The 144,179-nt window shown below is 39.9% G+C and overlaps 3 protein-coding genes across 8 annotated transcripts in view; 2 read left to right on the top strand and 1 right to left on the bottom strand.

Annotated features, from left to right (window-relative positions):
• The first annotated feature begins 632 nt into the window (after nt 1-632).
• On the top strand, nt 633-19,387 carry PPRC1 (PPARG related coactivator 1). Of its 4 annotated transcripts, none has more exons than XM_083364338.1 (14): nt 633-743; nt 5,093-5,233; nt 6,082-6,234; nt 7,470-7,571; nt 7,981-10,780; nt 11,213-11,266; nt 11,812-11,866; nt 13,088-13,155; nt 13,800-14,637; nt 16,597-16,740; nt 17,654-17,720; nt 18,124-18,245; nt 18,438-18,589; nt 19,011-19,387. In XM_083364338.1, exons 1-14 carry the CDS (start codon nt 636-638, stop codon nt 19,112-19,114), a joined length of 4,908 nt encoding a protein of 1,635 aa, XP_083220464.1. In that variant the 5' UTR covers nt 633-635; the 3' UTR covers nt 19,115-19,387. The 4 variants fall into 4 exon arrangements, 3 of the variants coding, with proteins under 3 accessions (XP_083220464.1, XP_083220465.1, XP_083220466.1); XM_083364339.1 differs by lacking the exon at nt 633-743 and adding an exon at nt 1,069-1,212; XM_083364340.1 differs by lacking the exon at nt 633-743 and adding an exon at nt 4,446-4,600.
• Nucleotides 19,388-41,313: 21,926 nt separating this feature from the next.
• LCOR (ligand dependent nuclear receptor corepressor) lies at nt 41,314-124,688 on the top strand. 3 transcript variants are annotated; one of them, XM_083364087.1, is made up of 11 exons: nt 41,314-41,535; nt 44,392-44,484; nt 70,331-70,397; nt 70,803-70,882; nt 73,850-73,948; nt 77,056-77,188; nt 80,545-80,832; nt 85,833-85,926; nt 90,058-90,559; nt 93,499-93,581; nt 119,944-124,688. In XM_083364087.1, exons 7-11 carry the CDS (start codon nt 80,595-80,597, stop codon nt 124,631-124,633), a joined length of 5,607 nt encoding a protein of 1,868 aa, XP_083220213.1. In that variant the 5' UTR covers nt 41,314-41,535; nt 44,392-44,484; nt 70,331-70,397; nt 70,803-70,882; nt 73,850-73,948; nt 77,056-77,188; nt 80,545-80,594; the 3' UTR covers nt 124,634-124,688. The 3 variants fall into 3 exon arrangements, with proteins under 3 accessions (XP_083220213.1, XP_083220214.1, XP_083220215.1); XM_083364088.1 differs by lacking the exons at nt 90,058-90,559; nt 93,499-93,581; XM_083364089.1 differs by lacking the exons at nt 41,314-41,535; nt 44,392-44,484; nt 70,331-70,397; ... (2 more) ...; nt 77,056-77,188; nt 90,058-90,559 and having other exon boundaries at nt 80,821-80,832.
• A 9,598-nt stretch (nt 124,689-134,286) lies between these two features.
• Nucleotides 134,287-144,179, bottom strand: part of SLIT1 (slit guidance ligand 1) — a gene marked incomplete at its 5' end in the record, with an annotated part of 159,295 nt that continues 149,402 nt past the window's right edge. Inside the window, 9 exons of the mRNA XM_083364090.1 lie at nt 134,287-137,481; nt 138,668-138,879; nt 139,840-140,128; nt 140,678-140,832; nt 141,120-141,250; nt 141,367-141,604; nt 142,266-142,403; nt 142,616-142,709; nt 143,554-143,690. Of these exons, the coding sequence (XP_083220216.1) occupies nt 137,243-137,481; nt 138,668-138,879; nt 139,840-140,128; nt 140,678-140,832; nt 141,120-141,250; nt 141,367-141,604; nt 142,266-142,403; nt 142,616-142,709; nt 143,554-143,690 (1,633 nt within the window). The 3' untranslated portion in view covers nt 134,287-137,242. The remainder of the gene's footprint in view (nt 137,482-138,667; nt 138,880-139,839; nt 140,129-140,677; nt 140,833-141,119; nt 141,251-141,366; nt 141,605-142,265; nt 142,404-142,615; nt 142,710-143,553; nt 143,691-144,179) is intronic.

The raw sequence follows: 144,179 nt of genomic DNA, 5'->3' as shown, positions 1-144,179 counted from the left end.
ATTAGTTGTGCCCCATCAAATTTAAATGAACAAGTGGATAATTTAACGTGTTAAGTAACATGCTACGCACGTAACTCAGTGCAAGCTTACTTGGAAAAGTCTCTTATAGGATCGCTGTTGAATCTCGCAAAGGAATTGCATCCTTTATTCTTAAATTTGTACCCATTACTGGTAACGTGGGTGAAGAGAATTTCAGAAAAATGTGTTTCCGTTGTGCTGGCATTCAACGATCCTCATCTCTCCTAACCAAACGGTAATTTTAATTTAGTAAATTGAGTATATTTAGTAAATTATAGCCCGCAATTATTTCCCGAAGAAATCGTTGTTTGAACCAGAGGAATAAATATCAAATCTAAATTATAACGTACCATTTACCTTTCTCCTTTTTCTTTTCGTGCATCACTATACCAAACAAGTAAAACTTTTTAACTGCCTGTTACTGTAAACTTGAAATGAATTTACCGTTCAGTACAATTTAAAACAAAAAAAATGCCAACGACACTTAGGAGGATATTTCCCAGCATACTTCGCTTCACAAAACTCTCCTGCTCTGCTTTCAGTTGCGTTGTTTCCTGGGAAATATAGTTCTACAGTGCCGGCCGGGCTTCTGAAGCTGTTTGTGAGGAGGTGCCAAGATGGCGGCCCTGTGGGGCGGCGGTGCGGGACATGCTGGGGCTGGGGGAACCCTCCCCATGCGAGGTGCCTCGGAGCCTTTGGTGGGCAATAGCTTTTCTTCTACGCAGGTACCGGCAGGTCTGGTTCTTCGGAACTGAACTTGAGAGTTTCATTTAGCCGGGTCGGGTAACGCTAGATGGACACGTGGAAGCCGTGTGTCTAGCATAGGGAGGTGGCGCTGGCAGCAGCAGCAGCGGCGGGAACGCGGGCTGAGGGCGCTTTGGAATGGAGGCACTTGGAAGAACGTGCGGTAGAAAACTGCTCAGGGAGAGGAGCTTTGGGAAGCTCAAAGCGATGCTTTGGCTGCTCTATCCTAGTTGGTGGCCATTTTGCTTGAGCTTCGATACAGTTGGTAATGGTGGACTGGCGGGCTGGAATGGGCGGACGATGTGCGGCAAAATTAGCGTAGTGGAGCAGATGGCCAGGATGAACTAGCTGCAGTTCAGGAATTTGGGGCTTTCTGAAGACCATCTCCCTCGTGATGGAGGAACAATAAAAGTCGAGAGCTTTAGGCAAATGCAATCCTGGAATCGCTAGGTGTGGCAAGGCGTGGAGTCACGCTTTATTTGAGTTGTGGAGCATTTCGGTCTTGGTTGGGGTCCTTGAGAAAATGCGCAAAAAAGGAAAACTGTAAGATTAGAGTGCTCTTAATCGAGTCGTAGATTTCAGTTATTGTTTTGAATTGCTTATCAAAAGGGTACTCTTTGTGGCTTTAATTTTTCCATCGACTTTTAAAACTTTAGTTTGGTTTGTCCCCTTCCCCCAACGTGCTAAAAAAAACCTTAAAAGAATTTAACGAAGTGGGAGACCAGGGTATATCTAATAGGCTGATGGAGGAGCACCAACTGGAAAGTATTCTCTTATGTAAAAATAAATTCCAGTGCTTTTGCATGCTTAACTACTCCCTCTTCGTTCCTGGGTGTGTTCATATCCTCCCACTTGCTGATCTTGTTCAGCCCCATTTGATGATGCTCTCTCTCAGCAATTATTTAATTCTTTTATGTAAAAATCATTTTGTGTGCATAATCCTGAATGCCTTGTCCCCTTTTAAAAAAAAATTTAAAAAGTAATTTGCAGCAAATCATTTCACTTTAGAAAGCACTTTTAAGAGAAGCCATTTAGGGAAACTTACTATGCTATTGTACTAGAATGACAAATAGAACTAATGAGCTTGCTGTCTAGCAGTCTGTTCAACTTGAAGTCTGCTGAAACTCCTGCTCTTCCATGCTTTTTCCTGCTACACATTATCTTCCACTGAGTATGATTGGAGATTGTGCCATAGCCATGAGAAAAAAAGAAAACATTTTGTGTTGCTGTGCTAAATAATAGTTAAATTTAAATGCTAAGTTACCAGTCTTTTGTAATTAAATTAAGATGTAACTCATGCCCTCAGAATACAAAATACTGAGGCTGTTTGATTCACATTCTTAAATAAGTTGGAGCAATAATTCAGTTTTGCCTTGAATTAACTACCTTTTTTGCTGCTCAATACTTTATCTTTGGAAGTTTAATATGTTTTGCACAATGCTAAGGTTTTTTTTTAATTCTACCCAAACATAGTCATCTGTTTTCTGCCTGACATCTTCCCAATTCTGTAGGTAGGGTCTGATCAGAAGACAAGAGAAAGTGGAAAGGAGGGCAGAGAATTAATGTCAATAAAAAGACTTCGAAGTGGTAAAAGAAACCCAGAAAAAAGTGGGGTTTAAAACAAAGCATAGGTATTGTGTTGTGCAGCATGAAAATGGGTGATTTAAAGCTTTAAGCAAACTCATCAGGAGTTTTGTTTGAACAATGTTTAAACTGTATTTCCCCTCGACACACAATTTAAACATAATGTTCTTAAACATATTGCAAACCATATTATCACTATATAAATGTGTTTAATAAATACATTTAGTAATATGTAATATATAGTGTCATATTGAAACTTGGCTCAAAGTTTGGCTCTTTGGAACATTTTGGGCTTGTTAATTGTGGTATGATGAATAACATAGTGAAGTGCCACCAAGTTTATAAAACTAAAGTGTTGCTTCTCCCATTTGTTTGCTTGGGGCAGCCTTCCCCTAGCATAGTGCCTTTCTTTCTCTGTTGGGTCACAGACTAATAATTAAGTAAGCATGAGCTTTGGAAGTTAGAGAACTGGAAACTGGGTACACCCATAAATCTGGGTGCCAAAGATGTGAAATGATAACCCTTTAAATTTTGTGTCTTAAGATTACATTGGTAATCAGCTGTGAAAGCGAACCAAATGATGGACTTGAGTCTTGTGGTAGTTTATAATTTCTGAAGTTTCAATCATTAGAGAGTGCTTTAATTAATCTCATTAGTTTGTAGCAAAGAATCTGAAGCCTCCCCTTGTAAGATTTGAAAGAAATTCTTTTGAGTAATTTCACATTCAGTTGACAAAATTAAAAGGAATATTACATTTTTGTACTAGAAAGTATTTTCAAAGAAAGAAATGTAGAGAGCATCTTAATTCCAACTTTAGGTAAATTCATTGATAAACAGTATAAAGGCTTCTTTAGTTTTCCTGTTTTCTACACTGCATTATTTTTATGCCAGAAGTGTAATTATGGTACTTTTTATTTCACAACACAATAGTGATGGTCAGATAGTATTCTTATTCTAGAGATGTTCACTTTCTTTGAGAGATGAAGGAATAGTGGGGAAACTCTTTTAGTTCTATCAGCATGGATATTCAATATGCAGCTCCAATAAAGGAGAATATTTGTAGCTCAGGTTGAAATGGGATGTTCTTGGTGCTCTTTGAGCTTGGTTATTTTCTTGCAGATGTTTCATTAGGTAAACTAGGAAACATCAGTGTAATAGCAGTGCAATAGCATTGATGATGTCACCTAGTTTGGGTAATGAAATATCTGCAGGGAAACAAGCTCAGAGAGCACCAAGGACTCCTCCAAGTGCAGCTCTACAAATGTGGCTGAGCATACTCAGTAATAAGAGACACTGGGGGATGTACGGTGATGTTTAAAAGTTTGTGAATCCTTTTCAATTTTCAGTATTACTGCATAAAGACTTGGCTATTTGAACTTGCCGGCCTGGACTGAGGGACTGGGATTTTAAATTTTAGATTTTAAATTTTAGAACCTGTTTTATTGTTTAGGGCTACTTGGTTTAATTTATTTTAATTTTTGTATATTATGTGTTGTATATAGTGTTTTAATTGCCCTGTACACCGCCCCGAGTCCTTCGGGAGAGGGGCGGTATATAAATAATAATAATAATAATAATAATAATAATAATAATAATAATAATAATAATAATAATAATAATAATATAAACCAAAACAAGTCCTAAATCTAGATAAAGGGAACCCAATTAAACTAATGGCCAAAGTATTTATTCATTTATGGAAAAGAATGATCTAAGGCCACATATGTGTTTGTGGCAAATATGTGAACCTTTGCTTTCAGTAACTAGTATCCTCCCCCTCCCCCCATGTTTCTTCTCACAATTTAGCCCTCTGAAGCCAGTTAAAGCTCAATATGCTATAGGTAAAAAGTCTGATGACAATGTGAACAAGTTTTCTCAGCTGTGGTAAAAAATGGTTTATATTTGCCTTTTCCTCCTGTCCCTGGCTTCCTAGTGTCAGCATGCCAGTATTTAACTGTAAATTCATCTTCAGAATTACAGGAGTAGATGTTAATAACTTCATTAAAATGGATGCTGTTTAAACATTTGTATGTGTATTTTTAAAAGCTTGGTTCTTGTTTGTAAACCTTCATGTTAATTGGGATAACTGGGAGCTGTTCTATCTCATCTACAATGCAACAGGATGAGAGAGACTATTACAGGTTAATCAGCAAAAGAATATGGGAAGAGACGCGCAATCATGTCTTGGTCCTCCCAACTTTCTGCAATTAAAGCATCCTGCTTATCTGATTAAAAACTTCAGTGAGCTTCTTCAGTGAGTAATTTGTTTTGCATTGTGCTTGATTACATAGGTGCAGGATTGTAGATAGTCTTGGTTGAAAAAGTTTGCATAAATTGCACATATGTGTCTGATAAACTAGGAGACTTTTTGCAGAATAGTAGATTTGAGTCTCAGAAATAGAATGTTTTATTTTAAAAGTCCAGCCTCTAAGTCTAAGCTTTTCGGCAGCTTGGAAACAAAACATAACACTCCAAAATATCAGGTATTTTGATAACAATGAAAATCAAAATATTGGTTAAGAAAACATGGCAGCTAATGATGGGTGAAAATTGTAAAGTTCCCAAATTCTAGAAACTGAGACATGACAAGAACACATCTGGCAGTTGCAAGAACTTGTTTGCCTCTCTCTATTGCTGTTATTCTGTGCCCTAGAAGATAATGCTTAATCCACGTTTAGCTATTTTCATTCTTCTCATCTGATTTATTTTTACTGTCGCTCCCTTCTCCTGTATCTTCTCCCTCCAGTGTTTACTGGCAGAGGATTTGCACTCGGCATCTTTGGAAGCAGAAACCATCCTTGAAGCTGGGGAATTCCTGGAAACAATGCAGGACTACTTAGACTCTTCTGTCATTTCCATCATTGAAGATTTCAGCAGTTTGACTGAGGTGCGGTATATTATGTGTGCTTAGAGATGACTTGCTTCTGAATTGCTTTTTGCATGGTAATATAAACCAGGATGGACTACTGCAAAGCCCTAAAAGAAAGCAAACGTAGCTTAAGTGGGAGGGGGAGTTCTGTGACACACAGCAATGTTTGGTCTATAGAAGATCTACAGTACTTCAGCCTAATAAGTGGTTTTATCTTGAACAGATAACAGTTATATATTGAATTGCTCATATTCACCTGTGTAGTTTTCTCAGCACAATATGAGAGGACATGGTCTTAAAAATGAAAGAAGCTCAGAAGTTGGACTTTTTGACACTTCTTGTGCCAGAGCTGAAACTGAGATGCTGACTATTTAGACTTCAGCTTGTATTTTCCTGGAATGAAAGTCGGAGTTTCTATTTTTCTGATGCTCTCAATTTGCCATTGGTAAATTATTAGTATAAAATTGGGGCCCCAGAGAAGCAGAATAATAGTTTTTAAAGTGTTAGTTCTTGATATCACGCTTCAATTTCTGTATTTGTGGAACAAGTTAGGGTAGATGTAAGTACTAAAGATTTTTATATATTTCAGGCTTTTATGTTCCAGTTATTGATTGTTTGATGTAAAAAAAGTCTTGGATTTTGACTTCAGAGTCCATGTATCTCATTTCTTTACTATGTAAGTTTAAAAAAGCCCTACCTTTCAGATGTGATGGACAGCCAGGATGATCAGTCTTCCACTCTCATGGTTCAATCAGATGGGTACAGTCAACACATATGAAGATGTCTAGGTTGGAGCAGGGTGATTTATTGGAAGCAATAGTGTTATTGGATAATATTTCTACTGTGGCTTGTTCTTCTAATAACAGGTAAAAAGCAACATGGAAGCAGAGAATGAACTTTCCCTGTTGACGGCAATAACAGATATTCTTGATAGCACGGATGATGAGACTCTGTCTCCCTTTGATCCTATTCCTGAATCTGAATTGCTAACATCACCCAGAGAGATTGAGAATTCTTCGGTATGATGATATTCAATTGAATGTTAAGTCATCCTAATAGTTATTGTATTTCATCTCTGGAAGGCTAATTAAAAATAGTTATTTATATTTCTTAATATGTCCCATAGTTCTTCAATTAGATTGTATAAGCCTATAATATTTAAAACAACAATTCAAAACAACTAAAACCAATCAAAAACAAGTTTGATCTAATCTAATACAGCATTAACTTTGCCCTTGTAAATATTTGGAATTACTCAGTGGTGGGATTCAAATATGTGAACGACCGGTTCTCTGTGTGGATGCCACTTCCGGAATTCCATTCTGGGCCTGGCCAACAAAAATTAGCTACCAGTTCTGCCAAAGTGATGTGAACTGGCTGAATCCCACCACTGGAATTACTGCTTTATCTACTCTACCCAACTCTTGCTATAAGCTGCTGAGAGTCTCCTTGAACTACAAGATGGGCAGCAAATAAACTTTAATGTCTGATTCATATCAAATTAACTTGAATGTTTTCTCTGAGTGGGATATATTTATTTTATTTTATTTTATTTTATTTTAATTCCATTTATATCCCGCCCTTCTCCGAAGACTCAGGGCGGCTTACAAGCTTAGCAGTAGCCTTCATTCTATGTATATGCCTGCTTATTAGGGCTTTCATACACCCCCCCAAGCGGCATTATTACAAAGTCAGCTTAAATGATCCTCATATGTTCTTTCTTTGGCCTGAAATATTTCCTGCAGCATTTTTATTTGTTTGGATAGTTTACTAACTCAGTGCTTTCATCCAGTTAGTAATGTGTGAGGAATTGCTGTCTACTCTCAGCAGCTTTTGGTTTTCATAGGCAAAATCTCAACTGCAGGGTAATATTTATCACCATTGTTGAAAATTATAGAGGCTTCTCCACTTCTCAGAGGTCTTTGCAGTTTACTTTTCTCTTTAAATTGCATCCAGATTCATCAAATCTAACATACTGTATTGAGAACTCTGCAGAGTTAGACTGCCCTCTATTGCTCAAATGTACCTATTTAATATTGTTATGGTGTTTGCAAGGTACATAAGAGATGTTAAAGGACTACCTTGCATCTGATTAAAAATAAGGAAAGATGTGTAATGTGCCTTTGAGTTATTATTTTTGATGTTTCCCAGTCTCAGTATCTCAAACAAGCATGACGCTTCTTGTATTTTGATGTAATGAAAATGAATCATTACTGTAATCATTACATTATTTCCAAACTATTTTTCCCATCAGTTTCAGAGATTTCTTAGTTTTTCTCTGACACCCAATGAACAAGATTTACACAATATTGAGGATTTCCAGGAGCCTGGACTGTGCACCATTATGTCAAAGAAGGTGATATATTTTGTGAAAACTAAGTCTAATTGATTCTGCTGCCTTTAATTTCTGCTCAGAAAAAGAACCTTGATCAAGATTTGTTGTATGCTCTCTTTTGCATGTAACCTGCTGGGTTAAAAGCTACACTAATAATTCCAGTACAGTAGAAAAGGGTTGCCCAAATGTAATCTTTATGCTACATATCCCCATATTTGAGGATTTAGCAGGCATACAAGCTAGTAGAATGAAAGGAGTGGGTATATTCTCTGTTTCAGTCTTTGCGGGCTATGTTTCATAGATATAGTTTAAGCACCCTTTAGTAAAATTGCGGGGTTGTCAGAAATACCTTCTTCCCAACAGTATTTTGGTTACTTTCAGTTGTTTTTACTTTGTTGCATAATCTCTTATTTGATTCGTATTTCCCTAGGTTGAAGCCAGTACTACCGGCATTCCCTTCTCATTATCTTCAAGTTGTCCCAAACTTTCAGTTTTTTCAAACAGTGTGAGTAACAAAGCATTCTGGGAGGAACAGAAGCTCTTCAACAATAGAGGACAAGAGTCACCTGTGCTACAGAGCAGTGATGGAGAGGAAGAGGGAGAAGAGGTCACACAAGGATGCAGGGAAAGTTTTATGGCAGTTGTGAAGGAGATGGAACCTGAGAGAGACCTTGATGAATGTGATGATCCCTATATCATTGCTGCAGAAAATATTTCCCTTGATGAATTAGTGAGATCAGTGCACTCTTACTGCCAGCCCACCCTCACTTTAAGCCTGAATTCTGATAATAAGTCCCTTGCTGAGAAGAATCTCACAGGCCCACTTGTCTTAGAAATAATGCCTGATGGTGGAGAGATCATGATGACAAAGCTCTCAACTACAATGGATAGCAATTGCACAACTGGCCTTACAAATACTGAAGCAGAACTTTTGTCCCCTACCCTGGGAAAAGAATTGCCTGAGCTTGACTCATACAAACAAGATGGGAAGGTAGTTAATGCTACCCTTCCAAACATAAAAGACGGTCATCTACAGATAGAGGACACTCAGAGATCAACAGATCCTCAAAACAATACATCTGTGCCTGCATCAGTGGCTCCAAAAAATGCCCCAAAGAAAGGTCAGGTATCTACAAATATTAAAAAGAAGAAGAGAAAGAAATCCAGAGAGGAAACGAAGTATCACAAGACCATAAACTGCCAACAAGTGTCTGCCTGTCCTCAAAGGCAGACCACGATTGATGCAAAGAAATCTACGACCGACTCTAGTTTTCAAAAAAAAGAACTAGAGAAAACTGGAAGGAAAAAAATGCTCCTAAATCAAGTATCTCAGACAAAGGAAATGCTTGAAACTCAAGTAGAACAGTCAAAATGCGTGAGAAAGGAAGGATCCAAAAATGTGCCATATGCAGAGGAGCCCACACAAAATCTAGGGAATGCAGACCTTGTGCCTATAGCCCAGAGGGATGTCCCAGGAGAACCCCATGAAAAAAGCCAGTTCCTCCTACCAGTGATTGAAATGTCTAGCTCAGAAACTTCCCAAATGCTCCCTGGTTGCGCTAGGAATGTTACAGGACAGCTGACCAAGGATACACCTTACTTTGAAAATAAGGAACTCGCCTGCCCTCCAAGGGAAACTAAACCTCGACCTCTCAGCTTGAGTGAGTACAGGCAGCGCCGGCAGCAGCGCCAGTCTAATAATGACAGTATCCAGAATACCAGAGAGAACCAGAGTGCCAGCAAGTGGCCCAGTGTTCCCAATTTCCCTACAGAGTTGGCTGACCTTCCTTGCCTGAGAGCTCTGCCATCCACCAAAGCTGCAGCACCTAAACTTGCAAAGGAACCTGAAAAACCTACCGCCTCTCCCACTACTCTTGCCCCTGATGACAAAGCAAGTGCCATGACCCTTTCCATGCTCTGTCCCGCTACAACTCTGAAACAAAGAGATTCTCCATCTTCACAGAATGTCTGTGGAGGTTCTCAGTCTCCATCTTCGCAGCTTCCTTCACCTACACCTATTGCTGTAGTGCCTGCTAGTAAAGTATGTGCTTTTTCTCACATCGGGCCACAAGTGCCTCCGACATTGTCCATACCTCGTGTGCCACCAGCCCAAGATACTTTCCTACCAGCTCCTCCTAATCACTACAATTTGGGCTCATCCCAACCAACAGGATCTTCATGGTCTCACTTTGCTCTTCTACCAGCTAATTACCAAAGTTTGCCACCTCCACCACCTGTTACTGAAGCTTGTTCTCCTGTCTTCCATACAGTCCCCCCCTTACTCCCTCCAACATGGCCTCCCCCACCTGTTCCTTTGCCTTTTGTTCCAGCCCTGCCTTATGGCTCTGTTGAGTGGGCTCCACTGCCACAGTCTTCCTACTGGTCTGGAATACCAGTGCCACCTCCAGTGTTGCCTATCCCATATGGAGATCAAGGAAGCCTGAGGCAAAGTCCTCAGGTTGGCACTTTACCTGCTCCATCTCTTTCTGATGGATTTCCTGGCCAGCAAAGTACAGCTTTAGCACCAGAGTCCTCCTGTATTGGATTTAAAAACATGGTCAGTGAAAGTCAAAGCCTGCCTGTCCAGATATGCCAAATAGAAGCTCCTTCAGCAATTCGGGCAGCTCCCAGAAAAATACCTGATCCAAGGAGACAAACACAGCTCTCTTCGGTTCAGTCCCAAACTGAAGTAACTTCAAGCAGTTTTCAGTCATTGGAGAAACTGCCTGTGTCGCCATCAGTTGATAAGCCTTCAAAAGAAACGGCATCGACTCAGCATGGGAGCAAAAGCTCTGCCCTGCAGTCCTTAGGGGTGCCACTTCCTGTGCCTCCTTGTCATCAAATACTGGAAGAATCTGCTGGTAAACTGAAGTTCTCAAAAGAAGACTTTCAGCTTACAGAGAAGAACCCTGAACACTCTGACTTTGTAGAAACTACTACTGTTACTGTGGCTCAGAACAACAAGAAGCCACCAGCAGAGGAACATTCTTCCCTTTCAGTTTCCTTGGCACCTGGAAAACAAAAGGAGCCAGCTGAAATTCAATCAGATGTCACAGAACATGCCCTTGTTGCTCCCAATCCCTCAACATCATCAGGGACCCAGAAAGTACAGAAAAATGGCCAACTTTCCAAGAAAACGTCATCATCCATGTGGAAAAACCAGCCTTTTATCAGCTCTGCACAGCATAAGCATGATAAAGATCTTGTTCACTCATTTATCAATGAGATTGGTGAGTGTTTGTATTATTGAAGGTGACTTTACTGAACATGGCTAAGGAATGTTGGCAGTAATATATGGGGTTAAAGCTTAAGAGACAAATAATTCCATTTGAAGATGCTCTGGGGCAAGCCCTGATGGGTTATGCTTTCTGTGAAAGCAATATTCTTCTATTCTCTGTCGAGGAATTGCTAATATATATTTTTTTAAACTGACTTCTATAAGGTTCAGTATTTTGTGTTTCGATACCCGTGCACATATACTCTAACATACTCAGTCAAAAAAGGTGATTATTTCCCCCAGCCCATCACAGTTGCTGACATGGTTGGGAAAAGAGGGACAGTGAGCAGAATCTGTGTACAACTTGAGCCAATGAAACTTGTTCTGTGAAGTTACAGAGCACCGACCAGTGTGTGTAAAATTAATATCTCTTTTCCTCCCTTAGGAATTGAGGCTTCTGACCTATCTAGCCTGCTAGAGCAATTTGAAAAGATTGAAGGTGAGAATTAAACAGGGCAAGTAAACCAAGATGTTGACTTTATGTTTGGTGCCATTAAAATATTTAACTTTTTTGCCGAAAAGTATCCAAAAGATCAAGGAATATCTTCCAGCTTCAAAAGATTTTTCATTAATTTGTGGCTGAGTTTCAGACTAGTACTGAGGTCTGATTTGTTTAACCCTAGATTATTAAGTGAGAGTTGCTTAGGTTTGTACCACATGCGAAGCCATAAACTTATTTACAAATCACAATGTGTTTACACATTGTTCAGGATGCAGAATTATACTTCTTTCTCCTTCCCTCGTCAGATACCTCCCTGGTTTTCTTGTTCTAGCAGTATTTTTGTTTTAACTTTTCAAAGTGCTTTGTGCTCATGATGAATTTGAAGCATTTTTATAATAATTAAATCTTAGATGTTTAATAGATCTGTTCCTACTTTATTAGAGTAGCATCAACTTGATTAAGCACCGTGTTTTAGAATCAGATCTTGCCTTAGGGCTACTGCTGTAATATATTTGACTTTTGTTGTTGTCACTGTTTTTCAGCCCAAGCAGAAGCATCTGCTGTATTAAAGAAAAATAAGTCTACAGGGAATAATGGGTAAGCATAGGCCTGATGCCCAGCCTTTATCCTGTTTCTGTTTGACAACTTAGTACAGGTAGTCCTCAACTTAAAACCACAATTGGGATCAGAATTCTGTTATTAAGCAAGGTTGTTGTTAAATGAGTCATTGCAAGTATTAACAATATTTTTGCCACAGTTGAAATTAGAGTTTTCATTATGTCTTCTGATGTTTTGAAGGGCTTTAGATGGCTTGTGCCAATGAAAGCCCTTCAGAATATCCTAAGTAAACCAAAAGACCCAGCAGCCCCACAAGAAAACATGAATCATCTACATTACAACATACGGTGTAATGACTGCAACAGCCACTATGTAGGACAAACAAGCAGAAGACTGGCAAAATGCATCCATGAACACCAATTATTCAGAAGACATGATGAAACGTTTTTAATTTCACAACATATGAACAGACCTAACCATAGTTTCAACTGGGAAACTGACCATCCTAGTCCAAGCTAGGTCCAAAAACGCAAGGGAATTTCTAGGAAGCCTGGCACTGACAAATTAGCCATCAATAGACACACAAACAACATCTACATATTATGCAAAAGCAATTATCAAGCCAAACGGACAAAAAAACCAAAATACCTCCCACTAGCAATCAGCATCCAAATGAGCCTAGATTAGATTAACATCAGACCAACAATCAAACAAACAAGCTGACAGGAAATAGCCCAATCAAAAAACCTCTAAGACCACCCCCACCAACATTGACAGGGCAAGCCATTAGAATATAAACTTAGAGCAAACCCCACTCCTTAACTAGCACTGATGTTACCTAGTTTGGGTGATGAAATGTCTGTAAGAAAAAAACCAAGGTCACAGAGTGCCAAGGACCCCTTAATTCACTCCTGAACTATTCTCCTTTATTGATTGTCAATATACGCTGCTTGCCAAGCACCCAAATTTAGATCATATGACAATGGCAGTGCAATGATGGTTGTAAGTGCAAGGACCTGTTGTAAGTCACTTTTTAGGGCCATTGTAACTTCAAATAGTCACTAAATAAATGGTTGTAAGTCAAGGACCACCTGTAATACTATGTTAGGAAACAGGCAAAATAGGTTAGTCAAAGCAAGGGCATCTTGAGTTAAATTTCCTCTTATGCCAATAAGAAGCTCTAGTACCCTTTGTTTTAGTGCTTTGTATGCTAGGTAGGGAACTGTGGAGAATATGGTAGAAATTTATTTCCTCTTTCAGGTCTGAGTTACAATGGGAAAAGAAAATGGTGGACCGGCTTCATGCACCAGAGCTCATCAATGTTGCAGGTAAAATTCCTTCGTGGAATTCTGAAATGGAAAAACCAACAAATCTCTTTCCTAGGAGTCTTTGTCACTGAGAGGATGATAAAGGATTTGTGATGTTTGATACTTTCTTTGGCATAACAAACTTCCTTAAGCACCTTTGTATGTTTTTAAGATATCCCATTGAACAATTGCTGAAGTACATGGAGGGACTTACTTTGAAGAGTTTATCTAAAGCAGGGGTCCCCAACCCCTGGTCCGCGGACTGGCACTGGGCTGCAGCATGCCAACAACCGGTCCGCACAAACAAGCAGAGCCCCATCTCTGGGATGCAGGCAGCACATAAAACCACACCCTCTCCGGTCCGTGGAAAAACCTTTCTCCATGGAACCGGTCTCTGATCTAAAGAAAGCCTGTTCTATTATGGCTGTGGAGGGAGATAAGATGAAGATATAAAAAGTGGGTATTCATACGGGTTTTGAGAATACTATACAGGTATAGAAAATAGTTTAAATACTTTTATACTGCTTTCCATAGTAGAGGAGGGTGGTTTGCTGGGGATGGCATGAGTCTTTACTAAGCAGTTCTAGTGGAAATAATCAATCTGCCCAGCTCATGGTTTTGTGTTTTAATTGATGCTCTATTTCCTTCTTTCCATTTTTATGCAGGTTTGACTCCTCCAGCCACTCCACCCCATCATCTGTGGAAACCTTTGGTACCTGTCTCCTTACCGGGACAGGATGGGTCCCAAAAAGATACCAGGCTTTTGAAATCCCTAAACAAATTCCACTGGAAAGATGTAACCCCTGTCCATGTAGGCTCTGGTGAGCATGACTATTGTCAACTAACCGTTGCTCAGCCAAAGGGAGGTGCCAGATGGAATGTTAAACAGAATTTGGATATCACTATAAAACCTATTAAGACGCTAACAAGACAAGTGCTAGATCAGACCTCTGCTGATATAAAAAGGCCCCCTGCTACTGTTAGACTGAATCCTCTAGTTCCTACTTGTCAGAATCCTAGAGAATTTGCCAACCATGTTAATTCCAACAAGGGCCAGACCAAAGATTCCAGGACTGTTATGGCTGACTCAAAACCTACTACCCCAAGTTCAATATTGTTGGAGACCAGTCTTATACATCCATGCAAAGAGGCATTGGACCATCGGACTACTATTCCAAGGTCCATGACTAGGAGCAGTGATGATCCATGCTCTGTACTGCTGTCACCGGCTGCATCCCCTTGCCGAGATTCAGGAGAATCAACATTACAGCAACTTCAGGAGATACAGGAGAAACCTCTCGCTTCGAAAAGCTCCTTAAGATGCTACCGGAGCAGACAGAGATCAGCTAGTCCAAAAAGCCACAGGGGCAGAAGCCGACGAAACCATGCTAGCCGGTCCTTCAGTTCAAGCTCTGATGGTGACAGTGATACTTCATCGTCATCGTCATCCTCTTCTTCTTCACAATCACGTTCTCGATCTCCACCATCCAAACACTGGCGAAGGTGAGTAATATTTTCCCCTTACATAGATTCAGTATTTCAAGAATTAGGTGTAATTTTTGCTGAAATAAGGGACACGGTGGCTCAGTGGGTTAGGACGCTGAGTTGTCGATCAGATGGTTGGCAGTTTGGCAGGTCGAATCCCGAGTGCCGCGTAACAGAGTGAGCGCCTGTTACTTGTCCCAGCTTCTGCCAACCTAGCAGTTTGAAAGCATGTAAAAATGCAAGTAGAAAAATAGGGACCACTACGGTGGGAAGGTAACAGCGTTCCGTGCACCTTTGGCGTCTAGTCATCCCGGCCACGTGACCACAGAGACGTCCTTGGACAAGCGCTGGCTCTTCGGCTTTGAAATGGAGATGAGCACCGGCCCCTAGAATTGGAAACGACTAGCACGCATGTGCAGGGGAACCTTTACCTTTTTAACTTTTTGTTGAAATAATAGCTTTATATCATGGGGTCCCATGCTCAAGAAGAGATGCTAATTGAACAAAATTAATGTTAAAAATTATTGGTTGTGAATGGTTGACACAAATATGATCTCTGATAGATGTCTATGAAGATTCTCAATCATCTAGGTCAGGGGTAGGCAACCTCGGCTCTTTTATGACTCATGGACTTCAACTCCCAGAATTCCTGAGCCAGCCAAGCTGGCTCAGGAATTCTGGGAGTTGAAGTCCATGAGTCATAAAAGAGCCGAGGTTGCCTACCCCTGATCTAGGTCATAGTTGTCCCAAAGATGCTTTTCAAAAGTCTATTTGCCTTTTGAAAAGCACCATTGGGAGGATCTCTGATAGCAATACCAATAGCACTTAGACTTATATAGTGCTTCACAGTGCTTTGCAGCCCTCTCTAACGGGTTTCCAGAGTCAGCCTATTGCCCCTAACAATCTGGCTCCTCTTTTTACCAACCTCAGAAGGATTGAAAGGCTGAGTCAACCTTCAGCCGGTGAGACTCCAACTGCCAAACTGCTAGCAGCTGGGAGTCGGCAGAAGTTGCCTGCAGTACTACTCATATGATAGACTCCACATTTAAAGAATGTCATAAATTCTTTACAGCTTTTGTTAACTGGTTGGTGTTTTAGGAATGGCTATATGTTTTAAGAAGGACTTGGCTGTATGTATGTATATGTTCTATTGAATAAGTATGCTCATGCTGACTTTCTCTCAGAGGAATTTAACTTAATTTCTCCTTCTAGAGATAATGCGTAAACTGTTCAATTTGTCTCTAGCTTTCTTTTGTCCTTATTTTAATTGTCTAAATTTTGTTTTCTCTTGAAAAACACAATTTAGGTTTGATATTGTCTTTTGTTGGCTCAATTTGTTTCTTTGTTTCTTTATTTATTGTTTATTATTATTCTGAAGGTTTTCTTTAATTTAGTAAATAATATGCTGAACTATTTTACTGTTACTTGCAACATTAGCAACTGGCTCAATGCAATATATTAAGTTAGAAACTAAATGAATCACATTATGAGTTAGTATGTGATCTCCCTATTATAGCATGGGAAAATAGTGGGAAACTGTTCCAGAATTGGCAGCTTGTAAATCAATCTTATCAGACTTGCTCATTCTTCTGAATTATCACTTTTTTCTATAAGTGGAATATAAATAAATGCAAAAGTTTTGACTTACCCAATATATATCAAGCAAATAAATTTATCATATGCGGCACTTAACAGCATTTCATCTACTTAAGAATAAAATAGCTTAAAACTGGTGCACATATGTTTGAAGTGCTGTTAGCAATGTGTTTATTTCTTGCAACGTAATCTGTTTTTGTACTGGGTCACACTATTTGTTCATTTAGCTCTGTAGTATTTAAACTAATTAGAGACTGAGGTCCTTTGTATCACCTACTACTAATCTTTTTATCTGGAGATACTTGGAATGGAACTCGGTCTCTTCTAAGTACAAACCATAGGCTTCTCATAGGTGAACATGTTTGGGTTTCCTCCTCCTAGATGTCGTTCACGGAATTCCAGCTCTTCTTCCACTAAATGGAGCCATTCAAGGGGCAGGTCCCGCTCTCCCTCCAATTCCTCTTACAGATCACGATCATCCTCCCGATCCCTTTCTCCGCACAGAAGGAATAGCTACAGGAAAAGGTGAGAAAATGGCATTGTTCCTTCTCTTCTTGATTCCTACCTTGTTGAGGCATTGAAATGTGTTAGCAAAGTTTCTGGTTTTGGAACATCCTTGTTATTTATAGCTCTTTACCTCGAAATCCAAACCCAAATTATTATTTGGGGATGAGATGATATACAGTGAGTCAAACAGATTGGTCTAGAATCTACAGTACATTATAATCAAACTATCTTAGAAACTGAAGTATTGTATAAGAAATAAAATCAAATTACACACAATTTAGATTTTCTTCTCTTTTGTGACTTTCAGGGGGTATTTTCCCCATTGGTTTATAAAGTTTCAAGCATGCCTGGAGAAAATTTGGCTTTTTATATGATGTTGAACTAGAATTGTTAGCATTTGTAAGCATTTGCCATGCTGACTAAAGCTGGAAGTCCAGCAATGTCTGGAAACATAAATTTCTCAATTCTGCTTGAAATATTTGGCAAGATATAACGTCATAAACATTATATAAAAATTCTACTTAATGCAAAGTAATAAGTTGTTTTTAAGCACTGAGGTTTTTTGTGATGATATTTCTTCCCGTAAGTACTTTTTTCATACTAAATTGTTTTTTCCTCAAATAACCCAGAAAAATGCATGCAATAGGAAAATCTGTCATTTCTTTTCTCTATGAGCAATTCTTGTACTATCATTTTTTTCACCTAGATACCTAGAATCATTGCTTAGACTTTTTCTTGCAAGTCACCTGGGGCCTGTGTTTGTCTTTATTTTTCTTCAAAAATCAAATGGGCCCATGATTGCATTTCCTAAGCAAAGAATCAAGACATTCTTTTCTGTTTACTGCCATTTTATTTTTCCATAGGATAGGAAATGTTATTAATGAATCTGAATAAAACTGTAATTTTGTCTTTCTGTTTTGTTTTTTTAAAGCTACAATTCCAGCAGTTCCTATGAACGTTACCAAAGGCAGAAAAAAAGAAAGAAAGAATGTGCAATCGTAAGTATGTGTATTGTACAATAATATTGTGGGAAGAATACAACCTCCATATAAGGCTGTTTTTATTAGAGTTACTTTTTTTAAAAAAAATCTGTTTTATGTAGAATTTTTTTCCATAGAAAAGAATTGCAGGATAGCAAGCCATATAGAAACATTTCTGTATATCAGACATGGATTGAGCAGAATTCATATTGTTTGCTAAATCCAGTAGTATTATCCAACTACAATTTACTTTTAATAATTCAGATTCATTCATAACTTCTGTTCCATTGTGATCCACACCCTAGAAAGGGATTAGTTGAGATTACTGTTTACTAAGAATGTGGGTTGGATTGGCTGGCAAGAGAAAAGAGTCCAAATAATGGAACTGTGACTGAATACTGGCCCTGAACTGTGTGCATAGGAGGAACGCCGCGTTGTCTTCATTGGTAAGATCCACAACAGGATGACACGATCAGAGTTGCGACATCGTTTCTCTGTTTTTGGGGACATTGAAGACTGCACGCTGCACTTCCGGGAGCATGGGTAAGGGGTAGATCTGACTTTCCTTTGGGCAAGTGCCAACCTATTGGATAATATTAAGCTAACGGTAAAAGGGAGAGAAAGAAATGTGATTTTCAGAAAAAGTAGCCATTCTTCTCTTTCTTCCCTGCTTATGCTGCATTATGTATATCGTGACGGTTATGACTTTTAATACATAACTATCCTACTTGATAGGGATAACTTTGGCTTTGTGACTTATCGATACGCTGAAGATGCCTTTGCTGCTATAGAAGGTGGACAAGCACTGCTTCGTCCTGATGAACAGCCCTTTGAGCTGGGTTTTGGAGGACGTCGACAGTTCTGTAAAAGAAGCTATGCTGACTTAGGTGAGTCCATGGTTGGAGACTGAAGAGTTGAAATGTTGGGCATCCAGTTGATACATTCTTGTGCAGAAGATTTGAACAAAAATCTGAGACACACCTGGAAAGTGCTCCCAATTGAAAACACAGAAAGTTTGGCTCAAAGTACTGTTTGGTTTGCATTGTATTTTGTCTTGTAAAACCTATCTGTGCACTGGTTTAGATATTGGGTAAGTCACATTGCATTGATCCATAAATAATGAGTTACAAATAACATTTTTTATGGCCTCATGTAGCTCATTAACTAAAAACCAAACCACAAAATGACTTAACATGATGTGCAAACCCAATTACAACGAACTAAAGTCTGTGTGGAGTAAGGAACTAACATTTCTAATGTGCATATCTGGTTGTTAATTCTGATGTATTATTGTTCTTGTGGTTTCAGATTCCTGCCAAGATGACTTTCAACCTGCCTTTCTGAAAAATAAATATGATGCTCTTGACTTTGACACCTTATTGAAGCAGGCTCAGCGAAGTCTGCGGAGGTAGTGCTAGTTCTCCCGGGCTCAGTTGCCCAGTAGGCATCTGTCTACACCAGCCTTACCTCAGATTGGTTGCAGGGGCAAACAGCCCCCCTCCGGCCCAGCTCCGTATCCAGCATGATTTTTTAATGAAATACAAACATAAAAAAAAATATTCTGGGTTTTTCCTAAAAGCTATTTAAGGGAAGTACCTTTGTTTAACAAGTGGGATAGAAATGGAAATACATTGACAATTTCTAGTCCACTTAATTGCTATGCAGACAATAAAATTCCAACTACAGACTATGGCTGTTTTTCATTCTATCACTACGATGAATTTTAATAATTGTTTCTGAGTTTATAGACCAAAAAAAAAAAGACAGCAGACAGTAGGTGCCAATGGCCAGTATTCAAGAGGGAGATGGCAGCAATAGAGCAATTACAAGCTGCATTCATTATTTAAAGGATCGTAAGCTTTACATGGTTGTGAATGAAACATGCAGAGAATATTTTGAGTTTCTTGAACAGCTTAGCTGCTTCTCTTACTAAGAATCCCTGCTTATTCTTACCTTTCAGTTTATTCTGTCTTTCATCTTTATGAATCTCTATAGCAAACTATGAAAATTCTCCTTTTATCTTGATTAACAAATTCTACAAAAAGGTTATGGTTAAAGAGGTGGCTAAAGATGTGTACTAAACGTTATTACCATTTTATGCAAACATACCGGTAATTACATATTCTGGTTTTCCTAGTGATTTGCAAAAACAAGGAATTATTCATGCCACTGAGCCCTTATCCTGAGCATCTTACTCTGGTTGACTGTGCTGTCAGAAATCTCATTTGATTTTGCTGGCTGAAAGTCCAAATGAAACTAAAATGATCTGCAAAACAGATTTGAAAATGTTAAAGAATATGTGTTGTTTGCTAGAAGTAAATAGTACAATATGAGGATTTGAGGGGGGAGGGAGATAGCAGCAAAGGACAGAACAGCAACTCACAACTTGATAATTTTGCTCATAACCTATTTTGCCTTAGCTGTTTGCAAAAGCTCAGGCAAAGTGATGACTGTTTTACTTGGATACTTACAGTAGGTTTTCAGAGATGCTGTTTCTATGGGAGATATTCTACCTTGATGCATGTGAGCAAATAGGGTTGCCTTTTGCCACTTGATGGTATTAGACATAAATCAAAACACTGACGCCAGGAAAAAAAGATTTACTATTTACTACTACTACTACTACTACTACCACTACCACTACTACCACCACCACCATGGAAGGACAATATTCTCAACTAATGAATGTCTACCTACCTCTTTTTTGGTGTGTATATGGAATTGCCCACCACTTTGTTTTGAAGTGACTGTTTACAAGGCTTAGAAAGTGGATTTTATAGTATGAATAGAGTCTGGTTTCATATTACAAGATTTATGCCACAGTATTTTATTATTGCATTTTTCCAGTAAGAAATACAGAATTGAAGCATGTTATTCTTCGTGTAATTTCAGGATTATAGTAGGGGCTAAAACTCAGTCCACCTATCCCAGACATAAACATAAAGCTATGCAACTACACCTCTAATGACTCCAACAAAAGATGTTTATAGGAGTACTGTTTAATTGATTGAAACAGATGATAAGCCAAAAATTCAATCATGGTATGTCAGTTCAGAGCAATTGGGATCCTGGATTGCTTCAAGAAAGTTCCTTGTGATAATCATTCAGAAAATATATAAATGCTTAGAACAGGGGTCTTCAAACTTGGCCCCATGTGGACTATTAACTCTCAGCATGCCTGGCTGAGGAATTCTGGGAGTTGAAGTCCACAAGTCACAAAAGGGCCAAGTTTGAAGACCCTGAAAGTCATGGTGCCATCTAGTGCTTGAATGCAGAAATTAAAAATCCTCAGTCTTCAGCAAATGCATTCCTGTTCGGTACATCCACTCCCAAGTTAGTCCATTTCATTATTCTTAACATAAGTTTTCTATGTTCTCATTCTTTTGACCAAGTGCCAGGGTTTGGGGGCCTATAAGTCTACTCTGCCAGGATGCTTCCTCTCCCCTCCACCCTTTGCCAAGTTTTTCGTGTCTCCCAGTGGCACTTGTCAGCCTGCTGTGAGCATCAATGTGTGGCTGCTGCTTGTTTTTACTACATTTTACTGTGCTTTGAGAATGTGGCTCACTGCATGTGTGGGTTAATGCTACAGGATTTCACTGTGATGCATGCCATATAACTAAATTATATTTAATAGCAGAAACAGTAAATACCAAATGCATGAATAGTAGAAAAGAATTGGACACGTTAATGTATGTGAAGCAGTGATTTTAGCTAGTTCCATAAATGAAATAAACAGCTAATGAAGCTCTTAGCATAATCCATCTCCTTCAGTTGCTGGATAACTGGAACTTTTGTACTAGATTTTAATGTGTTATTGCTGTGACCCAGACATGAACATGCTTGGGATATACGAACAAAGGAAATAAATAGGAACGTGATTGTATTTTGTACAATCATATATATATATATATATATATATATATATATATATATATATATATATATATATATATATATATATATATATATATATATATATATATATATATGAACAAAGGTGGGTGGAGACCTTGGGAGAAAAGAGGTTTACATATTTTAAAATTTTTAATTTGGACTGAATCTTTTAATTAGTGTGGTTCTATTCACAGAATGAAATGAAATAGATATGTGAATGGAATTCAAATCCATATCAATCTTTGAGTTTTGTTTCACTTTCTTGATGTGCAGCCATAACAATCCTAAAAAAATAAGGCTGTATTAAGGGCTTAGAGTTTCTGTAATCTTCCTCAATAGTCACTCTAACCCAGACATGTCAAACTCGCAACGTCACGTGACATCGCACGGCGTATCGGAACTTTTTCCCTTTGCCGGCAATGGGATGGGTGCGGTTTCACCGTGACACTCTGGCCCGTGGGCCGGCAGTTTGACACCCCTGCTCTAACCCATATGAGTTTTGTTTTCTGTTATCTACTTATATATTTGTCACAGCAAACTGTCTGTACAGAACAGGGGTCTTCAAACTGGGCTCTTTTATGACTTGTGGACTTCAACTCCCAGAATTCCTCAGCCAGGCATGCTGGCTGAGGAATTCTGGGAGTTAAAGTCCACAAGTCATAAAAGGGCCCAGTTTGAAGACCCCTGGTGAAGAAGGTGCAGATAGCCGAGAAATAGTATTTCCTGTTTGAAAATTAAAAACAAACTCAAAAATTCTTGGATATCAATTGTGGCATTTTGACAAAGAGATTATAATTGCTAATGAATTAATGACAACTTTTGTTCTCTTTTCAAGATAATAGTTGTGCTTCTTTTCAGGATAGTAGTTGGTGTGAACTTTGTCACTTCCAAAGGTCCAAGGAGTTGCTTAAAAATTCTAGTATGTATGAGGGGAGTGACAAACGGCAGTTAATGAATAATATTGCCATGGGTGGAAAGGTTCAAATAGACTTGTATAGGACTTCCAAGTGGAGATAGAAAACAATGTTGAAGTTTATACTTTATTAGTCCAAAGCTATAGCCGTAGCCTTACTTATAGACAGACATGAATAGAATCAAGTGGTACTTGAAAGATTTGGAACACTTGACTTGTCAATATTTTTGCATAAATATAACTTAAAACAATTGTTTTCCACATAACTTCATAAAATTAGATATGAGTAAAAATGTTATACTTGTTTATTTAGGGAAAAGATCCAAATAGTATTTCTGGTCTACATTTCCTGTGTATACAGACTTCTTAAGAGTCAAGTTATTTTCTGTTCCCTCCCCCCCCCCTTTCAATGTTGAAGTAACATGAACTGCTAGGTTCAGTTCTTCACTGCCAAAAGGTTATACTTTGGGATGGATCGTTTGAGTAACAAAACTTCAGTTACTTTTCTGTAAGTGTTGAAGTATATGGTGGAGGTTTTAATTTGAAATCAGTAAAGGTGTCACGACGTCCTCTGCCAGGAAACAAAAGCACTTCCAAAGGAACGGGCAACAAGGTTTATTCTTTCTCCAAAACAAACTGCGGTAAAGTCAGCGTTGAGGCTCCTAGCCTCACCGCTCTTTTAACATGTTACCACACCCTAACCCCACCCCTTCAAAGCAAACCGGCATCCGCCCGCCTCCCCATAAAAACCCCACCCATCACCGTGCATAGCCACCACCCACCGTGTGCGCTGCTGCAGCCTGTCAAGCCCCCTTCCAGGTAAGTCTTGTCCTTCCGCTCCCTCGCGAGCCCCATGCTGTGCTGGCGTTGCGGTCGTTAAGCCCCCCCCATGTCCAGTAACAGAGCGTGGCAAAACGGGCACAGTCGCACCCCCCTCCACAGTAAGCTGGGGCGTGTCCAACTGCTCGCTGGGTGCAGCCTGTTGCCGCCCGGGCGCCATCCGCAGTCCAGGGTCCGGCTGCCGCAGTCCAGGGTCCGGCGCCGGGCCGGTGGGCGCTTGGCGTCGTCCCCGGTGACAAGGTGAACGCGCGCCCGCTGACCGTCCGGGGCTGGGCGCGCTAAACAGCTGTGCGCCGGGCAGCTGCTCGGCGGAATCGCGGCAGCGCGCTTCGCGTAGCCCGGACGAAGCCACGCCCTCCAGGTAAGCGTCCGAGGTCCGGGAAAGGTGCCGCCTGGGCGCGCCGGTCAGCTGGGGACCGGCCAGCTGTTCGGCGGAGCTGCGGCGGCTCGATGTGGAGGAGGATGGAGCCACGCGGTCCAGGAGAGGAGGGGGGTGCCGCTCGGGCGCGCCGATCAGCTGGGGACCGGACAGCTGCTCGGCGCGGCTGCGGCTGCGGCGGCACAGCCAGTGTTGAGGCCCGAGCGGACGGGAGGCCGGCGGGGCTCGACAGTCGGCTCCCCCTACCATCTGTCCTCCTGCAAAAGAAGAGCGACAAGATAGACCCCCACGTATACAAGCCGCTGCGTCCCCGGTGCTACCCCCCGGTTTGGAGGGATGTGTGCGGTGAAACGCCGTGACCAAACGTTCTGCTTGAACATCCCCTTTGCTTACCCATGACGCCTCGGCCAAGGGATACCCTTTCCACATTACGAGATACTGTACCTGGCCCCTCCGTACCCGGGAATCTAAAATTGCCTGTATTTCATACTGATCCCCGTGCACAGGCCCCGGAGCGTTCTCACCCGCCTTTTCTGTTGTTCCCCTAGCGGGCTTTAGTAGGCTGCTATGGAAGACAGGGTGGATTTTCCCTAGGAACTGTGGCAACCGTAAACGGACGGTCACGGGGTTGATCACTTGAATCACTTGGAAAGGGCCAAGGAACTTGGGGCCTAGCTTCTTGCTTGGTACCCGTAAGCGCAGATATTTGGTTGACAGATACACCCACTCCCCGACCTTGGGGGTGGCGAAGGGCTCCCTTTTCCTGTCTGCCTGCTCCTTCACCCGTGCCTGCGCTTTCACCATCGCCTCCCTAGCGGTTTTCCAGGCGGCCCCCATGTGGTGCATCCATTCCTCAAGCCCGGTGAGTGTCGCCGATCCCTGTCCATACTCCGGAACAGGGACAAAATCATACCCCGCCACCACTCGGTATGGTGTCAAACCCGTGCTGCTATGCACGGCGTTATTGTGGGCGACTTCCGCGAACACCAGGAGGTCTGCCCAGTCTGTTTGCTGAAACGACACATAACTCCTGAGTAACCTTTCCACCGTGGCGTTGGCCCTTTCAGCGGCCCCGTTAGTGCTTGGGTGGTAACCGGAGCTGAGGCCCTGGGTAGAGCCGATGTGTCGTAGAAACTCTCGCCAGAACTGTGCTGTAAACTGGACCCCGCGGTCCGAAATAATCCGTCGGGGAACCCCGTGCAGCCGATAGATGTGAGTCATGAACAGTCGTGCCAACCGTTTGGCGGACGGCAACCCCTTGCAGGGAACGAAGTGCGCCTGTCTGGAAAATAGGTCGATGACCGTCCAGATTACTGAATACCCTCTGCTGTCCGGCAGCCCGACAATGAAGTCCATGGCGATGTCTTGCCATGGTCGTACGGGGTCTGAAACCGTCTGTAGCAAACCCAATGGCTTCCCGACGCGGGGTTTTGCTGTGGCGCATACGTGGCATCCCCGAACGTGGTGTTCCACGTCCGCCTTCATGCATGGCCACCAGAATTGACGGCGTGCTAAGTGTAACGTTTTCAGGAAGCCGAAGTGACCGGCCTGCCTGGCGTCGTGACAACGGCGCAAAATGGCGGGGCGTAGTGCCTGAGGCACATACAGCTTATCCCCGTGCCAGGCCAAGCCGTCACGCATAGTCAGAAGTCCAGGATGCTCCTTCAGCCAGGCGTCTGTAGCTAAGGCCTCGTCCATGGCACGGGACAAATCGTCCCCCACGCTGCAAACTGCCTGGGACACGCTCGGGGATGCACTGGGCGGAATGAGTTCTTGTATAACCGCTTCTCGTTTGGTGTCGTATTGCGGCAGCCGTGAGAGTGCGTCAGCAAGGAAGTTCCGCCCCCCCGGTACGTACTTCAGGACGAAATTAAAGCGCCGGAAAAAGAGAGCCCATCTGACGTGCTTGGGCGCCAGTTTCCTCGAGGACTGCAGAACCTCCAGGTTCTTGTGGTCTGTCCAGACCTCGAAGGGATGGACAGCCCCCTCCAGAAGGTGTCGCCACGTCTCCAAGGCCGCGCGCACAGCGAACGCCTCCTTCTCCCAGATCGCCCATGAACGTTCCGCCGATGACAGTTTTTTGGAAGAATAGGCACAGGGTTGCAACACGCCCTTCGTGTTCCGTTGCAACAGCACAGCCCCTACCGCGACATCGCTGGCGTCAACTTGGACCACATACGGACGGTCGGGATCAGGATGTACCAACACCGGCTCCTTCGCAAACAGGGCCTTCAATGTCTCGAACGCCCGTTGACACGTGGTGGTCCATGCCAGCTTCAACCCTGGACGTGGTTTCACCCCGGAGTCCCGCGTCCGCAACAGGTCCGTCAGCGGCAGGGCTGTTGCTGCAAAACCTGGAATAAACTGGCGGTAAAAGTTCGCGAACCCCAGGAAACTCTGAAGCTGTCGCCGCGTCCGCGGCGCCTGCCATTGCAGGACGGCTTCCACCTTGCGAGGGTCCATTTCTATGCCGCTCGCCGACACGCGGTACCCCAGATAATCCAGCCTCGTCTTGTGGAACTCGCACTTGGAGAGCTTCACATAGAGGCGGGCAGCCAGCAGCTTTCGAAGCACCTGGCGCACGAGGGCAACGTGCTCCTCCATAGTCTTAGTGTATATCAGAATGTCATCCAGGTACACTAACACCCCGCGGTACAGGTGCTTGTGAAGCACCTGGTTTATCATCTGCATAAAAACGGCTGGGGCCCCCTGGAGTCCGAACGGCATGACACGGAACTGGAAACTGCCCAGCGGACAGTTAAACGCCGTTTTCCACTCATCCCCAGCTTTGATCCGCACCCGGTAATACGCCTCCCGTAGGTCTAGCTTCGTGAAGATGCGTCCCGTCGACAGGTGTGCCAGAAGATCTTTCATGAGTGGCAGCGGATACAGATGTTCAACGCAGACCGCGTTGACGCCTCGGAAGTCGACACACAAGCGAAGCGTGCCATCCTTCTTCTCCCGAAACAGTATTGGCGCTGCTATCTTGGATCGGGCAGGTTGGATAAACCCCCTCGCGAGGTTTTTGTCGACGTAACGACGTAGCTCTTGCATCTCGCGAGGCGTTAGCGCGTACATGCGCGGTTTCGGCAGTTTTACGCCCGGCTCCAGCTCGATAGCACAATCCGTCGTTCGGTGGGGAGGCAGAGCGTCGCACTCTTTCTCGTCGAAAACCTCTGCTAGGTCGGTGTACACCTGTGGGAAGCAGGCTTCCGCCACCCCCTCTGCCCCTTGGACCCGCTCACCACCAGGCCGCTCTGCAGGGCCCACATATGCGTGTGGTGGTGGTTGTGGCCCTGTCCCCAACCGCAAGTGCCGGCAACCCTCCCCCCACCAGATTGTGGGACCCCACTTGTCGAGCCATGTCAGTCCCAGAATCACTGTCTCCGTCATTGATGGTACGACAAGGAAGCGCAAAGTCTCCCAGTGGGTCCCCATCTCTAATCGAATAGGGCCCGTCACCCGAGTGACTGGAGCCCCCCCAAAAGGGATCCGTCCACTTGCTGGAAACGAAGAGGAGTTGGCAGGCGGCGTACCTCCAATCCCAGCCGAGCAACCACCACTTGGCTGATAAGGCACCGGGTGCTGCCTGTGTCGATCAGTGCTGGGCAAGCCTCCCTACGTCCCGTACGCGGGTTGATGAGTACGACCGGTACTGTGAAGGGCACCACTGGGTCACTCACCATAGGGTCCTCCTCCTCCTCCAGGCTCTCGTAGGGCTCTGGGTCGATGGCCTCGGGTGGTTCTGTGCCGATTGCTGCTGTGGTCATCAGGGATGCCAGCTGGTGAGCTGCTCTTGATCGCTCCAGCGACTTCCGTGCGGTAGGGCCTTTTCCGGTGGGAGTTGCTGCGGCGGCACGAGGTGCCGGCAGGGGGCAAGCGGCCACTCGGTGCCCCGGCTGATCGCACCGGAAACACCTTATAGCCGGTCTTGGAGGCGGCACAGGTGGGCTTGCCGTTGGGGCCACGGCCTTTCGGCCCTCCTCCTTCGGCCTTTCGGGGGTCCTACGGGTCCCGACCACCCCCTCCGCCTTACCCCTGCATTCGCGCAGCCGGACGTCCAGTTCCACGGTGACCCGGTACCACTCCAGCAGTCGCTCGGGCACTCCACGCACCACGCACGCCCTCCGCAGCGCGCCGTCCAGCCCCGACTGGAAGTGGTGAACCAGCAAGCGTTCCGGCCAAGAGCGGAGCTTACGAGCCACCCGGCGGAACTCAGCAACATACTCCGCTGCGGGCCTGCCTTGTTGTCGCAGCCCCACCACCTCCGCCTCGGCTCTGTGGGTACGGGCCACATCCTCGAACTGCGTCCGCAGTGACTCCAGGAACAACCCGACGTCAGCAAGCTCCCGGGCATGCTCGCCGTACAGGTCAGCCGCCCATGCCGCGGCCTCTCCCTGCAGGCTTGCTGTGATGGCCACCACCATGGCCCATTGGGAGGTATAGGCTGCACCGTACTGGTCCAGGTGGTGGATGGTGTGGCTTAGGAACATGGCAAGCCGGTCAGGATGGCCGTCGTACGTAACCGGCAGTGGTGGAGGGCCCCAGAACACTCCCGGGCCCCAGGGGTCCCCCTGGGCCCTGGGCCCCCTTGTACCTGGCGCTTGGTGCCGCCCGCTCCATGGCCGGGCGGAAGCCCCGGCCGTTGTTGCCCACCTGGTGGCCTCTGCCCGGTCTGACACCCCGGGGCGTTGTCGTTCGGCCTGAACAGCTCCCACCTCCGTCAGCCGTGATGGCGGGGCCCGAAACCTTGGGCCTGCCAGGCGGAAACTGGGCTGGCCCGCCTGGCCGGGTGTCAGCCTCTGTAGTGACCAGCGCCGCGACTCCTGAGCCGGTCCCGCAGGTGACCAAGGTGCAGTGTCTTGATAGCCAAACTCCCCAAAACGGTCCCGCAACACGTCCATCGTGTAGGCCCCTGGGGCCGTAGAGTAGCTCCACTCCTCGCCTTCCTCCTCCGTCAGCCGCCGTTCCCTCCAAGCCGGCACACCAGCCCGTGGACGGCCCTCACCACGGTCTTGGTCCCAACGCTCCAAGGGAGGGCTTTGCCACCCTCCCCCGCTTTGAGCCAGAGACCCTACCTCCCAGCTGTCACCAGCTTCAGCCGAGGCTATAACCCCCTTGGTCTTCGGCCGCACTGCTGGCCCCTCTGGCTCGCCAGGATCAGGGGGAGTTGCATCCGCAGCCCCAACAGCCCCTTCCTCCTCGGCTGCCAGATCAAGCCCCGATGGATCCTCTGCCATGCCCAAAGCGTGAGTAACAGCAGTAGGTATCCTAGAATAACGCTGACTTACTGTCCCGACGTCCTCTGCCAGGAAACAAAAGCACTTCCAAAGGAACGGGCAACAAGGTTTATTCTTTCTCCAAAACAAACTGCGGTAAAGTCAGCGTTGAGGCTCCTAGCCTCACCGCTCTTTTAACATGTTACCACACCCTAACCCCACCCCTTCAAAGCAAACCGGCATCCGCCCGCCTCCCCATAAAAACCCCACCCATCACCGTGCATAGCCACCACCCACCGTGTGCGCTGCTGCAGCCTGTCAAGCCCCCTTCCAGGTAAGTCTTGTCCTTCCGCTCCCTCGCGAGCCCCATGCTGTGCTGGCGTTGCGGTCGTTAAGCCCCCCCCATGTCCAGTAACAGAGCGTGGCAAAACGGGCACAGTCGCACCCCCCTCCACAGTAAGCTGGGGCGTGTCCAACTGCTCGCTGGGTGCAGCCTGTTGCCGCCCGGGCGCCATCCGCAGTCCAGGGTCCGGCTGCCGCAGTCCAGGGTCCGGCGCCGGGCCGGTGGGCGCTTGGCGTCGTCCCCGGTGACAAGGTGAACGCGCGCCCGCTGACCGTCCGGGGCTGGGCGCGCTAAACAGCTGTGCGCCGGGCAGCTGCTCGGCGGAATCGCGGCAGCGCGCTTCGCGTAGCCCGGACGAAGCCACGCCCTCCAGGTAAGCGTCCGAGGTCCGGGAAAGGTGCCGCCTGGGCGCGCCGGTCAGCTGGGGACCGGCCAGCTGTTCGGCGGAGCTGCGGCGGCTCGATGTGGAGGAGGATGGAGCCACGCGGTCCAGGAGAGGAGGGGGGTGCCGCTCGGGCGCGCCGATCAGCTGGGGACCGGACAGCTGCTCGGCGCGGCTGCGGCTGCGGCGGCACAGCCAGTGTTGAGGCCCGAGCGGACGGGAGGCCGGCGGGGCTCGACAAAAGGTATATTGTAAGGGATTATCATACTAGCATGCAGGTATCTAAAACATCTTCATTCAAAGATGAAGATACAGTAGACTCGGAGAGGGGCAGTATATAAATCCAAATAAATAAATAAACTAGAATAATCTGATTTGAAATTTTAGTTTTTTCATGAGATGGGAAATCATTAGATGCAAATGCTGACCTGTTTGGGCTAGTAGTTACATTTGAATGCTACTATAAAATGGCTGGTTTGGGAATATGCTTTGTCACAAGATAAGTACTATGAAAGACAATTGAAACTACGACAGATCACTTCATGTTCTAGAAGACATTCTAAATAGGTGTAAGTGATGTCTAGTCATCTCTATAACATGGCACAATTCAGACCCATAGTTTGTTGTTGTTAGCTGCGAAGTCGTGTCCGACCCATCGCGACCCTATGGACAACGTTCCTCCTGGCCTTCCTGCCCTCTACCATCTTCTGGAGTCCATTTAAGCTCATGCTTACTGCTTCAGTCACTCCATCCAGCCACCTCATTCTCTGTCGTCCCGTTCTATTGCCCTCAATCTTTCCCAGCATTAGGCTCTTCTCCAGTGACCCCTTCTCATTAGGTGGCCAAAGTATTTGAGTTTTAGCTTCAGGATCTGGCCTTCTAAAGAGCAGTCAGGGTTGATCTCTAGGACTGACCGGTTTGATCGCCTTGTAGTCCAAGGGACTCGCAGGAGTCTTCTCCAGCACCAGAGTTCAAAGGCCTCAATTCTTTGGCGCTCAGCCTTTTTTATGGTCCAGCTTTCACTGCCATACATTGCAACTGGGAAGACCATAGCCTTGACTATATGCACTTTTGTTGACAGGGTGATGTCTCTGCTTTTTAGTGTGCTGTCTAGATTTGCCATGGTTTTCCTCCCCAGGAGCAAGCGTCTTAATTTCTTGGCTACAGTCCCCATCTGCAGTGATCTTGGAGCCCAGGAAAATAAAATCTGTCACTACCTCCATTTCTTCCCCATCTATTTGCCAGGAATTGAGAGGGCCGGATGCCATGATCTTGGTTTTCTTAATGTTAAGTTTCAACCCAGGTTTTGCACTCCTTCACCCGCAACAAGAGGCTCTTTAGTTCTTCTTCACTTTCTGCCATTAGAGTGGTATCATCTGTATATCTTAGGTTGTTGATGTTTCTTCCGGCAATCTTAATTCCAACTTTTGATTCATCTAGCCCTGCCTTTCTCATGATGTGCTCTGCATATAAGTTAAATAGGCAGGGCGACAGTATACAGCCTTGCCGGACTCCTTGCCCAATTTTGAACCAATCTGGTTCCGTGTCCAGTTCTCACTGTTGCTTCTTGGCCCACATATAGGTTTCTCAACAAAACAAATAAGATGGTCTGGTACGCCCATCTCTTTAAGAACTTGCCACAGTTTATTATGATCCACACAATCAAAGGCTTTGGCATAGTCAATGAAGCAGAAGTAGATTTTTTTTGGAACTCTCTAGCTTTCTCCATGATCCAGCATAGGTTGGCAGTTTGATCTCTAGTTCCTCTGCCTCTTCGAAATCCTGCCTGTACTTCTGGTAGTTCTCGATCCACATACTGCTGGAGTCTAGCTTGTAGGATTTTTTTTTAAAATTCCATTTACATCCCGCCCTTCTCCGAAGACTCATGGCGGCTTACAAGCTTAGCAGTAGCCTTCATTCTATGTATATGCCTGCTTATTAGGGCTTTCACACACACCCCAGCGGCATTATTACAAAGTCAACTTATTGCCCCCAACAATCTGGGTCCTCATTTACCTACCTCAGAAGGATGGAAGGCTGAGTCAACCTTGAGCCTGGTGGGATGCGAACCTGCACTAATTGCAGGCAGCTGGTGTTACTTAAGGAGGCATTAGCCCACTGCTCCACCAAGGCTCTTTAAGCATAACTTTACTAGCATAAGAAATGAGTGCAATGGTGCAATAGTTTGAACATTCTTTGACACTGCCTTTCTTTGGAATTGGAATGTAAACTGACCTTTTCCAATCCTGTGGCCACTGTTGAGTTTTCCAAATTTGCTGGCAAATTGAGTGTAGCACTTTTACTGCATCGTCTTTTAAGATTTTGAATAGCTCAGCTGGAATACTGTCACGTCCACTAGCTTTGTTGTTGCTCAGCTTTTCTAAGGCCCACTTCACTTCACATTCTAGGATGTCTGGCTCGAGGTCAGTGATCACCTCATTGTGATTATCAGGGACATTAAGCTCATTCTCGTATAGTTCTTCTGTGTAATTTTGCTATCTCTTTTTAATCTCTTCTTCCTCTGTAGGTCCCTGCCATTTTGGTCCTTTATCATGCCCATTTTTGCATTAAACATTCCCTTCATCTCTCCAATTTTCTTGAAAAGATCTCTGGTCCTCCCTATTCTATTGTTTTCTTTGCACTGTTCATTTAAGAAGGCATTCTTATCTCTTCTAGCTATTCTCTGGAATTCTGCATTCAATTGGGCGTATCTTTTTCTCCCTTGCCTTTCACTTCCCTCCTTTCCTCAGCTATTTGCAAAGCTTCCTCAGACAGCCATTTTGCTTTCTTGCATTTCTTTTTCTTTGGGATGGTTTTGGTTGCTACCTGTTGTACAATGTTACGAATCTCTGTCCATAGTTCTTCAGGCAATCTGTCTATCAGATCTAATTCCTTAACTCTATTTGTCACCTCTACCGTATATTCAATAGGGATATGATTTAATTCATACCTGAGTGTCCTAGTGCTTTTCCCTACTTTCTTCAGTTCAAGCCTAAACTTTGCAACTGCTAGGTTGGCAGAAGCTAATAACAGGCGCTCACTGTTACACGGCACTCGGGATTCAACCCGCCAAACTGCCAACCTTCTGATCGACAGGCTCAGCGTCCTAACCCACTGAGCCACCGCATCCCTTTGGTAGAAGAATGCTGCAGTTTATTGAAAAGGAGAGCCAGACAGAAAGATGGCTCTGGAAGAAAAGAGAGAGCACATGTAGTAGGGAGTGGGTTTTATATCCTCTTGGGCTTTTGTTTGGAGTTGTTTCCTGTTCCTGTTTGAGGCTTTGTATTTTCTGTGTCATGTACTTTGACCTGAGTCTATTATGTCCTGTCCTAGAGTTTGGGTGGGGTATGTAGATTTTAGGTGTCTTTGTCTTCCTAAACTTCTAGCTGGAGGGATCCAGCCTTCCTGAATGGAGATATCTGCATTTCTAGAGAGCTGGTTTCTGCTTCGGGGAGGGAGACTTTTGCCCTTTTAATATTTCCTTCTCTGGGGGGGGGGCTGACTTCCCAGAAACGCTTGGTAACTGGTTCATATTTATGATGGTTGCAGAGTCCTGGGGTCACATGTTCACCTTTGTGAGCTGACAAAGTCAATCGGGAAGCCAGATTCACTTAACAACCGTGTTACTAACTTAACACATGCAGTGATTCACTTAACAACTGTGGCAGGAAAGGTCATAAAACGGCAAAAATCACAACAAATTTCTCACTAAGCAACATAAATTTGGGGTTGTGGTCATAAGTCGGGGATTACCTGTAGCTTGTTCTTAGTTTTGATGCTCGTAGGAATGATTTGATTTCTAATTGAACTATAAAAAAGAAACTGGGAATTAATTTGTCTATTATTCAGCCCATTCATATTTCATGAGAATTCCTCTTTCATTACATCTGTTTCTGACTACTTCAATGAAGTTCATAATGAATACCAAAGAGAAAATTGAAGGAGGCATACATCAAATGAAAACTTTGAAAGAAACTCTCCAGTTTTTCTGCTATATTTCTAAAGATAATACCTGAGTTCTTCATGGTCTTTGTACTTATATAGATTATGCACCAGTCAGAGTTCTGCTCAAAATGTAGTGTTTTTAGCCAAAGTTCCCTAATGTGCAGTACCATGTTCCTCACCCAATCATAAACAAATTTTTGTAAACTCATGAATAAAACTAATGATTTCACTCAACTTATGATGAAGCAAGTGATACATTAGAAAATTCCCTTCTCACCCTTATGGGTGGTCTGTGTCTTCCTCAGTATCGGGTCTTCTATCAGACTTTGCACAAGGACACCAACATGTTTTATTTTTAGGCTGAGCAAAGGATAAATATTTATATCTTAGCTGGAAACTTTCTTTTCAGAAATAAATGTATATATGAAATGCCTGAATCATAAGACTTGGTGGCTCACGAGACAAAGAAATACAATAAAAACTAAATACAAAACAGCTATGTTAAGCTAGTGATTAAGGCACCAGGCTATGAATTCTAGTCCCATTTTAGATATGAAAGTTAGCTGGGTGACTGGACCAGTCATTCTCCCTTAGCCCAACTCGCCTCACAGGATTGTCATGGGAAAACCAGGAGAAGGAAAGAGCATTAGTATCTTTGCTGCTTTCAGTTATTTATACAAATAAAAATGGGAAAAATCTTTAGAAATAATAAAGAACTTAGAAATAAGGCAAATAAAGCCCAGCACAATATATGGTGAGCCCTGGCAACCTTCTGGAAACAGTGTATAGTCTCTCAACTTTTTCTGAAAAACAGACAAGTTGGGGACAAATGAACCTCCAACAGGAGGTCCTTCCAGAGGATAGGCCCATTGCCAAAAAAAAAAAAGTTCCCCTGGAATTGGGGGACAATTCCAGCAGGATCAAAAATTGTCAGGCCAATTCTAATGGGAGACGTGGGAAACCAGGTGCTAAGCCATAAAGGATTTTATAGTTTAAGACCAGCTTTTAAAATTGCACTCAGGAGTTAATAGGCAGCCATTGCACAGCTAGAGAACAGGTATAATAAGTGCCCAATAGTCCATACCGACGATACCACTGTGTTGTGCACCAACTAAAGCTTCCTGGTGGTCTTTAAAGGCAGCCTCATATAGCGAGTTGCAGTAATCTAACTGGTTACAGATAAGGGCATGATGTAGTCAGGTCCTCTTGTCCCATAATACATCTGTGAAGATTTATTGAAGCTTATACAGAAATTGTTGCATCACACTACATTATGCATAGAATTATGCAATGACATGAGACCGTCTCTTTTCATGATACCGTGTCAAACATGAGACAAAGTATTAATTGTGCTGAAAGTATATGGCAGAAGACGTTACTCATCACAGTTTGTTCCTTCATATAGGTGGGTGAAATAATACATCTGTTGTCTTTGGCCATGGTAAAATTAGCAGTCTATAAATGTTCAATGTGACAGAGGAGTGTAGATTGCCTAGAAAATAAATGATAAGAAATGAACTAAAGCAACATTTGTTAATGATTATTGTTGTTTACCAGTGAAAAAGTGAATAAACCCTCGCCTAATGTAACCTCCAGTAAAAGGACATGGGTTTTTTTTAAAAAAAAAACTTCTTTACAAAAGATTTTAGAATATTTCTAGTATTTTCATGGTAATATAGTAACCAAATTTTCTTTTGTTACAGTGAATCCAGGGAGTTTCTTAATAGCTGTGAACCTCCATATTATTTTGAAGGAGTTATCTTTTAGTATCTGGGGCAGAGCACATTTTATGGAGAAAGATGCAGCAGTACATGTAGCTTTGTGTTGGAATGGAGTTGCTGCCTCATTTGTCTTCTGGCAGATCTTTTCCCATTATGTGTAATCATTTTTTTCTTATTTACCCAGTTTTTTAGCATATAAATATTGTACTGTAGGAAGTCAGTCCCCCCACAGAGAATGAAATATTTTGGGGAATATTAAGAGGCAGGATAGAATATTTCCTCTGAAAGAGAAATGGAGAAAAAAATCTTAGGCAGGAACAGCTCCAGTCTCCCTTTCCTCAGACAGAAACCTAAGGAGGCCAACCTTTAGAAATGGAGATTTGGTAATACATTCAGAAAGACTTGCTATTCATAACCAAAATGCCTTCAGTCCCCCCAGCTGATGGGATTAAGAATTTACATTCCCCCCCCCAGCTCCAAGGACAGGGCATGACTTCCAGCCACAATGGGTGTCAGACAACAATAGTTAGAATACTAAAAGGGCACACTCAACCACAGGTCAAAGTATATTTCACAACAGGCATCTCAAACACAAAGCCCCAAAGAAGGTATAAAAACCCGTCAACTCTCCATTTTGTCAGCTGTCCCAGAACTGTATGCTGTTGCTGGTTCCGCTCATCAATAAACAGACCTTTCTTAAGCAGCCTCCATTTTATTCCCAGCTTGGAACTGGACCTGATTTTTCTTCCAACAGTACTATTGCGGAAACAATGTACATTTCCAATTGTTTCTCATTCAAAATGCCATGTAATATGCCAGTTCAGCTACTGCTAAGCTTGTAAGCCGCCCTGAGTCTTCGGAGAAGGGCGGGATATAAATGGAATTAAAATAAGTTAATAAAATAAATATCGCAGTGCATGTAATATGTCAATTAGGGGAAGAACAGATTTTGGGATACCATACAAAAATATAGAAGTTGTGGAATATTCAAAACGTGATTTCTTCAACGTAGTTTTTTTGAAAAAACATTCATAATATGCATGTATCAGGTTTAAATGTAGAACAACTAGGTTCAGGAAGTCGTTCTATAATATTCTTAAAACTGATGCTTTGCATTTTTAACATTTTGTGGGAAGAAATGTGAAGAAATGAAAGACAATGTTGTAGAGCCTCATGAAATTGTACCAAGGATACCTAAGGATGATTGCATGGAGTTTTAATATTTTTAAGAAATAAAGTTTTATTAGAAATTAAGTTTTGTTATTTAAAAGATTGAAAAAGAATGCCTCTTATTTTCATGTCAAATTTAACTCTTTTTCTCTTGCAGTATAACTTTATCTTTGTTTACTTGGAATGACTTCCGCGTCAAATGGCCTGCAGGCTAGTTGGAAAGTCGCATTGGTGTAGACCAGGGGTAGGCAACCTCGGCTCTTTTATGACTCACGGACTTCAACTCCCAGAATTCCTGAGTCAGCATAGCTGACTCAGGAATTCTGGGAGTTGAAGTCCGTGAGTCATAAAAGAGCCGAGGTTGCCTACCCCTGGTGTAGACTTTATATCCATTTATCGAAACAAGTTCGCTCCTAGTTTACGCTGTCCTACTAGCGCTCTGAGCCCGACCGGAACGCATGGAGGGCTGAACTAAACGGACCTCCCAAGCGCGGAGGTCTTTGTGGGGCGGGGGGGGGGGGGAAAGGGAAGAGACGAGATTCCCCCGCCAATAACCGAAGCTTTTATCCCGCTCCCAGTTACGATTGCCATGTAACCAAAGCCCCACCCACTTTGGTTCGGGCGGTAGCAGTCAAGAGTCCCGCCCCGCCCCCGCGTGGCTCGTGCGCCTTGACGCTGGCGTGACGCAGATGGCAGGCGTGCCGGCGGTGACTTGGGGGGCCCCTCCTTCAGAAGATGGCGAGTCCGTGCGGGCGGCAGAAGTGCTCCATCGAGAGGCGCGGCTTCCGCCACCAGCTCGACTCGTGGCGACACCGGCTGCTGCGCTGTGTGGGTGAGGGACCGAGGGGGGAGGCGAGGAGACCTTCTGGGAGGAGGGGAGCATGACCGCTCTTTGACCCCCCCCCCCCTTTTCCGTCCCTTGCAGCGAAGGGACAGCGCGCCGCACCCTTCCCCCCCCCCACTCGCTCCCACCTGCTCAACTCGCTCGCCGGCTGGCCACGCACGCTCCCGCCCGCGCGGCTCGGTCGCTTCTCGCGCGCGCTCTCTCTACCCCTCCCCCATTTGCGCCTCACGGAGCAACCGCGGCCTAGGCTCCGCCCCGCCCACTCCGGCCTGGTCTCCCGCCCCTTTGGGGGAGAGGAAGAGGGCCCTTTGTTTGGGGGAAGGGGTTAGGCCGGTCTGTATCCGCCGGAACGGGCGAAGGAAGGAAGTATTTAGATTAGTCCTCGCCGCGCGATGCACACCCGTGATGAGAGGCTGAGCGACTTGGTGAAAGTTGCCCTTGGTGGGATGATGGTGGAGTCGAATCGTTCCGGGTGACCACGCCCCTCTCATATTCCCCAGTTTTTAACAAGCGGATCGCCATGGCCACCCTTTTTTTTTTCCCCCCTCACCCCGTTTACTCCTTTTGACAGCCGAATTATATCCGTTCCTAAGCAGTAGCGTTTGCTTAGCATTAGTTTAGGGGCAAACGCTAACTTATTTTGCTGTGGTACGGTCGAAAGATAATGGTGTCCTTTTAACTCATATTCTGAATATCTAAATTAGATTTTGGTCAAAAATAGATCCTGCGGCTTAAGCTACTTTTAAAGGAAATACTGATTTCCAAATGCTTTGAAAGCTGATACTTTTTTTCCTGAAAAGATAGATGTTATTGCAATCGTAATTAGCTGCTAGAGATAAAACAAAGATGAAGGTTGAAGGATGCAGTAATTTAGGAAACAAGGCTTGTTATCTGATTGAATTTCAAAATGTATAAACAATATAGGCGCTTTTCAGTAATTAATAATGTCTCCAATCCTGTACAAGTCTGTTCAGCACTAAGCCAGGCTGAGTTCAGTGAATCTTTTTCCAAGGTAAATTAGTACAGGATTATATCCTAAACATTTTTAAAATTCATGCTGTTTATATTCTCTTGATTTTCTTGAGGAGCAATGTGTTTTTCTTCAGATTATGACAATACTGTACTTTTAGTAACTCAGTACTTGACTTCGGAGTTCTAAGTTTACAATGTAATCTTTTGCATGCTTATTTGGAAGTACACTCATGATTTTAGAGACATTATTGCCAAGTAAGTGTAGTTTAGAATTACAGCATATATTGTTTAACAGAAGTAGTAGAATCTAAGATCCTATTCTTAAATAGCAAAGGAAACATGCTGGAGTATGTTCACTGTGATCGTAAAAATATTTAGTGCTGTTTTACTTTAAAAACCCAAATTTTAGCACAAGCAGAATTCAGCTTAATAATCATGATGTTTATTTTATTTCAGTTGTCATATGCTTATTTATTCTTAATCATGTACTTGAACTTTTTTTTTACAAAATGTTATTTGAATTCAAAATATGGAATAATTGCTTTTTGTTCCCCTAATATATTGCTCAGTAAACTATTTGGTTAATTGTACAAAAAATAGCCCATGGTTTGTGAGAATATATTGTTAGCTGTAAGCATATCTGACTAACGTTATGTAATGAAAGTAACTTAGAGTTAATATTTTTTTAAAGAAATATTTTATGAAAATATTTTAGTGCTGCTTTTTAAAAAAACTTCAAAATGTAATGTATTGAACACATTTTGTTTAAGGAGACTTGTATATAGAGTTTATACAGATTAGTCTCGGTTACTAGGAGATGAATCATTTTGCTGCTTCCTATATCACTTGATGCATGTATTCTCTCATTTAATCTATTTTCACAAATCCTTTAGTGTTCCTCATTGTGATGTTCTCCAGATGTACTAAATCTTCAGCCTGTATTGGCCTTATTTTGTAATCCAGCACATTTGTAGGGCAAATAGTTGGAAAGGTTTCTTGGGTTGAATTGTACTTTCAGTTTTAGATGGCTTGGGGCTGAAATTAATTTTCTGGATGTATTGGTAATGATCTCTTATTCAAGTAGAACTATTAAAGTTAGTTGTAGGCTCAAATGAAGGACAGCTATAAAGCAGTTTGGATAATTTTACCAGTCAATTTCTGAGCAGATGGTAACACCTAGCTGACCTTATTTAGGCTCAGAAGCTGACCATCAGGGATTTCCAGACTGTAGGCTAGACTTGGAAATCAAAACAATTACCCAGAAGGCATTGGCAGCTCCATATTGCTGCCACGAACATTATATGGATGGTATCCACGAAGTCTCCAGAAGCTGAAGTTGACTTGGAGAGTATTTTTTATTTTAGCAACCTAATGTACTCTGGGGGAAAAATATTATCGATGCTAAATGCTTCACTCCTTTTCCTCTTGCCTTCTTTGCAGCCCCAGTTGCCATTTGGGTGTACTTTCCCCCTCTTGTGTAAACAAAAGATATGAAGGAAATGACTAAACTGTGAAGGTTAATCACCTAGTCATCCAGATTATTTTTGGAGGTAAAGTACAAAAACATTTTAGACAGTCCAAAGTATAATTATGTTAGTGATATTTTATCTTGATAGTATTGTACCTAATAGTTTGAACTTCACATTGATCCATTTTATGAGGTGGTGTTTACTTCATGTACCAGCTCTCATAAAATTGCTAGAATATATTAAGATATTTTCTGATCCTTGTTTCACAGAAGTGAAACAATTGTGTATAATTTCATTTTCATTTATGAGAAAGAAAAGCCAGATAGTACAGAATATTATCTGTTTTGCTTGCATAGTTGATCTTAGGTAGCAGAGCCGAAAAAGAAATTTTACTTCAGAGGCTAGGTTCCACATAATTTGTTTACATATTGTACAAGGCAGGTGATCTAGCCTTTTTAAGGTAACAAGTGGGGGAAATGGAAGGAAGATGGAATATTTAAATTAGAGTGATATAAAATCATTAAAATAAGATCACGAATTTTGTGTTCCTAAGCATTTTGAAATGTATAAAGGCATAACTACATAATTTTAAACATTATTTGCATGCTTTGATTTGGGATACAGAAATAGTTTTTAAAATATATTGTTTAGAAATGATTTATTCTATTTTTATCAATATACATTTGGAATAAAAGCTTTTTGTGTTTAGAAACTAGAAATAAGTATTATAATTTCCTTAATATTTGCCTATATGTCAGGACTACTAGAAATGATGATTTGCAAACTAAACAAGTTATTAAAATATGTTGCATACTATCTGACTATCAGATGAAATAAGAACTATTGCAATGGAATAACTCCTAAGATTTTTATTTAATTTTAAAATATGATTTTGTTAGCATGGATATTGTAGGAAAGTATTTAGTTTCAGATAAAATATGCCATTTATACATGTTGGAATGCAGAGAATAAAGTTACATAAACTTTTTCATGAACTTTCATAACTTTTATGGAAAAAAATCCCATTATAGCTAGTGTACTAACTTATAAATAGCTATTCTACCAGGAGGTTTTTAGAATTTATTTGAGATAACTTTCTAGAGTAAAGATTAGAAAATATTTTATCTCAGTCATTTGGCAGTTAGTGGCCATCTCTTTCTGAATCCTTAATAAATATCCATTATTGTATATTTAATACTTACTTTTTTTGATTATCCTGCATGCAGATATTGGAGCTCATCTTTAGGGTTTTTTTTTAATCACTTGCACCTGTACTATACAAACATGTAGTCATTTTGTGTCAAGTGAAGAAAAAAATGGCCTGATATTCTGTATACTTCTTTTTTAATATACATTGCCAGATTTGAGTTTCAGACTTTTTGAAACCACAAAATGAAAATCTATAATTGTGATAATATATCTTGTTATATAGATTAAATTTATAATCTCCTAAACATAACTGCATCTGTAACTGAATATTTTTAGTCTTTTGTTTATAAGTATAATTTTATCATATTTATAGGTAATGTAGCAGAAGTTGAAAGAACTGGCACTATCTGATTTGGAAAAGAATACTGATGAAACAAATCCTGTCTTCAGAGAAAAATATTCAGTTATGCAGGACAGATGAAGTTCAGGAAAGGCCTCTGGCAAAAGAGTGACAATGAGGTTAATGTTAAGCGCCCTATGTTCCTTTGCCCGGCATCTGGTTGTACTGTATTGGTGAACACACAACTAGGAAGGTACATAAAAATGTCAAAGTTATTAATTTGTTGTGCATTGTTTAGCTAGCAGATCTCTGAAAGTCATAAAAATTGAATAATAGGAAACAGTGCACCAAAATCTCAGAAATTTAGCATAAATTTATGTTTGCATCAGACTCCCTCAAGGTTGTATGCATTGACAAAAGTATTTGACAAAAGAGTCTTCTATTACAATTATCCAAGGTTGTATCTCCATGACTATTTATCAGAAGTGAGACATTAGTTCTTAGGTAAATAATTAGATTAGGAAAAATTGTAATTTTTTTCAGAAATTGTTTCAAGCTATGAAATGAAATGAAATCTCATTTCCTCCTTTACGTCTGGTAAGCAATTTTATAAAACTTGTGGTAGAACTGTGTTAAATATTTGATTATGAAAGACTGTTGTGCTGATTTGCTTTGTAATTTTTAAAATTCTATTGCGGTCTATTCTAATGGGAGACATCACTTAGCATCAAAAAAGAAGTCTTTTTCACTGGCAGTAATTTATAGATAAACACTATATGGTGAATCTAATACCTCAAGAGAGATTGCAGAGGGTTGAGTGTGGACTTCAGAAACATTAAATGTATCTTATAACTGAGAAGGGAATGACTTAACTAAAAAAAGCTACATTCTGAAATACTTTAGTAGAGCGATAGCTTACAGGAAGCTAAAAGGAGAAATTGGTATTACTGTTGATGCATAGTTATTAACCAAGAACTCCTCAATATGTAAAATATGTGACAGCTGATAACCTTAAGTGTACATAATTGTTGTCTTCAGTAAAAGTTATTCTCATGAACTCCTATTTTCAGAGTTCCCTTATTTCTTTGCATCAAATTTGCATGCTTTTGTAAAGCAGTGAAAAATGTTAAAGCAAATTAAATTTCATAAAATGCAAAGTTGTATGTTTTAAGCACTCAGGAACTTGTATTCTGTAGTTAAGGAAACACTATATATGTAAAAATACATTGCCATTTCATCAAATGTGAAGTGACCAATGTATTTAAAAGTGTCTGTCTTTAGCAGACACAAAAATGGTAATTGGAAAAAGGGCTGGGTTCCATCTTGAATGTGTTTCAGAGGGAAAAGCTGTAGTGTGTACATGAATGTGCCTTTTATAAGTGACACACACACATTCTGCTAAACATAATAAAGTATCTCATAAAGTTACCCTTAGATTAAAGATGGTTCTGAATAAATAGCTTGCTTGAATATTTTAATGTTGTGCAGATTTTCTATAGATAATGAAAGAAAATCCTGTCTTACAAATCGCTCTACTAAAAATAGACAATATTGCATTTCTTTTTTCCCCCTTTGTATGGTTAGATGTTTCTTTGTTTAAACAAATATTCTGTCAGATGGTATGCAGTAATACAATATCTTTTAAACCTTGAAGATAGCCCGTGTTATATCAAGTAGTTTCTGCATTTGTGCCTATGTAGTCAGTATGAATCAATTCCTTCTTGATAGCATAAAATCAATATGTTGTCAGATCTCAATATTTATATTCTAAAATTTTACTTTGCAGTATACTGTTACCTTACATGGATTTTACCACTTTTCTCTGAGGGTACACACACACACACACACACACACACACACACACACACACACGATCATAACATTCCTCAAATATAATTAAGATAAATCAGAAAAGCCGGGAACACAGATAAGAAATTTTAGTGCTGAAGGTCTGAATTCCAATCCTTTGGAATTGTACGATATAAGGTTACTAGTGAGGGGGAGGGGCCATGTGTGGTATAGTCAAACTGTAAAGATTCCAGAAAAAATTGCAAATTAATAATCCTCAATAGATTATAAATAAAATACCTTTACAAAATGATAGAGAATCAGTTTATCAGAGGTAATTGGTCTGTTGATCAGGGAAACATTTTTTGAGACACAGTACAGTTGTTGAAGCTTGCTATCTGTTGCACATTATTTTCTCAGCTTATTTTTAATAGTGTGCTGAAAACCTTATGAAGATAAGTACATAAAGCCACCTATGCTATAGTGTTGTATTGTCTTTTGTTATGAGATGAACCATATGTGTTAACCAGAATAATATGTAAAACGCTGCCATTGATTCAAACCCATATAATTGCATTGTACTATTTATTTTAAATCAAGGTAGCCAGAGGGTGTTTTATGCCAAAACAGAGGCTAAGGAATTGCTAGGCAATTTTTCATATTTTTTCACTTAGATTCTGATGGAAAAGTGAACCTCCAGTCTTATTTCAGAAGTATTTATTGTTGAACTGTTTCCATTAAAACGATAGTTTATTTTGACAAAAAGAGCTAAAATGTGTTTTTCTTTTGTAAATTTTGGGCCTAATTTTTACACTTGATGGAAATAAAATCAGTGTAGAAAAAATAGTACTATGTAGCTGGAAATTTAGGTAGAAAAGTAAATATTTTAATATGAATGTGCTAAGCACACTTATTGCATCTTTCTGAGAAGAAATGTAGTTTCCCCCTTTTAAAAGTTTTATAACTACAAGGACCATGTGTATGAAAGTGAATGAAGGTTTCTATAGAAAATGTTCATGGTTAATTTTACTCAGTGTAGTGAGGCTAGAGTATTTTATTGTGGCTCAGAAATGAAACATCTCTACTCCTGCAGTTTTCTTATCTCTCACTGCTCCTGTATATTGAGATTTTTGGGGAGGAGGGAACATTTTCACTTTCTGTTGAACTCTGATTGCATATCATTGTCATGTTTATAGAATATGCATTTTCCTTCATGTCTTCCAAAATCCATTTATATTTTTGTTCTTGCTAATGTTTGTAGCAGTACCCAAGTAGTGCCATCTGTGAATTTAACTAACATGCTGTTTACCCTTTTTTCCAGATCCAGTTTCTGATCCTACTTCCACATTTGGGAGTATGCAAGGGACAAAAACACCTCTTTGCATAGCTTGACTGGATGCCCAAAGACTAGGATGTTAGTATGTTTAAACTATTTTTATTTCTATATTGTATTGCCAATGTATGCACATTGGTTGTTAGGCTAGAATAGTGTTGTGAATGCAAAAGAAAGTTAGCTTCTGTAAATTTGGCCAAGATGTTCAAATTGTCTGGCAAAAGTTGGGCTCCTAATTAATCTATATATGATAGATTTTTGGAAGCATAAATTAAGGTCTGTTCTCTTTCTCAGGAAAGCTAAGAAAATTGTTTTAAATAATTTAAAATAATTTAAAACCACATTTTAAACATGTTTCATAAAGTGTGTGCTTATATAGTGTGGCTTGCATTAGATTATCATTAACTAGTTTCAGATAAGTTGATAAATTGAACTAGTACTGTCCTTTAGGTAGTGATCAAATAATTATCAAAATAATGAGATTGTATTTTCCATTTTGATTTTATTTTAAAATCTGTTAACTATGTCCCATAGTTGAATATTCATAATTTTTATTGAGATTCCATGTTGAGTAGGTCAGTTGTAGATTGCTTGAAAAATGTGATTTTCTAGCTGGTTTATATTGTTATATATCCATATACAGGTAGTCCTCAACCTATGACCATAATTGAGCCCAAAATTTATCTTACTAAGTGATACCTTTGTTAAGTCAGTTTTGTCTCATTTTATGACTTTTCTTGCCATAGTTGTTAAGAGAATCACTGTAGCTATTAAGTTAATAACCCGGTTGTTAAGTGAATCTGGCTTCCCCATTGAGTTTGCTTGTCAGAAGGTTGCAAAAGGGGATCAAATGACCCCAGAAAACTGCAACCGTCATAAATACAAACCGGTTGTCAAGCATCTTAATTTTGATCATGTGACCACGGGGATGCTGCAACGGTCATAAGTGAAAAACAGTCATAAGTACTTTTTTATTTTAATTTTTGTATTAGTTTATAAATAAAATACAAAAGAAAATAGTGGGAAAGTAAGTGAGGGAGAAAGGAAGGGAAAAGAGTAGGCCAAAGGGGAAAAAAGAAAGAAAAGATATTGACTTCTGACTCTCTTTGGTGCAGTAAAGTAAGATAATAGCATCAAACCTCAACTTTTTACTTAATAATATAAATTGGCCATTTCTGTAACAACAAATCAAAACCCCAAATCAAAGTTTCATTTTTTTTGCACCTCCAGCAAAAAGTCCAGAAGCGGTTTCCGAGTAGAAACAAAAGTAATTGTGTTTTTTTCTTTAATCAGAGCAGTCATTTAAGCCATCTCTGCTAACTCCATCAACCTTTGGTCATAAGTCACTTTTTTCAGTTTTGTTATAACTTTGAATGGTTACTAAACTGTTGTAAGACTATCTGTACTGAACTAGAGGACTGTCTGTATATTCTGTAATAAGGATTGACTGAGAAGCTAACAATTGGATAGGCATTTTAAATCAGTCCAATGTTTGGTAGTGAATCTTCTTCCATATTTTAAATATTTGGCATCTACTAATTGCTAAGCAATTTGAAAAAAAAATAGGTTTTTTAATGCTTTCATAGATAAGTTCATCTTAACTACATTAAGTCACTGCAGCGTTACGTTTGTCTTAGCTTTTTCCATCCTTCCTCCTATCTTTCAAAAGTGTAAAGTGAAAATTACTTTATAGAAAAACTGCAGTAGTTTGTATTGCACTAAATAAAAACAGAAGAAGGTAGGTCTTACAGGGAGGGTAGAAAATAGAGACTGTTGAAGTACCCTGATAGAGCAAAAATATTCTCTATTGCATTTTGCCCCTTATGAACATAGCTTAAACTTTGAGAGGTGACTGGTGCAGATTTTACAACTTTGACAGAGATATCTCTCTTAGATAGCATTTATACTTTTTTTTTCTGGAGATGCCACAGATTACTACGGGACTTTCTTGAATTTGTTTTTGATGGCAGGTGGGGATGCTTTCTGTTCTTGTTCCTTGAGGTGATTATTCAAATGTACAGGCTGAAGCCTTTTAAAAGTGTTTTCAAATGTTCAGCATTAAAAATCCTGTGTATTTTTGCAAGCATCCAGTAGGTTAGAGCAAGTATATAATTATAATGGAAAAATGGAAAATGAACAAAGAGATAAGTTCAAGATAAAAATGAAAATATGATGGGGAAAAATAGAGAACAGTAGTTTGTACAGTACAGTATAAACTTACGCAGTAGTTGAAAGAAACAAAATGGATGAGCGAAAGAAAAAATGGTACCTAAAGTGTGACTGATATATAGTATTGAAGTAGCAGATGATGATAATAAAAGGAGGAGTTAGAAATAAGTGATATTTATACAAAAGAGAAATATTCAGAAGGAGAATTCTGTTACAAAATATTATATGCAATCTATTTAGTAACATTCCTTTTAGAACAGGTGTCAGCAATCCCAAGTCTGCGGACTGGTATTTGTCCACAACCTCTTAGGAACCAGGCTGCACAAGCGAGCAAAACTTCATCTGCACATGTGTGGGATATAGATAGTGCACAAAAAAAACATGCCCACCCCCCAGTTTGTGGAATTTTTTTTCTTCCATGGAACCAGTCCCTGCTGCCCAAAACATTGGGGCCATTGTTCTAGAAGACTTGAAAACAGACTCTTCCATGTATTGCTCTGTGAATATGTAATGGTGAGCTTCTCAGTAGGAAGAGTTAAATGAGCCTCTGAAAGCTTCTTTCATGATTTGTTTATCGTGATATGTAAACTTGCTTCCCTGGCTTTTCTCTTAAGAAGTCAGGAATCAAAAGCCAAGAACAAGTGATGGTTTCCAACTCGTTATTTTTGGCAGTGGATCAACCCAGAGATCCTGGTTTGCATGTCTTACCTGTTGTGATTCCTCGCCAGCCAATGGATCCGGCAGCTGAGTCTGAGGAATCAGATGAGGAAGGGCCTGGAGTGACATTAGAGTCAGAGGAAGGCTCTGTGGAGCCCCAAGACTTACAGTCGGACAAGGAGCCTGGCCCCTCTACTTGCGCTCAGGCTGAGACACAGCTGGCTGGGAGCCTGAGTTGGACAGCGATGAAGAACAGTTGGGACAAATCCAGGATGCACAAAAGCGCAGGCAAGAGAAGCGAGTAGGACAGAGGAATGCAATGGGGCGGCTCCAAAGCCAAAGGAGAAGGCATTAGGAAGCCACGCCTTGGCTGAATTATAAAAGGGAAGGTGTGGGAGGTGCTGGTTGCCAAAGGCAACTGTTAGTGTTGAGGATCGAGTTTCGTGAACTGTGTTTGTTTGCCTTGGACTTTGACTCAGGTCTGTGAGAATAAAAGGGGTTGGTTTTTTTCTTGTGGTTCCTGCCTGTTTCTCGGAAGAGGGGTTTCTCCTTGTGAGCATAACAAGGACTCACGTAGGCTGGGACAGAACATTACCACTGAAGAGTTTTTGAGGCTTAGATGCTTCTGCTGGCATTATGAGTTAGTGCTGTATTTATTGCTAGAAAGCCAACATTTCTAGAATTCTGAATTATGGTAATAAATGCACTGATAAGCATGTCTTCTGATTTCTGAATGCTAAATACAGTTTTTAAACTTAACCTCTTCCTTTGAGACAAAACTTGTAATGAATAGGAATTTTTTGAAGTATTGTATTTGCTGAACTAGTGCATTCTGTCCCTGGTACTCTGCATCTCTGTTTTATCAAAGAAAAACCAACATGTCTAAGTAAGATTATAAAAGAAGGGCCAATTACTTCATAACATTTAGTTGAGGCATGAAGCAAGGTAAGATCTGTAGTTGTCAGCCCTAAAGAGCAGATCAGACTAAGAAACTAATGAAGAAACCTAGAATTAAGGGGAAATTAGAGTGAAAACAATTAGTGGAATGGCTTACCTCCAGAAGTTGTGGGTGCTCCATCACTAGATATTTTTTAATAACGAGATTGACTACCATTTGTCTGACATGGTATAAGATGCCCTGCTAGAGCAGGGGTTTGGATGTGTTTCCCTTTTCCTTCTGGCTCCCCCCCCGCCTGGTCACCCTTCCCTCCCCCCTCCGCCTCCTCCGAGGCCGCCGCCAGTCAGCATCTCCTGCCCTTTCTGCGACTTTTCCGTCCCCCCCCCGCCGCTGCTCCCCCTTCCCCGCGGGGCCGGCCGCATCCGGCGCCTTCTTCCTCTGGAGGGGAAATTGTGGCCCCTCCAGTTCCCGCTTCTCTGGGCTGAGCGCCGCCTTGAAGGTTTGGAGAGCTGTGCGCGCACCTCTCCAAAGGTTTGGAGAGCTGCGTGCGCACTTCCACCTGTTTGGAGAGGTGCGCGCATACCGGGCGACTGGGAGCCGCAGGAGACGGCTCAAAGAGATCTTTAAGGTGCCTTCTAACTTTGTTGTTCTGATATTCTTTTATCACTGTCACAATTTGTCTCAAGTGGAGAACAATGAACCCAACATTTTTATATACCAATGTCAAGAAGATTTACTATGCTTTTAAATACAAAGGACACATATACAGAGAGGATTATTTTGCTTAAATATTTATCAGAGAAAGCTTTGAAAAAGAAAGATAAACGAGAAGAAAAACTCTTTACTGCATTTTCCCACCCCAGGATTGCAAGCCCATGAATTATGTGTATGAATAAAACAACAACAACAACAATAATAATAAAGTTGGAAGGGACCTTGGACCTTGCTCAGGCAGGAAACTCTATACCATTCAGACAAATGGCTGTCCAGTCTCTTCTTAAAAACTTCCAGTGTTGGAGCATTCACCGCTTCTGGAGGCAGGTTGTTCCACTGGTTAATTGTTCTAACTGTCAGGAAGTTTCTCCTTAGTTCTAGGTTGATACTCTCCTTGGTTAGTTTCCATCTGTTGCTTCTTTTGCTGCCTTCAGGCGCTTTGGAGAATAGCTTGACTCCCTCTTCTTTGTGGCAGCCCCTGAGATATTGGAACATTGCAATCATGTCACCCCTCGCTCTTCTCTTCATTAAACTAGACATACCCAATTCCAGCAACCATTCCCTATATGTTTTAGCCTCCAGTCCCCTACTCATCTTTATTGCTCTTCTCAGTACTCTTTCTAGAGTCTCAACATCTTTTTTACATCGTGGTGACCAAAACTGGATGAAGTATTCCAAGTGTGGCCTTACCAAGGCATTGTAAAGTGGTATTAATATTTCATGTGATCTTGATTCTATCCCTCTGATAATGCAGCCTAGCACTGTGTTGGCTTTTTTGGCAGCTGCAGCACACTGCTGGCTCATATTTAAATGATTATCCACTAGGACTTCAAGATCCCTCTCACAGTTACTACTATTGAGCAAGGTACCACCTATACTGTACCTGTACATTTGGTTTTTCTTGCCTAAATGTAGAACCTTATTTTTTTCACGATTGAATTTCATTTTGTTAGATAGCACCCAGTGTTCAAGTCTGTCCAGTTCCTCCTGTATTTTAAACCTGTCTTCTGGAGTGTTGGCTATTCCTGCCAGCTTGGTGTCGTCTACAAATTTGATGAGTCCCCCATCTATCCCCTCGTCCAAATCATTGATGAAGATGTTGAAGAGCACTGGGCCCAGAACAGAGCCCTGGGGCACCCCACTACACACTTCCCTCCATGTAGATGCGGTTCAATTGAGGACCACACGCTGAGTCAGCCAGCTACGAATCCATGTGGTGGAGATGCTGTCTAACCCACCTTTTTCTATCTTATCAAGTAGTAGGTTGTGATCTACTTTATCAAATGCCTTACTGAGGTCCAAGTAAATTATATCCACAGCATTTCTCTGGTCCACTAATTTTGTCACTTGGTCAAAGAATGCAATAAGATTTGTCTAGCATGATCTGTTTTTGACAAACCCATGTTGGCTTTTAGTAATGACTTTCTTTGCCTCTAGGTGTTCACTGATTTGTTGTTTGATTATCTTTTCCAGAATCCTCTCAGGTATTGAGGTCAGGCTGATAGGTCTGTAATTTCCTGGATCTACTTTTTTCCCTTTTTTGAAGATGGGAGCTATATCAGCTCTTTTCCAGTCCTCTGGTAGTTCCCCAGTGCTCCAGGATCTTTGAAAAATATAGTTCAGTGGTTCTGAGATCACGTCTGCCAGTTCCTTGAGAACCTTGGGGTGTAATCCTTCTGGTCCTGGTGATTTGAACTCGTTTGGCTGGACAGGTGCTCACTTACCATTTTCTTGCCTATCTTATCTTGTGTTTCTAATCTGTTTTTTATGGCACTGGTTTGGGTAGGTTAGATTGTTGGATAGGTTGGATTGAATATATACATTTAACATATTCCCCAATTAGTTTTAAAATTGCTTGAACCTGAACAGTAGGTGATCACATAGAGCAGGGGTTCCCAACCAGGGGTGTGATACGATATTCCAGGGGGTGTGAAAACTTGGGTTTTCAAAATTATAGTGTACGTGCATAATTTGTTGCTGCTATTTCGAACTTTTTTAAGGGGTGCGAGAATATATCAGCAGCATTCTAGGGCGGCGGGGTATAGAAATGGTTGAGAACCACTGACATAGAGCATACAGTAAAGTTCCTTTATCCCTGTGCAGAAACTGCAGATAATTCTCAAAATGGTAGAACCTGAAAGCTGTGTATAACACATTATCAGAAAATGTACAGCAATGTAAAGTCAAGATCACCAACCCAAATGAAGCAACAATTTAGGTCAGACATGTCAAACACAAGGCCCGGGGGCCGGATCCGGCCCGCGAAGTGGTTTCATGTGGCCCGCGAAGCCATCTTGGAAACAGTGAGGGAACGGCCCCCACTGCCTTGGCCCTGGCCCAGAGACCCTCCTCCTGCCAGAGACCCTCAGATCTGTCGCACTCCTGCCCAGGATCCCATAGGCACCCTTGAGGCGAATGGTGTAGAGCTGGCCACGCCCACCCAGTAGGCCATACGCACTCTAACCACACCCACCCAGTAGGCCACGCCCACCCAGGCCACACCCACCCGGCCCCTTGAGGGCAACCGCAATGCTGATGCGGCCCTCAGTGAAATTGAGTTTGACACCCCTGATTTAGGTAGAAGAATTAAACAGGCGTCTTTCATTTATACATCTTTACAAAAAGTAGTTGCAAAAGTAGTTTGATGTACATTTTCTGAAGCTAGTTCAAATTTCCTGAGAGAACCCTCTGAAAGAGTTTTTTTTAGACTTTGAGGAATTACAGAATATAAGTTAAGAGACTGGAGGATATGACAGTAATTTTTTTTATTTGAAGAACCAAAACTTAAATTGACTTGAATTCTCGACTGTGAATTTATCTATATCTGAATATTTTTATTTCTGCTCCTTGAAACGAGGGTGACTGATGCATGCAGTCATATCCAGAGGGTGTGACTGGCTAGTTAAGCTTTTTGCAAAATACTATTAGAGGAACTATTTTGCATCACGCTTCACATTGGGTTTTTGGGAACCTGTAATATATTTCTCAAGATGTAATAGGAAATATGTACCTCCAGGGAATCATATTAGATCCTGGTTATTAGATCTTGCTACCACTTTTTTGCTGATTTTGAATTGTAGCATGACTTAGAGAGGAATGTTGGGAAAATCAGAGGTTCAGTTAATGATATAGAAACTAGACTTCAAATTTAAAAGGTCAACTGAACTTAGCATTTCTGTATATAGAATAAGCAACAGACTATTCATAAAATAATGTTTTGGCTTAGATATAGATTTTAACTGTCAGAAGTATCAAATTGTCTTGTAAAGGTAGTTTAATCAAAAGGATATTTGTTAAGATCAGATTTACTTAAGAGTTATTTCTTCTCCTAGCTGAACTAGCTGTTTGGCTCCCAGTATTTTAACCATTTTGGATTTTTTTGCTCTTCCTCTTCAGCTGAAATTGCTAACCATCTTTTACTAAAGATATTTAGTAATTCTGGTTGCTGGAAAATATATTTGAGTAAAGACTTCAAGCTTCACTCTGTCACATCCTTCCATGCAAAACTCATAATTTCCTTTCTTCCAGTTGTCAGCTAGTAATCATTGGATTTCTTTATTTATTAAGTTGTATACCACCCATCTCCCTGGTGTTGACTCTAGGCAGCTTATAAATATACAATTAAAATATGCTGCAAAATATTAAAACAATAAAGATCTTAAATTTAAAATTTGGTTAAAATATATAAAAAATTAATAAAATATTTTAAAAAATTAAAATTTGGTTAAAGTAAAAATGACCTGGATGGAGAGAGAGGGATTGAGAAGTGCACAGGGGGAACATGGGATGTTATCTGCCTCCTTAAGTAACACCAGCTGCCTGCAGTTAGTGCAGGTTCGCATCCCACCAGGCTCAAGGTTGACTCAGCCTTCCATCCTTCCGAGGTAGGTAAAATGAGGACCCAGATTGTTGGGGGCAATTAAGCTGACTTTGTAATAATGCCGCTGGGGTGTGTGTGAAAGCCCTAATAAGCAGGCATATACATAGAATGAAGGCTACTGCTAATCTTGTAAGCCGCCCTGAGTCTTCGGAGAAGGGCGGGATATAAATGGAATTAAAATAAATAAAAAGATTAGCTCCCTCCAAAATGTCACATTCCCATTGGGGCCTAGGCTAGCTGGCACAACCATGTGTTCAAGGTCTTTCAGGAGGCCAAAAGGATGCATGTAGATCTCACCTTGGTGGGGCATAATGTTCTAGATGGCAGGAACCAAGGCAGAAAACACTCCCCTTTTGGACCCTGCCAGCCAAAATTTCTTAACCAAAAGGGCCCCTTATGCTCAATGGGGCGGCTAGTCCCATCAGGGTGAGCCGGTTCCTCAGATAGCCTGGATCCATGCCATGAAGGCTTTAAAGGTGATGATAACCAACAGCTTGAATTGGACCTGGAAGGAAACTAATAGCCAGTTCAGTTCACAGAACAGTAGTGTAATATGGGCCACGCTAGAAGCCGTAAGAACTGCCTGAATGGCTGCGTACTATACCTGCTGAAGCTTCCAGATACTCTACAAGGGTAGACCCATGTAGAGCACATTGCAGAAGTATAGGCACGAGATGACTAGGGCTTGAGTGATTGTGTGCAAAGTTATCAGCCCTTTCTTTCTTTACACCTTTTCTTCAGGAATCCAGGTGAGAAGAGTTCCTCAGTTTAAATTGTTTTGAGTGATGGATTCAATTTATCCTGTTATCACACTGTTTATTACTAACTTTCGGAGCAAAGGTTGTATTAAATGAATTCATTTCTGCTTGTTTTCCAATTTCTTTCTGGTGAATAGACAGGAGAATTTATTCCATGCTTTTGGGAATGATGTGGTAAATGGCCAAGGAGATAGCGGGGATTATAATGCGTTACATTTTTCTCAGTTGTCCTTATTTTGTACCTGCTAAAATCATTCTATGTTTTCAGCTTTTAATTTGCACATATCTTTTCTATCCATATGAATATCAGCAAAATAGTTCCAAATGACAAATTGGGAGTAGACGCTACAGAAGTATGGAAAAAGGAAAAACAAATTGCTGTAGTATTGTTCTCAAGAAGTTAAATTGAGTTTAACTTTATTTTATGTAAGTAATATTCCTGTGGAATCCTTCTGGTATCATGGTCTGAGTATTTTTGCATGTTGAATAAAAGTTTGCTGACCAGAAGCACGTACTATTTAAAGCATGCTCCGTGAGAGAAAAGCATTTACAATTACTTGGCTAATCAGTTAAAGTGAAAAGGTGTGTTGCTTCTTTGTTTTCTCCCGTCTAAATCATCTAGAACAGAGCTCCCCAACCTTTCCAGCTTGGTGGCCCTGAAGGAAAGGGAGCGGTACGTGTGCAGCCACTGGCACGCATGCGCAAACGGGTGCAGGCACGATGGCAGCAGCGCTAATGTGCACATGCATGTGCAAGTGGACCACGTTCACCCACATCACGCGTACTGGCTCCTGCACACATGTGCAAACAGGCCGTGTGCTCCCATGTCACATGCACTGGTGCCCGCACGCGTGCAAATGGGCCACTGGCACCCACATGATTCTGGCGGCGGTGCTAGCTTCCCCACACATGCACAAATGGGGCTGCTAGCGCCCACGTGGCAGTGCTACCATGGGGGGGGGCTCGCCAGCTATTCCAGGCTACAGACCATAAGTTGGGGGGCCCTGATCTAGAAGATGAAGACATAGTCTGCCAGGGCAATTAACACTTCACTTGAAGGTAAATCTGGGATGCAGATTTGTTTCATCCATATCAATTAAATTCTGTGAATAGGAAGAATGATTTTGGAAAGCTACATTCTCTCAATCTTGGCCCCTAACCCCAAAATTAGAATTGTATTCTTGGTGCATATGTTTTACCCAAAAATATACTTGGACCCTTTTTGAGCACTTCTCTTTATGAAGTATTGCAAATTTCAGAAATTAATCTTCTTGGAAGAGACCCCAGTGAAAGGTAAAATCAAGCATACTCTTTCCTCCCACCCCCTTTAATTTCCTCTGGGGTCTCTTCCACCATAGGGATAAATTGACTTGACTATATGTACTATGTAGGGACGCGGTGGGTCAGTGTGTTAGGATGCTGAGCTTGTCGATCACAAGGTCGGCAGTTTGGCGGGTCAAATCCCGAGTGCCGCATAACGGAGTGAGCGCCTGTTACTCGTCCCAGCTTCTGCCAACTTAGCAGTTCAAAAGCACGTAAAAATGCAAGTAGAAAAATAGGGACCACTATGGTGGGAAGGTAACAGCGTTCCGTGCACCTTTGGCGTCTAGTCATGCCGGCCACATGACCACGGAGATGTCCTCGGACAAGCGCTGGCTCTTGGGCTTGGAAACGGAGATGAGCACCGGCCCCTAGAGTTGGAAACTACTAGCATGCATGTGCGGGGGAACCTTTACCTTTATATGTATTGTATCCCCAAATAATATTCAAACAAAAAATGAGACAACAGTAAAAACTGAATTCATAACTACAGAAAATTGACCAAACTTTTCATTATTTTCCTTTATAAACACCACTCTTTAAGGTTTTTTCTGCATCATTTTAATTTTTTTAAATAATAATAGAAAAGAAATTAAAGACTAGAAGACCTCTACTCTACTCTATTCTAAAGTTGTATGTCCATATTTACTGGGAAAGTTTTCTGACTTCCCTAATTTATAAGAAATCTTCAAATTTTCAAATCTCTTTTAGAAACAAATGTTGGAAGTATTTTATAATTTTGTTTGTATTTCTTTGTACAATTTGTAATTGTAATTGTATTATACTAGTTCAATATAAGATAAATGTGTAATGGAACTGTGTACACTTGGCACATGTGGGCATGAACTTTCCTGTCTAGATGAAATACATATGAAGCATGTTCATAATATATAGTCCTGATGTTGACTGCAGATACTTGGATGTTAGAAGTTTTGATTATATAACTGCAGAAGCTTTGATTTGAGATTTTATAGCATTTTACTGTTTAATTACATTTACAAATACTATACAAGAAGTGAAAACCAGTTTGGTGTACTGGTTAAGGCATCAGACCAGAAACTGAGAGATTGTGCATTCTACTTCCGCCTAGGCATGAAGCCAGTTAAATGACCTTGGGCCAGTCACTTTCTCTCAGCCTTAGGAAGGAAGCAGTGGCAAACCACCTCTGAAAACCCTTGCTAAGAAAACTGCAGGAACTTGTCCAAGCAATCTCTTTGAATGGGACACAATTGAATGGAAGAATAAAACAGTACAAGAAGTAATGCTTAAGTACATTATAGCACAGTCCTATATCAGCCTGCAAAAGCCCACATTTTAACTACAGTACTGGTGAATAACTAATTTTCAGTGTTTCAAAGCATTATTAGTCTTGTCAGGTAGAGTGTAAAGATTGAAGAGTCTACTTGTACAAAAGCTTCCTTGCCTTGAGACAGGTTTTTTTTTGCAAGTTACCCTCTTTTTACCTTTGTATTGTATTGGTAGAGTACAAAATTTTATTATTTTAAGCAAGTTTATAAAATAGTCACTTGTGACAAATAAGAAACATAGGAGGGAGATTTTTTTAAATTAAATTTGTTTTTCTTACCATGATGCATATGCCAGTACTACTTGTGAATAGTCATCATTAATCAATTGCCTGATGTTTCAGATTTCATTCTGACCATTGTGCTTTCAATCTATTACCATCCTGCTCTGTATGCTTGCATATCTATATAATTCATTTGGTTTTATAAAACTTCAAAAAAATATGCCATCCAAATTACAAAGTTTGTTGTTGTTAGTTGTGAAGTTGTGTCCGACCCATTGCAACCCCATGGACAACATTCCTCCAGGCCTTCCTGTCCTCTACCATCGTCTGGAATCCATTTAAGCTCACGCCTACTGCTTCAGTGACTTCATCTAGCCACCTCATTCTCTGTCATCCCTTTCTTCTATTGCCCTCAATCTTTCCCAGCATTAGGCTCTTCTCCAGTGAGTCCTTCCTTCTCATTAGGTGGCCAAAGTATTTGAGTTTCACCTTCAAGATCTGGCCTTCTAAAGAGCAGTCAGGGTTGATCTCCTCTCGGACTGACCGGTTTGATCGCCTTGCAGTCCAAAGGACTCGCAGGAGTCTTCTCCAGCACCAGAGTTCAAAGGCTTCAATTCTTTGGCGCTCAACCTTTCTTATGGTCCAGCTTTCACAGCCATACATTGCAACTGGGAAAACCATAGCCTTGAGTATACACACTTTTTTAAAAATAAATCTTTATTTACATTACGTGTTAAAAACACACCATACACCGACAAAGACAAAAAAAAACAATATACAAAAAAGAAGAAATCAAAAAATTGAAAACCATTTCAAAAATTTCACATTATATCTACTTCTAAACTAACAATTATATTCCACTCATTAAGTCTCTTATAACCATCCAACTCCAAAGCTTATTCATTAACAAAGACTATATCACTTCATTTTTGACCAACCTCCAAGCCACCCTCATTTCTTTAATCTTTTATCCATCCAAATATACCATTTATTCCATGATAGAAATGCTGGTGTGAGTATACACACTTTTGTTGGCAGGGTGATGTCTGCTTTTTAGTATGCTGTCTAGATTTGCCATGGCTTTCCTCCCCAGGAGCAAGTGACTTATTTCTTGGCTGCAGTCCCCATCTGCGGTGATCTTGGAGCCCAGGAAAATAAAATCTGTCACTATCTCCATTTTTCCCCCATCTATTTGCCAAGAATTGAGAGGGCTGGATGCCATGATCTTTTTTAGTGTTGAGTTTCAAGCCGACTTTTGCACTCCTTCTTCACTCGCATCAAGAGGCTCTTTAGTTCCTCTTCACTTTCTGCCATTTGTTAAGCCCCTAGGCTCGACAATCAGCCGGGTGGGGAGGAAACAGTCCATTTTGCTGCCGCCCGACCAGCCAGCCATGCGACGCTCCGCCGCTCAGCTGAGAGCTGGAGCCGACAATGCCAGCTGCCAGGAAGCCCGCCGCTCAGCTGAGAGCCGGATATCATCTGCATATCTTAGGTTGTTGATATTTCTCCCGGCAATCTTAATTCCAACTTTTGATTCATCTAGCTGTGCCTTTCTCATGATGTGCTCTGAATATAAGTTAGATAGGGAGGGTGACAGTATACAGCCTTGCCGGACTCCTTTCCCAATTTTGAACCAATCAGTGGTTCCATGTCCAGTTGTCACTGTTGCTTCTTGACCGACATATAGGTTTCTCAAGAGACAAATAAGATGGTCTGGTATGCCCATCTCTTTAACAACTTGCCACAGTTTGTTGTGATCCACACAATCAAAGGCTTTAGCGTAGTCAATGAAGCAGAAGTAGATGTTTTTCTGGAACTCCCTAGCTTTCTCCATGATCCAGCTTATATTGGCAATTTGATCTCTAGTTCTCTGCCTTTTTGAAATCCTGCCTGTACTTCTAGGAGTTCTCGATCCATATACTGCTGGAGTCTAGCTTGTTAGGCTTTTAAACATAAGTTTACTATCATGTGAAATGAGTGCAATGGTGCGATAGTTTGAACATTCTTTGGCATTGCCTTTCTTTCAAATTGGAATGTAAATTGACCTTTTCCAATCCTGTGGCCACTTTTTTTTATTGAAAAGTTTTACAATTTTTAAATACAATGAACTCCCTCCTCCCCCTCCCCTCTCCCCAACCCTCCCCTCCCCTCCCCCCTCCCCGACTTCCCAGAGCTGAATACAGGGTATAATAATACAAACATAAACTAAAACATGCTAACAACAAAAATAAAACATTAAGTTCTATGGGACTTTAACTCTTCATAGTCATAATATTAATAAAGTAACAAATAACTAATCATACATCATAAAAATCCACTACTTATTCAAATACTAAATGAAACTTTTTAGTCCCATATTTATTCTGAATATATTCAATCCATCTTCTCCATTCCACAATATATCTCTGTTGCGATTGGTCTTTCAAATATGCTGAAATCTTTGCCATTTCCACCAAGTTGGAAACTTTCAAAGTCCACTCTTCTATAGTCGGCAATTCCTCCTTCTTCCAATATTGCGCAACTAAAAGTCTTGCCGCCGTAATTAGATGCAACATCAACTTAGTGTCTATAACAGTAGTATCTGTAATAATACCAAATAAAAACAATTGCAAAGAAAACTTTATCCTTTTCTTAAATATCTTTTGCATATTCCACCATCTGTGGCCACTGTTGAGTTTTCCAAATTTGCTGGCAGATTGAGTGTAGCATTTTTACTGCATTGTCTTTTAAGATCTTCAATAGCTCAGCTAGAATACTGTCACCTCTTCTAGCCCATTTCACTTCACATTCTAGGACAGACATGTCAAACACAAGGCCCTGGGGCCGGATCAGGCCCGCTAAGTGGCTTCATGTGGCCCGCGAAGCCATCCTGGAAACAGTGAGGGAACGGCCCCCACTGCCTTGGCCCTGGCCCAGAGACCCTCCTTCTGCCAGAGACCCTCAGATCTGTCCCACTCCTGCCCAGGCCCCCATAGGCCCCCTTGATGCGAACGATGTAGAGCTGGCCACGCCCACCCAGTAGGCCATACGCACTCTAGCCACACCCACCCAGTAGGCCACGCCCACCCTGGCCATACCCACCTGGCTCCTTGAGGGCAACCGCAATGCTGATGCGGCCCTCAATGAAATTGAGTTTGACACCCCTGTTCTAGGATGTCTGGCTCAAGGTCAGTGACCACGTCATCATGGTTATCAGGGACACTAAGCTTGTTCTTGTATAGTTCTTCTGTGTAATTTTGCCACCTCTTCTTAATCTCTTCTTCTCTGTTAGGTCCCTGCCATTTTGGTCCTTTATCATCGCCATCTTTGCATGAAACATTCCCTTCATATCTTCAATTTTCTTGAAGAAATCTCTGGTCCTCCTTATTCTATTGTTTTCTTCTATTTCTTTGCACTGTTCATTTAAGAGGGCATTCTTATCTCTTCTAGCTATTCTCTGGAATTCTGCATTCAACTGACTGTATAGAGCTTCTCCATCTTTGGCTGCAGAGCACATAGTCAATCTGATTTCTGTGTTGACTGTCTGGTGATGTCCATGTGTAGAGCTGTCTCTTGGGTTGTTGGAAAAGAGTGTTTGCTATGACCATCGTATTCTCTTGACAAAATTCTATCAGCCTGTGCCCTGCTTCATTTTGTATTCCAAGGCCAAACTTGCCTGTTATTCCAGTTATCTTTTGGCTTCCTACTTTAGCATTCCAATCCCTTATGATGATAAGGACATCATTTTTTGGTGTTGATTCTATAAGGTGCTGTAGGGCTTCATTGAACCGGTCAATTTCATCCTCTTCAGCACCAGTGGTTGGGGCATACACCTGGACTACTGTGATATTGAATGGTTTGCCTTGGATTCGTATTGAGATCATTCTGTCATTTTGCGGATTGTATCCCAGTATTGCTTTTCCTACTCTTTTATTGACTATGAAGGCTACTCCATTTCTTCTGAGGGATTCTTGCCCTTAGTAGTGTACCTGATGGTCATCTGAATTGAATTCACCCATTTCTGTCCATTTTAGTTCGCTGATTCCTAAGATGTTGATGTTCAGTCTTGTCATCTCTTGTTTGACCACGTCCAGCTTGCCTGGATTCATGGATCTTACATTCCAAGTTCCTATGGAGAATAGATCTTTACAGCATTGGACTTTCCTTTCACCACCAGACACATCCACAGCTGAGCGTCCTTTCAGCTTTGGCCCAGTCGCTTCACTCTTTCTGGCGCTACTAGTACTAGCCCTCTGTTCTTCCCCAGTAGCATATTGGACACCACCTGACCTGAGGGGCTCATCTTTCAGCGTCATATCTTTTTTCCTTTTGGTACTGTCCATGGGGTTTTCATGGCAAAGATACTGGAGTGGGCTGCCATTTCCTTCTCCAGTGGATCACGTTTTGTCAGAACTCTCTGCTATGACCTGTCTGTCTTGGGTGGCCCTGCACGGCATAGCTTCATTGAGTTACGCAAGCCCCTTCGCTACAACAAGGCAGTAATCCATGAAGGAGAATCTGTTTTTTATGGTATTGTTTTTAATAGGTTGGGCTGTTTTTTCCCTTTGTGTAAAGACGGATACAAAAAATGAGTTAAATAGTTCTGCTTTCTTCCTGTTTTGAAAGATACGGTGCAATGGTTTTGAGGTAACATCTGCCAGCTCCTTCAGAACTCTGGGATGTAATTGTTGGGTCGTAGTGATTTATATTTGTCAGGGTCGGATAGGTGTTCCCTTATCATTTTCTTGCTTATTTTAATTTTTATTTCTAGTTTGTCTTGCAGTGGGTGTTTTTTTTGGTATTTTGGGCTATAATTTCTTTTTGTGTGAAAACTGATGCAAAGAATGAGTTAAGCAGCTCTGCTTTCTCCCTACTGCCTGTTACTTCCTTGCCATCTTCTCTTTAGTGGATCTACAGTTTCCTTGACTTTTTTCTTGTTATTAATATGTTGAAAGACACTTTTTTATTGCCTTTGATTTCTGTTGGAAGTCTTTGTTCATTCTGAGCTTTTGCTTTCCTGACTTCATCTTTGCATGTTCTGGCTGTCTGCTTATAATCAGCCTTAGTTATATATCCCTCTTTCCATTTTTTGTACTTGTCCTTTTTATCCCTAATCCCATTGGCAACAATTATATATAACATGCTATGCAAACTAGTACTAAGCAATAATAAAGCAAATTATAATAACATCGGAGGGTGGCTATTTTAAGGGAAGTGGGCTGAATGAAGGAACATTGTCTTTTCCTCCTCATCCATTCAAACAGAAAGAGCTTAAGCATTCCTAAAATGAATGGAGGGAACAGTTAGATCTGTTGGGCATAATGTGTAGCAACATCTCCTCCAATCAACTTAGTTCCGTATGCTTGATGAAAAGGATAGTTTTATCTCTTTCCAAAACAGTATCAGAGAGAGAACTATCTTGATTTTAGGGAAGTGTATATTCTATATACACCTATATATTCTGTATAAGTTCTGTATAAGTTCTGAAGAGTCGGACACAACTAAATGGTTAAACACAACAACATATTCTGTAGAATTGTAGTATCTACAGGACAACCTGTTTCAGAGCCCCATTTGCCTTGGGGAATTGACATTACAATGTCTCCAGAAAGGACATACTAGATGGAAAGACTCTAATTGGAGGAAAGGGTACTGTGGTTAATGAGGACCTGAACTGTAAAGGCCTTTATAGGTAATCATCATAATTTTGGATCCTGTCTATTGGTAACTACCGTATATACTTGAGTATAAGCCGAATTTTTCAGCCCACTTTTTTGGGCTGAAAACTCCACTTCGGCTTATACTCCAGTCAACAAAAAAAAAAGAACTGTCCCTTCGTTCGGAACAGGCTGCTGAGAGAAGGGAGGGCTGGGCTCCGCACGGGCCGCGGGTCCGGCGTTCGCCCGCCGTACAGCTGATGGGCGCGGGCGTGGCCGGGCTGTCTCCGGAGCCGGCGGGTTCCACCGGCGTTCAGCGTTTGCCCGCCAAACAGCTGATGGGCGCGGGCGTGGCCGGGCTGTCTCCGGAGCCGGGCGGGTTCCACCGGCGTTCAGCGTTCGCCCGCCGAACAGCTGACAGGCGCGGGCGTGGCCGGGCTGTCTCCGGAGCCGGCGGGTTCCACCGGCGTTCAGCGTTCGCCCGCCGAACAGCTGACGGGCGCGGGCGTGGCCGGGCTGTCTCCGGAGCCGGCGGGTTCCACCGGCGTTCAGCGTTCGCCCGCCGAACAGCTGACGGGCGCGGGCTTGGCCGGGCTGTCTCTGGAGCCGGGCGGGTTCCACCGGCTGGGCTCCCCACGGCTGCCTCAGCAGTTGGCGCGGCCGCGGGTCCGGCGTTCGCCCGCCGAACAGCTGATGGGCGCGGGCGTGGCCGGGCTGTCCCCAGAGCTGGGCGGGATCCACCGGCATTGGGTGTTCGCCCGCCGAACAGCTGACGGGCGCGGGCGTGGCCGGGCTGTCCCCGGAGCCGGGCGGGATCCACTGGCATTGGGTGTTCGCCCGCCGAACAGCTGATGGGCGCGGGCGTGGCCGGGCTGTCCCCAGAGCCGGGCGCCTTCCACCGGCATTGGGTGTTCGCCCGCCGAACAGCTGACGGGCGCGGGCGTGGCCGGGCTGTCCCCAGAGGTAAACTTCGTGACCCACCCAGCCCATGCATAAAACAGAAATGAAAAGTCTTAAAAAAGTTTTGCGCGGTTAAATAAACAGCATTTGCATATTGTTTCTCCACGGAGCACCGACAAAATTCGCTCGAATTAAGGAACGTGGGGAGCTAAAGAATCGGGCTATAGGGAATGTCTGGCATGACGGGCAACCCTGGGAAACACGAGGACTGTAGTGCAGTGGCGTAGCGTGGGGGGTGCAGGGGGGGCCTGCCGCACCGGGCGCAACATCTGGGGGGGCGCGACCGGCGGGCTAAGGCAAGGCTGCTCGCGAGCGAGGGGTATCTGTGCCTGCGCCGACACAGAAACGCTTCTCTCTCCGGGTGGGGGAAGGCTCGGCGGCTCCCTCTGTATGCGCAGGCCGCCTCGCGCTCCCGCGAACGAGAAAGAAAGAACGGCAGTGGCGGCGCCCCCGGAGAAGCCTACCCCGAGGCTGCGGCCGATTTTTCCTTCTCCAGGCCTCTGCCGCCCGTTTCTGTCTGACACACACACACACACGCACGCACGAGGGGGAGAAACAACGCTCTGGGCGGCAGAGGCCTGGAGAAGGAAAAATCAGATTACCCCTTCCACACGTAAAACTTCCAGTTTAATTACAAAGGAAGAAGAGAGAAACTTAGATCAACAGCTCACCTTCATTTCCTCTAGGTCGCAAGGGGAAAAATAAAAATCAAAGATCCTTGGAAGTAATGGTTGGAAAAGTTTGCAAGTCTTTGGGAAAGTTCAAGAAGTGAAAGGAATACCCTCCTCTTGAAAGACCAGATAAGGCAGACAGGGAGATGAAGAGTTCAACCGAGTTTCCTCTTTTGTTCAGGCATCTGCACCTGCTGCTTTTAAACTCGCCGGGTGCTGCAACGGCACCCGTTTTCCCCGGCGAGTTTTCCCTACCTGGCCCCTGCAGAATCGCGGCGGCGCCCCCGGAGAAGCCTACCCCGAGGCTGCGGCCGATTTTTCCTTCTCCAGGACTCTGCCGCCCAGAGCGTTGTTTCTCCCCCTCGTGCGTGCGTGGGATGAGGCGAGAAACCAACAGCCTGCGTCCGTCTCTCTTTATGTATATTTCTGTATATATCTTATCTCGGGATCTAGACCTTTCGAAGGAGAAGGGGCGGCTGGAGTTTGTGAGTTGCTGTGGGACCCAAGGGTTGGGGGAAGAGAGATGGGAGGGAAAAGGGGAGAAACCTGCCGCTGGCTAGTTCTTTGTCTGATCGGGGAGCCTGAACAAAAGAGGAAACTCGGTTGAACTCTTCATCTCCCTGTCTGCCTTATCTGGCTTTTTGAAATGCACCACCGGCTGCTCCGTCCAGAAGCCCAGATTCGGGAGGGCTGCTTGGCTTCCACTTGAGCCCATCTATGTCCGTGAGCCCCCCCCACTACCCCTAGACCTCCGCCGCCGGCGGAGGCTGGATCCGCGCTCCGCAGCGGCAGGGCGCGGATCCAGCCGGCGGCAGAGGCTTGTGGAGCACGGATCCAGCCTCCGCCGGCATGCAGGCAAATCCTGCTAAAGGGCTTTTCCCCCCCACTGGATCCGTGCTCCGCAAGCCTCTGCCGGCGGCAGGGCGCGGATCCAGCCGGCGGCAGAGGCTTGTGGAGCACGGATCCAGCCTCCGCCGGCATGCAGGCAAATCCTGCTAAAGGGCTTTTCCCCCCCACTGGATCCGCGCTCCGCAAGCCTCTGCCGGCGGCAGGGCGCGGATCCAGCCGGCGGCAGAGGCTTGTGGAGCACGGATCCAGCCTCCGCCGGCATGCAGGCAAATCCTGCTAAAGGGCTTTTCCCCCCCACTGGATCCGCGCTCCGCAAGCCTCTGCCGGCGGCAGGGCGCGGATCCAGCCGGCGGCAGAGGCTTGCGGAGCGCGGATCCAGCCGCCGGCGACAGAGGCCTGCCTGCTTCTTTCCGCTGCGGAACGAAGCAGCCTGCCTGCTTCTTTCCGCTGCGGAACGAAGCAGCCTGCCTGCTTCTTTCCGCTGCGGAACGAAGCAGCCTGCCTGCTTCTTTCCGCTGCGGAACGAAGCAGCCTGCCTGCTTCTTTCCGCTGCGGAACGAAGCAGCCTGCCTGCTTCTTTCCGCAGCGGAACGAAGCAGCCTGCCTGCTTCTTTCCGCAGCGGAACGAAGCAGCCTGCCTGCTTCTTTCCGCTGCGGAACGAAGCAGGCAGGCTGCTTCTTTCCGCAGCGCGGAAGTCCGGAGACCTGCCGACGTTTGGGGAGGTTTGGGGAGGTGCGCGCGCACCTCCCCAAACCTCCCCAAATTTCGGCAGGTCTCCGGACGGCGACGGCTTGGGAGAGGTGCGCGCGATCCTGGAAGCACCGAAGCCTCGGCCGCGCGCAAGTCCTCGGTAAGCTCCGGGCGGTCACTTGCTTCGCGTCTCCTGAGGGAAGGGGGGGCGACTGGAGCGGGCATGTTTCCTCGCCTGCTGGGCGCCGCGATTTGCCCGGGGAACGCGCGGGCCCCGAATGGCAGCGTGGAGCGAGGAAGTGGACAGCCAGGGCTTCCCCGAGAGCCGCGGCCACACAGGGTATTCCTGTGTATTCAGGCTTGCAAAATGGCGGATCGAGCCTCTGCTGGCGGCAGAGGCTTGCAGAGCGCGGATCCAGCCTCCGCCGGCAGCGGAGGCTTGCAGAGCGCGGATCCAGCCTCCGCCGGCGGCGGAGGCTTGCAGAACGGCGGATCGGCTTATACTCGAGTCAACAACTTTACCCAGTTTTTGGGGGTCAAATTGGGGGTCTCGGCTTATACTCGAGTCGGCTTATACTCAAGTATATACGGTAATTGAATTTCTGCATAATAAGAGTTATTCTGCTGAACTGGCTATGACTGCTAGCTGAATTTTGAACTCGCTGTATTTCGCAGGATTGTCTCCAAGGTTTTTGTCCATGATGCTTCCAATTATGGTTGTATGTGTGCTGAGATAATCTAAGAATACAAACCTTTCTTAATCATGGCAAGCAAAAAATGGAATAAATAAAACTTTAGATTTTCCAGTTAAAGGAAAGAGCAGCAGTTAATCATAATACAGACAATAACCTTGTGGAATATAACTAGAACTTGCAAGATTGTTTTAATTAACTAAAGGTGGCAATATATCTAGATAATTTGTAAAGTTTTTGATATATTTCAGCTATAAAATTAATCTGATCTTAAATCCATTAGAGACACAGGGATTGTCAACGCACTGAGAAATCACCATTGTCATGTTCTTGTTTCAATGAGCTCAGCACCATATAACATGATTATACGAGTTTCTCTAGGACAGTGGCCCCTAACCTTTTGGGAACCAGGGACCAGGTTCATGGAGAGAGGGGTTTCTGTGGACTGGAGGAGACGTGGCTTGATGTGCTGCCTGCATCCCATGGATGGGGTTTGCACAGCCCGGTTTCTGGCATGTCGCAGACCGGTGGAGCTCTACAGACCAGGGATTAGGGACCACTGCTCTAGGAGGGACTGGGCCATTCGCACTTCACCATATGAAATTTAAAAGAGAATGAAAATCTTTCTTGGCTGCTACATGTGACTTTGTGCGTGAAAAAGCTGAAAGAAATGAAGAAATCCTGAGAATAGATTCTAGGATTCTTTTCTTTGTCTGTTCTTCAAAGAGCTTTAGCCCTCTGTTGGTTGTTTCACAGCTGCCTATTCTATTTGCCTTTGGCCATTAGATGAGGTACTATGTAAATACTTATGGAAAAACAGAATGAAACATGCAGTGTAACTGGGAAAAATAAAGGATAACTGTATAGCTGTTGCTTACTATTTGTGGTATAGCTTATTAAATATGAGCTATTTATATAGCATTAGCAGATAGATAAAATAATGCATATTCATAGTATCCTATTTTTACTAAACAAGGCAATAAACAAAGTATTAAGAGAAGTAAAAAATAAACAGGTATATATATACATATTACAATAAGATTTTCACATTTAATTTGAAATTGTATTATGATGCGGTTGCCTTGACGTGGGTTAGTGATTGGCTTAATTTAACTAACAAGAGAATACTTCATCTTGAGGGATGGGATTTGGTATATGGATGGCATGCATATTTGCTTTACGATAAGAAGGTGGACAGGGCTTTTAAATCCCATATTCTTAGAAGTGCTTTATTGCGTGTCTGGAAAAAGTATTATTATAAGTTAAATTATAAAATACCGATTTGGGGAATTCCTGGATACGCGATAGAGGGCGTATCTATGGGAGTGAGTATGGATATGGTTTCTTATAAGGAACTACTTAGATTGCAAGGGACTGATTGGCAACTTAAATCATTAGAGGAGTTAAGACAGGAAAACATAAGTTACTCTTGGTTTCAATATACCCAATTGAAAGTTAGGTGGAAGTCAGATCAAAAGGTTGGCATCACAATTACAGATCAAAATTTAGTAAAACAAATTAGAGATTTAAATTGTGCACATATAAAGAGGATATATAATGCTTTAATTGAATTGGATTCGGAAACGGAACTGGTTAAAAACTGTATGATAAAGTGGTCACAAAATATTCAGGAACCAATTTCGTTGGACACCTGGGAGATAATTTGGGTTAGAAATGTTAAATTTACTCAGGCTCAAAATTTAAGAGAAAATTTTTATAAAATGTTTTATAGATGGCATCTGGATCCCAAGAAGTTGTCCAACATGTATCCTAATTTACAGTCTAAATGTTGGAGATGTGGTAGTTTAGAAGCTACCTATTCTCACATGTGGTGGATTTGTAGAAATATAAAAGCTTTTTGGATCAAAATTTGGTGGAACATTCAAAAGATTTTTAAGAGAAAGATAAAGTTTTCTCTGCAATTGTTTTTATGATTGTAATAAAGATTTGATTTTATTTGATTGGCATTAAACCTTGAAATTTTTTTTAATGTCTTCTGCGATGAATTATCTGTCTCTTGCAGTGGAACTTTTTTTACTAAAAAAAGTCAAGTATTGTTATTTGTGGCAGTTTTTTAATAGAAGGATTATATAACTCTATTTCCTTGAAAATACCATTAAGTAAAGAAAATCTAAATTCATTGTGAAATGGAAATAACAAAATGAAAACTTCCTGAGACTTTTAATACTGTTCTATTCAGCACTGAAAATGATCGAACATACATGGGAATGAATAAAAGAGTCAAACAAAGACAGCCATATTGTTTCCTCTTAAAATCAATAGGAATATATTACATCTTAAGGCAAACGAGTAAAATATTATCAGTGGATAAAATCATATTTCTTTTAGTTCCTAAAAGGGTGATAGAAAAATCTTAGTAAACATTAGCAATCTCTCATAATCTCATATCTTTCCAGTTTAATTGTTCCATGCTCCCTTGTTGTTTACTTTGACTCTTTTTGTATTAAACTTAACATAGCAAATCACATTATTTGATTGATTTGTTGCTATTTCTGATGTATTGGGTTGGGCTATGTAACTAAATCTAATAAATTATAAGTGTTAGGTCTTTAAAATAATTTTTGAATATGTTCATCCTTACTTGTTTGGCATTTTCTATGACAAGTATTGCATATAAGCTTTTCTGCTGTTGCTATGCAACTGTTAAATCTAATATTTAATATTAATATACACCAGGCGTCATTACCATTGGTAGAACAGTGAACAAAGCAAGCCAGATTGTTTACTTTATATAATCCATTTCATAGACACTGTGCTTATTTAGTTGCATAAAAAATTCTGTGTAATAGGAATTAATGACAATTATTTAAAATATTTCTTTTTAGAGACCATTCTCTATAAGTTAAAATGTGCAAGTTTTTAACATTTCAGATTTTACCTCCATTTACCTGCATATTTTAATAGGAATTTTTTAAAGCGTTGTAAGGTTTCTAACATGTTATTTCTTTTTCAGTACTTCAAATTCTATCTGTCAGCTTTTAGTTTTCTAAAAACATTTTTAAAATGTACTTATTTATACTAATATGCAATATACAAAGCATCCACATTTCTGGACTATTTCTGTTGTGCATTAGAGATGTGTCAGTTTAACTTAAAAAACCAGACAGTGCTCTTTTTAAATTAACTAAAGCAAGGCTAAGACATCTGCATCCCAAAATTTGGGTTTATCACCTGTGTATGTGTAACTCTTCAGTTCTTTATTTTTCTATTATTTAATTTGTGTTTTGTCTCCCCTGTACTTCTGTCATTTCTTTGTAGTTTTGTCATTACACTACAGATTAAAATGTGATTAAGTTGTCAAGTTTATTTCATCACAGTTCTTTGAATCTTAGTAAATACTTTACATGTGATGATGATGAGGCTATCCATTCAAACATATTTGATTCTTGAAGGTTTTATGGACTAGCTGTCTCCAATCTTTCAGTTGTTTTATGATTTATATTTTATGGTCTGGCTGGTATTGGCTTTGATGGTGTCTAGGCACCATGTTTTTTGGATGGCCTCCTTTTACTGCTGACAATTCCAAAAAAATTGTCTTTTCCAATGAGTTGTGATTGCTTGATATAGCTGAAATAAGATGGAATTTTATGGTTTTGCCTTCCAGTTATATACACAGTTTCATGTGCTCTCGTACTTTCGGAATCTACTTAATTATTATATCTCAAAATTTGCATTAAGACTCTGAATAATGTTTATTAAATGAGCATTGGACCTTTTCTGCATACCGGAAGGATATCACTCTTCCTTGAATTATTTTACATTGGAAATGTTGTGAAATCTCTACTGTTCAGCTCAGATATTGTACAGTAAAAGTATTTATATGAAATATCTTTAAATGGTAAATAGATTACCTCAGTAGAATTTGTACTTGTTACAGTGCAGTATATTTCGTATATCCCTCATATTCTGAAAAACTGATAAATAGGTACCGTATGCTGTTTCTTTAGCTGTAAGCCAAAAGTACACTGTAATTATATTCACAAATATGACATTAATTTTGGGGGAGGGGGAGGCATTATATCTGAAATAGGAACTCTCAGCATTGTAAAAAAAAGATAACTACCTCAGTAATAATTAAGCATCTAGAGAGTGAACATATTCCATATTTGGCTTCAGATTAATCATCAGTGGCTTTCCTTTTCAAATAATTTATAAAGCTTAAAAGTAGACTCTGGGAGATAAATACATTTTTGAATTCATAATCTGAAGTGAGTATTTTTTTTAATGTTGGCATTATTTAATTGAATTATTTAAATATAAATTTTTCCATTTTTAAACTCTTTTGCTTCAGTTTCACTCTGCGGCATTGATATAATTTTGTCTCTGCATGTTTTAACTGACTTGATAGGATTGATCAAGAAACAGAATACATAAGAAAAGCACATTCAGATTTATTCTAAGAACAGATAAATGTAGAATTGTCAATATTCTGGCATTTATATATATAATTTGAAGAAATTAAACATTCTTTCTTTAATTTTAGGATTTGAAAGTATTCTAGAAGGGCTGTTTGGACATGAATTATTAAAAGATCTGGAATTTGTTTAAAGGTATTACATTATACAGTATATTTATATATATTTTTGCCTTGATCTGCATCTTTAATGACAAACTCAACCTCTGCTCTGTCTCTAGAAAATGTATGTTACCTTGGTGATTTGTGCTTTTTTTCCCTCCCCCAGGCAGTGCTCACAGTTAGTTTCATATTGGCTAAAATTACTAATGAGCATAACTGGCAGTGGTTTTGGTGTTGCTTAGGAAAATTAGCTTTGTGTGTAGGCGAAAATTATACTTTTGTAACACTGGAAATTAAAAGCATGATAGCATTCAAACTAGCATTGCTTAAATAGCTTCAAGCGTCTTATAAAACAGGTAGGGAATTAGAAATGAATTTTAACCATTCAAAAGTTGCATCTTTATAGATGTGAAATAACTTTTTTTTTTCTTATTCACAGACTTTGAACCTGAAGGTGTCTCTGATTGGTCTTTTGATGAAAATTGTCTTTTCTGCTGTTTGAGAAGAGAAAAAGTGAAGGTAACAATGCAAGAAAGATAAATTTCAACAATGATTTCGGATTTTATTTAGCTTTGGTTTTGGCACAACATAATCAGAAGGTAGTTCTACTGCTCCTTAGTCACCTCTTCAAAGCAGGAGAACATTGAACAAAGTAAGCAATATTGACTGGGTAAAGTGTTTTCTTGAAGTGGGGTTTTTTCTATTTGCTTTCATTTTTAAAATTATCTATAATGATACAAGGCAATTGTATTTTTATTGTGCCTGAGAATGCAGGTGACACTAAATATTTTGTGGCTACCTAGCTGTGAGATATAATATGTAAACTATAAATGAAGCGTACAGCTCTCACTGCAATTGTTATACAAAGAGTTTTTCCTATGCTTGCACACTGGAGATTCTTTTTCCATGGTGGTATCTTTTAACCATATATGCCATACAGTTTTTTCGTAGCTTAAAGAGAAGGCTGAATCTGTTGGTCTCCCTCTTTTTTTTCTGTCCTGCAATATTAAAATTATGTCTTCTAGTATTTCCTTAGTTAAGAAAATAGTAGCTCTAGCTACTTAAAGCCTAATACGTATAAAATTATAATTCTACTCTTTGTTTTCTTGATGTATTGACCGGTGTACAACGTTTTCATTTCATTCTTATTGTCTTTACATATTATACTCTTATAAGTAAGCTAGGAGATACTACATTCATTGGAGTGATTGTTGCATTTCTGGTGTATTTCATTCATACAACGTGAATGTCTCTACTGGTTTTTTTATCATAATTTCAATAGGGAGAAGAAAATAGATCTTATAAAGGTCAACAAGAATTTCATCGGAAATGATTCAAGAAATGTCAGCAAAACTGATTTTAAGTGTAGGAATTGGTTAGATTTTGACACATACTATTACATATTTTTATGTATTTTAAATTTGTCACTTCTGAATAATTGATCCTGAATATGGGAGATATTTAACACATTTAATAACTTATAAAAATGCATTTTTTAAGAAGACAGATTTGAACCTGCATTGTCTTCTTATTTTTGATGTTGCTGAACTACAATTCTTAGTATTCCTTTCCATTGATTAAGATTGCTATGACATATTTCAATAATATCTCAAGGACTATTAGTATTGATTTTACTGAAATCACTGAAGTTTGTTTATTTGATCACTAGATGTATATATTACCTTAACTCCAAAATTAGGATATGTTTTGTATTTTTAAATTTATGCTAAATAGTATAATGTACATGGCCCACCTTAATACATAATTCCATAGCTAGTTTTGTAATTTTTAAAATTTTGTTAAAAATATACAGCCATAATATGTTGCAGTGGGATAAGAACTAATGAGTAGACTTTTCAAAAATACAATATTTAGGAAGAATAGAGGCTGCTTTAATAGAAAAGCAGCTAATTTTGTTTGAATCTATGTGAAACAGTAAAAAAAAACCCTCTAATAGGGAATATAGTTGTATGCAAAAGTTTTAGGCATCCCCAAACTTTGGTACCAACCTTATTCATTCACTACTTCATTACTTCATCATCTATACTATTTAGGGCTTGAAAGGTAGCAGTGAGAGCTTTGCATTCTGTTTAAAACAAGGTGCCTAGTATGGTGCTTTAGGCACAAATGTTCACATCTTTCTCTAGACCAACATAATTTCTTGAGTTTTATAACAACTAGGTTTTCTGACTAGACTCAGGCATCTACATGTAGAGGATATTACTGTAGTCAAGCCTGTACTTTACCAACTTGTGTACCATAGTTTAAAGATAATTATCTTCTAGATAGGAATGTAGCTGGCATATGAACCAAAGAAGATAAAACACATTGCTGACAAATCAGGAAGAGATTTGGATCTCTATGCATATCTATTCCACTTGGCAGAATGTAATACTATTCTGGACAGGCAGATAAACACCAGTCAACCCTTCCAATTAATCCAGATAAGGTACATGACCAGATTGTTGTAGGGCAACATCAAAGGAACCTTGCAAGTCTGGAAGTACAAATCTCCCACTGTGCCTTTTTAACAGCCTAGCCAATTATGGGGGTCCTTCCTAAGTTTTTTTCTCTGGTTATTAAGCAACTGTTGGCTTCTCTTCCTCTTGTCTGATCATTTCCTGGGCAGAATCTTTTCTTCATTGCACATAAATTATACCACCTCTATAAAATAATACATCACTAAAAGCACCTTTGCCTTTCTGATTTCAGTTTCAATTTATTATCCCTAACCCAGACCATTACTGATTGCAGGACTAATAGTTGTTATAGCCACATCATTTCTTGGAGAGTCATAGACATAGATTTGTGTGGTCCTTGGTGCTTTCTGAGTTCATTTGTTTTCATGCAGGTGTTTCATTACCAAATTAGGTAACATCTTCAGTGCTAGAAGGGATGGGGTTTGCTCTCATTTTATATATTAGTGGTTTGCCCTGTCAAAGTTGGTGGAAGTGGCCTTGGTAATTCATTGCTTAGGCTATTGTTCACTGTTAGCTTCTTTGTCTAAGTTGGTGGTTTCTTGATTGGTATATTGTTTACTTCTTGATTGTTGATCTGCTCATTTTGGTATTGATACTGATGAAGGAGGTGTTTTGGTCATTTTGTTTCCTTTTTGGTTTTTTGAATGTCATGTAGATGTTGTTTATCTCTATGTGCCTGTCAATGGTCAATTTATCTGAGTGCCAGATTTCCAGGAATTCTCTAGTATTTTTGGACTTGGTTTGGTCTAGGATCCTCACAATTTCCCAGTTGAAACAATGGTTACATCTGTCCATGTGCTGTGAAATTAAGGATTATTAGCTTTCATTTTGAGGAGCAACTATCTTCAAGTTAATGGCACTAGAAATCTACTTAAGAGATGGGAAAGGTACCTCTTATTCCCAAATCTCGCAGCAAGTCTGAAAGATACTAGAGTTGTTGGTATGAAAATTCACTTAGAGGTCAAAAAGAACCAGCAGAACCATGTTCTCTCTGTTGATTTTCCAGACAATGATCTATCAAGCTGACAAAGGAATTTCAACCCTGCATCCTACTTTGAAATGGGTCAGAATGATTTGCTTTCTCCAGACTGTCTGCAGTTGACAGGTCACTATAATTATCCGTCTTTGAATGATCTAGTCAAGCTTCTTAAGAAGTCTAAAAAAATATTTAGCTATCTTCCCTCTGTCATACTTTTTTATATCTAGCCTCAGTATTTAATACATTTATAAATTCCTTCCTGTTTTAGCATTGCTCATTTTCTTGAAATTTGATTCCCAACACTACTCCATTATGAATCTTCCAGGCACTTACCTGTGTTTTCCCCAAAATAAGACCCGGACGATAAGTCTTATTATGGGGGGATGTCTTACCTGCTTACCCCAGGACCGCCGCAGCCAGGCCTCACATGCCCCTACACCTGTTGTGCTGCCGCCCGACTTCTGCAGCTCCTTGCAGCAGGAGGCTGCATTCGCTCGCAGCAGGACACCACGTGGCACATTGCACCAGTGCCACTGCTTGCAGCAGGATTCCATGTGGCTTGTTGCACTGTGGTGTGCATGAGCAGCGGCACTGGCATGACAGGTGATGTGGCATCCTGCCACAAGTGGTGGTACCGGTGCAACACACCACTCGTCCTCCTGCCACGAGTGGGGGCATCAGTACAACACACCATATGGTGTCCTGCTGCAAACGGTGGCACCAGCGTGATGCTCCTGCCACAATAAGAAGTCAGGCTTCAGTGCGACAGATGTTGGGGTGTGGGAGGCCTGGCTCCAGCAGTCCTGAGGTAAGCGGGTAAGTGTATGAGGCAGCTCCACCCCACCCAGCCTTGCCTTAGCTTGATTTTTATGTGTGTGCCTTGTCCCACTTTGTACAACCAGACGGTGAGGTGGAGTGGGTGGAGTCTGAACTGGGGCTTATTTTGGGAGGGGGTAGGGCTTATATTGGGGGCATACGTAAAAATGAAGCTAGGGCTTATTTTTGGGATAGGTTTATTTTTGGGGAAACATAGTAATAGGTCCTCTGTATTTTACATGTTCTTCACAGAAGTTCTTTTATCTTTGATATTCTTTTGTAAACTTCAGAAATACAATGTGATGAGTGAAATATTTGAATTAAGTTGAATAATTACATTATATTTTATTTGTTTTGTCTTGGTTTTCAGTAAATATTTACATTTTTGTAATTTTAATAGATTAATTCACTGCTAATTAATGGAGAGAAAGAGTATGTTGGATGTGGTCATTTCTTTAAAGGAAGAGATTTGCCATTTGTAATATATCTTAAATGTAACTTTATTTATTCATATGATTTTTATCCCACCTATATTTTATAAATAACTCTGGGAAGCCAACACATAATATTACTTCCTCCTCCTTTTTTCCCCACAACAACCCTCTGAGGTAGGTTGGGCTGAAAGAGCACATCTGGTCCAAAGAAACCCAGCTGGCTTTCATGCCTAAAGTGAGACTAAAACTCAGTCTCCTGGTTTCTAGGCCAGCACCTTAACCACTGCATTAGACTGGCTCTCTTCATTCTTTTTATTCTTTATTCCCTGAAAATCAGGTATTAACTATGGCTAGAGGTTTCTATTGGCTGCATAAATTGGCCCTTTCAAATGTTCTGTCCATCACTAGAGATTCTATAGATGGAAAGCTGCAGTAATTTTTTTTTAAAAAATTCCTTAAATCCAAATGTAAATTAGAAACGAGAACAGTAATACACTGAATCTCATTGTGTACTTAGCTACAGGATTTTCAGATAATAATTTTACCACAGTTGCCATAGAATGAGTACGTTCAACCTTGACAGAAGGTATCAGGACATTTACATGCATAACAAACATGTAATGTGAACATGAAGTGTCCCTAGAGTATTTTGTTTTTTCTAGATCATGAATACAAGAAGTGCAACCTGAGAAGATATCCAGTGCACTCTGCAATGTCCCTTTGCTCTCTGCCAAACTCCCCTCCCCATTTTTTTCCTTTGTACAATCTTGTGATGATCAAACAGCTTTTTTAAATCAAAGTGTTTTAATTCAGTTGTTTAGAAATAGGACAAGAAGCAATTAGTGGGAGCTCGTCAGATTTTCATATTCTTAGGTTAAAAAGACCCGCCACTATTTTTTCTTGTTTAAGAAGAAAGAAAAAATACAATTATACAATACCTTTGGAATTTTGGTTGGCAGCAAATTATTTTGAAAATAATGAAAACTAATCAGAATAGTCCACTCTTGCAGTGTGGCCATTTACATGTGGTGCACTTACTGGAGAGACCTTCATATGATAGTTGTGCATCCCTACTTTAGCCTGTGTCTTGATATCAGAGGTTTTATCAGAAAACTTCCCAGTAAATATAAAGACAATTAGGAATGGCTGGAAGAAGAAGAAAAATAGAAATAATTTCTTGAAGCAAAATTGTAAGCTTAAATAAGTGGAAGTTTATCAATGAAGATGAAGTTGGTAATGATAATAGCATTTTTGTCATCTTTTTTCCTTATGTGATGATTTTTCGAGTAATGATAAGCTTCTGCAATTTCAGTAAGGCGTACTATCACTCCTCTACAGTATCTTAATTGATATTGCATTATTTTACTTATTAGATTTTATCCCATCTTTATTACTTTATAAATAACGTAAGGCAGCAAACCTACATAACACTCCTTCCTCCACCTGTTTTCTCCACAATAACAACCCTGTGAGGTGGGTTGAGCTGAAAGTGTGACTGGCCCAAAGGCATCCAGTTTGGCTTTCATGCCTAAATTCACAGTCTCCTGATTTCTAGGGCAGCATCTTGACCTCTACACCAAACTGACTCTCAATTGTATTGTAATTATAGTGCAGTGTAGTTTAGTGTTTTGACCATTGCAACATCCCCATGGTCACATGATCAAAATTCAGACACTTGGCAACTGACTCATATTTATGGTGGTTGCAGTGTCCCATAATGATGTTATGATCTGGTCTGCATTCTGCCTTAGTGTCACAAGTTGTCCATCCTAGATTTTAGAGATAGTGTTAGAACAACTTCATCTAGAAATAATTTTATTAAGTTGATGGAAGTTGTGTAGTAACACAGCAGCCCAAACAGTGAAACTGGTGGGTATACTGGCATAATAAATGCTTGACTATTTGAATAGTATTGCAGTTTTATTAAATTTAATGCCAAGAAACAGTATTTTGTTTTTATTCTTTTGTTAAATGTTTTCATAGGAACATTTCGTCAGTCTGGATGATCCAGCATTGGAAGTTGGGCAGCACGCTCTGCTTAAACAAGAGCATACTAAGATCACTTGGTTTCAGAGGCAAGCGGAAGAATTCCTCCATGAAGTCTTTTATCGAAAAGGTTGGACTTAATAAAAAAGGAAATATTTAATGTAATGGTTGGATAAAATTATTTGATCACAGAGATTTAATCTCTAAATAAATTGGTAGTTCCTGACCATGTTTTTGTCTGTCTCAACCTTCAATCCTGCCTTTCATCTTATCCTTCACAAAGTCTTAGGGGAACACATACTTTTTTGACCGAACCAAAGTACTTCAGTAGTTTTGCTTTTTCTTTGTTTTCAAATTACTTCCTTTGTGTTTCACTTAAGATAAAGCATACTTAGATAACTCATAGAATATTTACAGCACTTGAATATAGCATTTGAATATAGTTACTGCATTTCTGTTCATTTTTCCACATTGCTTAGTTCATTAATTAAAAGCAATGGATAAGCAGACATTTGGGAACAGGAAGAAAGGAATAGGTAAAGTAATTCTTGCTTAATGGCCACTTATGCAGCGACCAATCAAAGTTACAACAACACTGAATGAAGAGGAGTTATGGGTCCTCATAGTTACAGCTGTTGCAGCATTCCCATGGTCACAGGATTACGATTTGGGTGTTCAGTAAACAGCTTGTAAGTACAAAGTTACAGCATCCCATAATTACCATTTGCAACCTTCACTGCTGTCTTCCAACAAGCTTAGTCAATGGGATACTGTCAGGAGGTTCCAAATGGCAGTGTTGCAACTGCGGGATGCTGTGACTGTGCAGGATCGCCTAACAACAACTGAAACTGCTGCAACTACCATCATAAGTTGGCATGGTCTCATGACATTGCACCTTCTGACTAGGTTGCTCAGTGAGACAGTTCCTGGTCTCAATTACTATAAGTTAGCAAAGATTACTTGTATTTCCAAGTTCTGCTTATGTTAATGGGAGAAGTTGAAATATATACTGTATTTAAAATCCGTCTTACTTGTTTTCTGATAAACTCCTAGTAGTATTTTCAAGCCTTTGGCAGGATACAATGAAACCTGTCTTTGGTGCTGGTGTTGCTGCTGTATTTTTATCAAATATATATCATGTATATATTTTCATTTTTGTTTTATTTAACTATAATTTTTGTTGTACAGAGTTGGAATTCATAAATGTATATAATAAAAACAGTAAACAATAAAACACTGAAAATAATGGGATTGTTAAATGATCGCTTTGGCAAAATTGTGACATAAACCTGCCTATCAGGTAGTAGCACTAATGAATGATGCTCTCAAATGTTAGATTAATAAGAAAACAATTTGTAGGTTTACAAGTAGCCCTTCACTTATGATCATAATGGAGCCCAGAATTTATGTCATATAGCATGATAGTCATAAGTCGAGGCACCTCGTAAATCACCCAATTTTATGACATTTTTTACGGCACCCATTAAGTGAATGTGAAATTTGTAAAGAAAATCCATTGTTCGCAATGGGTATTTTATGCTGAAAACTTCAAGTAAATGCCCATTTCTTCAAAAAAACATTGTAAATCATGGTTACTTGACCACAGGAGTTGCAAATGGCTATAAATGCAGACCGTTTGCCAAGCACTCAAAATGCAATCGTGCGTCTGTCAGAACTTTGAATACGGATCATAAGTATCTTTTGGAGAGGGGAGCATCATAAGTTCGAATGGCTGCTAAGCGACTGGTTGTAAGTCAAGGACTACCTGTACTAGTAACAATAGATTTTACTTAACACATTTCAAGTATTCACATCATATATATTATATCAATTATCTTTGTGACAGCTCATTAAGTAGGCAAGTCTGGCCATTTCAATCCGCCAAGCATTTCCAGGATTTTTTCAAAATTTATTTAAAATTTTATTAGAATATATCAGTTTGTCAGAATATAAAATACAAAGAAAAGAGAGGAAAGAGAGGAAAAAGGGAAGAGGAAAAAGTGTGAAGGGTAGAAGGGAGGAAGAAAAAAAGGCATTGACGTCTGATTCTTTTTAGCTCAGTAGAAGAGAGTAACATAAGCTTGTCTTTATGCTTTTACACAATAATATATACGAGCCATTTCTATAACAAGAAACGTATCTAATCAGCAAAACCAAAATCAAAGTTTCATTTTTTTTCCATCACAAGCACAAAATCCAGAAGCAATTTCCAAATGGAAACAAAATTAGATATATTCTTTTCTTTGAATAAAGCAGTCAATTTAACCATCTCTACTTTTTTATTTTTTGCTGTGGGAGATAGTTCTTTAACCTTAAAGGGGAAAAACCTTTTTTTAATGTTAATTTTAAAACTTTAGATTTTTCTTTAAAATATTTCTAAAATCAATAAATGCTAATACATATTTTTTATTTCTTCCTAACATTCATACTTTAAAATTCAATAATATATTACAAACCTTAGGAATTACTGAAGCATTTTATATATAAAAAACATTTTCAGACTCACTTTATGAACACAAAATACATTAGAGCTTTCTTTCAATTACATATATTAGACTTGTAAAAAATCATCTTAACTCCTATTAACATTAAATTTGAGTCACTCCCTCCAGCTTATCCTCATAGAATAAAATCTTTCTTCTCTAGAATGTCTGTCCAAGTCTCTTTTTCTCAAGGAATTCTCAACCTTGTTAATATCCATGAAGAAAAGTCCCAAATTTGCCCTCTTGAGAGTTATAGATTTGCTTGGGACAGTATTCCATGCACCTTTCGTGTATAGCCCTGTGGCCACATGACCACGGAAAATTTCTTCAGACAATGCTGGTTCCCTTAGCCAAGAAATGGAGATGAGCACTGTTCCCTAGAATCGGACATAACTAGACAGGGAAACTACCTTGTTTCAGTTGCACTGAGAGGGTAGTATTTAAGCCATCATTATAATAAAGATTGGTATTAGATTTGTATTCCAAAATTGCAGTTAAATCCTTTACAGTGTCAGATACTTGTGAAATTGCCTCATGATGTGTAGAAATTCCCAGGTCCTTTTGATTATACAGTATCATCTGTTGGGACCCCAGAAATGTGTCTTCTCTGTTGCAGTACTGACCTTGTGTAATGAGATTCCTCCTCAGATCCAGGTGCCCGCCACCCTGTTGTCATTCCAAGTGGGTTTTGAAGACCTTCACCCAGGCTTTAGGCTAGGGTAGTTGGAACCCTTTGCAGGATTGGCCAGATTTGCCATATCATTCATGGGCTTTATTTGGATTGCATATTATTGTTTATTTTTACTCTGAGCCACCTACAGTCAATGGATGTCGGGCACTGTCCAAGTCAAATAAACAATTAAAATATGTCAGTCTTGAGCTGGCATTTTAAAATCATTAAAAATGAATGTAAAAATACTTGGATGTATTTAGATTATGAATCTATAATTCAGGTTTTACATTTTTTTCTGAATATTACTATTTCAAATTTTATGCCTTTTAGATAGTCCTAGGGTCTCAGACCCCAACATTTCCTTAGTGGCCCGCAAGATCATGCAGCGGATGATCCGACAATTTGCTGCTGAATATACCTCAAAAACTAGCTCTACTCAGGACTCCAGTTCGCCCAATAGCACAAAGAACCAAAGCCTGCTGAAAGCATCTCCGGTTGCCTCATCCACTGCAGGTGCAAGAGCTCAAAATCCCGTGCTCAGCAAACTTCTCATGGCTGACCAGGACTCACCCTTGGACCTCACTGTCAGAAAGTCACAGTTGGACCCTACTGAACAAGGTATGCATGACACATCTCTCTAGTTTTTTGCAGGTGGTTACAATATGTTAATCATGAATTATTAAATGAATAGAAGAACAAATTATGATTGTGAGATTTGGGATATATCTGCCCCAGCAGATTGACACATTGTACATGAGATTTCAAATCTGCGCTCTCCCCCAAATCTGCAAGTGTGGTGGCTGTATTGGGAAAGCTGTTTCTGCCTTGTCATATTGAACATTGGAAGCACTGAAGGTCTGTATAATGTCAGAGATGAAACCACATTTCAGAATACCAGAACCTCTTCTGAACTTTAGAAATCATGAAATTTTTCATTCTTTATGCTTCTGCAATCCCAATATTTTTCATTTCATGTTGATGGTAGCTATTTGTGTTTATGCAGTAGCTGGCCCCGATCAATATTTGTCTGTAGCTTTGTCTATAATCCTTTTTTTTTTAAAAAAAGCATCATTTTTTATGACAAATTGGGCATGTAAACAATTTTTACTGGTTTATTTATTTATGAAATTTGTATGGTGCCCAAATTCACAACACCTCTTCATTGTGAAACAATTTGGAAGAGTACAAAACAGAAAAACTAATAAAAATCCTAGAAGAGCAAAACACACTTCTTGCACAAGAAGACTTGCACAAGTGGTCTGTTACCTATCTTAGCCCGAGCCCTGAGGAACAGCCATATCTTCGGGACCATAGATCACTGGGGAGATCTATTGCAGATGGTATGCACTGCAACAGAAAATATTTAATTCCTGGTCCTATGATGACATTGTTTAATTGATGGAATCCAATGCATGCCAACATTATCAAAATGAGCAGGATTGGCAGACACCAACAGGAGATAGGTGATCCTCCAGATAGTTGGGTGCTATGCCACTGAATAGCTTTGTAGATAATAAGCAGCACCTTGAATTATATTCTGAGGCCTACTTGTAACCAGGGTAGCTCATAAAGCAGAAGGGTTACATGGACTTATTGTGGCATGGCCATAATTCCCCCATGCTGTCACATTCTGAACCAGCTGCAGCTTCCAATTGGTCTTCAGTGGTAGCTCCCCATAGAGTGCATTGAAATAGTCCACATGTCAGGTGATCAAAGTTTGAATGTTCCAAGGCCCTCTTAATCCAGAAACTGGTGCAATTGATGTACAAGATGAATCTGTGTAAACACTTTCCTGGTCACAGCTATCAACTGCTTTCCCAAATAGGAGCTCTGAGTCTAGAAAGCCTTTTAAATTGCTTGACTAGCAAAGTGCAATGCCATTCAGGACTAAAGATGGAAAGTCTCCTGTTCCACTGATTCAAATACCCACAATTGCTAGGTCTTGCTATGACTTTGCCTAATTCTGTTTCTCCCCATCCATACCTCCAACCTCTTGGCACCATGATCTCTTCCACTGGTCTTATACAGATATAAAAGAAGGGTCTACATGTCAGAGACTTTAATTCAGTATCATTCCTTCAAGAATAGTCTTGCCAGTATGTATGCTAATAAAAACAAGAAAGCCCACAATCAACTCGCCTTCTATTTTTACTTTGGTCGTAAGGTGCAATGTAGTTGTGCTTTTCAGAATATCTAGACCAGTGATGGCAAACCTTTTAGAGACCAAGCATCTCTGAGTGCCGCCTCTGGCATGCGTGCCATAGGTTCGCCACCACTGATCCAGAATGAGAAAAGCCTTGCTTAAAATTTCTTAAGAGGTTTCCTACTTATGGTTTCCTACTCCTGGCCTAGTTAAGGAATACTATTTTTAAAATTCTAGAAATGACTGAATAAAAAAACCAGGAAGAAGGAGAAACAGAAAGGGATGAGACATGTGAAGAGCAAGCATTGTAATCCCATATTGTGAAGACTGATAAAAATAAAGACAGGTTTTATTTCCCTGGTATTGGGTTAGATTGAGAGCAAGATGCAAGTGAATGTGCATTGAACTTGAGAAAGGACATAATGAAAAGCTTCCTTTCTATGCTGAGCTTAGGCTGAGGGAGAGAGACAGAGAAGTGGGCTTTGTGTTTGTTCTACAATTTACAGTATATCCACCCAATTCTGAGAAACTCTTGAGTAGCTTATAGTAGAAATGTAGTAGACTTATAATTGTATGAATTTATTTTTTTAATTAAACTGATGTGCCACAGTTTGGGAATACCTACACATTCCTAAATACTTTCATGAAGTTCTGTGTTTTTATAGCTCTCTGAATATGTTGCAAGGCTTGGATCGTTGCATATCTGGTGATAGGGTGTTCCAAAGCCATTACTGAGAAGTGTTGAACAGAAGTGGTTCTGTTTTTGAGTATTTTTGTGTTTTTTTGCATGCACGAAATTGAGAATGGATTTTTGTGCATGTACTGACACTGTTTTTCAAGGTTTTGTTATCCATTGTTTTGCTATCCATGGATAGGCTGGAATGGAATCCCTACAAGTAATGAGGGCTTTAAAAGGCATTGCTTACTTAGTAGTCACCTACCCGATTTGCAGATGTCAGAGGCAAAGTATGTATTGCTAGGATGATGTGAGTTTCTTTTAACTACCAATTGTTTGAGAAATTATTAAATAAGAACACATTGACAGTAATAAAAATTGTGAGTGTTACTTAGCTATGTAAGAAAAGATCTGCAATAAGCTTCTTCATTAGTGTGCTAAAGATAGTGTGGATGTCACTTAGCAAGCAGCAGTTTTTATCTGAATTGGTTAGAAAATGAAAAGCTTGAATTTTTCCTCTATTTCACAGCAAAACTTGCAAACATAATCTTAGATGAAGACATTTATAACTACAGGAATAGAAGTGTGCATTTTGAGTGGATGTAGATATTCATTACTCAATTATTATTTCCCTCATTGCTTCTTTAGAGTTGTTTATCATACTTTTTTTTTACAAAGTTATGCATTTCCTAAAAGTTTTTATTCTTAATTTAGCATTCCCAGGAGATTTTCCTTGGAGTTAGTTTAGAGAAGAGTGTTTGACTACCTGGGAAAATCCTAGAAAAAAGAAGCAGTGGGTTTGCAAGCACTTAGAAAGGAGCAATGTGATTACTATAACCATAATTTCATGAAACATAGGCTATGTTAAACAAATCATACTGGGGGGTTGTGTTTTTTTTAAACAAAGTGACTAAGTCAGTAGACCAAGAGAATGTTACGGATATAATGTATCTTAGATTCCAGTAAAACATTCAGTGAAGTTGATCAGAGCCCCCTTCTTAATAAAATAGAACAATGTGGGATGGGTGGTCCCACTACTAAATGAATTTGCAGTTGATTGAACCCAATGTGTGGCTATTAATTGATATACATCTAGGTGGAGTAAAGTATGCAATAAGATACTTCAGGGTTCTCATAGATCAAGTGCTTTTCAAAATATTTATAAATTAGAAGAGGATTTAGTAGTGGTACTCAGAAAATTTATAGATATCACAAATCTGGGGTCAGCGAAGGATTGCCAACACCTCTAAAGACAAACTCAGGATTCAAAAGGATAATAATAATAATAATAATAATAATAATAATAATAATAATAATAATAATAATAATAATAATAATAATAATAATAATAATTTTATTTGTATACTGCCGTTCTCCCGAAGGACTCAGGGCGGTGAACAGGGCAATAAATACTAATACAAGGATACAAAAATTAAGAAAAGATTAAACAAAGTGCCCAATACCTTAAAACAATAAGTTAAAATACGTTAAAAGCAATAATAAAACCCCAAACCCATCAGCCCAGGCCGGCTTGTTCGGTAAACGGTTCCACAAATCCGGCGCATCCACAGAGAAGGACCTCCCCCTGGGGGCCACCAGACGGCATTCTCTGACTGGTGGCACCCTGAGGAGGCCCTCTCTGTGGGAGCGCACTGGGCGGAGGGAAGTTGATACCGGCCGCAGGTGCTCCCTAAGGTACTCCGGACCCATGCCATGATCTTGATAGATTTGAACATTGAACCAACAAAATGCAGTTCAGTGGTAAGAAATGTAGTGTTCTGCATTTAGATAGAAAATGCAAAATGTACAGATACAAGATAAATGGTACCTGGCTTAGCAGTTGTACCTATGAGAAGGACCATATTGTTCTGCCAACTACAGATTAAACAGGAACTAGCAGCTGCAGCTACCAAGAATGAATTCAGTCTTGAGCTGCATCAACATAAATTCAATGCCAAAATCACAGAAAGTGATAGTTCTGCTCTATGCTGTATCAGACCACTTTGGAATATTGTACCCAGTTTTGATTACCACAATAATAAAAAAAGAATGCTGAGAAACTGGAAAGAGTGCAGAAAAGAGCAACATGTTTGGTGAACAGCTTGGAGGGTAAATTATAAGAATGGTTAAAATAATTGACTATATTTAGCTTGAATAAGAAAAGATGAAGAGGAAACATAACAGCAGTATTTCTATATTTGTAGGGCTGTCACAGGGAAAAATATGGATTTATTCTCCATACTGCCCAAGGGGAGGACAGGAACCAATAAGTGAAACTTTACAGAGATAAGGAGGAATTTCCTGACTGTGAGAGCTGTTACTGGTTTGACAGCCATTTGTCTAAGATGGTCCAAGGATTTCTGCCCTTGGCAAGTCGGCCTAGAACTTCTCCAAGGTTCTTTTTAAACCTATGGTTCTATGCTTCTAATTTCATTTGAAAATCATATGGGGAAGAAATGTTTAGCCAGTCTCCATGTCTAAAATCTCAAAATATTTTACACAACTTTCTAGGATATAGCCTGCTAATGTAGAAATTGCACAATTAACATTTTTGGCTAGAAATATTTATAGTAATTGAAAAGCTTTTCACCTTTGCTAGCAAAAATATTGGAAGATTTTGCTTTGGGATTTTTTTGCTAAATTTAAGAATATGTTACAAACAATATAAATAATAGTTATTGAATGTGAAGTTCAGGAAGACTCAATGAATTGATCCCAGATTAACAAGTTATGTCTTTAATAAGTTTTCAAATATGTGTTTGGTTTCCCCATTTTCAAATTACGCTCATGTTGTTGCAGACGGAGTGCTTGATCTGTCCACTAAGAAAAGTCCTTGTGCAGGCAACGCCTCCTTGAGCCATTCACCTGGCTGCTCTGCTGCTCCTGGGAATGGGTAAGAGAAATTCTTAGTATTTTGCTCACACCTAATACATTGGGATATAATTGAAGTCAACTGCTTGTGATAGGTTGAGTTTTTAACTTTTTGGATTATTAGTTAATTTAGAAAATTTCTTATTTCCAATGTTCAGCTATAAATTCAATGGAAATAATCAGTCTTTCTGTTGAATATAGACATAGGATTTTTTCAGCTTTTAAAGTCTACATTTATATACAATGATTAACACCCACAGACTTGATGCAAAAGCACTTAGGCCATTATTATGCTTAAAAACCTACCAAGAATTGTGTGAGGTGCTAGTTGTGTGAACCAGTACTTTGACTTGAAGCTGTATAAATTACATAGGTTCTATTTAAAACCTATATACATTTATATTATACCAACTCTATAAAATTTATATTATGGTTGCAGTTGTAGCATTCCTATATACAAGTAGTTCTAAAGTTACAACCAAATGACTGTTTGGAGTTACAGTGGCACTGAAAAAAAGAGACTTACGACTGATCCTCCCACTTATGACTGTTGCAGCATCCCCCAATCACATGACCAAAATTATGGCACTTGGCAATGATTACTGTGTCATAAGGTCACGTGATTACCATTTGCAACCTTCCCAACTAGTTTCTAACAAGCAAAATCAATAGGGGAAGCCAGATCCATTTAACAACTGCATGATTCACTTAACAACTATGTGATTTACTTAACAAACTGCAGTTTCGCTTAACAACTATGGCTAAAAAGGTTGTAAAATCTGACACGACTCATTTAACAATCGCCTTGCTTAGCAACAGAAATTCTGGTCCTAATTGTGGTCTTAAGTCAAGAACTTTCTCTATAGATCATTTACAGAGGTACTAATATGCCTGCATATGAACTGTGCTTAGAGGGCCTGCTGCAATTTTTAGAGGATCTTCAGATAAGTTTCCTGCCATCATCTTTGGAGTAGTGGGTACTGCTTTTCATATTTAATATGGTTACTGCAAAGTTTTCATGTAGAAAACAGTGATCTGGACTGAAAACAGTAATAATAATAACACTTAGTTTAACTGCCAATGAAAAACTGGTTGAGATGAAACATGTCAGTGAGGTTAAATCACCTCTTATAGGAGGTTTAATTGGTTTTATTGCACACTGCAAAGAAATAATCCTTGTAGTCCCTTTCAACTCTGTAATTCTTTTGAGTTTGAGGTAGATAGCTCCTTAATAGCTATCTACAACCATGTTATTGATGGTTCTGTCAATTTGGGTTAGTAGGCCTCTGAAAGCTCTGCAGACTGCTATAAGAGACTGTATGAATAACTGAGCCAGGCTTCATTTTTCAATAGACTGAAATGTTAATAGCTGATAGTTTCAATAATTTAATAGAAACCAATCAAGAATGTATTAATTAATTAATTAATTAATTAATTAATTAATTAACACTGTATTAATGAACACAGTGTTTGGACAAGAGTGCCAAAGCAAACTAGTAGGTGAAGAATTGTACAAAATTTGTTAAGATATGGGCAAAGAGGAGAAATAAACCATTATTATAACATAGTACTGTCACCACACTAGTTTCTTATGATTCATTAGGTCAAGGTAGATTTATAATTACTTGTATTGGGGATGTTTTCAAAATAAAATATTGAATAAAAGCACTTATGATACTATTCTAACTTCTATATTGGGAAAGACTTCTCTAGAAAAAGCTTGTAGAGTCTTGTCAGTTCTGAATTCTTAGCTTAGTCACTTAGAAGTAAAGAGATACAGGATGGCATTGTAAGGGCTATAGTAGATACAAGAATAAGGATAGACTACATAGAAATATTTTCTTTGGGCTTAGTTTAGCCATGGAAATACGTTGTTATAATTAGTTGGACTTCTACATAAAACAGCATTGTTTGCAGCCACCAATTTTAATTGCAAAATGAAATACTTAAATCACTGATTACATGGATTCTTTATTTAGCCCTGTGATCTCTAGGCTCCTAAAACCTCAAAGTTTCTTAAAGAGGAATATCTACTGTATCTGTTCATTTTCTGAACAATTTAGCATAATTTCTGCAGTTTGTTTTAAACATTGCATACCACATGAAAAGTTGAAGATCATCTTCAAAAGATCAGCATATTTTGCTGTGTCTTATGTAAAGAAGTTGGCATTAAGAGTTGTTGAACAGTACTGTTTGCCTATGTTAATGCTTGTACTGTTAAGCTTAATGCCACTGAACATTTGTCTTCTTAATTAATGTTCCCTGGACAATGGTTCATTGTTATCAGACTAGTAGAAATATTCAGCATATGTTAAATGTCTTATCAGAAATATAAACCACGGGGCTCTTTTGTTCAGAAACAGTGATTAATGCCTGTTATCAAAACAACATTTTAAATTTGGGTTCTAATATTGAAAACAGATACCTAAAGGATTAGAATCCCTAAAATCTTTTTAAATACGTTCTTTGTCCATTCCATGATCTCAGAACTTTCCAGTTGTAAAATGGGAAAACATGTATTATGATTGTCCTAATGCAGTGGTGGCGAACCTATGGCACGCGTGCCAGAGGCAGCACTCAGAGCCCTTTCTGTGGGCACATGCGCCATGCCCTGGAGATGGCAACTGTCCCTCTTCAACCAACCGTCTGATAACTCGCCAAGGTCCCGGATACATCCCAGCATGGCTGATTTCCCTCTCCCCCATCCCTTCCCTCCTGGCCTCGCATGCTCTCCTTTTCCCAGGCACAACCCACTGCATCGCTTCCTCAGCTGTCAGCCGACCATCCAGCTCAGAAGTGGCTTCTTTGAACTGCTGGTGGTGGGCTGCGGAGCCCCAGAATGCGCTGGTCGAGGGGCCAGCAGGCTGTGGCTGCTGTTAGACACCGTCAGCCCCCATGCGCTTGCTGGCTTCTGTGTGCGGGGGCCGATGGTGTCAGGCAGCCGCCGCCCCGACCCTTGCCTTGCCCCATGGCAATGGCACCCCTGCCCTGCCTCACCTCACTCCGCAGGAGGAGCCTCCTGCCTACCGCCCCACCTGCCAGAGACCCCCTGGATCTCCCCCAACCCTCCCCATCCCCCACAGGCATCCCTTTGGGGAGACATTAAGGTGACCACACCCACCTTGGCCATACCCACCCAATCTGCCATGACCACCACAGCCACGCTCACCCAGTGGGCCACGCCCACCCGGCACCCGGCGATAAATAAGTGGGTTTTGGGTTGCACTTTGGACACTTGGTCTCTAAAAGGTTCGCCATCACTGTCCTAATGGAAAACACAAAGTAGAATGTGTTACATATGGTTTGGGTGGACTATTTATTAGAATACACTGTAAATAATCTACATATTGTAATAGTCTGTTTAAACTGGATAAAATTAAAATAGATTAATTCCTAATCTGTTGAATTAGTAAAGTTGGAAGGTGCCTAGACTGCTGAGTACTGTAGTTTTGAAATAGAAACTGTTTCTTTATGACTTGGCATAAATAAAAAAATGAAACTAATGTTTTTGTAACTCATGATGTCATTTTTAAAAAAAATAAATGAAGTCTGGACATTAGTACTAAATTTGTGAACTCTTCTTTATTTTTGCTTTTGTGTTTAATGGGAAGAAAAATTATTTGAGTTCTGCTGAACAGTTTTGATGCTGCAGCAATTAGCATGTATAGTGTGAGTCCATATCGTCCAGAGCTTTCACTTTTTATAAACAGTGCAGATGGCTGGTGTGTATGAGTGTGTGTTGAACTTGCTGCAATTTGTCACTTGGCTTACTCTTTTATTACTGTACTTGTTTAGTGGTAACGTCACACTAGTAATACAGTCGTGAATAGACTCTGGTGATTATTCTTTTCTAATCTATAATTAAGATGCTATTTTCAGACACTTGCGCGAAGTCTTTTCTGCTCCAAGATTTTGTGAACCCAACCAAAGACCAGCTGACAGGTTTCATTTTTCTTTGCCCAAAAAGCTTCCCTTTGTTTTTGTTTTTGTTTTTTGAACATTTTAAAAAACTGACTGCTGAGACTTTAAAAAAAATAAAACAACAAAAGTGATGTTACCCAAGCAAGGCCTTCTAATAAAGGAGTGGCCCCCTCACCCATTCCTCCCTACCTGTGCAAGTCCTGCTCACCTCAGTTTCCTTCCATCCAATTAGGCGACCTGGGAGACCCAGCCAGCACCATGCAGAGGGACTTCGGAGTGGTGATGGGGTACCCCCAAGAAGCTGGCAGGATGGAACGAGGGAAGGGTCTGGCCACTCCACATCTCTCAAAGTTCCATTGGCTCGATCACTGCAGATAAGTGAAGAACTGCTGAGCAGAAACCAGCATGCTACCGCTGCCAGCCATGGGCCATCTGGGTTGCAGAATCACGGACAGCACATGATACTATCCAGGGAGGCTTCTTGGGCAAAACCACACTACGAATTCAACTTTACCCGAATGAAATTCAGGGGAAATGGTGCACTCCACAACATCAGTGACCTTCCTTTTCTTACAGAAAACTCTGCTTTTCAAAAAATGGCACTTCAAACTAAACAGGATGGGAAAAAGGACATGAGCCATTCAACTCCTGTGGATTTAAAGATACCACAAGTTCGAGGCATGGACCTTTCATGGGAATCCCGTTCTGCTGACCAGTATAGCTATAGCTCTTTGGTGGGTTCACAAACGGAGAGCGCGCTTAGTAAAAAGTTAAGGGCTATCCTTCCGAAACAAAATAGGAGGAGCTTGCTGGATCCTGGACCAGATTCCTGGGGCTCAGATGCTGAGCAATCTACCTCTGGACAGCCATATTCCACCTCTGATCAGGAGGGTGATCCTGGCTCTAAGCAACCTCGGAAGAAAAGAGGCAGATACAGACAATACAACAGTGAGATATTGGAGGAAGCGATTTCTGTGGTGATGAATGGGAAAATGAGCGTTTCCAAAGCTCAGAGTATTTATGGGATTCCCCACAGCACCCTGGAGTATAAAGTGAAAGAGAGGCTGGGCACTTTGAAAAACCCTCCAAAGAAAAAAATGAAATTAATGCGTTCGGAGGGACAGGATGTCTCTGTAAAGCTTGAGATAGATCCCCAGGGAGAGGCAGCACACAGTGCAAATGAGTCAAAGGACGATTAGGGATGTTGTAGAGTGCCAATTACATACTAAACTGGGTGAGCACTATGGCATTGTTCAACTCCCAACTGTGTGTACCTAACTCCTCTTTAGTCACTGAGTGCAGAACCATTGCAATTCAGCAGAGACTTGTGAGGGCACAGGGGGAAAGGGTGCTCTGAATGTTGCATATTTGTAAATTTTCTGGCTCAGTATGGCTTAGAGCCTTTTGTGTTTTGTTTTGTTTTTTGGCCTTTTGCATGTTTCTCTAATATTTTATAGAGAATTGAGTTACCTCACAAAAAATGCAGACATGGAAGTGGACTGCTTGCCTCTTGAGCCTGCATGGACTTTCAGTTATTTTACTGGGTTTGCTTTTTCATATGGCCTTCTAAATAATAATAATAATAATCCCTTTCCTGAGCTCTTAATACCAGACTTTGAAAACAATACTGGATTACACTTAGATTTTCTCTTTTTGTTCCCTTAGATCAAGTTGGTTGGAAAGAATTTTTTAAAATAATAATTGGACTGTTGGAATTCAGAGATTTGGGGCTGGTTTTGTTATTAGATCTAATAGGAGCCATTATATTTTAAATTGGGAGGTTTTGTTTTAACTGTTTGCAATTTACTTAGTGCTCACCTGGTGAGGCAGGTGGGAATGGGACAGGGGGATCTTTACATGTGTACACTACCTGCAAAATGCTTTGGTTAATTTCTTTGGAACACTACTTTCATTGTAATTTTGTTCCATTCTTTTATAAAGGTGAGGGTTGGACTTGCCTGTTTGAGGATGTAGCCTTATCTCAACAAACTCCTTGTATTCTAGGAGAATCAGGGTACACTGAATGATATACTAGGGTATTCCTCATTTTAACAAGAATATGGTTTTTGTGACCAATATGCTTTTCGTAGATTTGATCCTGAGTTCACTAGACTGTGTGTTTCCAACAATTAGTTAAAACATACCTTTCTGGGGGGTCAGAAATACATATAACAGTTTACTGTATTCTTGGGCAAACAAGCAAAAACCCTTGTAAATTCACTAATTTCTAAATATTACAACCTCAGTAGTCTGACTAAATAGTTGTATAAATGAAGGATCTATCTTATAATGTTCAGGGAAGAAATTTTTACAAATTTTAATAAAACCTACGATCAGATCATTCTGGTCTGGTTTAGGCTGGGCATCTTATCTAGCTATAACGCTGTCAGGGTTGAACACCCAATGGGTGTTTCCTTTTTAAATACTAAAGTTGCCAGTAACAGGAAATGTTCTTGCATCTCCTGACATTTTGTTTTTGTTTTATCCACTATTGATTTAATAGTGGAGTAGCACACACATAGGTAGATCATCAGAAGCACTCCTAATCCACTATTCAGCCTTTTTTAGTTAGCATCTTTTCATTCTTATATTTTAAGCTTTAAGTAAAGCTTTCTGGATCTGCAGCTTCACTGAATTAGACTTGGAACGGTTCTTCAGGTAGAGAGATAATTTGATCATAGCTGTGCAAAAGATTGATAGGACTCCATTCTGCTTTGCACAACCAAAAGAGGCAATGGAATTTGTATGTAAGATGACATTAAGCACTGTTCATGGTTAGTTTTCATCCTGATGACTGAAAGTGGATGCTATGATTCATAGGAAGATGACCTAAATAACCCCAATGACTGCTGCTTGAATTTGGAGCAATTAGTTGTGGGCCTTCTTGATTTGTTGATTGAATACAGTGGATTGCTGGGAAGCAGAGGTTAGGCACACCATTGCTGTCATGTTAAATATGCACTTCTCATTCTTGAGAGAGATTGGGCTTCTAGCCCATATATGCTTTGTACTACTGTTAATGTACTTTTTTTTTAAAATTTGCTTAATGTATTTCCATACTCAAAAAAGCAGAGTTCCTTAGCTGTCCTAGATGCCATCTCAGTACAGACATCTGTTTAAAGCCCTGTAGTAGTATAGAAACTCTGCAATATAATCCAGTTTCACTGGAGATTGCAATAAAAATGCACTGTTTTAAATTTGTGGTTTCATCTGCTCTTGAAAGTGTGGGGGAGGGTTTGCTGCAAGCGAGAAGTGTAACACTTGCATAGACTTTAGCTGTCTGAGGTTTAACCTTTTGTGACTGTTTTTATTTAAGTGATGTATGAATTGAGTTCCGTAAAATTTATTATTGTATTTGGTGTGCTCATTTTACTTACTTAATATGTTCAATTTGTATCATTAAGTGGATGACAATCGTGCAGCAGAAAAATGGTGTGCCTACCCTTTAATGCTGCAGTTTAGAAGAGAACTAATTGTATGTCATTTCAGACCATAGGTTGAGAACTGTAAATAGATAGTGATAGTTGTGTATTCTTATTGCTTTGGTTAGAAAATGAATTAAACAACCAAACAATTTTCTCAGATTTAAATCCTGGGACCTGAAGATTGTAAGATTCTTATCTACAAAGCTTTGAAATGTAACACTTATTATCTGTGATCACTTTCTATTCAGGTAAAAAAAAAACCCAGAAGCTTTGGAACAACCATATTTCCTCAAAAGGTCTCTGTTTTTAAAAAAGAAAAAGAAAAGAAAAAGTAGGTTATTTTTAAAGCACTAATTGCATTACTTTGGTAATTGCAATATAAAATAGCCATTATTGTTTTGTGAAGCATGTTTAAAATTAGTTGTCCCTTTTTAAAATTTCAGAAGCCTCTCAAAAATAAACAAAACGCTGCTGAATATTCAAAAGATATAAATATATCTATATTTTATCTTATTGTAGGTTTTGTAAACTTAGTCGTAATATTCAGGTGCACCTTTTTAATGTTAAACTTTTGTTATAAGATTTCATCTTACTGGTTTTTTTCCAAGGTGGTTCATCCTGTGGCTGTATCTTGCTTTAGATCCCTAAGTGGTCCATTAAAGTCAGACTGCTCTAGTAGGCGCCTTTGGTGTAGCTTTGAGTAGTATTTCAGAGCATTTCGCCTGTAGAAAAAAATGGAATCAGTGTTTTACCCATTAGCATGTTCAATTTTCTGCTGAACAGACACTTGCATGACCAAAATCCCAACTGATCATAGTTTGAAGTGGGAAAATGTGGTTTGCTACTGTCTTCGTAAGAAAACCTTTGTTTCTTAACATTTCTAATAACTGGACATTCTTGTAAACTTTTGCAAGAAATGTTTGCCTTGTTTTCCTTGCTGATTTTCATGCAGGTTAAGGAATAGCCAAGTGCAATGCTTCAGAAGTTAAGTCTGTAGGAGGAAAATTGGGGCATTTTTATCATGTATGTTTAACCTACAACCAGAATTTTTGTAGAAATATGGCATATCTGTTGATGGTGTTGTTTGCACCTGCCCAACAGAAAGAAACTGTGAACATCATTTATGGCAGCCTCTGCTTTTAGAGACAGTGTATAAAGGGTGAGTTCTCCCTTTACTCCCAGCCCAGAAGATTAATGACTGTGTGTGTGGATTTGAGAGAGAGAGAGAGAGAGAGAGAGAGAGAGAGTATGTGAGTGTGTAAAAAAATGTTTAAAATCAAGTTTTCTATTGTACTGGAATTTAGATGTTGGTTAGTGACCTTTTTCTGCAGCAGGTTATACAGATGACTAAGGCTTAGTGTTGTAGGGGTACAAGTGTGGAGTTAATTATTGTACAGTTCTGTGGAACAAGCCCAGTGTGTAGAAAATGTACCAGTTTTTTTACTTGGATCTGTAAAATATAAAATTTCCTGAAAAATCTGGAGATCTGATGAGCAATTAGTTCACTATCAGCTATTTTAGGACCTCACTTCCAGTGCCCCAGGCCTCTTCACCATAATTATCAAGAATTCAAGTTATAGAATTTAGACTGAGGTCTTACTTTTAATTATCCAAGTGAAATAATCCCCAAATTGATTAATTAGGAGCATTTAAAGATCCTACACTTGCATCCCTCCAAATGCACCAAGAATAAATCAATATTTCTTGAGAATTCAAAGGCTGCTCTCAACTGCCTAACAAAAAGCCTAGATTGTATGTATTTTTAAATATGTTTTGAAACAAATCTGAATAACTTCTAATATTGTTATAGAAATACGATGTTTCTTTTAAAGAAGAGAGCAGTATGGGACTTTTCTTTGTAATATTTGATCTTGAATATTGTCAAGTATAAGCAGTTGAAGGAACTTGATTTTAAGTAGATACAATATTTAGTCAAAACTTCTAATCCAATACATTTTGGATTAAATGCTTATAAATATTGTGAGTTTTTTAGAGGTGAAAAGAGTTACGGCACATAGGCAGATGGGGAAGCACATTTACCACTCTCTTCTCCTATTTAGAAGCACCTTGCTAGAGCTCTAGAAATTTAAGTCATCTCCTTCAATCCAAAGGTGGAAAGATTAATATGCTAGATGAGATTGCCTGAAAGATTTAGGCAGCCTTCAGAAGAACAGTTTGCAATGTAAACAATTGAGATAAGACTTCATTTGCTTTCTTCTTTGTAGTTTTGAAAGATTTCTGTTCTCTCTCCCTCTCTCTTTCCTTCATCCTTCCCCTTTTGATAACTTGAATTTGCTGACTGCATATTTCGATACTTGCATTTGGTGTTATTGTCAGACTTTGTTTAGAAACTCTACGACGCTTCTTCATATTTTACATTTAGAGATAATCATATATTTTCAATCCATACTTACTATTTTACTTCTCATTAAATAAACAACAGGTTAATAATTTACATGCATTTTAACAGTAGAGGATCTCTTAACAGGACAAAATTGCTGAGTAATATGATAGGTGAATAATTGGTAAATTATTTTGTCAGTGGTTCTCAAATTAACTTGTGAAACACAGATAGTTCCTAAGCAGTTTAAGAAATGAAAAGAAATGGGTTCAGTAGCGGAGATTCTGGTTCACCTGAGACATAATTATTTTTATCATTCACCTTATCAACAAGTTTTAGCTTTCTACTACAAAAGAGGAAAATGCAGTAGCAGTATCAATTACCGGTATTATAACACTTTACATTACACTGGGCACATAGGAAAGAATGTGGAACAAGTTGATCAGGAATCATCAGTAAATCAGAAGTGATCTTTGGAGTTAAAAGGAATGGAATTAAAAGAGTTGATTATGCAGCTCTTGGATATAGAACTTTTGCTTATTTTTTAAATAATACATCGCAGAATATCTAGCCATGAGTTGAAATTTAATAAATAGGTTTTCTGCCAAGTATAAAATTATGCAATTATAGTTTAAACAGAAGTAATAGGCAAAGTTTTATTTCCTTTCATTTGCAGATAATATTATGTAGACAGAAGATCCTTACTCAAGATACTATAGTAAGAAACTATTAGCCATTGCATGCTTTCTCTGATGGATAACTGGATTTTTTACCTTTTGTATATCAGTAGCATTCTGGATAGGACAGAAGTATTTGGATTTTGTCTTGAAAGCATTCATTATATTTTCTTCAAGAAGTTACCATCCTGCTCATAACACTCCCATTGATTATTTTTACTAAGATTACAATATCTTTCTCTCATGTCAGCACAACATATATTAAGAATCCTTGATAAGTAAAAACTAGTTGAGGGTAACAAATTTATAAAAAATTGATAGATATATTTCTTCTCGCACTCTGCTGTTATGGGTGTGCCGCCTCAGTCTCTAATGTACCTCACATTTGGTGCTACATTTAACAGAACTTCACAAGTTTTTATAAAAAATACCTTTACAGTCCATTAATATACTTGTCTAATCAGATTTTTAAAAATAACAAAAACAAAAGCAGGAAAAGGACCTTTCAGCACTTTTATTATTGCAGCTCTAGTCTTAATTTATCAGGTCTTCAAGTCTAAGGTACTGTTAAAAGTTTCAGTCCACAAAGGATTTATTGCTTTTAGGTCAGATGATTTCTATTGATAATAAATAACTCAGTCATATAATGTTCAGGAAACTTGTAGGCATACAGGTCTGATATTTTACATTTCAATAGACTATTTTAAAGACCATTTAGGGCTTTAAAATTTGGGATCTAAATGTGGGAGGCTCAGTTAAGTTTCCTAAATGAAGAATAATTGTAGAACATTGTGTGGAACTTGGTTTGAGAGTATATCACTAGGGAAATGGGTAGGGATTTTTTTCTCCTTTTTATCTTCAGGGAATGAGCAGTATTTAGAATCTTTGACTGAAATTCAAACCTTTTTACCATGTAAATTTTAATATAAATTTACTGACATGCTTTTACATCAGAGGACTGAAAATGGATCTTAATGTTTAAGTTGTTGGATGGTATATTTGTTATACCATTAACTTTTTGAATGGTATATTTCTTAAATGAAGGGAGAATTTTAAAAACAAACAAACTAGAATAGCATACCAGCATTAGTGATCTTAAGGGATTTTAATACGTTATAGAGAAAATACATTAAAAATCTAACCTTGAATTGCTAGTCTGTAATTAGGTGCATCCTACATTTAGTTGTTGGAAAGAAGGTCAGTGGCGGCTGTTGTATGCTCTAGCCTCAAAGAAAAAACCTGACAGATGGCAACTTCTCTTGCGTCCCATTAGGGGTAGAGATCTGTGGGACTTCTGTTTAAAGCAGTTAACTGCTGCTTAAACATGTATAAATATGTTTTGAGTGTTTGCTCATAACTTTCTAACCTCCACTCAGTCGTCGTCAAATGTTGGTATTTTATCAGTCCACAGTGTAAGTTTTAAACTAATGTGCTTAGGATTCCAGCTTGTACACACACTGTTTGAAAACCCTCAGGGACAGTTTACACACTACCCTCATTCAATTCAGGTACTTGTACACTATTCTTAAACCTAGCAGTGACTCGTGGTTTTTTTTGTTTTTGCTTTTTTTTAATGTGCTAATAGCACATCCTTGATGAATGTCAATTTAAACTCAGTTCAGGTATCCAGGTATAACTCAGCCAAACGGATTTTAAAGCTGCATATTACTCTCCAGCACGCAGTGCCTCAGACACGTAGTGGCATTCTGTATATTCAGTTATTACTACTGAGCAAGATCGCAGGGGGGGGTTCCTGATAATTATGTATTGTAAGAAATTTCTATATAGTATGTGTATTATGGTATATACATATATATTATATATGTAATCTTAAATACTTAAAAATGCCACTACCAAGCCAGCACAGCTAACATCAAATACATTCCTACTTGCCTCTGTACATAGAGCAGGGGCAGCTTCTCAGTCTAGCTGTGGTTTCTCCTTCATCTTAGGTACTTATAAGCTTGAGCACTGGCCCTTGGATGTCTGACCTCTACATTCTAGTTATGCAATGTCTCTAGGAATTCTGTGCACTGGCCACTGTGATGGAAGCCAATGGGTCAGACAGGCTTGAGTTTATTAGTAATCCTTCTGCCAAAGTTGATGTAATATGGCAAGTGTGTAAATTTTTTCAAATAATCAGCAGGAGCACATATGGAAACATATGGAAACATATGGAAACATATGACCATTTCCAAATTGTAGCCCTTTTCAGGCGTTTGACCTCTAGTTGCCATGCATTGATTATGAATGTATTGGCATTTCACAGATCTAATAATGGGTCTGTTGGTGAACATTAAAATTGGTGTGAGTAACATATTAGCTTAATTTACAACTGCTTGTACTGGCATCAAGTTCACTGTAACTATACACTAATGTTGCTTCTGCATTATTATTTGATGCTTTTACACTTTAGAAAGTTCTCTGCATGTAAAATATGGAAAAATGGCATTTTTACAGACCTCTAAAAGTATAAGTGTCATGGAAAAATAAAGCAGGAACCCCCTTTTTAATCTATGGACCTCATTTCAATATACTGTTTACAGTTTGACGGAATTGTATAAGTTAATATTTCTCTTGTACTGTAGCTTGTATTTATTTACAGATTTTTTGTACTGTGTGATTTGAACTATTTTTGTTCCTTGCTATGATCAACATTTTATGTAGTAGAGCACTTATGATCACAAATTAAGGTTTTTGGTTTGATTGCACTACATTTAATTTTTAATGCAGTTCTGATTTTTTGACTGGACTTAATAAGCTGTGTCTTAATATATGTGATAAGTACTTATAAAATTTTAATTCATGTGGTTCTCTCTCTCTCTTTTCATTGTATGTCAAAATGCTGATTCTATTGTGCATGTATAAGGGTTAAACAACCCTCTTGTATTTGGCCATGTCATTTTGGAAACACATTCCCAGCTGTAATATGTATGGTAGTTTTCACTGGATGCTAGACTTTTCAGAACCACTATTCTTCTAATAAATTTTGTTGTGAAAACCTGAATGTCTTAAAGCACTGCTTTCTAAAGTGTCTTTTTAAATAATAATAATAATAATAGTACTGCTTTTCATGATGTATTATTTGTCTAATGGTTTATTGAAGTAGATTGATGTGCTTCAATGAGCTGAAGCCACAAATGTATTTGAAAGTCAAACAGATGCCTATGAATGCATCTGCTCTTGCAGCAAAACGTTTACATCAGTTTTAGAAACGGGGGTGGGGCGTCTTATATGAATTGACTGAATACAATTCTTCCCTCAGAGAAGAACTGAATTATAAATAATATTTGGTGAGGAACGTCACAAGATTTGCCTATCATTTTCATGTATAGTATCCCTTCTGAATATTCTTTCAGTGCACTGCTGCACTGTGAGCTTTTCTAGGATCTCTAGATGTGATAAACCTCAGACTTTATCATCTGCAATTATGTTCAAAAGGAATTGTCACTACATGAAAATAATGGATGAATTTATATCTATCTTATTTTATCAGAAATATATCCCTAAAATCAAATGGAATTTTTGCTAATTATTGTGCTTAATGTTAGAATTATATTTGCCAACAATCTTGTGTTTATATGCAAGACAAGAATAAAGTATAATCTGGTACAGTTAAAAATTAAAATTCCTGCTCTTTTTAAAACAACTTTTTCATTCTGTTCTTCGCACAAGGTGATTCACTGTATTCACCCAATAATGTCATATTATTTCTATAATTATACCTGTCTCATTTTGGCAGCTTGCACAGTTCTCAAGTTATGTATAGATCATTTTTTGATTCTAGCTTTATCTCTGCTATAGAGTTTTTAAATGTTCAATTCTCATTCATTTATTTTAAATACCATAGGGTATATATAATAACTGGGTTTTAAACAACAAAGCTCCTGTTTCAAATGATGTTTTTATTTATGAAAATTAAAATTATGAATAAAATTATAAAATTATGAGTCCTTCGGGAGAAGGGCGGTATACAAATATAATAAAACTAAACTAAAACTAAACTAAAATTATGAATAATATAAATTAACTTGTTAAAATAAGTAGGTCTGGGTTCATGTGCATACGCAGCCAGGGATGATTATATGTTCCTATCTTTGTAATGGTAAAAGAACAGGAACATTACTGGAATGAAAAAATCCCCCCCCTCTTTTTTTCAGTGTATCCCATAAAGCAGAGATATAGTCTACATTAATCAACAAGCAGTTCCTGTTTAAGAATGGAGTGGGTCAAACTGTACAGTAGGAGGCTGGGCTGGACCCTGCATTTTAGGGTTGTCTTGCTTTTTTTTTTAAACCCTGGTTAAGTACATGCCACTTACATAATCTTCTGCACTCTGTTTAAAGGAAACCAGTTTTTCCTTCCACACCATTTTCTTGGATGCTTGATTGCTGTTTTCCAAGTATCAGAACTGCTACCTTCCAAATGCCTTACAGCTAGTTCACAGGAATTGGGCTAAATCAGTTAAATAACATCCCTGCCAGATAAGGCATTCAGTAGGATTTTTAGAGAATTCTAATATCCTCTAATATCCAGACCCTAATAGCATCATTAAAGTGCCACAGAACTTTGCAATTTTAGGTAGATGCTTTTTAATAGGTTTTGAAATTGCATGTTCAATGCAGTAGCAGAGTTAGGTATACATTAGCAGTGGGCTAATGCCTCCTTAAGTAACACCAGCTGCCTGCAATTAGTGCAGGTTCGCATCCCACCAGGCTCAAGGTTGACTCAGCCTTCCATCCTTCCCAGGTAGGTAAAATGAGGACCCAGATTGTTGGGGGCAATAAGCTGACTTTGTAATAATGCCGCTTGGGGTGTGTGTGAAAGCCCTAACAAGCAGGCATATACAGTACATAGAATGAAGGCTACTGCTAAGCTTGTAAGCCGCCCTGAGTCTTCGGAGAAGGGCAGGATATAAAAAAATAAAAAATAAAATAAAAATCAAATTCAAATAAAAATCAAAATAAAAATCAAATTCAAATAAAAATCAAAAATCAAATAAAAATTCTCTTCATACTTCCCATCCTTTGCTGAATATAATAGCTTTTTCAGACTGAGTTCTATCTCATCTCTTTAAACAGATCACTACAATATTTAACCACTACAATATTTAATAGAATTTTCTATTTAAACAATAAAATAAAGTGGAATATAGACATATTTTCTTAAATTTGAATTCTTGTTTGAAAATGAGCTCTAGTGACCAACCATTGATTAAAAATGACTTTTCTGTTAGGTAGGGGGTTTTTTTTAACTAACACTGGGCTAAAATTATCTATTGTAATGCCAGTACAAATATGTGTAGAGTATTTCTTCAGTTATCTCTTTTCTTTTGTCTCACGTATATTAATGAGGTCATCTTGATCTTACCTGTTTTAGTCTAGATATAAAGATTTCACGGTTCATTTCCTATGCTTGGAAGTGGCACAGTGAGCTATATAAAGCTTGTATGATTTGTAAGCAATCCAGGAGGTGAAACCCTATTTACAGAACTCTTTGGAAATGATTTAGGAACTTTTAGGAACCATAAACATCACAAAATCACACTAGGGGATGATACATAGAAAGTTCGGTTCAAATTAGGAATTGCCTTACATAACCAAGAGTGTTTCTAACATAGTATTTTATGGAAACATCGTGTGCTGCTTTTCTACTCAATCTCCTGCTTCTGGAATGTTCTGGTTAATTAATCTCAACTGAAGTTTTGATACTGTAATTAATTATGTTGTGATCCTGTATGGAGTATTTGTCTTTTATCAATCTCTACTGCAGAAGAAACATAAATCTTAGCAAGAAAATATGCTTACCTCTTTGAATAAATTTGTACGTCCATTAGAGAAAAGCCATGATTTCCAAAATGCCCATTCATAGACTCAAGATTAAAAGAGTAATCCTGTGCTGCTGCAGCATAATCAAAACCTGAATGAATCAGATACAGTTCCCCCCCAAAACCTGATCGAGATTATTTGTTGAAATAATAATTAGGGTGTGTTTGTTATGCTGCTTGTGTTCAAACATATAGAATCAAAAGAACACATATGTAGCAAAGACTAAAGGGGATGAAATCTTTAGAATCCCACCTTTCTATTATACTTATTAGTCTGTATTGAAACATGTTTTTGGCTAAATATCTGTCAGGCTCTGTGAATCACCAAATATTGGAGCCATTCGTCCACCCCCATCAAAGAGCCTTGGTGGAGCAGTGGGCTAATGCCTCCTTAAGTAACACCAGCTGCCTGCAATTAGTGCAGGTTCACATCCCACCAGGCTCAAGGTTGACTCAGCCTTCCATCCTTCCGAGGTAGGTAAAATGAGGACCCAGATTGTTGGGGGCAATTAAGCTGACTTTGTAATAATGCCGCTTGGGGTGTGTGTGAAAGCCCTAATAAGCAGGCATATACATAGAATGAAGGCTACTGCTAAACTTGTAAGCCGCCCTGAGTCTTCGGAGAAGGGCGGGATATAAATGGAATTTTTAAAAAAAAATGAAATAGAGTTTTGAATTAGTTTCTTTCCCCAAAGCTTTTTCTTTTATTTTTAGTTCCTTTCAGTAAAGCATTTCTCATGCTCTTCCAGGTGCTATTAAAACTCTTGGGAGTTTTTAATTCTGAACACTTTTTTACATAGATACATATTCCCGTTGAATTTTAAAAGGATTTAATTTCTTACTCCCCATATGAGTTGGTAAGTAAATTCTAAGTGAGAGTAGTAGTACTGTTTGAAGCATAATAGGGACAGTAGCCATTTTCTTTTATGATTTATATGCTATTGAATGCAATATTAATATTGGTATTAGCTAACCTTAGTAAATGTAGTTTCCCTGAAGAACATGTATATAAACCCAAATAATGTAATAATTATTAGACGTTTTTACACCTCTTGCCTTTTGCACAATAGCACATACCTTTGAGACGGTTCGATGTATTGACAAACTCCAAGCTTGCCTAACTGTTCCAGATATTTTTCCTACCAAATGCAGTGCAATTTAACAATGATGTATATTTCACTGATATATCTCACTATTCTTCATGATTACATGTGAGAGAAACAGAAAAAAGGTAGGTAATAGAAGATGTAGTTATTAAAAACACAACTTCATTTTTCCTTCTCCCAACTAATGTGCTACTTACAGAATCACTCCTTTTCATGCACTGCATTGCAGTGGGATCTTTGCATATTTCTATCAACATAATATGGGTGTTAAGTCAAGGCTTCTTCTGAAGGAATTACTTTTCAGTTATGCGCTATCAGTTGAATAAGGAGCATTGTACTTGTGTCTTCTGGGAGCTTTATTTCAATTATATACTAATACATTATTTTTGAACAAGTGTTAATTATTGCAAATCAATATTATTGAATTTAATTAGTATCAAATGACACTGCTTCTCAAAACAATGCTTACATGGTGCATTTTCTGAAATAATTGAGAAAAATCTAAGTATTGGCCCACAGATGCCATTGATTCCCATTGTTTCTGTTTTAATTCATAAGTGATCACTTGCGCTGTTGTAGCTGATGCAGGGGTATCTTTTTTTTTTATTGAAAAGTTTTAACATACAATTTTCCTTTGAAACCCCCCTCCCCCTCCCCTCTCCCCCCCCCCCAGATGCAGGGGTATCTTAAAGGAATACATCAGTCTAGGTCTTCATATATCAGCTCTTCTCAATCTGGTGTCCTCCATATGTTAAAGCCATAATTTTCAGAATTCTAGCTGTGAATTTTGAAAGTGTAATCTCTACATTCTACTTGCAGTTGTATATTTTCATTTGCTTTAGAAATGTATAACTGCCACTCTGGGTGGCATATGGTAAAAACAATTAGAGCAGAAATAAACACCACGACCACCCCCAATACAGGGAAAAAAGCCACCTTAAAAGACAAACCTGCCAGTCATGTCACACACCTCCACGGCCTGGGGATAGAGCTAGGTTTTCAGAACACTTTTAAATACAGTCAAGTTAGAAGTCAAAGGGAAGAGTGTTCCTGTGATAAAAAGTTTTCTCTAGATCCCTTCAGTGGCATTGCTTATAATCATGTCATCTCTGCCTGATCCTACAAGCCAGGTAGAAACTATAGAAGACAGTTTTTAGATAATGAAAAATGAAAGCAAATACACAGTATATTTTTATTTGATTAATTTGTAATTAAGAAACTAAATCTTCAAATTTTCAAAAAATGAAGACCAGATGAGAGAAAAAGAAGAAACAGAAACAAGAATAAATGTGCATGTCTTAATGAGGATTAGAATCTTGTGTGAAAATAATAGAATTGGATCTAGGATAATTATAAAACCAGTGATGGGATTCAGCCAGTTCGCACCACTTCGGCAGAACCGGCAGCTAATTTTTTGTTGCCCAGGCCCAGAATGGACTTCCGGAAGCGGCACCCACCTAGAGAACCAGTTGTTCACATATTTGAATCCCACCACTGTGTAAAACTATTACTATTGCTGTATGAAGGGAAAAGCAGCAAGGATGCATCTGGATTACAGAAGACAGACACACATAGCCATGCATTTGGAAAAAAAACACTATTCCTTCATTATGATGGCAAATGCTAACTGAATATGTTGGGCTCTGAATATCCTTTGAATATTCTCTGAATATCCTTTTGGGCTTTAATCTAGATACTCTAGATCAGGGTTCCCCAATGTTTTCAGCTTTGCGGACCGGTGGGGGGGAAAGAGGGGATGGTTCTGCACACGCGGTGGGCAATCAAATGCACAACTCCATTTGCACAAGTGGCAGGCACGCTTGCCCGCCGTTCAAGCAGGTGGATCGCCCGTGCTCACCTGCTGCTTGCATTAGTGGGGATGCGTGCACGCTCGCCCGCCATTTCTGCTCAAGGCCTGATAGTGGGTCGCGGCCTGGGGATTGAGGACCCCTGCTCTTAACTTTTAATTAGCATTCTAGCAGTAAGGTCCTAAAATGAAATGACTTTGCAGATTATTGGGGTGGTGGTGGTGGTTCAAGATGGAAGAAAAATATGCTCAGGGTCATTACAATAGAACTTGATGATTGTATATTCTAATTATTGTGTATGATTGTATATTCTAATTATTCATACACTGTTTCCAAAGATACATGAATGGAGACAGCAGAATAAACTTCTTCTTTAAAGCAATTGAGGCCTATGTAAGAACATGGTTTGGAGCAGGAAGATTGTTGAACAATTAAACATTTTATGACCTGGATATCTCCAGTCACTTTTTCTACTGCTGGAACAGTCCTGAAAATGAAGCTGAAAAATAATTGTAAAATAAATAAAGTACTCTCAAAGTATAAATGTGATTCCTAGCCAGCTTGTATGCTTCCTGCCATGTTTCCAAATTTAGGTTAGAGTTTTAATGCTGGTATCATTGAAGTATTAAAAATTGGACAGTGAGCATTTTGAAAGGATGCTTTCATCATGAAATGTTTATTCTCCCGGATACTAAAATATTTTACAATATAAAGACCATTAGTAATATTGGGCTTATAATTTACTCAAATACCCATGCATATAGGGAATCCACAGATCTCAACTGATCTGTGTAGTATTACTATGTAAAGTTTTAAACATTTACATAAGATAAATCTGTAGATCTTAAATATAAATGTTAAATGAGTGAGTAGTATATTTATAGAGCAGATGCAAGTTTTAGATTGTCATGCTTTAATCTTACTGAGAGGAAGAAAAGGGATTCAACTTCTTGTATCTATTTTTTCTTCCAACCAATGAGATACATCCTAATTATTTCATTAGGAGAGAATGTGTCCAATTTTTAAAAATTAATTTCAGTTACTTTGGGGTTTTAGTGGTAGATGCTAGCTTATCACTTTCTGTATGATCTGTGCTCTCTAATTGTTGAATCTTGTGGGGAGATACTTGTGTTCTTGATAATGCTTTGCTTTTCTAAAACCCCCCATGACATTGTAAACCAACTGGGGAAAACCAACTTGAACGCTGACATTAATCAGCATAGGCTAACAAATGAAATTCCTTTCCTAAACAAGGTGATAATGAAAGTGAAACCTGAACAACACAATCATTTGTACATGAAACTTAGTATTTTAGGCCTATTTCCATTAATTGGTTATCTGATGGAATGACCTCTGCAAGGGAACGAGATATGAAATACAGTTCTTTCCATACAATAAACACCTTTCAGAAGTGATTCTACTTGTTGCCCAAAGCATTGTTTGGCTGATATTGCATTTTTTACTTAGAAGAAAATTTACTTAGAAGAAAATTGACGATAGCATTCATACATTAGTAACGTGTAATGCAGTTGGGATTTTGCATTTATTCCAAACAAGGGCCACTGAATTTACTAACAGTTATTGTTTGGTTTGAGCATGGTACAAGTCTTTTGTCTCAGTTATTTCTAGGACCAGATTAAAGTTTTAACACTTACAGTACTAAGGCTTTTAGGACCACTTTACCAGAAAGATCGCCTTCAAAATTCCCACTAAATGGCACTCAGGAGAAGCTTTTTTGTTGTAGCAGAAATTATTATGGAAATGTTTTCCTAGACAGCCTTGCTTAATTATATCGTGGGGTGCACTTGTTCACCCAGACCTTAAAAAACTCTGGTAATAGTATATCTTGCTTTTGAGAGCATGCCTTTATATTTTATTTTTGAACTGAATTGTTTTTGATAGATTACCCAGACAATTTAACAATAAGGCACCATATACAGCATAAGGTAATCCTTCAGGTTCAAAGAAGATATGATGTTGTGCAGTTCATCTGTGGACAGGAGGTGACTCTATGGTCCCAGTTTGAAAGCACAGAGTCTAGCACAATGGGGTCACTGAAAGTCCATTATTGTAATAACTTGGATATTATTCTGCAATGCTATTCATGGTTTTCTATGAGTTTTTGGAGTCACCTATCTTCAAAAGTGGAGGTTTCATAGTACAGGGTTTGCCAGTGGGTTCTGTCAGCAGCTGCAGCTTCTAGTTCTCTTGGCTGGTTGCCACATTCATAGCTTCTTTGTAATGCTTGTGTAGTGAACTTTCCCAGATTCTAGGACACTATAGAATAACCGGTAAGGCATATAGTAGTGATCCATTCTAATGGTATGTCCCATCCATCTCATCTAGGCTCTAATAATCAGAGACTCAATATTGCTGAACTCTGCAGGATCTAAGACCTCCAGGTTGGGGATATGGTCTTGACAACGAATGCCAAGTGGATAACGTGCATGTAAAATTTCTCCAATTGTCATACAAATGTCACAAATAAATCAAGCAAATGGGTCAGAGTAGCACAACTTTCTTTGAATCTGTAGACAAAAATGTGAATTCTCACTCAGGTCCTGTTGTGCTACCTCAATATGGCAGAGAAGAGGGTGTTCCTATGAGGGATGAATGAAGTATGTAATCACAACAGAGTCACTTAAGGGGTAAAGGTTCATGCCAGCTGCCTACTTAAAGCAAGCAGGCACTTTATTGGTTGATTTATATCCTATTGATCTTTTGTCTTATACTGTGTTTTTATGGTTTATTATATTGTGAGTCACCCAATCTTGATTTGGAGACTGGTAGTGCCTATATTGAATTAAATATATAAATAAATACATAACTAAATATGTGTATACCTACAAATATCAGCCCCTTCATGGATTACTGCCTTGTCGTGGCGAAGGGGCTTGCGTAATTCAATGAAGCTATGAGCTATGCCGTGCAGGGCCACCCAAGACGGAAAGGTCATAGCAGAGAGTTCTGACAAAACGTGATCCACTGGAGAAGGAAATGGCAACCCACTCCAGTATCTTTGCCATGAAAACCCTATGGACAGTACCAAAAGGCAATATGATATGACGCTGGAAGATGAGCCCCTCAGGTCAGAAGGCGTCCAATATGCTACTGGGGAAGAGCAGAGGGCTAGTACTAGTAGTGCCAGAAAGAATGAAGCGACTGGGCCAAAGCCGAAAGGACGCTCAGCTGTGGATGTGTCTGGTGGTGAAAGGAAAGTCCGATCCTGTAAAGATTTTTTCTCCATAGGAACCTGGAATGTAAGATCCATGAATCAAGGAAAGCTGGACGTGGTCAAACAAGAGATGACAAGACTGAACATCGACATCTTAGGAATCAGCGAACTAAAATGGACAGGAATGGGTGAATTTAATTCACATGACCATCAGGTATACTACTGCGGGCAAGAATCCCTCAGAAGAAATGAAGTAGCCTTCATAGTCAATAAAAGAGTAGGAAAAGCAATACTGGAATACAATCCGCAAAATGACAGAATGATCTCAGTTCGAATCCAAGGCAATCCATTCAATATCACAGTAGTCCATGTCTATGCCCCAACCACCAATGCTGAAGAGGATGAAATTGTTCTGTGAAGCCCTACAGCACCTTATAGAACTAACACAAAAAAATGATGTCCTTATCATCATGGGGGATTGGAATGCTAAAGTAGGAAGCCAAAAGATAACCGGAATAACAGGCAAGTTTGGCCTTGGGGTACAAAATGAAGCAGGGCACAGGCTGATAGAATTTTGTCAAGAGAATACGATGGTCATATCAAACACTCTTTTCCAACAACCCAAGAGACAGCGCTACACATGGACATCACCAGACGGTCAACACAGAAATCAGATTGACTATATGGTCTGCAGCCAAAGATGGAGAAGCTCTATACAGTCAGTAAAAACAAGACCAGGAGCTGACTGTGGCTCAGACCATGAGCTTCTCGTTGCAAAGTTTAGGCTTAAACTGAAGAAAGTAGGGAAAAACACTAGGTCAGTCAGGTATGAATTAAATCATATCCCTGTTGAATATACAGTAGAGGTGACAAATAGATTTAAGGAATTAGATCTGATAGACAGAGTGCCTGAAGAACTATGGACAGAGGTTCGCAACATTGTACAAGAGGTAGCAACTGAAACCATCCCAAAGAAAAAGAAATGCAAGAAAGCAAAATGGCTGTCTGAGGAAGCTTTGCAAATAGCTGAGGAAAGGAGGGAAGCGAAAGGCAAGGGAGAAAAAGAAAGATATGCCCAATTGAATGCAGAATTCCAGAGAATAGCTAGAAGAGATAATAATACCTTCTTAAATAAACAGTGCAAAGAAATAGAAGAAAACAATAGAATAGGGAGGACCAGAGATCTTTTCAAGAAAATTGGAGCGATGAAGGGAACGTTTAATGCAAAAATGGGCATGATAAAGGACCAAAGTGGCAGGGACCTAACAGAGGCAGTAGAGATTAAGAAGAGGTGGCAAAATTACACAGAAGAACTATACAAGAATGAGCTTAACGTCCCTGATAATCACAATGAGGTGGTCCCTGACCTCGAGCCAGACATCCTAGAATGTGAAGTGAAGTGGGCCTTAGAAAAGCTGAGCAACAACAAAGCTAGTGGAGATGACAGTATTCCAGCTGAGCTATTCAAAATCTTAGAAGACGACGCAGTAAAAGTGCTACACTCAATTTGCCAGCAAATTTGGAAAACTCAACAGTGGCCACAGGATAGGAAAAGATCAGTTTGCATTCCAATTCCAAAGAAAGGCAGTGCCAAAGATTGTTCAAACTATCGCACCATTGCACTCATTTCTCATGCTAGTAAAGTTATGCTTAAAATCCTACAAGCTAGACTCCAGCAGTATGTGGAACGAGAACTACCAGAAGTACAGGCAGGATTTCGAAGAGGCAAAGGAACTAGAGATCAAATTGCCAACATACGCTGGATCATGGAGAAAGCTAGAGAGTTCCAGAAAAACATCTACTTCTGCTTCATTGACTATGCTAAAGCCTTTGATTCTGTGGATCATAACAAACTGTGACAAGTTCTTAAAGAGATGGGCGTACCAGACCATCTTATTTGTCTCTTGAGAAACCTATATGTGGGCCAAGAAGCAACAGTGAGAACTGGACACGGAACCACTGACTGGTTCAAAATTGGGCAAGGAGTCCGGCAAGGCTGTATACTGTCTCCCTGCCTATTTAACTTATATACAGAGCACATCATGAGAAAGGCAGGGCTAGATGAATCAAAAGTTGGAATTAAGATTGCCGGAAGAAATAACAACCTAAGATATGCAGATGATACCACTCTAATGGCAGAAAGTGAAGAGGAACTAAAGAGCCTCTTGTTGCGGGTGAAGAAGGAGAGTGCAAAACTTGGGTTGAAACTTAACATTAAAAAAACCAAGATCATGGCATCCGGCCCCCTCATTTCCTGGCAAATAGATGGGGAAGAAATGGAGGTAGCGACAGATTTTATTTTCCTGGGCTCCAAGATCACTGCAGATGGGGACTGTAGCCAAGAAATTAAAAGACGCTTGCTCCTTGGGAGGAAAGCCATGTCAAATCTAGACAGCACACTAAAAAGCAGAGACATCACCCTGTCAACAAAAGTGCGTATAGTCAAGGCTATGGTCTTCCCAGTTGCAATGTATGGCAGTGAAAGTTGGACCATAAGAAAGGCTGAGCGCCAAAGAATTGAGGCCTTTGAAGTATGGTGCTGGAGAAGACTCCTGCGAGTCCCTTCGACTGCAAGGCGATCAAACCGGTCAGTCCTAGAGGAGATCAACCCTGACTGCTCTTTAGAAGGCCAGATCCTAAAGCTAAAACTCAAATACTTTGGCCACCTAATGAGAAGGAAGGACTCACTGGAGAAGAGCCTAATGCTGGGAAAGATTGAGGGCAAGAGAAGAAGGGGACGACAGAGAATGAGGTGGCTGGATGGAGTCACTGAAGCAGTAGGTGTGAGCTTAAATGGACTCCAGAAGATGGTAGAGGACAGGAAGGCCTGGAGGAACGTTGTCCATGGGGTCACGATGGGTCGGACATGACTTCGCAGCTAACAACAACAACAACAACAACAACAACTATCAGAATTGTGTTATATAAACATTATAGTATTAATAAACACTGTACAGTCATGTCTGATTCTAGGGGGCGGTGCTCATCTCCGTTTCTTAGTTGAGGCAACCAGCATTGTCCAAAGACCCTTTCATGGTTATGGGGCCAGCATGACTACATGCTGAGGTGCATGGAACACAGTTTCCTTCCACCAAAGTGGTACCTATTTCTCTACTTGCATTGGCATGCTTTCAAATTGCTAGGTTGGCAGGAACTTGGTCAAGTAACAGGAGCTCACTATGTCACATGGTGCTTGAGTCTCGAACAAGCTCTGCATCTTTAACCACTCAGCCATCGCACCCATTGAGTATTAATAATCTTTAGTTAATACTGAATAAATACCACAATATCAAAATAATATAATGTATTATGTGTCTCATAAGTTTAAAAAGATTCAATTGTCAACTTTATTAAAAAAATTAAAAGCCAAAAGAATTGTTCAGGCAGTACTTTTTACTGTTACATTTTGTGGAAAATTGGACTTTGAGAAACAAGATAGCAAGAACATTGATCCTTTGCTAGCTGTTGAAGAAGACTCCTAGAAAATACCATAGATTGGCAAGAAAACAAACACATGGATCATAGAACAAACTGATCCAGAGTTCTCATCTGAAGCACAAATGATCAGGATCAAATTAATCATGTTCTGAACATATGTTGTTAATTATGGGTTCATTGCATAGCCACCCAGATGTTCAGACTATTTGGTATTTTTATCCACCTGTTGAACTGGGATAGGTATATGTTGTTCGATGGTGTTAATGGAACGGAAGCTATTCCGAGTAAAACTGCCTTTTGCAATTATTGTTTATTATTTCTGGCCTTAACTCTGGGAAAGATAGAAGGAATGAGAAAAAGAGGACAACCAGCAGCAAGGTGGATGGGGTTCAATTACAGCAATGAAGGTTGCCTCATTGAAAGACTTGAAGGGGGCAGATCATCCTACAGAAAATCTATCTATGGCTGCTAAGATTCAACACCAACTTTATGGCATGCAATCAATCAAAGTGTTAACCAGAATTGCCTTACTATATGTACTTTTGCAGCACACAGTGCTTAGTCTCTCTCGGCTTAAATTGTTATCGTGCAATAATGTTGAAGATTTTACAAGCAGTATTTTTTTACTTAAAGCTTTTTATGAATTTATCCACTTGTAGACTCTTATTTATGATTTGTGTTATATAGATGCTATATGCTGTTATGGTTTTATCCATGGAGCCAGCTTGCAAGGAAGTGGTGTTTGTACTACCCTAAGGGGAGAAAATAGGAAAGCTTCCAGTGTCCTTGATGAGCATGAAAATTAGCTGGACCATTGTTCAAAGCCCTTGAAAAGGAAGCAGTACGTGGGTTAATGTTTCAGAATGATAACCCTCCCCTAGTTTCGAAGGGATGGACTGAATAATAATGTTTTTCAATTAGCCACAAGAAGGCTGTTAGATGCGTCACAGCTGGTGATTCAAATGTTGTATGGAAAAAGAGGGGAAAAGCAGAACACTCCAGAATGAATGTTCACTCAGGTACATGTGCATTTAGTTTAGAGAGAGTTACCCATCTGAATTGAGTTAGATGCAGGTAGAATAGAAGAAGGCTTTTTTAAAAAATAAAACATCTTAAAACCTCTATTTTGGAGGCATGGTACAATAATGATTAGCTGTGTCCTTGAAAATAAAGCCAGCAACTTCGTAAGGAAATTTCAGAATCTTTACAGTAAACAAAATACGTTTGATTCTCTTCCCTTCCAATCCTGGAGAACTATCCCTGTTTACATTTGGCACTAGATAGACAACTTACCCCTTTTTCTTCTTATGTGCTCTCTGGTTTCCATAGCATACTTAGAAGTCCTTTTCAATTCCACCGTTTGGCAATCAATCCATTTTAGGAAGATGAGGCATATAGCAAGCTATAGCCAAGGAATATACTTTCGATACATCGATCAGGCTTCTTGAAAAGTAAAATAAAAATCACTTACATAATTAATGCTGCTGTTCTTTTCTTAATAGTAATTTTGTTGAACATTACAATTTGAAAGATAAAAGCTTATACAAATTAAGAAAAATAAAATAGAAAGAAAAAACTAGAATGTGCAAAATAAATAAAATAAAATAAAAATATAGTAAAGAAAAAAAGAAATATATATATAAAGAAATGACTGTCTCTTCATTACAATAAATATACACAATTGTTCCTTGTTATCTTCCCTTAAAATACAACAGGTGATTTCTTCCCATATCTCATCTCTATAAACAAATCCTTAAAACCTCATGGTACAGTCCTAACCAGTGAAAACCACATAAAATAGATAACCACATATCTATTTTAATTTTGATCAAATAAAGCAACTTTGTATTTCTTCCCTTTATTTTTTTAATAATTGTGAACTATAACCTCCTCAAATAATGTCCTAAAACTTAATTTTTGTTGCCCCATTAGTTTAAATAGGAGGAAGCTGTAACTCCAGCAGGGTGCTGGGGCTGCCTCTGCAAATCAGCTAGACTTCTGTAAAGCATAAGACAGAAGGGAAATAAATAAATCTGAATTGGTATATAAAAATCTAGGGGTGGGAGATACAAGCTTGTAGCGTATTTTTTTTATTGAACTATAATTGTGATGTTTAAAATGATCTGAAAGGAACAGAAACACTTAGCCTTGAACTTTTGTTCTACTGCTGCTTCTTACATACCTGTAAACTTGTAATCTGAAACTGATTTTCCAGTGAAATAAACAAAGATGAAAAGGTTAAATATATTGAATAGTGAGAAACTTGGGTTGGAGTGGGCTTTTGTGTGTGGATATACACCAGTTCTGCTATTCTGGTAAGGAACATTTACTGTGTCTCCTTTCCTTGCCTGTAACTGGTAGAGAATCATACTCCTAGATTTTATTAAGCAAGACAAAAAATAAGCATGTACCAAGTGAAAAGGTTTTTGGTGATTGTGTAACCATGAGCTAAATTGACTGTATTTAACCTTAAAAATTCTATTCCAGTGAATAAATTCTCCAAAACATCCAAAGTGAAACTTGCTATTGTTTTTAACTTCAGCTACATCTTTGGTTTCCATCCTAAAACATTTTGCCAGGGTACGGATTTTTTGCAGTGCCTTTATTATCATCTGTGTGCATCAGATCAGAATCAGGGGGGGGGAATTGAAGTGTGGATGTAGATATTTGTACTCCCATTCTAACTGAAAACATAAAATCAATCAGTGGCAGCTCTGTTTTTCCACCAATGTTTCAACATTTTACTATGCAGACAGTTTCACAGTACAGCAAATTCTGAAACGCATTAATTGTAGCACTATGACAGTTGCATGGCAACAGTTCTGTTTGTAGAAATCATAGCTTCGCTCTTGATATTTTATTATATGCTTGTCGACAAAAATAGATTATTTATTTATTTATTCTGCTTGTACACTGCCAAATCAACACAGACTCATGGTGTTTTTTCAAAAGAGTTAAGAAAAAGCATCTATAGCAATAATATACTGTAACTATAAATAAACTATTAATCATAATAAAATATTCATGGAACACTTTTTGGAGGTTTCCAGAATATTAGAAGAGAGAGAGTAAAGTTTAATTCTAATTAAAAACAACTAATTATTAGTCAAAATTACATGAAAATTAATTATAATACTAATGAAATAAAATCTTACAAAAGATTTTTTTTTGAGTGGGATGCCTTTGAGTCAATGTTGGCTCCTGGCAACTACCTGGACAAGTTTCTGAAGTGGTTTGCCATTGTTTGCTTCTAGCGCTGAGAGAAAATGCCTGGTCCAAGGTCACCGAGTTGGCTTTATGCTTAAAGCAGAACTAGAATTCATGGTCTTCCAGTTACTAGTCTGGTACCTTAATCGCTACAACAAGCTGCCTCAAATAATAAAGTAAAATAACATAAATTTAATAAATAAATTCAAGGTAAAGATAATCATAACAAACTATTCATGGAACACTTTCTGGAAGAGTTTCCAGAATGCTAGAAGAGAGAGAGAGTGAAGCTGAATTGTAATTTAATTCTACTGTAGAGGCAGAGGGTAACACCCAAAAAGTAACAGCTCCTGACTTCACTTTTATTCCCTTTACTTCACAAAAGTGGTGTGAAAATAAAACAATATTTTGAACAAATCCAAATAATTCCTCATGAGAAGCTATGTCCCATTCATATACTTTAATCCCATTCTGAGTACTTCTTGCATAGCCTCCTTGTTCTGGGTGTCTATTCCTTATTATCTTTTTCTTCTTCAAAATTAAAACAAAATTGTATTAAATTTGGGAGACCTCTATAACAGGGGTCCCCAACCCCTGGTCCGTGGACCAGTACCGGGCCGCAGCATGCCAGCAGCTGGGCCGCACAAACAAGCAAAGCCCCATCTGTGAAATTCAGGCAGCACACAAAACCACACACCCTCCAGTCCGCGGAAAAATCTCTCTCCACGGAACCAGTCCCTGGTGCCCAAAAGGTTGGGGACCTCTGCTCTATAAGATGTATCTTCTTGCCACCAAAAAACCTAAGTAGAACATGAAGATTTAAGGTGGGCTCTGTCACATTTAAAAATACATGAATTTTTGTCAAATAACTTTAGATTGGGTTATAAATTTGTTAATTTATTGTTATTACATATTTATATAGCCATTCATAACTCTTCTCTGACTGGTGGAGGTTTTCATAGGGCTCTGAGTCTCCCTTTTGCCTGTTCTCATCTATACTTCTGCAATCCCTTTCTCCTTGATTTCCTCCTCTCTCTCAAATATAAACTGGGACAGGGCAGCTGAATAGTGATACTTTGATGAGCATGCTAATAGCCAGTCATTACAGGTAAAAACATAATTTAAAAAAAGGTATAAAAGCTGCCTCCTGCAAGGAATTAGAAGAGGACAAAACTTTTTCTTGTGGGAAAGGTTTTTTTATCAGAAATAAGACTAAGTGAAATATTTATTTAGCATTTAGTTCTAATAAGTCTGAATTTCAATTTTTTGGGAGCCTGGATTTAAAATCCATTTTCCTTTTGCTTTTTTTTTGTACAGGAAAGGAAGATTTATGGATAGTGGAAAAGGGCAATAAATACATATAATTACTGTTTACTGATAATGCTTTTACTGTTTATATTTTGGGATATCTGCTTTTCCTTGTTAAAGTGTCAAGCACAAGTAGAACTGAAGAATCTGAAACTAAATTCCCTCTGGGGTCAGAACTCATCAAGTTATGACTTGGCTATAATCCAAGACTACCTTCAGATGTGCTGGAGGATGTTAAATCAATATTAAAAGGTAAAGGTAAAGGTTCCCCCGCACATGCGTGCTAGTCGTTTCTGACTCTAGGGGCCAGTGCTCATCTCCGTTTCAAAGCCGAAGAGCCAGCGCTTGTCCGAGGACGTCTCCGTGGTCATGTGGCCGGCATGACTCGACGCCAAAGGCGCACGGAACGCTGTTACCTTCCCACCGTAGTGGTCCCTATTTTTCTACTTGCATTTTTATGTGCTTTCGAACTGCTAGGTTGGCAGAAGCTGGGACGAGTAACAGGAGCTCACTCTGCTATGCGGCACTCGGGATTTGACCCGCCAAACTGCCGACCTTTTGATCGACAGGCTCAGCGTCCTACTAAATCCTTGGCATACCTTTGCAGCTTCAATCTGAAAAAAGGCATCCGCTATTTTTGTGAAAACATTGAAACAATAATTTTGTTATAGTAACGTAGGTTTTATTTTTTCTTAAAGGAGTTGGTGGAAATTAGAGCTACACATTATATGACATATTTAAATTTATGAAACAATAAAAAGTGTAGCTTGGAATCCAGAACCGCTGCTGTTTTGTCATGGAGCTTTCAAGCTTTTTGTTACCTAAAGCAGCACTACCAGCTGCCAAAACGTGGTTAATTCCACTGAAATGGGTGCATGAAGCTAGCCTTAGAATAAACTTACTTAAAATTAAATTTCAATATAGAGTCTAGCATTCCTCTAGTGTGCTTGTGGTTGGACTCTTCAAATAAATGAAATTATATTTACAGTAATTTAATTGTGCCCTAAGATTTTTTTCCCCATGGTTTTTCAGAGTTTTGTATTCATGAAGTATTGATTGCAGTCACTCAACAGAAATATAAAACTATAACATACATGTGATTCTTAGTAGTCATAATTTACTTGTAAGACTTACATATAAAAGGTTGCAAATGAAAATAACAAAATGAAGAACAAATAAACAAGGTCGATAAACTTCTAGCTAGTCATAATTTCTTTATTTTTAAGAATTGTACATAAGAGTTTGTAAAATGAAAAAGTTAGAAGTTATGGGGAAAGGTGTGTGCTTTGTTGGGGGCAATAAGCTGACTTTGTAATAATGCCGCTTGGGGGGGGGGGTGAAAGCCCTAATAAGCAGGCATATACATAGAATGAAGGCTATTGCTAAGCACATTTGATTTGTGCTTAGATTGTAAGCCGCCCTGAGTCTTCGGAGAAGGGCGGGATATAAATAGGATTAAAATAAATAAAAAAATAAAATAATGAAAATTAATTCTCAAGATTTTATATATACACACACGTTAAAATAATGATGGAATTTTGTGCTGATCGTATTCTCTGACCTTTGATTCTTTGAGCACAGTAAGGCTTCACAATAATAGTTTCTTTGTATCTGTGTATATATAGGGCAAAACTTGGGTTGAAACTAAACATTAAGAAAACCAAGATCATGGCATCTGGCCCTCTCAATTCCTGGCAAATAGATGGGGAAGAAATGGAGGTAGTGACAGATTTTATTTTCCTGGGCTCCAAGATCACTGCGGATGGGGACTGTAGCCAAGAAATTAAAAGACGCTTGCTCCTTGGGAGGAAAGCCATGTCAAATCTAGACAGCACACTAAAAAGCAGAGACATCACCCTGTCAACAAAAGTGCGTATAGTCAAGGCGATGGTCTTCCCAGTTGCAATGTATGGCAGTGAAAGCTGGACCATAAGAAAGGCTGAGCGCCAAAGAATTGAAGCCTTTGAACTATGGTGCTGGAGAAGACTCCTGCGAGTCCCTTGGACTGCAAGGCGATCAAACCGGTCAGTCCTAGAGGAGATCAACCCTGACTGCTCTTTAGAAGGCCAGATCCTGAAGCTAAAACTCAAATACTTTGGCCACCTAATGAGAAGGAAGGACTCACTGGAGAAGAGCCTAATGCTGGGAAAGATTGAGGGCAATAGAAGAAAGGGACGACAGAGAATGAGGTGGCTGGATGGAGTCACTGAAGCAGTAGGCGTGAGCTTAAATGGACTCCAGAAGATGGTAGAGGACAGGAAGGCCTGGAGGAACATTGTCCATAGGGTCGCGATGGGTCCGACACGACTTCGCAACTAACAACAACAACAACAACATATATAGGGCATACATTTCATTTTTTTCTATGCTCATCTACTTTACCAGCAGGTTTTATGGTTAATCTTATCTTAATTTTGATTAGTTATTCTATGTTTAAGAACACTAAATTATTTTAGGGCATTACAAGGTTCTAAATAGGCTGCTCTTTTTCTTTTTTTTTTCCTTTATCCCCTTCTTTTAGCTTATTAAGCATAACTATCACATTATTTAGCTCATAAATTTACTGTATTAAACTTATTATTTTATTTTATTTATTTTATTTTAATTCCATTTATATCCCGCCCTTCTCCGAAGACTCAGGGCGGCTTACAAGCTTAGCAGTAGCCTTCATTCTATGTATATGCCTGCTTGTTAGGGCTTTCACACACACCCCAAGCGGCATTATTACAAAGTCAGCTTATTGCCCCCAACAATCTGGGTCCTCATTTTACCTACCTCGGAAGGATGGAAGGCTGAGTCAACCTTGAGCCTGGTGGGATGCGAACCTGCACTAATTGCAGGCAGCTGGTGTTACTTAAGGGGGCATTAGCCCACTGCTCCATATTACCTTTGAGCTGGACAGATTAGGTTAAATCACCAAATGGAGAACTTGGTAAATGTAGTTTCTGTTACAGGCCAACAAATATCCTTCCATGCTACTTTTTTTTAATTGGTAAGATTTTAGTTGAAATCTGCTGGAAACTTTGAATTTATGAAGGAATCTATATTTTCTTAAGGTGTTAGCCTTTGATGCAATTAAATCTTGCAGGATGTTTTGAAGAGATTTTAACCACATGTTTAGAATGATATATTGTACTGTATTGCCTGTTTGTTCAGAATCTACAATAATGAAAATAGCTCACCTGGTTTTATATACTTTGTAAATATTATCCAAGTCTATTTTTAAATTATTAAGTTTTTCTCATTAGATTTTTACCACATCTTTCTTTCTTGAGTTCAAGGTAAAAAAAAGGTAAAAGTTTCCCCCACCAAGTCATGCCTTTTCCTTCAATTTTTACTCAAAGAAATCACCCCGAAGTAGGTTGGCCTGAGAGGGACTGAAGAGCACTTGCTGGTCAAAAGCTTTCTAATAAACATCTGGGTCCTGGATGTTCCCAGTCCAAGCCTTTATACCACACTGGGACTGTGGGTAATGCTTGTCATTGCATACTAATTTGTTCAAGTTGTTTCTCCCACCTCATTAGATTCACTCTGAAGGATTATGTTGTAAATAGGGTCATATTCAGGTATTAGTAAAGCTTGAGTTATACATAAATAGACAGAAACCAGAAAAATAATTCAGGCATAATGTTAATATTGTTTGGGATTTTGTGTTATCTACTTGCTCAATTACAGTAGAATTTAAAGATACTGTCTTTCCGAATTGTGACAGAAAAGAGAATTGTAACTATTTACACTGTGAGTTTTGTTCCTGAATTTTGTACTATACTGACTATTTCTCTCTCTCTCTCTCTCTTTTTCTTTAGTGAGGAGACAGCAGAGGCAGTAGCAATAGATTCTCTTGGCCAGCCAAAATCTCCATTGGAAAAAATAATGGTCAAACTCTGCACATACCACCAGAAACACTTCGTCCGTGTCCTGAATGACATCTGCACTGAAGTACAAACAGGCTATGAGGGCCAGCAGTTATCTGGACCTGAAAACATGGATGTGTCTACTTGTAGTTCAGGGTGCAGCCAATATCACATTGAGAACCAGGAGCGTGGAACTTCTTGCTCTGAGTCAAAACTTCCTCTGTTGCTGGATGCAGAACCATCAGAGGCTCATGGTTCTTTGAGAATACTATGCCATGCACTGAAACATGCCGTAGAACTGAAATCTACAGACAGAAGAGAAAACTACAGTTCTATTGTCAGAAGAGATTTTCCTGAGCTTCCAACTATTAGAACAACTTCGATGAGTCCCAGAGATAGTCCCACCCAAGGGTACCTCACTGCCTCCAATACCCATCACTCTATTAAAAATCTGGAAGGGCAGACCTCTGCTACTGAGCAGGAGATGGGGGTTAGGAAAGGTGAAGATGACAAAGATCAGGTGCAAAGTAGAGGTTTACAGGGAGGCTATGTAGCTGTGAAAGCAACAAATGTGCACATTAATGAGGAGATTTTAGAGAATAGGGTAGGTTCTTTGAAGAACCCTTTCAAAGCTTTTCCAGAGGAAACTCGAGAGCCAGCTTTCACCACTAGCTCTCCACGGAGAGCAGACAAAGAGAATGCCTTGCAGTGCAGCTCCAGAGCCTCTGTGCACCAGGATACTGAAATCAATGATCAAGAAACAAGATCAAAGGTAGAGAATCACTATCTGGCTTCAGGGAAAAGCAAGGGAGGCTGCCACATGCATCCTGGTGACAAGACTCATATGGAGAATGCCAAAGACATTTGGCTGCCTATTAATTCCATGCCAGCAGTGCACCACAAAACCACTAATGGGCACTCCCGGGTCAAGAGTATTTCAGCTTCTACTAAAAGCACACGTAAAAGCAAGAAGTCTTCAGGACTAAGAATAAATGACTATGATAATCAATATGATGTTGTCTATATTAGCCAACCAATTACAGAATGTCACTATGAGAATAAAAAGACAGTATCAGCAAGAAAGACAGCAAGGAAGAGCACTCGTGGATATTACTACAATGGTGAATGTTGTGAGCTTCCTACTATTCGCACCTTGGCCAAGACTTCGCATTCACAGGAGAATGGGAACACCCTGGCAACAAGGCCTGAGGTGCTAACAAGTCCTATCCAGGGCACTGTTCTTCCAAGTGGCAGCTATTTGGCTGCAGCTGAACCTGTGGGTAGCAATGATGATCAAAGATCTTCCACAGCGGCCCCTATTCAAGAAGATTCCTTCAACGAAATAAGACCTGAACAATGCTATTATGAAAGCATCTCTTCTGAGGTCAATGTCCTGAAACAGAGAGAGGTTAGTCTTGCTGAAGAAGCTACCATGCCTGTTTCTCTATTTCCCTGTCCTATTTTTCATTCGGATAAAGACAGCTTGTTTGTGTCTTCACTGCAGACTATGACTGTCTCTTTCCCTCAAGAGAATGAAGGGGACTTGCAAGACAGTACTAGCATGCTGGAGGCACATAGCCCTGGCTCTGATTCTTATAACTGTAATAGACCTAAAGAAAATAGTGACAGTATAGCAGACTCTGTTTTACAATCTGTCTCAGAAGCTGCTAATGATAAAACAGCTTCTCTGTGCTTGGGAAATGCGACTATCCCGGAACCACCTATTTTGAAAGAACCAGAACCCCATGTTAGTATGGACCTGTTGATGCCTGAAGTATCTGCCAATAGCATGGACTTGTTGCCTCCTCTAGATGAGCCTGCTTCTGTTATAAATGTATCACCATTTATAGAGCCCCCACTACTTTCCCCTATAAACTTGGCAGAACCCTCAGTAGTACCTCCTGCTCCAGATGTTCTGGAACCTTGTATGACCTTTCCTTCAGAGATTCCCTATATTCCCAACAGTGTATCACCTGTGCAGCTTGTTGCCAGCCCAAGAAGCATGTCTCCTGTAATTCATCCTACCGGTGGGGTCCCTGAACCTCCTGCTCATATTGAACTAGAACCTTCAGAGACTCTTTCTGCAGAACCCTCAGTGGTAGAGACTATCAAAATGGATGTGGAGCTTCCCCAGCTGCTTTCCAATTTAGAAGCAGCAAAGCTGCCTCTCAGTTTGGATTATACTAACACACACAAAGCCAGTGTTGAAAATTCCCAGAATTTGAAAGAAGGACACTCTGTTGAATGTAAAAATGTCCTGCCCATTGTGGATGCCAATGAAGATAAGAGAGAGAAAAATATAAATGATACAATAGACATCAGTGAGACCACCAAGTCTGATGAGGAAGTGGAGGCTAATAGTGAAATTCCAGTAGAGCTCAAAACATCAGAAAAGGACAAGAAAGAGACTTCTTCCAAAACAAACATAGACAAAAAACGAAGGCGGGAGAAAAAACCCCACATTGTTTCAGATCGCTGTCTTCGAAGCCAGCAGTCTCTGGTGCCTACAGAAGACAGTTCTGAACAACCCTGTTCTTCCAACTCTCTTCAGCTTCCGCAGCTACAGATAAAGCTTTCTAAAAATCCTGGTGCTAAGCGTTTTAAGAGAGAGGTACATCTTGATGGGGCAACATCTGTGTGTTTTCCTAATGACAGACTCCATCACACACTGCTCAATGATAGTACCAAATCTATTGAACAGCAGGCAGATGAGGGAAATGACATCACAATAAGGCAGACCTATAAGAAACTGACGGCAAAGGAATCTGTAATAGAGGGAAGCCAGAATGGAGAAGATAACAAAGATAAGCCAGCAGCAATGCTTGAAATTTGCTTAGAAGCCAGTTCAGACAAGAGAAGTGTTCATGTTCCAACAGAGATGTCTGATAAGGCCAAAAACCAGATAGATTTAAAGCCAGAAAGTTTAGAGAATTCTGATAGTCCTATGAATATTATTGAAGTATTGTCCAACCAGCATGAAACAAGTAGCTTCATATGTCCTATTAGCAAGCATACACGGCCAGAGAAGACAATGAAATGCAAAAAACCAGCCCTACAGTTCTATAACTTGAGACATACCCCTACTACATCTCATGTGGTCACTGCCACAAAAAATACATCAGAAAAAACAATTGTACAAGCAAACTCTGATATCATGACCACATCAGCAGATCCCATTGTCACAGATGAACCGAATGCAAGAAATGAAAACACTGTTGATTTTAACAGCATAAAAGTACTTTCTGACAAACCCAGATTTGTGGAATGGTGTGCTGAGGAAGACAACCAAGAACTCATCACTAACTTTAATGCCCAGTATATGAAGATCCAGAAAGGCTGGATTCAGTTGGAGAAGGAGGCTCAGCCAGCTCCAAAGGTCAAGAATAAATCTGACAAGTTGAAAGAGATTTGGAAAAGCAAGAAGAGGACTCGAAAATTTAAAGGATCCACTGAAGTTCAGAAACTGTCCCCTGTTCAGATGCTTTTCATGAAGGGTTTTGATATATCCAATATCTGTAAATGGTTTATGGAGACAACTGAAACCAAGTCTCTGGTCATTGTGAAGAAGCTGAACACACGTATCCCAGGAGACATTCCTCTCATGAAGCTTCCACTCCAGAAGGGTTGTTCTTCTGGCATCTATCCAAGTTCTCTCCAAGCAGAGCGTCTAAAGAAACACTTAAAGAAGTTTGCTGCTATGACCCCAGCAAAAAATACTATAAAGATTCAAAAGCTGTGGACCAGACTTCGAGAGAATAGTGATCAGACTGAGTCAGAGCAGATTGTCAGTCCAAAGCAGACATCTCCCTCTGAAGTCAGCTTGGCGCAATGTATTGGACCCAAGAGTGTCCAGCCTTCTCCTAGCATGCCGGTGCAGACTAGCTCACGGATCTTGAGGAAATATTCCAACTTGAGAGGTAAACTTCATGGATTCCATAGAGTGGTCAAACAGGAGAGGCATGACTGTGTGTCCAAGCACCTCTTGGCCGAAAGCAGTTCAAGCAACAAGAGCATGTGCATTAAACCCTTGATGTCCCCTAAGCTGGCCCAGCAAGTGAAAGCCATCCAACTTCCTACTAAATCCACTCTGATTGAAAAAAGAGGGAAGGGGAGAAAAGGGAAAAGAAAGTTACAGGAGGACACCTCCACTAAAGGCAGCCTTCAGCAAAGCAAAAAGAAGACACCAAATGAGAATATCAGGACACTGGGCCTGGGGCAGTTGAGTCCTTCAAGCAAGGAAAGAATCTCTCTTAAGAAAGTCAGTAAAGTGAAGCAAGTAGGAGCTCCAGCTACTAGAAAGCAGACAGCAGCAGGAAGAAACGGCAAGCACACCGCTCAGAGTGAGAAGTCAAAGAAACTAATTGACTCACAACCTGGGAAAAAAAAGGCTCCCACCCACATGGGGAAAGCCAGTGCCAGCCAAAAGGCCGGCCTGCTCTCTAAGCAGCAAGGGCTTATGAAGGCTCTAAAGGAGAAAATGGTGCGAGATCCCCCCAGTCAGTCTCTTAAAAAGGCGAGCAGTGAGAAAGCTCTCACCAGGTCAGTGAAACGAATTCAGGAGAACAAAACTCGGAGCAAGAGGAAGCTGAGGGCAAAGAAAGAACCGTCTCCCAGCAAGCGCAGGCGACTGGATGCCAAGTAGCAACCTCTTGGTGTTAGGAAGGGTGTCACAGAAACTCTTCCTCTTTCTTCCAGTAGTTCCCCTGCTGAACAGGGAGGGAGGGAGGGAGGGAGGGAGGGAGGGGGCGTTTGGGTATGGCTAAAGGCCAATTCCCTCTTGCTTCTTAAGGAGCCTTCGATTTGTGTTGCATCCGGAGAGGAGCGCCATTTTTTCTAAATCATGGAGAAAGAAAAGTTGAAAGTTCCTGGAGTTGAACTGGAAGCGTGACGGTTTCAGTTCAAAGTACAGTGCCTTATTTATCACTTTAGGAAACAAATAAATTAGTCTGCTTGATTTGAAGCTAGCAGTTTATGGGTTAATGCACATGCACTTGTACTGTAATGGAAAGAGAACCACCTGTCATGCACAACCCACAGAGTTCGATGGCATGTCTGCTAAGGTTCAGACAGGAACGTTTCCTTCCTTTTGTGCATTGTAGCATACTGACACTGTTTAATTTGAGCAGGGCATTATGAAGCCTAAACCCAAAGCTGTTTCCTCCAATTACATTCTTTACTAGCAGGTCATAATGATGGATTTTATAATTAAGTTATTAATAATTACCTATGTGATGTAACTTTGGGCTTTAGGGTTTGGCTATAAGCTAGCCAGGTTTTGTGTCAAAAAGATCTTTTATGTTTTCAGTGATGATCAGCCATGCTTGGCCTACCCAAGAAACTAGTCTTGTTGGATGAATGGAAAATGTTACCCTAAGTAGAGATTGCTTCCCTCATGTAACATTGCTCTATACCTTAAACACCTTAAAGGCTATGCTTTAAAATGCTGCCTCAATTTCTGTTGGAGTAGTTCTGAAATGCATTTATCCCAAAATTCCTGGGGTGTTTTGTTTTTTTTTCTTGGTGGGGGGGAAATCCCTGTTTAAAATACTCCTGAATTCATAGGCATATTATGATGCTAAAATGAAGTGTATGGATCTCAGAGAAAAGTATCTGTAAAGAAAAGGCACTGGAAGATGCTCCTTGTCAGAGATCTTTGGTTGCTGAAGATTTTTTAAAAATATCTTTAAACTACGAAGTTGCTGCAAGTTTCTTTTCTGTAGATTTCTTCAGGTATCTGAAGGCTTTTTAAAAAGTAAAAACATGATAATGCTGGTTGTGAATAAAGTAGCAGCTGGAACTTTCTGGTACTTTCAGAAATATATGGGTTGCAACTTAACATTAAGTAAATTTCTCTCTGCATTCCCCCAAGAAGAGTGTAGCCTCGCCGCTTATTCATTAATTTTATATGCAAGTAGTCTGGCTTCACCTTCAAAGTTTAACTTGTGTATTACACAAAGATAAAGGTGTCATCTTTCTTTAAAGGTCATTCCTATGAGAATATAATATACTTAAAATGCAATAGTCACTTTTCCAGTTCAGACATTTGTTTTGGATCGAATAAGAGGGGAAGCCATGTTTTCTCAAAAGAAAACATCCTGTCTTGTGCTGCTCATTTGGGGGTAGCAGTAACTCCTTTTGCTCTGAGGCTAGAGAGAAAAGGTAAAGAGCAGCTTTTTATTTTATTTTTGTAGCTCTCGCTGAGCCACAACAAAGGCCTAAATAATTGCTTAGAAACTTGTGCATACCTCCTCAGGTTTGCCATGTTTGACTCATGAAAGCTTCCTGGGAAGGCCTTCAGATAGCTTGACCTTTCAGAATAGCTTGCCATGGATACCAGATGAGATCAACAAACGCAAACATCTTTATGCATTATTGTATTAACTGGCCCGAACCAGCCTTTTCGGGCAGTCAGGGGGTTATTGAATATAAGGAGGGGAAAAAAACTTTGGGGGGAATGAATGTGTGAGGAAATTAGCTCTTTTTTTAAAGGATAGAGAGTACACTACCATTTGTACTCTTATACCAAAGCTCATTACTGCAGGCAGAAAATTGATAACTAGCTGTTGTAAAGTTTCTCATTGATCAAGGAAATTGGAATTTGGCATCTGAAAATATAAAGCCCTGTTGCTCATCCTCTTACCCAAGGGTGACTTGAGAGGGTGTCCTAAAGCTACAAGACATATCAGGGTGGACCCATTTTATAATATTTTAAAATGACTTGATTTTTAACTTCTCTTTTCATTTAAATCACGATGTATAAAATTAATTGTTGTAGGCATCAGGTTAGGCTTAATGTTCTCTGTAAAGATTCTTATGAATTTGTCTGGTTGCTATTTTAATTGTAAATATCAAATGTGCTAGACATTCCACCAGGAGTATTAAAAATATTTAAGGAAATGTGTGAGCACATGTATGTGTATGGTGATGGCAAGGGGTTGCAAAACTCTTTTTCCCCCCAACTTTATATTATTACATTCAGATATGCATAAAACTTCCTGCTTCCTCTGCCCAGGGCTGCTTCCTAACAAACTGCTGGGTAGTTGGGGCATCTTTTGGTACATCACTTCAAGCTAAGTGATTCTGATTTAGATCTCTGCTAATAAACTCTTTCTACCACTTGTGCTGTCCCATTTCTTGTGTGGTCTGGAGTATAAAATGTTCCTTGTGTAAGCATTATGTAACATGCTTCAGCTTCAAATCTGCCCTGTTTTGCTGTAATCTGCTGCACATACAAAGTTGTATAACTCTGAGAAATCAATCGGTTGCCAGGCCCAGAGTTGCTGATAGTTTTGGTTCAGCTTCTTACTATTTTTGGAGAAGGCCATGCCATCCCACACTTGAGCGCTCTTGGCTGCCAACTGGACATGCCTTTTCTATGTATACAATCAAAATATTAGGAAAGGAGAGATTAACCAAGCAGTTCAAAACGGTTTAGGTACTTTTTAAAAAATATATGCAACTTGGTATAGAGAGCTAACAAGTCTTGAGATAAAAGAAAAGAAAGTATTATCTAATTGGAAGATAGTGCTCTGTGCTTCAGTCCCAGTGACACTCAGTTCATACCTGGCAGAGATGCTGAGACTCTAATATTCAAATACCCTTTTTTAAGAGTTCCTTGGGAAGTCCTTCAAAACACTTCTTTTTTGACATTCGAGTCTCTTCATTAAAATGAATTTTGAAACTTGGCTTGTACTATTGCTGGGTCAGACTTCTTTTGGAAACTACAGGATTTAATTATGTGCCTTGCATTCTATTGTGAACATTTTACCTTTCCCCCATCTAATAGATATTAGGTATGTAAGGTTCCGATTACCATAGAAAAAATCCCCAAACCTGTCCTGTTGTTTGGCTTTTATCATATTTGTATCTTATTCCTCTTGTTGTGGTCTTTTTCTTTGTCTGTCTACAATTCTTCCGACTGGCATGCTTCCGTTCTCTCTTAGTAATCCTACTCTTGATGCTTTGTGGTTGGACCTGCTAATGTATTCAGTAGTTTCTAGCAATGGCTATACGGAACAGCTTAAACTCATGTAGTATATGAAGTGACGAATTGCACCTTCACACCTTTGTGAATAACAGTAACTTCCACAACAATTGGAGCACTCACTTTTCTCTGTTTATGGCTTTTTCTTTCATCCTGTCAAACACATATTCTCAACATGTATATGGTTTGACTTTGAAATAATAATAATGAACTGGAAAAATCATAAAATACAAAGAACTGCAAAAAGAAATAGAATAATTCTAACAAAAGAAAACATAGATAGTACCGATAGTAGTAAGCTCCTTGGGTACAATTTCAAAACATCTGGAGAGCCATTTGAGGACTATTGACATTCACAAAATCGCAAAAGACAGTTGTATAGCTAATCCTTCACTTACAACTACAGTGGACTGGAACTTTCTTTGTAAGCCATTGAAGTCATAAGTTGAGGCACCACGTGACCAGAATTGATTTTACAACCATTTTTCTCAGGTCATTAAGTGAGTCACCATAGTTGTTAAATGAACCATATGGCTATTAAGCAAAGTCATAAGTGTGAACTAATTTTATCTGATGGAAACTTTTTGCACGAAGATGCAAAGTAATTGCAAAACATGATCATGCGAATATGGGACATGGCAACTGGTTATAAGTGCAATCCATTTGCCAAGTGCCTGAAATGTGATCATACGACTGCAGGGGTGCTGCATCAATTGTAACTACTAGAACAGACATAAGTAACTTCTTTTTTTGAATCTGTCATAACTTCAAACAGTTGTTAAGTGACCACTCATAAAGGACTAACTTTTTTTGGAACAGCTTATATCCTGCAACAGGTCCTTTTAATAATATTAAACAATGTCTGCCTATCCCAGTCTTTGGAAAGAACTGAATAGGTGAACAAAAAGAGGTTTTTTTTTCTGCATTTATCCAAGGGGCTGCAGAATACTTATCTTAGGATAGTCTCAGGAGTTCCACGTTTGCATTGAAAGTAAACTCTTCTCTTCTTTAAAAGCTTGTGTTTTTTTTAGCAGGCTTCCTAAATAATTAGAAATGGATGGAGTCTGAATGATTTTTCTGGCATGTATGTAATCATTTACCTAAATAACTCTACATTGCTATCAAAAGTTTCAAAAGTGTGTGTGTGTTTGCATTACATTCAAATGTAATGTGAATATATATATATATGTGTGTGTCTGTGTAATTTACACAGCATCTGGCTAGAGATTAAAATGCTTTCCTAGGTGCAGGATAAATTCTGCCTTTTCTCCCTAGGTAGTCACAAAATGGAAGAAAAATAATGTAAATAGAAATAGTTTTAAAATATTTATTTCCTGTATTTTGTGCTGACAAGTCTCAGGAGTGCTGTTTGTTTGCAATATTATAGAAAGGTGGTGGTATTTTTTTTAAATAAAGGCTTGTTTCATACTTCAAATAACATTAAACAGAAGGACTGTCATATGGTCTGGAATTTATGCTGCAAAATCAAAATCCTAGAATCTTACCGAGATGTAAGCCTGTGCTTGGGCTAAATATTTCACACTCGTCATTAAATATTCCTTTATGTTAAAGTCAACACCTCTAATACAGAAATCTTTATATTAAGCATTATAAAACCATTAGAGACTACATTTTGCATTAGAACAAATGCTGTGTATATAATAGACAGGAATTCAGCTATTAAAATTCTCAAAACCTTCAGGCTAAAGTGAGAATAGCGCAGACATAGGCTGACCATCTCTGTAAAAGCTACATCAAATGGATTGAAAGCATGACATGGTGGTTTGTTTGTTTTTTTGCTTCTGTGGAAGTGACTTGAAAATTCAACTGTTGAGCACAGTTCTTTGGAAACCTGCTTGGTCACGTGCACTTTTAGGCACAGCACTTGAAAGCAATAAGAATTCTAGTAATAATGTTTCTTGTGATAAAATGGCATATGGGTGGCCATATGCCTGGGTGTGCATGTCTCAGTAAAGCCTGCTTCTCTTCAGTGGCCTTGCCACCTAAAGAAAGAAACAGCTTATGTTTCAGTCTTACTCCGTGTTTGGGCATCATCGCAGGGAATAACTGGCAATCCAGAAGAAATGTATTGATTGGGGATATGGACTCAGGGATAGTGAATAAAAGGTTTTATTAGAAGCTGGGTGGGGGTGGGGTAGCAGTGGCACATATGGGGAATGTCGGGGTGCTTTCTGTCATTTGCAGCTGATTGTTGTCAATTCTTAATCTCACTCCAAATCTTCAACTGCTGCGTTGAGTTTAGGTCCCATTTTTCTGGGCTCTAGAAGTTATTTTATTTCTTTGAAACACACTTTTATGTTCTCTAGTCCCTCTCTCTTAATACTCCTTAGATCACTCTATCCCATTTAGGATATCAGTCTCTTTTGTTTGATAATTATTTTGATGGGATTGTGTGGACATTCCTAAGTGTATAATTTTCATGTGCTTTGGGCTGTTGGGAATGCTTGCTCCACTCTTCTTTCTGGAAATCTATTAGTTGTCTGTCTTGAGGCATAATCCTATATGTAGCTCCTTTCTGCTAATTCTTGCATCCACTTTCTGCTATCCAGAAATTTACCTCCTGCCTGTATTTGTTCATAATATCTTCAATTCTCTTACAAAGTTGCTACAGGAGGTTTAGCATAGGGAGCAGGCTTCTAACCTGCAATCATTTTATTTTCCAATAGGGTACGTGAAAGCTTGGGGAAAAAGTTCAGTGAGCCCTTGTCAATGTCTTGCACTCAACAAGCCAACAAATACATTTGGCAATTTTACATTCTATGCATTAATTTATATTCGTTTTATTATCCACTCATTGTCTCTTTATTTCTTTATCCAAAGCAGTCCTTTCTATCCCGTCTCAAGAATCAATTATGGGGATTTTTCCTCCCCATGTTTGACCAGCTTGATATTGTCATCCAAACCCAACGTATGATAAGTAGTGTTTTGGAAGGGTTTGGTTGTATATCCTTCTCTTCAGGGCACTGGATGCTGTGATGTTAGGAGAAGAATGTGTCTGTTTTGTATTGTTGGTTAAAATGTGTCATTAGATAATGGTTATATACCTCATCTGAAGAACATTTTAAATGTATATAAAAGGTAATACTCAGTTTCTTTCCAGTACTTCATAAACCTATAACAGCTAGGGCTATTTTACCATGGAAATTGTATCATACTTGTGTGTGTCTGTTATTTCCTTGACTAACCAATGGAAAATGATTTATTCCTTTTACCTTTTTTCTGTGCAGCTTTGTTTCTTTTATGCATTGTGATGGACTCTATGTACTCCATGGGTCCTTATTTTATTGCAGCTTATTAAACTTTTTAAAATGTCAGCACTGGTGTGGTGTGATGAAGTTTAATATAAATATTTTCAAGCCATGGTCCATAATTCACTATTGTTTCACAAGTTTTGTTCAGCTGATTAATGGAAAACTGAGCTGATTATCAATTTCAGTGGCTATTTTGAGACACAGTTGTAGTGGATACACCAGACATTGAACCTTTGAAAAATCAGAAATGCTTGCCAATATCTTCTTTGTTAATTGTATCCCCCAATTTAACCTATGAGTTTTAAAACAGCCACTCCTTTACCTGGCTTCATTTTATTGGTGGAGATTATAGAGACAATTATAGTAATGGAGAAATAACTATCAAAATCCTGAGGAAAGCTGAAAATCTGCAGAGGTTTTAACTCTGCTGCTTGGACATTCTGGAAATTATAGTCAAAATGCATGGGCACACCAGAGGAAAAGGGCTGGCCCAAGTATGAAAAAGGGTCATAATATTTTTTTTCATTGCTGTTGTAACTTTAAACAGTCATTAAATGAACTGGTGTAAATCAAGGATTACCTTTATGTAGATGATGTTTCCCCTACCCTTGGCACTGCTGCCTACATGAGGTGTCTTAAATGTCACTGCTGCTATCTCCATGTCAAACACTGGACAAGAGTTAAGAGATAATTGCTAACTTCTTACAGCTCACTCCTCCCCAGTAAACCACCTTCCCCCACCCTTCAGAATTATAGCAATAATTAAGTCACAAGGCTAAGTGGTAATAGAAATATTAAGCCAGAAATGGACTTTCTTACAATTCTCATGCTGGTGTTTCACTATGGTCTAAAATAAAAGCAGAATGTAATAAAATCCAGCCTGGTAATTTTTGCAATTTATGTCCAAATGATGCAAATATCTTTTCTACTGATTTCAAGTTTCAAAAAGGGCACATGCTTTTTCTTTTTTTTCTTTTGTAAGAATAATGTAAAAGTAGTTCTTTAATTTTCCAATATAATCTTTTCAGCTTATGGGACCAAAAACCAGGAGTTTTGTCAATTGAAACATAAATCTTAGCTAAAATATTAAAATACTTTTTTAAAAAAGCAGATCTATTGCATGTGTAAATGCTAGACACACTTGCATGGATGCATTGTATAGATCAAGGAACAAAAGCAGGAATGTATGAAAACAGTGTATGAATGTATGAACAGTGCTGCAAAGATACTTGTGTATATAGTGCCTTCAAGTCATTCTCAACTCCTGGAATTGCTTGGATGAGTCCACACAATATATTTTTGGCTATATCTTTAAAAGTGGTTTGCCATTTCTATCTTCCAAGGGTGGAAAAAGATTGCTACAGGTGACTTCTAACCTGGTACGTTAACTGCTACACCAAATTGGCATGCATACATGCATGCCTACACACACATAATAGAGGTTGTATAACTAAAAGGCAGAGGAATAACAACTCTGATTTTATTAACTGGAATTTTCAGCCTATTGATTCCTGTTTTGGTTAGGAAGGAGAGAGAGTATTGAAACAAATATGTTGAATCCATCATATCTATTTTTCTTTGTAGCAGGGATTGGGTGACAAAAAGTACTCCCATCAAACAAGAGGAACATTCACCATTTTGATCTTTTCCTTAGGAAACAACAGCATATTTTACTTGGACAACCATTATAGGCATTGGAGGATGGCACATATTTGTTACAGAGAGAGATGATTAGTTTCATGTCTCTGATTAAATTAATGTTATCATCCCATGAAAAATCACAAACTACTTTTTCAAAATCTATAACAAGACTGCTGCTCTAAAGAAAGTATACTGTATAAAGGAGAATGTTAGCTTACAAAACATGATCATTCAAATGTGGCACTGATTAGACTGTTGGGACACCAAAAGTATTGTATTCAATAATGTTGATACAAAGCTTAGTACAATTTTCAAATGCAGAGTTTAGTGAGACGCCATTGCTTCACAAGTTTAAAGAGCCAGTAATCTGAGTTAAGGAATTGTGCAGCGTAGAAAAATTAGAAAAAAGTAGAGAAAGAAACACATTTTTTTTTATTTCAAATCCATTCCAGGCTTTGACTCATATTGTGATCAAAGGAGGTGTTAGATGAAAATTATGAGAGTTGAAGCCAACATTTCTAAGTGTATATGTACCGTGGAGGGTGAGTTGGCCATAATCAGCTAAATTTAAGCATATAAGCATGATCCAATATCATTTTGTTTATTCAAACATATGTCTTATGTATTGCATTGGCAGATATAGTGTACAAATTCAGAAATAAGCTATTCTGTAGATTCTAATGTTTACCATTAGAAATAGGAAATCATTAAAAAAAAGTTATATATTTCGTGTCATTGCCCTAAAAGTTCAAAAGTTGCACTTTCTGAGTAAGAAAAAAAAATACATGTAACTTTTTTTCAGTTTCTAGAATAAAAATGAAAAATATTGGGAAGCATACGAGTAGTGATTAAAACGTAAATCTGTAAATCATGTATTCAAATCTGATTTGGCCTTAACTTGGTTATCATTTACATGTAAGCAATTCTCAAAAGAATAAACCTGTTTTATTCCACTCACCCACTTTCTCTTAGCAAGCAATAGCACAGGTCCCAAAGTAAACCACCATGGAGTGTAGGCACAAACTCACAAACAGATAACTCATATGTACCTTAAAAAACAAGATTCTGCAAAGACTCAGTAGCTTCCTGCATGTCCCCACGGGAAGTAGAAGATGTCTTTATTACTGCTATTTCTTTATTACTGTCAGTTTAATGGATGCCATGCATACACTTATGCACTATTTCACCCTTGGGAGTATCTTACTGAAATTGCTGTACAATAAAATCTGATGTTTTAGAAACCGTTACCTTGAGATTGCACGTGTCACATGCTCTCAAGCTAGTGCCAAGGAGTTTTACCTTTCCAGCGGAACCTCTTGTTAAAAAAAAAAAAGTCATAAGTTTCAAATGACACCTGGCTGAGGTTGTCTTGGAAACAAGAACATTGGTAGAGTTTAAGGCCTCAAAGCTCGCATCAGATTGTGATCGCTTAATAACTGCATTCTTGCAAGGCTGCTGCAGGATAATGCCTACCAAGAGCTTATTTAATATTTGAATAAGCCCTCAAGGTGACTTAAAAGAATGTGACATCACGGTGCTATAAAGGTGATAAGATAATTTATGGAGAACAGATTAGAGGGAATTAGTGTCAGGTCCCAAGGTTACTTCCAGGACATGGGAAGCAGGCCTTTAGATATCTAATCAGCTGCAGGGGAACAATGCCGGAAAGGTGCATCCAGTATCTCCATTTCCTACTTCCAAGCATCCAGTTATATCTGGGTAGCCCCTGTGAGAAACAAAATGCTGCGCCAAAGGGGGCCTTTTCTCAGTCCAGCAGGGTTGTTTTTTTTATGTCTATTATCTGATGAGATTTCAAAAGCTGGAAAAGGATAAATATTTTCTATCAGTAGGATCCCTACATGGAAAGATAGGGATGCACCCACAATGGCAAATAGTGGGATAGCCTACAGATATACTGGTTAGCTGCAATACGGGTAGTCCTCGACTTACAAAGTTCATTTAGTGACCATTCAAAGTTACAACGTCCCTGAAAAAGGAGACTTATGACCGTTTTTCACACTTATGACCAGTGCAGCATCCCCATGGTCACATGATCAAAATTCGAATGCTTGGTGACTGACTCATATTTATGATGGTTGCAGTGTCCTGGGGTCATGTGATCCCCTTTTGCGACCTTTTGACAAGCAACGTCAATGGGGAAGCCGGTTTTACTTAGCAACCGTATTACTAATTTACCAATTGCAATGATTCACTTAACAAGTATGGCAAGAAAAGTCCTAAAATGGGGCAAAGCTCACTTAACAAATGTTTCACTTAGCAACATAAATTTTGGGTTCAGTTGTGGTTGTGAGCTGAGGACTACCTATATAAGTATGATAAAAAAAAGTCAATCATGAGTGGCAGGGTCAGGACAACATGGTGAACTGGGGGTGAACACAGATGTACAAAATGCCACAGCAGCAGAAAGCTCACACTCTGATAGGGTGAATAGGGACTGCTTTAAAAGTCCAAGCCATCTGCCTTATGACCAGGCAACCACCAGCGAAATGCAGGAACTCTCTTGGTTCTGGCATCCTGAGAAAAGAATCAATGGCATACTACACCTCTAGATGCATTAACAATTTGAATGGAGAAAAATTCAACAAGAAAGAATGTCATTTTGCCAACCAGTGTGCCAAGAAACAAATCGGCTTGGAAAGCTTTTGGCCTTAGAACTCCCTGAGGTTAGCTACAACATGACAGAAAATAATCACAACATAATCTGGAACTAGCAGCCCTGATGTCTAATAGATAGCCTTGCTTTTCCCAACCAGCAGCAAAACAAATTATGCAAATAAGCTGCAAGTGTATTTCTTAATTTGTGTCTGTGTGTGTGAAAGAGAAGGCCAATTTTTGTAAAAATTTGTGTCTACAGTAATACAGAAAATCTAGTTTGTTTTTGTAACTTAAAGCTACTAATATTACTTGTATGTGTCAACTAATTGTAAGCTGTACAAACAAAATTCATTTACTGAAATGAAACCTTGAGCAATTGTTCCTGCTGTTAAAGTCCTCCACAAAAGCCTTCTCTCAAGCAGGGATTTGAAGACAGAAAGAAGACATCTCAGCTTATTTTATTTTAAATGCCTTGCTCCATCTTATTCCCACTGGATATAGCAAAGTCCCAATCTCATTCCTCTCTCATTTACAGAAGAAGAAATGTTCTATTTTATGGGGAGGCCTGCTGCATCCAATTGCAGGACTGAAAAATAATACAATAAGCTGAATGCAAGAGATACATGCTGTTCATCTTCCTTCCATGAATAATGATTGATGTGAACAAGTTTATTCTAGAGGTGATAACAGTGGACGGTAGAACTGACATCTTCCATCAGTGCAAACTTATTTGTTACAATAATCAAGTGATATGTAGCAAAAAATGATTTTATGATATAGAAGAAGACTGTGATAAAAGTAAGGAATCAAAGAAACGATCTTGGCAATTGGAGAATTTGCAACAAGGATTGGATGTAGTCCTTTTTCTTCCTGTCAGCAGACCTGAAGTTTGTAGCCCAGATTCTTTAGCCTTCATGTAATCACATCTTAATCTTATTTAGAAATTAATTTCCATGGAATTGAGTAGGCTTTACTTCTGAATAAGTTGGCATCAAATTGCAACAGTACAGCAATAGTAATGCCAGTGGTTTAGCCATTCTGTTTTTTTATTATTAATAAATGGAGGCAGCTTTCAAGTAATGACTACAATGCAATTGCATGTCTAAGTTGTTTTTATTCCTCAGTGTCTTATAACCATTAAGTTGTAGGCAGCAACAATTCCTTCCTCAATTTCTTAAGTATTTTTTTTCTTTTCTTTTCTAGTCTTGTAATAATGTTCCCTTTGCTCCTGGTCTCTGTACTGCTTGCAATTTAGCCTCATTTAACAGAAGATGAAGTTACCATGAACAGAGAATAAGAGAAGCTACTTGATAAGAGAAAAAGTAGAATTTGCTAACAGAAGGGGAAAAAGGCATGGTGTAGCTAGGAGATTCCAGTTAAGGTACAAAAGATACAAAATGACTGGTTCCTGAGGCCAGGCATGACCCATGGGCATGGTTCTTAGGACATTGCATTGGGCAGCACAAACAGTTGTAGAGATCTTCAATAAGAATCCATGCTGTGCCCAATCAGTGGCCCAGGTAGAATCCGTGCTGGATATAAATACATCTGTTCAGCTGGATTTGCCAGCAAAAAACAACAAACAAACCGCTTTTATCTACACCTTTGTCTCTTCTGTCCTGAATAACCACCATGACCACAATAAAAGAACTGCTCAGATTCCAGACTGTTCCCAAGGCTTCTGCAAGGACAGGTCTCACTTCTAGGTCTCTGGCCATGGCCTGCCCCTCACCAGAGACTACATGCAATGGGAACAGCCACATTTGCTAGGTTTTTCCACTTCCTCCACAAAGGATGAGCCATCGCTGCACTCAAAGGTATATTTCTTGCGCTTAAGACGCAGTCCTCCACAGCAGCCTAGTCCCGGGCAGGATCCCTGGCACTCCATCCAGGAGACTGGGCGTGTTGTCTGGCAAATAGCATAACCTCGCTGGACTTGATGGAAATCTCGCACAGCCTCTCCCCGACACTCTGATTCTGGGAAAAACAGAAATGTCAGGCAAAAGGATGACTTAAATTAAGGTCATCATATTATAGACCAGTTATGGTGAACCTTTTAGAGACCGAGTGCCCAAAATGCAATCCAAAACCCACTTATGTATCATCGGGTGCCGGGGGGGATATGGCCCATTGGGTAGATGTGGCCAATTGGGTGGGCATGGCCCATTGGGTGGGTGTGGCTGCTGTGGTAACCGCAGACTGGGTGTGACTAAAAAGTTCAATCAATCAATTCCAGCTTTGCGAGATCTTTTTTTCCCCGCGAGAAGTTGAAATTGATTGAACCTTTTTTTTTTTGCACACGGCAGAGGCCTAAAGCGAAAAGGTTTTATAAAACCCAGCTTATGGCCTAGGACTGGGGCGATGGTGTGCATGGCCAAAGAGAGGGTTCTGTGTGCCACCTTTGGCACCTGAGCCATAGGTTCGCCACCACGGTTATAGACGTTTTCATTGTCATAATTATTATCATCATGAAATGAGGGATTTTAGTAAAGAGGAGCTAAAATAATGTTCTGGTATTTGTCTTACTTTAAAGGAGGGACTTGTTTTTGTTGAGCCTTTTGATAGGTTAGAGACAGGTTGAGAAAGGCACTTCTAAAAAATAGTGTGTGGAAATGCCTCTGCTTTCTCCAATGGAAACAGAAGATATAATATTGTTGACAGTAAAGAATCATTCCAAATTTTAAACATTGGGAATCGTGGCTGTATTGCTCATGTTCCTTCATTATTGAAGTCACTTATAACCACCATGATTGGACAAAGCTGCTTACAGGGACTACTTATGCTGCAGCTGACTCGCCAAGAAGCTTTCCTATAGTCTGAGAGAAGCAATATTTTACTTGCTAGAATATTCATTTCCAGGAGGAAGTTGATTCCTGAGTAAGTTTTCCATCATTCACAGAGGACTGGGTTAATATGACTTGCCAGAAAAAAATATGAACTTAACTTTTTGCACAGATGGGAAATTCCCTTAGTGCAGGGGTGTCAAACTGCCAGCCCGTAGGCCAGTTTCATCATACAAAGCCATGCCCACCCCACTGCAGGCAATGGCAAAAAAGCTCCGATACATTGCGCGATGTCACATGATGTTGCGACTTTGACATGTCTGCCTTAGTGTCATTAGTAATTAATAGTCAACACATATGGAAATGGAAATATTTCTGACCTTGATCACAGAGATCTCCATCAAATCCTGAGTTGCATTCACAGTAGGCCTCTCCTGCATCTGAGATCTGACACTGACCATGAACACACTCCAAGCTCTTGCATGGGTTGCGCAGTTCAACTTCCTGGTTGCACAAGGCTCCTTTGTAACCGTCTTGGCACTGGCAACTATAGGAAAGTGCATCAAGAGGCATGCAGATTCCATGTTCACACCTGAAGATAAAGTGGGACATAAAGCTAAGTAGATACATGTAACTGCACTTAAGCCAGTGCCTCTTTTCAACTCTCCCCACTATCTTGAATCAGAGACAATTGGTAATTTAGAGATCCATGTACGCAGTAGATCTTTCAGCAATGAAAACACACTCAATACATGTTTTTTGCTCACAGCATTGCAATGAGTTACCTGATTTGCATGGGTAGTTTCAAGCCAAGGAAAGCAATGAAGAGTAATATTTATTTATCTATTTGTATAAATAAATATTTATTTATCTATCTATTTATTTATTTTACAAATAACTCCAGGCAGCAAACTTATTCAACAGACTTTCCTTCTCCTATTTTTTCCCCACAGCAACAACCCTGTGAGGTGAGTTGGGCTGAAAGAGAAGGACTGGCCTAAGGTCACCCAGATGGCTTTCAGGGCTAAGGTGGGACTAGAACTCACGGTCTTCTGTTTTCTAGCCTGGTGCTTTAACTATTAGATCAAACTGGTTCTAATATGCCCTCCTACACTTCTTAGTGCCAACCGCATTTTCTGACCACCTGATTTTCTTTATAAATTCTCCTAATTAAAACAAAATGAAATTAGAACTTAGAATACCATAAGATAATGGAACTACCTCTAGCATCTTCTGTTAAAACTCAGAACCAAAATGTTCCAGATTTTGTTGGCTGAACTGGTATACAATGGCTGCAATAAGCAGACTTTCTTTTCACACATATCAAAGCCCATTACTAAAGGGCCCTTTGGGAAGATAAGAGCATATCCAGGATTTGTTTGTCTTCTGGATATTTTATGACTGGCCTCAAATGTCATAGCAGCTATGGATAGGCAAGGTCCTGTTAGTGTTCTCCATAGTTCCACATTTGCTCTTTCACATATGCCTCCCCCCAAAAAAAAGTTTTTGTTCCCCAGTTCTAGCAGAAAAGAATTTTAACACTTGTACTTACTTGTGTCCCTGGCAAGGGTTAGTAATGGGCTGGTCACAATGGGGCCCAGTCCAGCCTGAATCACAGTAACAAATGGGTCCATGAGCAGTGTTGGGTTGGCAAATGCCATGCATGCAATAGAGCTTGCGGCAAGGTTCACAACCAGGCACAACTCCTGGTTTCATCTGAGTTTTAGTAAAGTCTTGTAATTCATTGTTGATGTATAAATTGCGGATACATCCGTGGAAGCTGGAACCATTCAAGATTTGCCAAACTCGGAAGGCAGCAGAATTCACATCCACTGGCATGCCTGGTGGGAGAGGCCCATAGGAGCAACATCAGGCAGGGAAAAAGAAAAGAAGATCAGGATGCTGGTAAGATCATGACTGATGGAAGGAAATAAACTTTAAAAGCCTTAGCCTCCCCTTTTCCCAAACTGATACACTTTAAACATGCTGGGATTGCAATTTAGTTAACTTCATAAATTATCTGGAGCATAGCAAGTTGGAGAAGGCTGGCCTAGTATATTGTAGAAAAATGTTAAAGCCAGACACGTCAATTTAGGGAATACGGAGCCCAGACAATTACACTATTTTGTTCCACCCGCCAGGGGACCTCTTCTCTCCTTGACTCTCTAAATACTGGCCTCTGTTCACAAAAGGAGAAAGAAAGAATGTCTTCTCTTCCTCCTCCTCCTAATTAATAGTATATAAACGGTCCAAACTAAGAATTATTAGAACCTCCTAGTCCATATGGTAGCCTCCTTGTAAAAGTGTGGAAGTGTTGGAAAAAACTGATGCTCTCTCTGGTTTCAGCAGGATATTGCTTCCCTGTTCCCCAACAGAGATTGCAGTCCTACCCCCCACATAGAGTGGAGCCTCAGAATTCAGAGTGTGGGCCTTGCCAAAGCTATCCATGGTCATGGGATCGCCTCCATCAATAGATAGGTTTACCATCCGCTCAAATGTCACCAGTTCCACTGTATGGAACTGTCCGTCATTGATGGTCTCTGCACTGGGAGAAAAGAAAGAGATCGGATGAGCTCTTGTATACACCCTTTTCACAACATCTAACATCTACAGTCAAACTTGCCCACCCAACATTCATTCAACACTTCTTTAAAGACCACTCTGCTTTCTACATCAACTGTCAACAATACGTTGTTGGACCCTGATCTAAACCTTAGCATGTCTCCCTCTCCCCCAAAAGTCAGTGTGCAGATTGCAGGGTCATGCAGACAAATTTGCTCACATTCCATCAAACTGCCCTTAGTTTGAATGAGAAATCAAAGATAGAGCTACCTGTAAAGAGCTGAGCTAGGGTAACTGCCTGGATCATAGCTGACACGCACATGGCCTTGATAAAGTTCCACTGCCATGTGGTCAGTGTCCCCATTGTACAAGAGAATCCCATTATCTTCAGCTGTGGAGACCTGCAGAGAACAAGAGAGTGGGGAAAAAAATAACAGATAGAAAAACCAACTCTATTCAGGAAAATAGATAATGGTTCTTCTTGGAGGGTTGGGACAGAGATTTAAATCTTTTTTACCTGCAGAGTAATATTGGCAGTGGGCCAATTCTGCAAGTCCGTGAATTGTAGGTATGTGTCCCTATCCACAAAATTGACACTCAGTAGCTTCTCACATTTGAGCCCTCCAAAGCCAGGAAGGCATTGGCATAAGGCACGATTGCCTAACTCCACACAGTTGGCATCATTCTGGCACTCAACCCTCTCACAGGGACTGGACTGAAAGGAGCCATGAGGTGGGATCTCACAGAGCTGGCCACTAGAATGAAGCAAGCATACAATAGGGCATAAGTTTATTGCCAGAATCAGCTATTGAAATTGATACATTTTTGGAAGCAGGATGTGTTCTCTTTCATTCCAATGTTCTAAATTGATTCTTCATTTTCAGCATCTCATAAACCACCATTGGCATCACCCAGGTGTATAAACGTTATGAATGTTTTCTCCTTATTCAAGTAATTATATAATTTGCATTCCAGGCACTCAGCTTTGTTGGTTAACTTGCTGTCTGTTATTTCCTGAGTAAATAAAAATAAGGTCCAACCATAGTGGAAGGATAATGCTGTGACATCTATTTTTGTACACTGCTACTTGAATCAAGTTGGATAAGATTTCAAACAAACACCTACACAGATGGCATTGTGATCAACCTGTTGCTGAAAGCACATGAAATATTAGATGCTGCAGGATCTCCATCTTGCAAGGGTAGTGAAGCCAACCTGGAAACACCTAGTTACTAATAAGTCTAACCACTACCTTATATTTTTTGCAAACTCTTTCTCCTGACAATATTTCAGGCAAGTGGGAAGAGGGTCAATCATCCAATAAAGGACAAACCTTGGTCCTGAGCTTAGCAGAACACTTGATATTTTTGTAGAAATTATATGAATGCTGGCAGTAGCTCCATCTAACATCCTTACCTGAAACCGCCAGTACAAAGACAGGAATAACCATTTGGTTCATCAAAACACTTGGCATTGTTCTGGCATTGGTGGCCTGGGCAATCATTGTAGTCTGTACTGCAATTATCTCCTGCATAGCCAGGCATACATTCACACCTGGAGGCAGGAACAGGAATGAGACCCAGTCATTGAGGTGGCCTGGCTAGTGCTCAAAAGAGCAGCAAGGTACACCAACCAGGAAATGGCTGAGGCAATGAATATAACGGTTTTTCCTAACTCCATTATACATTATTTGGTACACATTCATGCCCTCCACTTAGTTTTAAATCTTTTTTTTCTAACCAAACTCCACTCTTTCCCTCACTCACTTGGGTCCATCAAGGGAGACTCTACATATGGCATTATGCTGGCAGGGACTGAGCTCTGGGGAACATACATTCACCAGCTGTTCACAATATGTCCCTGTGGGGAAAAAATACAGAGATAAGGCAGAAGCATAACAAATAGTGTCTCTCCTTGAATATGCCTCATTCTGCCCCAATGAAATGGTACATAGAAAGGTGGAAAGCCCATATTTGACCTTAAGCATTCCTATTTGCATTATAGTGTTAGTGAACATAAACACATATTGCTGAAATGTTCACCTTTTGAACCTATTAGATGGAAACACCCAGTCATTCAAAAGTTGAAATATCCCTAACCCCTTTTTATGTTGGCCAATTCAGGTGGTTAGCTTGCATTTTTTTTCACTGTTTTGTTCCAGGATAGCTATGCACAATAAGTAAATTCTGTGACATTAAAGTAAACAGATGAATTTTACTATTATGCAGAAACATTCAACTTCTGGAGGTCATGCAGAAGGACAAGGAGCATCATATGTAAGTATTTTGACTATTAGGCCAGAAAGCCTATTCACTCCTTTCCCTTCCTTTTCCAAGAGCCAAATTTAGTAAGATACCAGCCAACAAAAAATATCTTCAATGTCTATAGCAATTCTGAAGAATTAATAATGGGGAGAGTGGAACAACTTATCTTTTCACTAGCTGTTTTCTGCACTTAAAAAAGTTAAAAAGAAACATGGAACATAAAAAAGGTAGATTTAACATTAGCCAACATAATCCACACAATTTATAACAACGGATGGATAATAAAATCATAGAGTAGTCTGCTTTGTGCATGTCACATCCTCATTCCCAACACATGTAGGGTCCCTTTAGACACTGTGGTGATTTTGCTCCCTTCAGAGATAAAAGCAGAAGCTCTGCACTCCCCCACTGTCAGCATTAATTTACAACTGAAGTCATACCTGTATAGAAGGGTAGGCACAAGCATGTGTGGTTAGCGGACCCATTAACACATGTGCCCCCATTCTTGCAACTGTTGTTGCAATGATTGGTTTTCAGATTACATCTTGGACCTTCAAATCCATCCACACAAGAACATCTATTAATAAGGAAAACAAGATCTATTTGATACATTGAAAGTCTGGAAGCATTCTCTTGTACGATGTTCTGGAATGTATACCCTTATCTAAATTTCAAGAAAGGTGAAAAGTAGGGATGATACTTCTTTCTTGAAACTGGGTTCAGTATCTCCATAACTCTCAGTGTTCCATTTTATTTTATTTTTTTATTTTAATTCTATTTATATCCCGCCCTTCTCCGAAGACTCAGGGTGGCTTACAAGCTTAGCAGTAGCCTTCATTCTATGTATATGCCTGCTTGTTAGGGCTTTCACACACACCCCAAGCGGCATTATTACAAAGTCAGCTTAATTGCCCCCAACAATCTGGGTCCTCATTTTACCTACCTCGGAAGGATGGAAGGCTGAGTCAACCTTGAGCCTGGTGGGATGCGAACCTGCACTAATTGCAGGCAGCTGGTGTTACTTAAGGAGGCATTAGCCCACTGTATCCAGTATCCATCTTAGCAT

The sequence above is a fragment of the Vipera ursinii genome (assembly GCF_947247035.1).
Source record: "Vipera ursinii genome assembly, chromosome: 5".
NCBI lineage: Eukaryota > Metazoa > Chordata > Lepidosauria > Squamata > Viperidae > Vipera > Vipera ursinii.
This window is presented reverse-complemented; position numbering and strand designations above follow the sequence as displayed.

Bases quoted from the DNA above. Each gene is read 5' to 3' on its own strand.
- PPRC1 (XM_083364338.1), top strand. From the start codon at position 636: ATGGCGGCCCTGTGGGGCGGCGGTGCGGGACATGCTGGGGCTGGGGGA. The intron at 16,741-17,653 runs GTGAGAAAATGG...GTTTTTTTAAAG, and splicing joins AGGAATAGCTACAGGAAAAG to CTACAATTCCAGCAGTTCCT. The intron at 18,246-18,437 runs GTAAGGGGTAGA...CCTACTTGATAG, and splicing joins CTGCACTTCCGGGAGCATGG to GGATAACTTTGGCTTTGTGA.
- LCOR (XM_083364087.1), top strand. From the start codon at position 80,595: ATGCAGCGGATGATCCGACAATTTGCTGCTGAATATACCTCAAAAACT. The intron at 80,833-85,832 runs GTATGCATGACA...ATGTTGTTGCAG, and splicing joins GTTGGACCCTACTGAACAAG to ACGGAGTGCTTGATCTGTCC. The intron at 93,582-119,943 runs GTAGGTTATTTT...CTTTTTCTTTAG, and splicing joins AAAGAAAAAGAAAAGAAAAA to TGAGGAGACAGCAGAGGCAG.